This window comes from Nyctibius grandis, chromosome 1 (genome assembly GCF_013368605.1).
Source record: "Nyctibius grandis isolate bNycGra1 chromosome 1, bNycGra1.pri, whole genome shotgun sequence".
Classification (NCBI taxonomy): domain Eukaryota; kingdom Metazoa; phylum Chordata; class Aves; order Nyctibiiformes; family Nyctibiidae; genus Nyctibius; species Nyctibius grandis.
This window is the reverse complement of record NC_090658.1, coordinates 99,787,236-99,931,414: the sequence shown is the minus strand read 5'-3', so window position 1 is coordinate 99,931,414 and position 144,179 is coordinate 99,787,236. Positions and strand designations below refer to the sequence as shown.

Here is a 144,179-nt window from a genome sequence, read left to right as displayed (position 1 = left end):
ACTCTGACTGACTAAATTTTTAAGCACTGGAGTCTACCACTGCAACTATAACCAAGTAGCATTTTTAATACCCTCTAGCAAATCAGTGTGATGGGAGGTTACCTGAAAGCAGAAACGGCAATTGGCAAGTCAGAAGTGGCAACAATTTCCATATTTCTAGAAGTAAACACCGAGAATAATTACAAACATGTTTTTACATTCTGACTGTGTCAATGTTCACTCTTTTTACTGTTACACATTTGCTAATGGGTGAAATGAGATAATCACAGAATCACAGAATCAACTAGGTTGGAAGAGACCTCTGGGATCATCGAGTCCAACCTTTGACCTAAAACACCACTGTGTCAACTAGACCACGGCAATAAGTGCCACATCCAGTCTTCTCTTAAACACCTCCAGGGATGGTGATTCCACCACCTCCCTGGGTAGCTCATTCCAATGCCTAATAACCCTTTCTGTAAAGAAATTTTTCCTAATGTCTAACCTGAACCTTCCCTGGCGCAGCTTGAAGCTATGTCCTCTAGTCCTGTTGCTAGTTGCCTGTGAGAAGAGGCCGACCCCCACCCCACTACAACCTACTTTCAGGTAGTTGTAGAGAGTGATAAGGTCTCCTCTCAACCTCCTTTTCTCCAGGCTAAACAATCCCAGTTCCCCCAGCCACTCCTCATAGGACATACATACCCTCTAGACCCTTCACCAACTTTGTTGCCCTCCTCTGGACTCGCTCCAGCACCTCAATGTCTTTCTTGAAGTGAGGGACCCAGAACTGGACACAGTACTTGAGGTGTGGCCTCACCAGTGCCGAATACAGGGGGCAATTACTTCCCTAGTCCTGCTGGCCACACTTGTATTCCTGATACATGCCAGGATGCTGTTGGCTGCCTTCTTACCTTATTGAGAATGCATTTTTCATGGATAGAAGGAGGAGTTCTTTTATGAATTACTTTGTATAAAATCCTATTTCTTGATGAATAATTTTACCAACTTGTATTAGTTGATCTTTGTTTCATTTTCTTTTAATGTAGACCTCAACAATGTACAACCTAATTTGTATTTCATCATATATAATTAATGTTTCAAAACTGTGAAGTACATTGACTTGTAATAGTATGTTACTTATTAAGAGACATTTTGTGAATATTCTTAGCACAACTACGATCAGGAAAATATACTTTACAATGTCATTATGTCCAATAGAAACCCATGAAATAGTCCAATGGAAGCCAGTATTACTACTCTCCTTTGCTCATCCTCTTTGTCCCTTAATAATGCAGAAGCTTCCTGATTCTTTTAACAACTTAACATGCCAGCTGTGTTACCTTATGTAAATATAGCAGAAAAAAGAAGAAAAATAGTTAACGTGTATGAATGCGTAGGAGGAGGGAATGATAATACCAAAACTATGTGAATTGAAATTGGCTGCATATGTATATCAAGTGACATGGAGAAAAGGCCAGAAACCCCAACCTCTTAACCTCTGGTGCTTGGAGATTAATGTGAAACAAGTGCTATATCTCTGTAGATCTCTGGACATCTGCTCTCTGCATACCCTATTTATGTCCCTTTCTCTCTGAAAGGACAACTGGCTCTGTGGTTACAGTGCTGTGGTTTCCAGTCCATACGAAATTCAGCAGCAGGCAAGAATTCAAAATCACCTCATTTGACTCTGGTGTTCTGACTGTATTGCATTGCCATGTCACAGGAACCACAAGCACAACAGAAATGTTTGAAATCCTTAATACATGCAATGGGACAGAGTCCAGAGTGTCATGTCAACTGAGAGATTCCTGAGAAGAAAGAAAAAAAAGGATCAAGTTTACCTTGTTAAAATCATCAATAAAAAGTGAATGCTGCAAGAAGAGAAAAATAAAACTGAAAAATGAGATTGGTTGATGTGTCTGGCAAAAATAACTAAAATGTGGAACTATTCTTGAAGAAATAGCTATATATTGCATTTTAATATTCAGGAAAAAAGTCATTATATGTAGCACTGAGACCAAACTTTGAATCAGTTCGTCAGTATTATCCAATGTGTACAAGTTAGACAATTCCCTGAAATTATTTTTGCCTTTGGTTGATTCAAAGTCCTGTCCTGACATTTCAAGAATTTAATGTGTTCTGGATTTTAAGCACAAATAGTACCACAGATATTAACATGTCAGTTAGACACGTGTTTAGGTGTTTTACTGGATCAAAACCTCATGTTCCGTGGCTCGGTCAAGAAATTTACCTAGTTTCCTTTGAAGCACGTTCAACATCATTGTTATTCAGTGACACTTTTTGCTGTAAGGCCTATCAAAACAAACCTTTCTTTTCTAATTGCCATGAAGATAAGTTATTTTCTGTTTAAGTGTTTAGTTGCGCCCTGCACAGTTATGCTTCCCAGGCAGAGCAAATGGGGTATATTTAACATCCTGACCTTTTCATAAGTATCCCTTTAAGAATACAAAGTTTTAAATTGATGGTAGTTTTGTTCATACAGGGTCTTTGCTGCAAGTGCTGGTTTTGTGTACTGGAATCCTCCAGACCCTCTTCTCTGAGGAGTATTCACAGAAACAAATGCTGGCCTCTTAAGGATTGTTTCCCTGGGTTTCTTCTTTAAGAAATAGAAAAAGATACATTTTCCAGAGGATAATTCACAGTGGTTGATTTAGACACCACCTCTGAATCACTCTTCCAAGGACTTATCTTTGTCCATGGATTACTGTGGAAGCCAAGGGAGATTAGCCTCATGAGGCCAGTTAGCCTTTATGATTACTACCTGTAGCCTTATATTTTATCTATATATCATGAATCACAGGTGAGCCAGTGTTGCCAGGTGATGAGACTTGGACCATTAGTTCAGAAGACACTAAAATACTTCTACTTTAAATCACTTTCGTTGTACCATTTTATGAATGACAGAAGACACTAAAATACTTCTACTTTAAATCACTTTCGTTGTACCATTTTATGAATGACACGTAAATAAACAAATACACATTTTCTTTATTAAAATAAATATATATTGTGTTACAGTTTACTCAGAAATTATAGTAATATAGATTCTATGTCATATATTTGCAGTCCTACATACAGATGCAAAGTATGCTAATAATGTATATCTACCGAAAACATAAAATTTTGTATTAAAGCCACAAGCGTGAAGGCAGTAGTCTTTGTTATTATTTAAAAGGCATGAAGATTTGGAGCAGAGACAAAAGCTCCAAGTGGCTTATCATCTTCAGAATGCGAGAAGAAAAAGTTTGTAATAATGACAAGTAAAATTGTGAGTCTGGAGTAAGCAGTACTATAATAGGACCATATCAGTTATTCTGTTATTATAAACCTAGACAGTTTGTCAAAATTATACATATATTATAAATGTAGTATTTTCCTTAAGCTTCATTCTTAAACAAGGGTGGAAAAAATAACCCATTTCAAATGGGCAATTCATAGTTGTTAAGCCAAACACCTTTTCTGAAACACTCTTCCCCAAAAATCTGATTATGGAAGAACCCCATAGGTGGTAATTACACATTACATATACAGCATTTTCTGTTTTCAGGTAGGTGTTTCATATCGATCCAATGAAAAAGACCTACACGCACATACTTTTGAATGTAATTAGTTAGACCACATCTTCCAAAACAAAGTCAGTAACACATATACAAAGTATAATTTATATACAGAATAATCTACCTTCCAGCAGTTAGAAAAATTGACAATGGAAAGTTACCTTCTCATGTGCGTAAGAGCCTGATTCAACAATACGTTTCTAATGCCAAGGTGCAGAGCAACCATGAGAATTTTTAATAACTTTTTTGTCTTACCCTATAATGACAGCTCTTCATTTCAAAAGAAAACAAATTAGAACAAAACAAACACAGCACACACTTCCTCAGTCTGTGTACATCTGCATTACAGTTAGCAGTGTGGATTCATTGCCCAAAGACATATATAAAGCTTTATCTACTACTTTATCCAGTTTAAGCATCATTATTAGCTTCATCATGGGATCTTGCATTCCAAAATGGGCCAGAGAAGTGACTAGTAATCTTTGGCCCTACACTTGCATTAAACTTTATATTACCATGGCTATATTATGGGTTTCCAAACAAGGTAATTTTACATGAAACTAAAACCTCAGAGCCATTGGTGAATATAAGAAATCTACATTCAACTAGAATATCTATTTTTCATAGCATTTCTTTAATCAAAGTATATAAACATTCCCCAAAAAATTGTTCCTTTACTATTTATCACTAGCCCTATGAAAATAAACTAAGACCCTACTAGAATCCTGCCGATCTACAGAACTAATAGAAAGAAAACCAAAAAAAACAAAACCAACCAACCAACCAAACCCCACTTTGGTTCCTACAAACTCTTGGGAAATATAATTTTTTGTGCTATAACACTGAAAGAATATCTTTATTTTTAGATGTTGTGTTGCAGCAACAAGCCACAAATGTGAAAAATATTTCTCCTGTTTGCATACCTACAGGTTGATTCAGTTAACTACTGACACATGTCAGTCAATCTTGTCAACCAGGGTCATGCTGCCCGGTCAGCAGATCTCTTTCTTACCCTTGTAAACTCAAGAAATAAGAACCAGTACAGACCATACTGTATGGTGATGAAATAATTTCCAATGGATAGTAGTTACAAGATATTGGAGAAATGTGTACATCATTCACAACTAGAAATACATCTTTTTTTTTTCCATAGAGCAAACAGTGCCCTTTAATGAGAATGGCCACATTCACATTGATCTCCCTGCACTCCATACACCGCACTGCTGCAGTATTAATTTGATATCAGAAAGTATCAACACATTGAAAAAAAAGTGTCTGAAAATAACAAAAAAAATTGTATTCTTACCTGCAGGAAATATCAAATGTCATATCTCATCCTTCACTTATGAGATGTTTATGAAAAGGAAGACTCGTTTCTTATTTTTATGCAAAGCAAGCACAAAAAAACAAATCACGTTCTGTACCAATTGAACTAATATGAGCAAACTGGCTAGAATTACATTTGCAAAGCATCCAGTTAAAGTGTTTGCATTATCACATTGATTAATGTCCAACATCTGTGCCAAGCAGGCTGTAAAACGGTCTTTTGTTCAAGTCCAGTTGATATGTTGATGTTCAGGATGAGAAAATAGGTGCCATCTTATTCCCTGAAGAATAGATTCATCCTTGATCACTTGAATTGGAGTTTATTTCCCGACAAACTCTAGAAGTTGATTATAATGTTCCGTATTACAATTCCACATGGAACTTTACAAGTGAGAGTAGTAAAAACATTTTTTCTTCAACATGATCCAATAGCTTGACCTTTATTTAAGATGAAATTTACATGAATGACCTTAGTATTTTGGGATTTCACTTTATCCCCACAGCTTCTGTGCATATTTAAAAATCTAACTAATTCATTCTCTGTTTCAAGTTATTTTGTTATAGCTTGAAACCCTATAGGAAAATTGGTTTATTTAAACATAAGCAAAAGGTAAACAAATTAGTTGAATGAATTACAATGAGAAGAATTTTAAATCACAAGTTATAGACATTGTGATTAAACTTAATAGTCAGCTCTACAGGATGTAATTCAGTAAGTTACACAACTGTGTTCTAAGTTTCAGAAATTTGTAAATGATTTAAAACTAAATGAAATGGAATTAATAATTGCCACTAGAATTGACATTTCCTTCTAAACACTAATATCCTTTGCAATTAATGTAACTGTAATATTAGTCTAGCTTTTCAATTATCAGATGTACTATTTGGTAAGTGATTAATCGTTTCATATTAAATTACTGGTACTTCAGAAATACAGAAATTCCACCTGTGCATGCAAAGAAAAGGTTTGACTTTAAGAGAAAATTTAATTAAAAATAAGTGAATGGTTTTGCTTTTAAGTCCTCTTTTGCAAATTAAGACTAAATTTTCCTAGAATCTGTCAAGTACTTGTAGATCTAGTTTATCTGCATTTGAATCTTTGTTAATACCAATGAGAGAAACCTGCTGAGCTATCTCCTCTTCTGTTTGCATTTGGATTTCTGCAGAACTGAATCCTGACCCTGCAGACTTTAACAAAAGTGGTCACACTGATGCCAGCAGAACCATTCATTCAGAAAGCCACACGTGCATAAACATCTGTAGATTCAAGGCTGTAAAAGGTCAAAATCAATCCCTCTCTAATTTGCCAGCATTTTGCCAAGCAGATTATCAAACACCCAGACAAAAAAAACATACAAAGTGTGATTCTGAAAAAAAAAGAGAGGTGATCGCAGAATGTTTTAAAGCCCTGTACTAAAATAAATGTATATTCAGAGCAACAGAAAATTGAGAACACAAAATCTATGCAGTAATATGTTTGAAGAGTCAAAAAGTAACGCTTTATTTAGACATCATAATGAATTTCACAGGAGTGTTGAAGTTGTTTTTCTTGATCATATGAAGCTCTTCCATGCTGGATGGTACGAATTCAACTGTTAGATGCTAAAAACTGCATCAAAAAAATACCTCTGAAGAGCACACTTTTTTTTTTCTCCTTTGTGCTAGATTGTACAGGAGTGAGACATTCCTAAAAACATTATGCGCTCGGAGTTACGCAGCATCAGTGTCATGATATATTTATTACCAGTCTGTATGGAATAGCTCTGAGTAAGAACATATAGAAATTATCTGCAAATGGTCTTCATAGCACTTTATTTAGCAGTGATTCCACTTCTTATCACAAAAAAAGAGAAAACAAACTTGTAATTTTACTTGTAAAAGGACAACATTCAGTTTAGCCCTATAACCCTTTTTTGCCTAAATTTGCATCAGTAATATACAAAAACATTACCAAATATTTTATTTTATTTATTTGTGATTTTTATGAGACCCCATGTTGCATTTAAAATGCAGTCAAACCTCAAAGGTGGAATGTTAAACCAAACACAACCATTAAAGATATTTCCCTTTAATTATAATTAAATATCTAATATTGCAGGATGTCGAAGTCATTAATTTCACATAACCAGTTCTGGAGTGGTTACACCTGTACAGTCAATCGTTGTTGTTGTCATCTTAAATATTTCCAACTATGCTATCAGCTATGGGCAGCTTCATTAGGTTGTTACACTGTCTGTATCAATAACTGACCACTTGTATGTATAGTCCTGAGATGTCTGGCACCATCCCGTGCCTGTGCACTTGCAATGCCTTTGCTTTTACATGCTGGCTCCTCCACTACGGTCTTGAGAAGGTTAACTTTCACATACATTCTTATTCTGGAGTCTTTGGCTGCAGTTTCATTCTACACACTAGGAGTTTCTGAACTTATTTGTATGTATATCTGTAGCCCTTTCTCAACTACTTATTATTGATATCTAATTATAGGAATATTAATGGTAATCATCAAAGTTGTTCACTTAAATTCACTTGATTCTCTTCAAGGTACAACACCCTTTATTAAAACATTAGATTCACAGTAACAATGAAAGAAATTATAATAATCCTATAGGAGTCAGCGTTAAACAATGAGTACTGAAGCAGTTGACAACTGTAATGTTATACAACTAATGTCCAAAAGCTGCTGCTTCTCCATTCTCAAATGATTACACTTACGCTCATTTCAAGCTGATGAAACAAGGATTACATGACAAGCTAATGACACTTAAAAATTCGTCTTTTAAAATTATAAAAAGGAGAAGTACCTCTGGAAAAAAAAAAAAGAAAACAAACATTAGGTAGATTTTATTTCACTTTTGCTACAGGACTACACCAAAGCATCCAGGATAGGCATTTGTGCTACCTGACCAGCCTAAGACATATTCTAATAAATACATGCAATATAATCACCCGACTAAATCCACAGTTTTTGTTTCTTTTATTCATGTCTACGTCACTTGTTTTGTGAAAAAAGTGCCATAAAGTGCATGAGCTGTTGAATCTGCTTAAAAATGTGATCCAATCCCTCCAAGGTTAGCGAAACCTATAGGTATTTGCTACATAATTCTTGCTTTCTACAAGATGAAGTAACCTGAAGGTCAATTAATTTCTGAATCTCATTTTATAGGACCACTATATACTGTATATTAGAAAATATAACCTGCTTATCATAGGTCTAGTATTACTCCCTCTGAAAGAGCTAGGCATTTACCCATCAACTCCAGTGGGAGTTCAATGAGACTCTTAAAATAATTTCTATTCGATTCTCTTAATTTCTCTGTCCTTCTCTTAGGTCAGATCATCCTCCCTGCATAATGAGAAACTGAAATACTTACAAAAGTGTAGGAGAGACACTATTGATATCGCATAATTTCAATACCATGGTCCTCTAATCTTACATTAAAACTTAAGACAATGTCAAGTACTTCTTGAAAAGAAGTAATTTTAACTTGTTTATTTGCAGACATTGACTAAGGAAAGATTTTATAATTTTTTGCTGCTTTTCTGTTTTGTAAACATTCATTCCTTTTTAATGAGTTTCAAATGAGTTTAAAATTAGGGTACTTGCAATGTTTTCTGTTCGTATGAATCATTGTTAATTACAATACTGACGTAGAGAACAGACTGGTTATCATTATCCTTAGTTCATTTACATTGATTCTAATCTCAGGGACAGCACGGAAAGAAGTAGCTTTTCCATCTTTCCTGTCTACCAAAGTTTTTATATGGCACATCCCATTCTTGTTCTAGTTCTGCAGAAGCAGGCAGTACAATTTTCTTCTGTTTGCACAATTACATAAAAACAGTCTTTTACATTTTCTTCCAGTTATAAACCAGATAGGAGTCTGGCAAATGGCCTGAGACCAACTACTATTCCTACAGGCTGACCTAGACATGGAGCAGTGGTTAGTACAGGCCCAAGTGGCAAGTTGGATGCAGCTGCTCTGTTTAGGAGTACTAGAGTTTGACTTTTGAGCTGCAAGTAGTGTTGTGCCACTTTGTCTCACCATCAGTAAGCAGTACCCTACCTATTTTATGTAATAATTCAAATGTATCCTTTTGTACACCCTTTAAACAGGAGACAAGAAATAACCCAGAGAGGGAACAAACTCCCAAAAGATTTCCTAAAAAATACTTAGGACTTTTAAACATACAAAAGTGTCTTCATGACCAAAACCCAGTTCACTAAGTTTTCTGACAGTAGCTCCAAGTAAGGTATAATGCTCACTTAAGACATCATATATCAGACACATCATCTTCAGAGTAGTTTTTTTTAGCTGATTTAAGAATTGCAGGAATAAAGAAGTTGATTGTTTGGACAAGATTCCAGAAATTCTTGGCAGATTCTATGCAAAATTCTGCATCTTTGGTAGAATTCATTGTACTTCAGATCTGCAGTGTAGTTATCTCATTTGAGTGTTGATTCTGTGCTCCATTTATAGTAAGAAAAAGAGGGAGACTTTATGGCATGAGCAAGCTAATGTCTAGATTTGAATGTGTTGAATTGTACCATAGAAATTCAGCTTTTGCTTCATTGGTTATAAACGGAACTTATCGGCTTAGGTATCAGTATCTACATCAATTGTAATTTAAGCTTTTGAAACTAAGAACCTACATTCTAAATTTTACATGCCTTTTGTCACTTGTTGACTTTGTTCCCTGAAGGTGACAAGAATCAACAACAAGGTCATGCACAGACCTTGGCTGTGATCGTGTCCCATGTACGGTGAGCTGTGAAAATACTAATACATTTCTAGAACTTAAGAGTTTGACATTTAAATTGACGTAATGTCCTTCAGAAATGAATTGGAATACTCAAATATTGGAACTTAATTAAAAATAACAATATACAAGTCATATCTTTCATATACTGTCAAACACAGAGCTGCTTCAAAAAAAACATTTTGATGTGTCCTGGTTTGGCCCAAACCAGGCCAATTAGTCTTAGAGAAACCAAGGTCACTGCTAAATTCCTCACTGCTTACAAGTGAAGAGCCAAAGGGGGGGTCGCAGCTGCAGGGGGGAGCAGACAGGGCAGGTGACCCAAGATTGACCAACGAGGTATTCCATCCCACACATGTCATTCTCACTTTCTTATTTATCACTAACCCACTGCCTCCTGGAGGTGGGGCCCAGGAGGGAGGGGCCCTCCTGTCTCCCACTGATTGGTACCAGCTTTGCCAATTTTCCAGTTAAAAGCCTGCAGGTGTGATGGCAGGGAGAGCTATTGCATTTTGCCCTCTGCCCGTGCTGGGGGGAGCTGCTGCATTTTCCCCTCTGCCCGTGCTGGGGGCGCAACTTTGCCTGAGGAGGATTTCCAAGCTCTTGATCTTGGTTTTGTACATATTTGTATATATTTGGTTATTTCTATTATTATTGTTATTATATTCTTTTTTCATTATTATAGTTTATTAAAACTGTTTTAACTTTCCAACCCATAAGTCTCTCTCCCTTTTCCCTTTCCCTTGCGGGGGCGGGGGGGAGAGGGTTAACAGAGAGCATCTGCCACCTGGTTAATAGCCAGCCCAGCTTTAAACCGTGACATGATGAAAGTGTTAAATGACATTAAAATTTTTTACCAAAGGAGGAGGAGGAGAACAGTCTATCTTGGGAATATGAATGTTTTAAATAAACTGTCCTTTTGGAAGTATAATCTGGTTTTGGTCAGAGAAGTAAGATTTAATTTTGATGGTTTTATGACGATTTAATTAAAGCAGTGACAGCAAAATTTACACGCCTGATGCTTGAATTATGGGTACTCTTTCCACTGTATCAATCATACAACTCTGTTGTTTCAATTGTCTGGAGCAGCATTTCAACTTTTCAGAGAATTGTATTTTGCATTGCATAGGTTATTTCATTTTTGAAAGATCTGTTTCTGAGAATTAAAGCTGCTCATAAAGCCAATATCCATAAAGCACTGGTGCCAGTCCTTCCATTATCTTGCAGAAGGTTCTTTACAAAGCATAAGAAAAAGAGGAAACATTCCTTTGCATTACTTTTTTTCTTAGCAATCTGTGGAGCATGCCTCCAGATGAATTAAGTGAACAGGCTCCAGGTAGTTTGTGGAGAGTCCTTGCCTCTTTCCCTTTGTGGCTCAGTTTTTACACATAACACAATTCATTGCTTTGGAGCCTACATTATCACTGTTGTTTCTTTTTAGTTATATTAACGTAAACGGGTTCATGCATGACCTGTCAATCTCCTGTCTCTTGTCCATCATCCAAGTGGAATCTAAACCCTTGCATACATTTTATATTTTAGTTGAAGTGGCAACATTGAGAATTCTGATTTTCACCTTTAATCCTCAGTAAATGACTGGTCTCTTTGGAAGACAAAACAATCTGGTAATCTCCCTACAAAGTCTCATTAGACCACAGTTTCCAGAAGACTGGATATTCACTGTTGCTTTCACTAATGAGCATCTTTGAAGTAGGCAAATGTATGCACCAATGTTCAGTTATGAGGAAAACAATAAAGTAAAAAGAACACTTTTGCTCATTCAAGAGATCCCCAGGCAAGCTGGAGCCATGTTTTAAAAATATGTTGAATGAGCCACAACTGGGAAGGACTAACAGAGCACCACATCTTTGCAGGAAGAATAGAGAAAGGAAGTTTCACAGTAATGTTTTGAATGTGTTTCCAAAATGAAATCACTCAACCTTCTGCAGCTTTCTATCATCCTATGGCATGGCTATAGCCTCAAATAAAGGCAATACCCATTTCACATAATTTTTATTTTCATTGCCCTACCTATGTCTGTTGGGCTGATTAGCAAACAATGAATTTAGTCCTTCACAGTCCCAGATCATGTTTAAATACTGTCTGAATATTTACACCACACTTGAAAATCCAGAGGAAAAAAATGTATTTCCATAAGGAAAATACCAATACAGTAAAACTATAGCAATGCCAATACTGTAAACACTACTAATAATAATAACACATTAAAGTCAGTTGTTACCTTTGCTTATGAATTCTTTCAGTTAACTCACTTTTCATGGGCAATATATTTTGCCAATATCTTATCTAAAAGCTGTTGTCATATTGTGGCCAGGTGTTTAATAGTTCTAACACCATGCTTGTTACATGTTACTTTGATAGCTGACACCATATCATTCAGATAAGTCTAAAAATATCTTTCTCCAAAGCTTAACATCTTTTTGAAGAATATAGCCTCTCCTTGATGCATACATATGTCTCCTAATAGTGTTAAATTGTACAGTGGGGTGAATTCTGTGGTGATGGCTACTTGTTTCTGTTCAGCCCTCACTCAGGGCTAAACAATAACCAGTTGTTCTATCACCCCATCCCCCCTCCCCAACCAAGAAAGGGAATTGGGAAAAGAGGAGAGACTCATGGGCTGAAATTTAAAATAAGAAAACAAATATCAATACCAATACAAAAGACACAAAGCTATACTTAGCCCACAGACTGATAGCCATTCCCTCCATTGAGGGCAAACTTTCAGAAGCAAGAATAGGAGGGCAAAGCAAATAACCCCAGCAATCCCCCACCAAGCTTTCCCATTTATAGTGAACATGACATTAATGCTATAGAATACACATGTGGACCAGCCTGGGTCAGCTGCCCTGGCTTTCACTGCTAATGGCCTTGATCACCATACCATGGCTAGCCACAAACTGAAACAAAATGTAACTGAAAATGGATTCTATAAATTTTATCCCTGCAAAATGAGGGATACTGGTTTGCAAAACTACTGCAAAACAAAACAAAACAAACAAAAAACAACAAACACAGGAACATAGAGATTTTGAGAGGAGAGCATATTCACTCTTCCTTTGAATCACTCTATACTTTTTCTGGGAAAGTAAGAGAAGGGTAAAAAACACATTCTTGAAATCTAATGTATTCAGGTAAAATTTAAAGTGACAATCCATTTGTAATACTACTGCAAGCTTGTTGATATAAAGTGTTTATATAGTTCCAGTAAGGTATTACAGAAAGACTATAGTTGCTTAAAATACGTTTGCCTCCAACACAGTCTTTTTTGCATCTATACTCATGTATGCAAAGCACCAGCTTTTACACCTAGCAGGTAGGCAATTGTGAGAAACCATTTCAACTTCCCTCAATGTTTCAGAAACATGAAAGAAGATAGAGTCCCTTCTCAGCAATAAAGGCATACTAAGCCAGGAGACTGCTCTCAGAAAGCTTAAAGACATAAACGGTTAAATCATGGCCGGCTAGTGTGTGCTGCTAGCAAGAGCAAATAAATAGCTCAAGCTCATACTGCTCAATATTCAGAAGAACAAAAGGAAAATATATTCAGCTTGTTGAGACTTAAGACAGTTCAGGAAAATTCTGATTTCTTCCCAATCCTGGAGAGTATTTGATTAAAAGACTATATAGCTGGACAACTTTGCTTATTGTGAAAACATCTGCCATAGAAAATCAGTTTCCATTGCTTCCTGAAAAATACCAAAGAAGAAGGAAGAGCCATTTAATGTATTCAAAAGTATTAATATAAAAACAGCTACCTCCTCAATTATCTATTTGTTTATTTTTATCATTTTAATCATAGAATCATAGAATGGTTTGGATTGGAAGGGACCTTAAAGATCATCTAGTTCCAAGACCCCTGCTATTGACAGGGACAGCTTCCACTACACCAGGTTGCTCAAAGCCCCATCCAACCTGGCCTTGAACACTGGCAGGGAGGGGGCATCCACCATTTCTCTGGGCAACCTGTTCCAGTGTCTTACCACCCTCACAGTCAAGAATTTCTTCCTAATATCTAGTGTAAATCCACCCTCTTTCAGTTTAAAACCATTACCCCTCATCCTATCCCTACATGCCCTTGTACAAAGTCCCTCTCTTTTAAAAAGCAGATGTTGAAAACTTCTTTATGTTTTGATTCTCAGCTGAAATAAATTTGGCTACAAAACACAAAGCAAATACTCTCTGACTGGGGAGCAAGTATTTTTCCTTGAATACTTATACTAATCAAAGTATTCTTGTTAATGATAAGGAATAGAAGAAAAAGAATCAAACTGATAAAAAATTATCTTTACACAATGGAGGAGAAGTGATGAAAAACATAAATGAAACTTACTGAGATCCAGCTTCTGATTAGCAAAAAGGTATTAGACTGCCAAAAAATGTATATGAAGCCCCAGTATCTTTTGGATAGACTGTGAGAAAGCCTGAATGCTCAGTCCCATACTCCTGGGTACAGGAAATAATGAGAACAGCAAGAACTGCAAATAACATCACCATTACTAATTTAATGATGAGCACCTGGAAGCAGACTTTACCATAAGTAGCCACAACATAAACATTGCTTATATATACCAGTGACTCAGGGAAAGTGCAGCACTTTATTGTAGTGGGATTTCCTGTTGTCTTTGCTGCCCAGCTTATGCCTCCTGTCTTTACTGCTCCAAATAAAAAAAAAATCGGGTTTAACCTTGAAGAATATTGCTATTATCCACATCTCTTTTATGAAAAATTCTTGTAATGAATAAGTCTTCCATGTTGTATCATTCTCTGAGGACCTGACTGACTCAAGCTACAACAAGAAAGACTGTCATCTGAAAGACCGTTAAGAATAGCTCACAAGATCAGTGAGGATGGTACTTCCCTTAGGATGCTGTTTTGCATTTTCCTTTGGTATTCAGAGCTGAGCTTCTTGATTCTTGTTAGTACACTAGGATGGCTGAGGATTGAAGATAGAAGCATATTTTCTATTCTTATTGTATCTGCACTGGGTAGTCTACCACTTTCCCATTTTCCTTTTTATTTATAGTTGATTAACTTGACAGCAATCCCCTGAAAAACTAATATGTCCCATAAGACTGCTCCATGACTCCTACGTGTACCTCGTAACTCTATTCTATATATAAATTTAAAAAGGAATGTTGTGAAAACCTGAAAATGTATTGCATTAAATAGTTGTATCGAGGCCAAGACCTGAAATTTATTAAAAAATACAACCGTTTTCCCAAGATTTTACTTGAGAAGTACCTTGTGTGTCTTTCTTTATCCAAAACACATTATTAGAGAAGTGAGTATTCTTTCATGCTTTGCTAATGAAACAGTGGATAAAGATGTCATCTATCTGGACTTATGTAAAGTCTTTGACACTGTTCCCCACAACATCCTTCTCTCTAAATTGGAGAGAAATGGATTTGATGGATGGACTATTTGGTGGATAAGGAATTGGCTGGATGGTCTCATCCAGAGAGTAGTGGTCAATGGCTCAAAGTCCGGATGGAGATCAGTGACAAGTGGTGACCCTCAGAGGTCTGCGCTGGGATCAGTACTGTTTAATATACTCATGTCCTGGTTTCACAGGGATAAAGATACGGAATCCATTTTCTGTTACATTTTGTTTCAGTTTGTGGCCAGCAATGGTATGGTGATCAAGGCCATTAGCAGTGAAAGCCAGGGCAGCTGACCCAGGCTGGTCCACAGTTGTATTCTGTAACATAGATGTCATGTTTACTGTAAATTGGAAAGCTTGGTGAGGATGGCTGGGGTTCTTGAATGTCTTTCAGCTCTTGCTCTTGCTTAGAGTAAAACATTGGTATAGGGATGGACACAGCACAGCTTCTGTAACCACTGTGACAGGCCCCACAGCAGCCCCAGCCCCTACAACAGGCACCACAGCAGCTCCAGCCCCTATGACGGACACTGCAGCTGCCCGAGGACGCACAACTGACATTGCAGATACTCAGCCCCTGTGGTAGGCATCCCAGCTACCCCAGAGGCTATTCAGATCTCTGCACTGGGCACTGCGATTACCCAACTCCAGGAAGTACTTGCTGTGATTACCCAGACTTTTCCAACAAGGGCTGCAGCTAATCAGCCCCAAGTGATGGGTGATGCAACAGACTTAAGCATTCAAAGAGAGCCAGTATCAGTCACCCCTGTAGAGAAGATGAAATACACAAAAAAAGCAGGTCCTGATGGCCTACCAGGGACATCAAAGAGGGATGAGCCAGAAGTAACCACTCAATCCCTATCCCTGAGTGAGCTGCAAGATATATGTAAAGATTACAGCTGTCATGAAGGCGAGCAACTTGTTACTTGGCTGCTCTGCGGCTGGGATAACGGAGCCGATGGTTTCGAGTTAGATGGTAAAGAAGCCAAGCGGCTGGGACCAATGGCTAGAGAAGTGGGTACTGATAGGGGTCTTGCAGCTGGTGCACAGCACCTCACTCCCTGGCCGTGACTCCTGAGAAGCGTAAGGAGCACGTATCTCTTTAGGGATGATGTCATATACCACCCAGGCAAGTGGACAACCATTGAGAGAGGAGTTAAGAATCTGAGGGAAATAGCTGTGCAGGAGATGATTTTTGAGGACCTGGATGACCCACAGACACCAGTAGATCCATATGCACTCAAAGTTACCAGACCCATGTGGCACAAGTGGGTACTGAGTGTGCCACTGTCGTATGCCAGCATATTAACATTATTTAGCTGGAAAGACGACGAGGCACCAATGGTGGGTGACATAGATAATTGGATGCAGCAATATGCAGACAAACTCTTTTCCTTCCCGTGGGCCAGTGTCTCAGCTGTAGAAAAACTGTCTGACAAATCTGCAGAACTGCTCAGTAAGGTGTTGGAAAAAATGTCCCCGATGAAGGACAGACCCCACTCACTGCCTGTACTGATGAACGTCTTGGCTATGAGGAGACAGCGCTCCCCTGCAAGGCCTGCTCAAGAGGGACAGTACACATCATGAGCCACCCTGTGGTTTTTCCTACGTGACCATGAAGAAGACATGAAAAAATGGGATGGAAAACCTACCTCAGCTTTACAGGCATGTGTATGTGAGTTGTGAGGTAAAACGATTAACAGAGGGGGTTCTTCCAGGAAAACTGTTGCTCCAGTTTCCAATCAGAAGCTCTCCAGACAGCACAGATGGGCTTCAGATCCCTGTTTACAAGACATGAGTAATGGGGATTGACTCCATGTGAGCTGCTCGAACCAAGATGTTGATAACGAACACTATATTCAGAATTAGAGGGGCCCTGCTTCCAGCCAGGTGGCAAAGAGGGATAACCGTGTTTTTTGGACTGTGTGGATTCCATGGCCTGGCACATCAGAATCACAGGAGTATAGGGCTCTATAGTAGACACCAGTGCACAAGGCACCATAATGCTGTCAAACTATAAAAGGATAGAATCCATTTCTATTTCTGGAGTGACAGGGGGCTCCCAAGAGCTGACTGTATTGGAAACTGAAGTGAGTCTGACTGGGACTGAGTGGCAAAAGCATCCTATTGCAACTGGCCCAGATACCCCATGCATTCTTGGTATAGATTACCTGAGAAGAGGGTATTTCAAGGACCCGAGGGGGTACTGGTGGGTGTTTGGTGTAGCAGCTGTGGAGACAGAGGAAATTAAATAGCTGTCTACCCTACCTGGTCTATCAGAGCACCCTTCTATTGTGGGGCTGATGAGGGTCGAGGAGCAAAAGGTGCCCATTGCTATTACAATGGTCCACCGGTGACAATATCGTACTAATAAAGACTCCCTGATCCCCATCCATAAGCTAATCTGTCAACCGGAGAGTCAAGGAGTGATCAGCAAGATGCGCTCACCCTTCAACAGTCACATAGGGCCAGTGTGAAAGTCTAATGGGGAGTGGAGACTAACTATGGACTATCATGGTGTGAAGTCACACCACTGCTGTGTGCTGCTGCACTGGACGTGTTAGAACTCCATTATGATCTGGAGTCAAAGTCAGTGAAGTGGTATGCCATGATTGATATTGCAAATGCATTTTTGTCTATTCCTTTGGCAGCAGAGTGTACACAACGGTTTGCTTTCACCTGGAGGGGCATCCAGTATGCCTGGAATCAACTGCCCCAGGGGTGGAAACATAGCCCCACAATTTGCCATGGACTGATCCAGACCACACTGGAGAAGGCTGGAGCTCTGGAACACCTGCAATACATTGATAGCATCATTGTATGGGGTAATACAGTAGGAGAAGTTTTTGAAAAAGGGGAAAAAGTAATTCAAATCTTCCTAGAAGCTGGTTTTGCCATCAAATGAGGTAAGGTCAAGGGACCTACAAAAGATATCCAGTTTTTAGGAATCAAGTGACAAGATGGCTGTTGTCACATCCCAACGGATGTGATTAACAACAGCCACATCTCTGCCAACTAACAAAAAGGAGATACAAGTTTTCTTGGGTGTAGTAGGTTTCTGGAGGGTTCACGTTCCCCATTACAGTCAGATTGTGAGCCCTCTCTATGAAGTAACTCGAAAGAAGAATGACTTTAAATGGGGTCCTGAGCAGCAACAGGCTTTTGAGTAAATTAAACAAGAGATAGTTCATGCAGTGGCCCTTGGGCCAGTCTGGATGGGACCAGAAGTAAAGAATGTGTTTCACACTGCAGTGGGGGAGAATGGCCTTACCTGGAGTCTCTGGCAAAAAGCACCAGGGGAGACTCAAGGTTGACCCCTTGGGTTTTGGAGCTGGGGATACAGAGGATCAGAGGACCACTATACTCCAACTGAAAAAAAAAGAGATACTGGCAGCCTATGAAGGAGTTTGAGCTGCCTCAGAAGTAATTTGCACTGAGGCACAGCTCCCCCTGATGCCCTGATCGCCAGTGTTGAACTGGATATTTAAAGGGAAGACCCCCCTTCACACATCATGCAACTGATGCTATGTGGAGTGAGTGGGTCATATTGATTACTCAGCGGGCCCAAACAGGGAACCTTAATTGCCCAGGAATTTTGGAAGTAATCATGGACTGGCCAGAAGGCAAAGATTTTGGAATGTTGCCAGAGGAGGAGGTCATGCCCGCTGAAGAGGCCCCACCATATAATAAACTGTCAGACAATGAGAAGCATCATGCCTTGTTCACTGATGGATCTTGTTGTATTGTAGGCAGACAGCAAAGGTAGAAAGCTGCTGTGTGGAGTCCTATGTGATGAGTGGCAGAAGTGGCTGAGGGAGGTGAGTCGAGACAGTTTGCAGAAGTAAAAGCCATCCAGCTGTCTCTAGATATTGCTGACTGAGAAAAATAGCCAGTACTTTACCTGTGCACTGACTCATGGATGGTAGAAAATGCCCTGTGGGGATGGCTGAAGCAATGGAAGAAAAACAACTGGCAGCGCAGAGGCAGACCCATCTGGGCAGCCAAATTGTGGCAGGATATTGCTGCCCCACTAGAGAAGCTGGTTGTGAAGATATGTTGCATAGATGCCCACGTACCCAAGAGTCGAGACACTGAGGAACAGCAAAACAACCAGCAGGAGGATCAAGCTTCTAAGGTTAGTGTCTCAAGTAGACCTGGACTGGCAGCATAAAGGTGAATTATTTTTAGCTCACTGGGCCCATAACATGTCAGGCCATTGAGGCAGAGATGTCACATATAGATGGGCCTGTGACCAAGCGGTGGATCTGACCATGGACACTATTGCACAGGTCATCCATGAATGTAAAACTTGTGCTGCAAATAAACAAGCCAAACAATTAAACCCCCTGTGGTATGGAGGATGATGGCTGAAATATAAGTATGAAGAGGCCTGGCAGATTGATTACATCTTGCTTCCACGAACCTGACAAGGCAAGCGCTATGTGCTTACAATGGTGGAAGCAAGTGCCATCTGGTTGGAAACATATTCTGTGCCTCATGCCACCACCTGTAACACTATTATGGGCCTTGAAAAGTAAATTTTGTGGTGACATGGTACTGTGGAAAGAATCAAGTCAGACAACAGGACTCATTTCCAAAATAGCCTCATAGACACCTGGGCTAAAGAGCATGGTATTGAATGGATATATCACATCCCCTACCATGCACCAGCTGCCGGGAAAGTGGAACAATGCAATAGACTGTTGAAGACAACACTGAAAGTGATGGATGCTGGGACATTAAAAAACTGGGATGAACTAGAAGCCACCTGGTTAGTTAACACCAGACAATCTGTCAATCAGGCTGGCCCTGCTCAATCAGAGCTGTTGTGCACTGTAGAGGGGGATAAAGTCCCTGTGGTTCACGCAAGGAATATGTTGGGGAAAACAGTTTGGTTCACTCCGGCCTCGAGGAAAGGCAAACCTATTTGTGGAATTACTTTTGCTCAAGGACCTCAGTGCACCTGTTGGATGATGCAGGAGGATGGGGAAGTTAAATGTGTACCTCAAAGAGACTTGATTTTGGGTGAGAATAGCCAGTAACTTGAACTATATGACGCTAATTGTTGTATGATACTGTTTGTGATCATTTCCCTAGTTATTTATTACAGTAAGAATCACCACAGACCGTGAACATGGGCTGCACCAGATACACCACCTGTGAGCTCCAGATGCATGACACATCATCTTGCTGTGCCCAGCATCACCCGTCCTTCACACCATATTGAGGCCTGGTCCCGATCTGCATACTGAGTGAATCTCACATCACTTTTTCCTGCCCTGAGAGACTATTATGACAGACTGAACACATGGGTTTGGACTAAATTAATTCAATGAACTTTTTAGAGAGAACACCCATAAACAAAAGGAATGATATCTGGGTGTATATATGTGTGTGTATATATATGTCAAGAGACAGGGAAAATAGTAGTGACTTGGATATGACATAAATTATATAGAATAAGGGGTGGAATCCTGTCCTAGTTTTGTGGGGATAAAATTATAGAATCAACATTCTGTTACATTTTGTTTCAGTTTGTGGCCAGCTGTGGTGTGGCAATCAAGGCCATTAGCAGCGAAAGCCAGGGCAGCTGACCCAGGCTGGCCCACAGGTGTGTTCTATAACATTAATGTAATATTTACTATAAAGTGGAAAGATTGGCGGGGATGGCTGGGGCTCTTTGTTCACCTCTCCATCTTTCTCCTCCATGAATGCTATCCCTCGAGTGATCTGTCACCAATCTATGGGATAAGTATAATTTTGTGTTGATATATGTTTCCTTATTTTATTAAATTTGCCTAAATTTCAACCCATGAGTTTGCCTTGTTTTCCCAATTCCCTTTCTTGGTTGGGGAGAGGGGATGGGGTGATAGAACAGGTGCTTATTGTTTAGTCCTGGGTGCAGGCTAATGGAAGATAATTCATCAATGACATAGACAGTGGGATTGAGTGTACTCTCAGCAAGTTTGCAGATGACACCAAGCTGAGTGGTGTGGTTGACATACCTGAGGAATGGGATGACATCCAGAGGCACCTGGATGAGCTCAAGAAGTGGGCCTGTGTGAACCTCATGAAGTTCAACAAGGCCAAGTGCAAGGTTGTGCACGTGGGTTGGGGCAATCCCCGGTATCAATACAGGCTGGGGGATGAAGGGATTGAGAGCAGCCCTGCCAAGAAGGACTTGGGGGTACTGGTGGATGAAAAGCTGGACATGACCCAGCAACGTGTGCTCGCAGCCCAGAAAGCCAACCATATCCTGGGCTGCATCAAAAGAAGTGTGGCCAGCAGGTCCAGGGAGGTGATTTTCCCCCTCTACCTCACTCTGGTGAGACCCCACCTGCAGTACTGCATCCAGTTCTGGAGTCTTCAGCATAGGAAAGACATGGACCTGTTGGAGTGGGTCCAGAGGAGGGCTACAAAAATGATCAGAGGGATGGAACACCTCTCCTATGAGGAAAGGCTGAGAGCATTGGAGTTGTTTAACCTGGAGAAGAGAAGGCTCTGGGGAGACCTTATTGCAGCCTTTCAGTACTTAAAGGGGGCTTATAAGAAAGATGAGCACAGACTTTTTAGTAGGGTCTGTAGCAATAGGACAAGGGGTAATGATTTTAAACTAAAGGAGGGTAGATTCAGACTAGATATAAGGAAGAAATTTTTTACAGTGAGCATGGTGAAACACTGAAACAGGTTGCCCAGAGAGGTGGTATATGCCCCATCCCTGGAAACATACAAGATCAGGTTGGACAGGGCTCTGAGCAATCTTATCTAGTTGAAGATGTTCCTGCTCATTGTGGGGGGGTTGGACTAGATGACCTTTAACAGTCCCTTCTAACCCAAACTATTCTATGAAATAGCTCAAGAAATTCTCACTTTCCCTCAATGTATTTTTCCTGTTTGCTATATGTTCACTACTCTACTCACCATATTACTGCTGATGTTCATGGGGTCATAATACAGACTGATACGAAAACTAGTTCTTCAAGCTCAAAAGGTATATATCCACCTGTGATTGGAAGGTAGCCTTTGTAGAGTGTGGTTCTGAGCACAAAAAAACAGAGCACACACAGGATCTTGTCAAAAAGCATGCATTTTAAGTTTGCAAAGAAGTAGTGATTCCCATTGTCTCTTTTCTAAGATCCAAGGCAGTAAGTAATGAATGTTAAGGAGATATGAAACATATGCTTAGACCCTGATCCTGCCAACAGTTCTGCATAAACCTAATGCTAAAATTGTGCATACTCCCATGCATTGATGAATACGTTATTTTACAGAACTGAGACCTTAAATTCCATTGCCTACATCATTTGCACACAGTGTTTCCCCTCCAATAATTATTCTATTTTTAAATATTTACCATCTACCATTTCTCTAAATGAAGAATTAGTCTGATTGCATTTTTACATTACATCCGTTTACAGCAATAGACATAGTGCCAGCAGCTAAAGGGATCTTTAAAGATAAGGTTTGTGCAAGAGTAGATCTTTAAGGTTATTTTTTTTTTCTCAGTACAGAAATCAAATTGTCCTCCCACTTACTGTTCTTTTTAATACCCCAATGAGAGAGTTACTATTAATTACAGGATGCAGTGATAGTAACAATGTAAAATGTAAATGTGTAATACAAATCATTATCATCCATAGATCATACTGTTAGTCAGGATTTATGTTAATCAATAAATATGCTTTATATAGTACCTTCCAATGTAAAATTGAGCATATTGCAATACATCACACTCTTTGTTAATTACAGGATTTTAAAGATTTCTTCTGAGGCATTTTTCTCCACAGAACACTATCTTTATCATTTTGGTATCCATTAGTGCTGCCATTTCCCATGTATTATGATGCTGTCGTAAGCCAGCATTCTTCATAGGGCTTATGAGTCAGTGAGACAAATTCAGTTCAAGTTAAAACCTATGACTAGAGTCATTAGCCCATCAGGTTATCTGTTGTCCTTGTTGATTTTTGCACAAATTGGCTGAAATGTAAAATGCAGGAGCCACTTCTTACTGTATTTATCTTATACAATAGACTGTATGTCAGCAGTCCATCTGATTTCAACTTACTTTTTCGTAGAGTCATAGAATTGTTTTGGTGCAAAGGACCTTTGAGATCATCAAATCCAACTGCTAACCTAACGCTGCCAAGTCCACCACTAAACTGTGTCCCTAAGCACCACATCAACACATCTTTTAAATACCTCCAGAAATGGTGACTCAACCACTTCCCTGGGCAGCCTGTTCCAATGCTTGACAACCCTTTTTGTGAAGAAATTTTTCCTAATATCCAATCTAAACCTGCCTTGGCACAACTTGAGGCCATTTCCTCTCGTCCTGTTACTTGTTACTTGGGAGAAGAGACTGACACCCACCTCGCTACAGCCTCCTTTCAGGTAGTTGTAGAGAGCAATAAGGTCTCCCCTGAGCCTGCTTTTCTCCAGACTAATTTTAAAACATTAGAAGTAATTAATTCTGCTTTTTTCTAGCTTTTCTTTTAATGCTTTTCAAATGTGAAAATGAGAGATACTAAATGTGGTATATTCTTGGACATTTTTATAACATCACCGTAAATAGGTTGTTATTTGGACATTTTTCCTTTTCTTCTTCTGTAATAACTGAACTTCGACGGTAAACAGAAGATACCTGTCATTAGGAGTTTGTGAAACAGACTAAACTGGCTGTATAAAGAACTGAAAGGAGACCGTATAGAAGGGATATAATAAAAGTCTACAAATCTGTGAGTGATGTAGTGGGCAAGGAGGAACTATTCAGCTGTTCACTCTCTGTTCCACTGCTCAAGTTGTGATCCTTATTTGAAGCTACTAGAAGCCAGATTCAGAATAATCAAAAGCAGCTGATTCTCCGCATCATAGTAAGCAGATCTGTAGTACTCCTTGCCAAAGAATGCTGCGGATAAAAAAAGTATATGTAAGTTTAAGGGGAGAGTGAACAAGTATTTGAGAAACACTAAGGCAAATTTAGGATGCAAAAGTGTTGGCTGTCCCATTACAGCTGTATCTTTTCCAAATTTATGCAGCAAAAAAAATACAAAGAAAATTGTCTTGGTTTAAGTGTGTTTCAAATGAACTTTATTATATGAGAGATGACTGTTGTCTCACTAGCAATATCTGTTGTTATATAATTTAAACATGGTATTTATTAGTTCTTTTTACTCTGAAATACAGTAAGTAGATACATATTACCTTTAAAAACATTAATACTCTCGGACTGTGACTTTTGGTTTATCTTAAAAAGAATTGTAACTTCCGTATTTATCAGACTGACACTACTACCCTAATTTGCAGTTGTCTGCGTCTTTCCCGTTGAAACCTGCGACTGATTTACAATCTAAAAGTTTTAAAGGGAACTCTATCAAAAGTCAAAAAAGAGTAAACTTTCAAATGTGAAATTTTAGGTTTTTATTTCCAAATGCGAGTCACATGTTTCTGCATCACCATCCTGTGAATCACTTCCAGCTGTTTAACAATTTTCATGTGGTCACCTATATATTAACTGGTTTGGAGGCCAAATTCGCTTTCCATTTCCACCTCCCATTTTTCTGCTATCTGTTAATATTATTAACTGGAAATTTTTTTTTTTCTTCACTGTGTCTTCTGAAATGCATTAATATAATACTCAGGTTTTTTTTTTAATTTGGTAATCTGTACTTATTCTCTGTAAAAATTTTTAAACACATTTCTGTTAATTAATTTTAATTCATTGCTCGTGTTCTTTAAATTGATCATTTCTGGTTGTTTAATTTCCTTTGGTCTCTTCCTTGTCACCAGTTCTGATCCTGCCTTTTTTCATTGTTAATATTCTGTAGAATCGCCAGATAAAGACTTTTCTTACTGTTGAACGAAGACTTCTGTTTACAAAATCTGAGCTTGTTTGACTCAGAATAGGGCTAATCCAGTGTGATCATATACTCAGCACAAAATAAGCAAACTCTACAACCTAGATCCCGATCAGTTTTACTTCCCTCTTTATATACCTGTGACCTGGTTAATACCTTTCCTGTTGCCTCCACTGTAAGATTATTCTTTGGCCCATATCCACATTCATACACTACTGATTTCCTTCTATTTCTTAGTATGTAAAATGGTCGTCTCCTGGGTTTCCTTTTTCCCTGGATTCCATAAACTCTTTGTCTTTGTAAAATTATTAACAAAGTCATGAAAAAAGCAGAGATGGCAAAGGGCATAATAATAATTCTCCTGACACTTTTTATTCATGTTTAGTGAGGGATAATTAACATAGTGTCTTAAAATTATCAAGATAACTATGATCAAAATGATCTGGATGTTTAATACACCGTAAATATAATCATCAGGTACTTGAAATAGCAAGAACTAGGGCTTTTGCTAACCATGCCCATCAGCCAAGGAACAGATTTCCTGCTACTATCTACAAATCTTAGCCTGTGTTAGAATATGAAAGTGGATTAAAGGATTATACGTTTGCTATTTCACTTAAGCATTCTTGATCACAAGCAATTTATACTATAGTGTTCTCCAAAGCATTTTACAAGTGGCACTTGCTGAGCTCAGAGTTGTTATTATTATATTTCATGACCAGATTGTGATTTGTAGAAAAATTTAGCCCATCAAACGATGTCAGATGTGTCAAAATATTGATTTCCTGGAATGTTAGAAAGGTAGAGAGGCCTGCTTGAGTTCTGTTAAATTCTGAGACTTCTGGAAAGGATGAGAAGTATACAAGATATAGCAAGAGCCACTAATTACAGGCAGCAGACATTTTATATGGAGATTATGTAGTAAAGGGGAAAAAGTTGTAGGATATTCAATTATAGAGCTCAGATTAAGGAAAAAATATTGGGAGACACAACTCATAAGGGGAGAATCAATAAAGATGTAGCTGTGAATCCTAGGTTTTAGTGTACTAAAGGAACTGAACCAAAACTAGGAATCATTGAAAAAAATGGTTTCTATACATCCTACAAAATTATATTTGATATTGTGGCAAGAAAGCACTGGGGATGTATTTTGACAGCTAAAGAAAAGAGAGATTGTGTCAGTGTTCATGAGAGGGCACGCAGTAAATGCACACAGACCAATATGGTCGTTAAGCAGATCTCCTTTATTTACGTATCTGAGGGTACATTTATACTATTCTATTGAGGGTACATTCATACTATTCTATTTTTGTACATGCTCTGTGTACGTGTGATTTCTATTATGATTGGTTAGTATGCTTTGTTCACACGCCTCTATATTAGTTCTGATTGGCTTATGCTAAAAAGTTATATCTTGCAGGTGCAGCATTCTTTCTTATTTTTCAACTTCCCCCATATCTTGTTGGTCTCATAGCCAAGGCCCTTGTTCTGTATTATGATTGGCTAGTTCATTACCACCCCATTACCACCCCCTGGCCATGCCTGGACATAGCTCGTTCAGTACTTGACCGTTGTCCCGTGGGAACCCCACAAGATTGCACTTTCTTAGTTCAGGCTAGCCATGGACAGAAAGCCAAACACAAACCCAAAACCAGTACTTATTTAATAAGCAGAAAACTGTTTTCTACCAAAAGGAAAAAAAAATAAAATTCTGTTTTTTTGTTTATTTACTATTTTATTTATTCACTTTCACATTTTTTTCTAACACTGATAAAGAATATCTAGACTCTGTCTTTATTGATAACTTAGGAGTGATCCTAGAAATCACATAGGATTTTGCCCTATGTGAAATACCTCTCTTAATAGTATTTCAGTCTTCTTGCTAATAACCCCCTCTCAAATCCCTAGTAAAATATCAGTCCACAGTCTACATCCAAAGAGATACAGGCACTGTGTCCTTCCCTCAACATAGACACACATTTGTCTTGTGTCAGTCCCTTCTGTCTACTTTGTTCTTTTATTTTAATGTTGAGAATAGGTCATCTACTGGCTGATCCATTCCCTATGAATACTTACATACAGCTTCAAATATCCTCTGAGAATATTTTGCAGCTGCTTTCAACTGCTGTGTTTGTGCTGAGCTGCCAAGCCCTGCTTGCACACATTGACAAAGAGTATCCCTTTTCACTGGCTGCACTTTCTAAGCACAACCATTTGCTTCATAGGTGTCAGGGGTAAATATCAAAAGATTCCAACCAGAAGATTTTTTATACTGTACATCTCTCTATGATACATCATTCTGTCTCTTTCTTTCTTCATGTACTCAGTAGACTGCAAATGATCTGAATTTCTACAGCAACCCTAAGGATTTCCTTTTAATTAACCAGTTTTAAAAAGATGATAAGCAGTTTAGATATCCTGGACATGATTCTGATTTTTTTCCCCCAACAAGACATTCTGGAGTAACATAAGTGAAGCCAGAGAGGAAAATCAATTGAAATAAGAATCAGCACAACTAGCAATATCCTTTTCTCTAAGAGCATGCACACACTCAATGTAACGTAGCTGACAAACAACTATTAGGTTACAGTAGTGCAGGTAGATATCTGAGCTTTAACTGGCAACAGTCAAAAAGGTTTATGTTTAAAATTAAGTCATATTGCTTAGTTTCTAATAAAAGAAACAAATTAGTGAACTGAAACGTTGCTCCAATAAAGTATATGGCTTCAAGTGTACATATATATACACATATAATCACACAAAACATGTGTGTCCAAAAGAGTCAATAATAGATCAACCAGTTCACCTCATTAGCATGAAAAAATCAGCTAGTCTGTACTATTCCTATTTTCCTAAAACAATGCTTGCAGTGATAGAGGTCATATAGCCTCTCTAGCAAACGTATTCTAATGCTTAACTATTCTTACAGTCAAAAAAAAAATTCCTGATATCAATAGTGCTTGATGTAATGCAAGTCTCTTACTTCCTAACCTATCTACAGGCAACATGGAGAAAACAGTTTATTACCTTTCTCTTGGCAGGTATATTCTATATATAAAGGCAGTTATATGATTTCCTTTCTTCCTCCCTTTTGTCTGGAGGAGACAAAACCAATAACTCAATTTCTTCAATAACTTAGCCAATTATTCTCCATCCTCATTTCATGCAGCTGATTATTTCCACCTTGCAAATGTCCTTGTAGAATTGCATCTTTTTTTCTGACCATTTCTCTATTTTTCCAAAATTATTCTGAATTCAACTTCATCATGCTTACAGACTCCAGAAGGTTTATGTCATCTGTAAATTTAATCAGTGTACTTGCCATTCCATCATCCAGGCTGTTAATAAAACTGCTGAACATTACTAGAGCCATCACAGACTCCCTTGGAATTCTGCTCAGTCCATTCTTCAAGTTTCACAGTAAACCTTTAATAACTGTTCTTTTTGTACAGCTTTGCAGTCAGCTTTTTACTCACCTGATAGGAATCCCATGAGAAAAATACTCTCATCAGTATCAAAAGAATTGCATAAATTAAGCTTTATGGCATCTCTTACTTGTCACCTGCAATTCCTACTCCTTCATCTTTTGAAAGAAAATAACCAGAGTGTGAATAGTTCTTGACAAAAGAAAATTAGTAGATGTTCATTCACCTGGTCATCTTTGGAATGATCAAAAGTTTTGATTATTTTGATTTTTTGCAATCATAGGCACAACACAATGAACTAAAACATTCTTATACTAAATATATTCTTGTAACTTAACATTATAACTTATAACATTCTTATAACTAAATATACAGCTTCCAAGTATGTATTTCAATAATATACTTCCAATACGATAACTCTCCCATTCTTTTTTTTTTTAAATTTATTTTCTTTTAATGATGTACATAGACTCATAGAATGGTTTGGGTTGGAAGGGACCTTAAAGATCATCTAGTTCCAACCCCCCCGCCACGGGCAGGGACACTGTCCTGGTTTGGCCTAAACCAGGCCGATTTTCCTTTCAGTGATTTTTACTTTCAGCTAAGTCTCCTTTAAGTAACTGCATTTTCTGAAACTAACTGCATGTTTTTGCAGACAGTGTCTGCTTCCAGGACTGATAACGCTCGAAGTTTGTAGTTATCACTGAGGCACCGGTAGGGATGTTGTGCAGAAAGGCTCTTGCTGTACTTATTCTTGAGAGAAACCAAGGTCACTGCTGAATTCCTCATTGCTTACGAGTGAAGAGCCGAAGGGGGGTCCGCAGCTGCAGTGGGGAGCAGACAGGGCAGGTGACCCAAAATTGACCAACGAGGGTATTCCATCCCATACACGTCATTCTCGGTATAAAGTGGGGGGATCACGAGGGTCTCGCTCTCTTTCTGCTATGGCCGGTGTCCAGGGAGGACTCCGTCTGTTTTCCTGCTGCCCCCGATCCCGATCCGTGCGTTCCTGAATCCAGCTCTCGACCATCGCTAGGCCCAGGCTGGGCCTTCCCGGAGCCTGCCCTGCAGTGCCGGTGGTGACGTGGCTGACTTCAGGGGAGCTCAATCTTGGTTTTGTATATATATTTGTATATATTTGATTATTTTATTATTTTATTATTATACTTTTTTTTTTTTTCATTATTATAGTTTATTAAAACTGTTTTAATTTTCCAACCCAGAAGTCTCTCTCCCTTTTCCCTTTCCCTCTGGGGGGAGGGGGGGGGATAACAGAGGGCATCTGCCGCAGGTTTAATCGCCAGCCCAGCTTTAAACCGTGACAGATTTATTGGCGCCCAACGTGGGGCTCGAGAGAAGCTCCGACAGGTTGCTCTGATAAGTCGAATCCCAGCTCCAGTGGGAGGAGACCCGGAGAGCTCAGCCAAGAGAGTATCAGATTTCTTCCTTTGAGATTTACGAGGGGTTGGAAATTAAAACAGATAGCATAGAACTGGATGGTAGAGAAGCCAGACAGTTGGGATCCCTGTCCAGAGATGGTGGTATTGATAAGATGCTTCCAAGAAGGTCGAACAGTATCAGTCTCTGGAGGCGACTCTTGTCAGCTGTAAAGAGCAGGTATCCCTATAAAGATGATGTTATGAGCCACCTAAGCAAATGGACCACTATAGAAAAAGGTATTAACTACCTTAGAGAACTAGCTGTGCAAGAGATCATTTATAAACACCCTCAGGACATTGTAGATCCTGTAAATCCTGATGAAGTGGAATGCAACCGATCCATGTTCCGGAAGGTTGTGAAGAGTGCTCCACCAACACATGCCCATACATTGTCAATATTAGTCTGGGGAGAAGATGCTATGGCACGACCTAGTGTGGGCGAAATGGCTAACTATATGCGACAGTATGAAGATAGTATTTCTTCCCCACTGCAGGCCCGTGTCTCAGCTGTGGAAAAACTGACTAAGGAAAACAAAGACTCATTGAAACAACTGTCAGACAAACTGTCCAGGATCGAGAATAAACTTGACTCTCTACCTACACAGGCCCGCGTTGCAGCCTTTAGGAGGCAACGCCCTCCTACTGGACCGGCTCAAAGGAAACGGAACACGTCACGAGGTATCCTGTGGTTTACCCTGCGTGATTATGGGGAGGACATGAACAGATGGCATGGACAACCTACCAGTACCCTACAGGCACGAGTACGTGAGTTGCAAGCTAACAGAAATACCAGAGAGAATTTTTCTAGGAGGATGGCTGCTCCAGTTACCAATGAGCAGGACTCCAGTCAGGGTAGATGGGCCTCAAATCCTTTTTTTCCAAGAGTGAATAGAGGAAATGAAGGTCCAATCCCCGTGAGCAGCACGAATCCAATCTTTAATTAGAGGGGCCCTGCCTCTAGCCAGGAGGAGGAGAGGGATAACCGGATTTATTGGACTGTGTGTATTCGATGGCTTGGCACATTAGAACCACAAAAGTATCGAGCCCTGGTAGACACTGGTGCACAGTGCACTCTCATGCCATCGAATCATAAAGGGACAGAATCTGTCAGTATCTCGGGAATAACAGGGGGATCTCAAGAGTTATCTGTATTGGAGGCCGAAGTGAGCCTAACTGAAAATGAATGGAAAAAGCACCCCATTGTGACTGGTCCAGATGCTCCGTGCATCCTTGGCATAGACTACCTTAAGAAAGGGTATTTTAAGGACCCAAAAGGATATAGATGGGCCTTTGGTGTAGCAGCTGTAGAGACAGAGGACATTAAACAGCTGTCTACCTTGCCTGGCCTCTCAGAGGATCCTTCTGTTGTGGGGTTGCTGAAAGTTGAAGAACAACAGGTGCCAATTGCTACTGCCACGGTGCACCGACGACAATATCGCACCAATCGAGACTCCCTGATCCCCATTCATAAACTGATTAGACAATTAGAAAATCAAGGAGTGATTAGCAAGACTCGCTCACCCTTTAATAGTCCTATATGGCCAGTGCAAAAGTCTAATGGAGAATGGAGATTAACTGTGGACTATCGTGGCCTAAATGAAGTTACACCACCTCTGAGTGCTGCTGTGCCAGACATGCTAGAACTTCAATACGAACTGGAGTCAAAGGCAGCCAAGTGGTACGCCACTATAGACATTGCTAATGCATTTTTCTCTATTCCCTTGGCACCAAAGTGGAGGCCACAGTTTGCTTTTACCTGGAGAGGTATCCAGTACACCTGGAATCGACTGCCCCAGGGGTGGAAACACAGTCCTACTATTTGCCACGGACTGATCCAGACTGCACTAGAAGAGGGTGGAGCTCCAGAACATTTGCAATATATTGATGACATCATTGTATGGGGTGATACAGCAGCAGAAGTTTTTGACAAAGGGGAGAAAATAATTCAAATTCTTCTGCAAGCTGGTTTTGCCATAAAAAGAGGCAAGGTCAAGGGGCCTGCCCGGGAGATCCAGTTTTTAGGGATTAAATGGCAAGATGGGCGTCGCCAGATCCCGATAGAGGTGATCAATAAAATAACAGCTATGTCCCCACCAACTAACAAAAAGGAAACACAAGCCTTCTTAGGCGTTGTGGGTTTCTGGAGAATGCATATTCCAGATTACAGCCAGATTGTACGCCCTCTTTATCAGGTGACCAGAAAGAAAAATGATTTTCAGTGGGGCCCTGAACAACAACAGGCTTTTGAACAGATTAAACAAGAAATTGTGCATGCAGTAGCCCTTGGACCAGTCCGTATGGGACAAGATGTTAAAAATGTGCTCTACACCTCAGCTGGGGACAATGGTCCTACCTGGAGCCTCTGGCAGAAAGTGCCAGGGGAGACTCGAGGTCGACCCCTAGGATTTTGGAGTCGAGGATACAAGGGCTCTGAGGCCAATTACAACCCAACTGAAAAAGAGATACTGGCAGCATATGAAGGAGTTAGAGTTGCCTCAGAGGTAATCGGTACTGAAGCACAGCTTCTCCTGGCACCCCGATTACCAGTACTAGGCTGGATGTTCAAGGGTAAGGTTCCTACTACTCATCATGCAACTGATGCTACATGGAGTAAATGGATTGCATTAATTACACAGAGGGCTCGAATAGGAAACCCTAATCGCCCAGGAATCTTAGAAGTGATCATGGACTGGCCAGAAGGCAAAGACTTCGGAATGCCACCAGAAAAGGAGGTGACACGTGCTGAAGAAACCCCACCATATAATGAACTACCAGAGGATGAGAAGCAGTATGCCCTGTTCACCGATGGATCCTGCCGTCTTGTAGGAAAGCATCGGAAGTGGAAAGCTGCTGTATGGAGTCCCATACGACGAGTCACAGAAGCCACAGAAGGACAAGGTGAATCAAGTCAATTTGCAGAGGTAAAAGCCATCCAGCTGGCTTTAGACATTGCTGAACGAGAAAAGTGGCCAAGGCTGTATCTTTATACTGACTCATGGATGGTGGCAAATGCCTTGTGGGGGTGGTTAAAGCAGTGGAAGCGAAGCAACTGGCAGCGTAAAGGTAAACCTATTTGGGCTGTTGAACTGTGGCAAGATATTGCTGCTCGGCTAGAGAAACTAGTTGTGAAGGTACGTCATGTAGATGCTCACGTACCTAAAAGTCGGGCAACTGAGGAACATCGAAACAACCAACAAGCAGATCAGGCTGCTAAAGTGTTCCAAATAGATTTGGACTGGGAACATAAAGGTGAACTATTTTTAGCTCGGTGGGCTCATGACACTTCAGGTCATCAAGGGAGAGATGCAACATACAGATGGGCTCGTGACCGAGGGGTGGACTTAACTATGGACTCTATTGCACAGGTTATCCATGATTGTGAAACATGCGCCGCAATTAAGCAAGCCAAACGGTTAAAACCTTTGTGGTATGGGGGGCGGTGGTTGAAATATAAATATGGGGAGGCCTGGCAAATTGACTATATCACACTCCCTCAAACCCGCCAGGGTAAACGCTATGTACTTACCATGGTGGAGGCGACCACCGGATGGCTGGAAACATACGCTGTGCCCCATGCCACTGCCCGGAACACTATCCTGGGCCTCGAAAAGCAAATCTTGTGGCGACACGGCACACCAGAGAGAATTGAGTCGGATAACGGTACTCATTTCAAAAACAGTCTCATAGATAACTGGGCCAAAGAGCATGGCATCGAATGGGTATATCACATCCCCTATCATGCACCAGCCTCTGGGAAAGTTGAACGGTATAATGGGCTGTTAAAAACTACCCTAAAAGCAATGGGGGGTGGAACCTTTAAAAACTGGGATAAGCATTTGGCACAAGCTACCTGGCTAGTTAACACCAGAGGATCTATCAACCGAGCTGGCCCTGCTCAGTCAGACCTTTTACATACAGTAGAAGGGGATAAAGTCCCTGTGGTGCATGAAAGGAATCTGTTGGGAAAAACTGTCTGGGTTCTTCCTGCTACGGGCAAAGGTAAACCCATTCATGGGATTGCTTTTGCTCAAGGACCTGGATGTACTTGGTGGGTGATGCTGCAGGATGGTGGAGTCCGATGTGTCCCTGAAGGTGATCTGATCTTGGGTGAGAATACTTAATTCTGAACTGCATGATGTTAATTGCTGCATAATACTAACAGTGTTCATAAGTGTCTTTCAGATTGAAGCAGTGGTGATGAGACCGGAGCTAGCTGCAAGTGGCGTCCAGTAACCTCCTCGAGACTGACATCTTTAACCTGCAACCCGTGGGCACGAACTGTGACAAAGCTCATATCATCTCTCCTACCCTGGGAGACTCCTAGCCAGATGGAAACCCACAATCCTGAACTAAATGAACTTGATGAACTTTTTTTTTTTTGTATAGAGATGAATCATAAACTAATGTTATCTGTATATATTTTAAAATGAAAAGTTAGTGGTGATCTGAGTATGACGTGAATGGTATGGAATAAGGGGTGGAATGTCCTGGTTTGGCCTAAACCAGGCCGATTTTCCTTTCAGTGATTTTTACTTTCAGCTAAGTCTCCTTTAAGTAACTGCATTTTCTGAAACTAACTGCATGTTTTTGCAGACAGTGTCTGCTTCCAGGACTGATAACGCTCGAAGTTTGTAGTTATCACTGAGGCACCGGTAGGGATGTTGTGCAGAAAGGCTCTTGCTGTACTTATTCTTGAGAGAAACCAAGGTCACTGCTGAATTCCTCATTGCTTACGAGTGAAGAGCCGAAGGGGGGTCGCAGCTGCAGTGGGGAGCAGACAGGGCAGGTGACCCAAAATTGACCAACGAGGGTATTCCATCCCATACACGTCATTCTCGGTATAAAGTGGGGGGATCACGAGGGTCTCGCTCTCTTTCTGCTATGGCCGGTGTCCAGGGAGGACTCCGTCTGTTTTCCTGCTGCCCCCGATCCCGATCCGTGCGTTCCTGAATCCAGCTCTCGACCATCGCTAGGCCCAGGCTGGGCCTTCCCGGAGCCTGCCCTGCAGTGCCGGTGGTGACGTGGCTGACTTCAGGGGAGCTCAATCTTGGTTTTGTATATATATTTGTATATATTTGATTATTTTTATTATTATTATAATACTTTTTTTTTTTTCATTATTATAGTTTATTAAAACTGTTTTAATTTTCCAACCCAGAAGTCTCTCTCCCTTTTCCCTTTCCCTTTCCCTCTGGGGGGAGGGGGGGGGATAACAGAGGGCATCTGCCGCAGGTTTAATCGCCAGCCCAGCTTTAAACCGTGACAGACACCTTTCCACTAGACCAGGTTGCTCAGAGCCTCATCCAGTCTGGCCTTAAACACTGCCAGGTAGGGGGCATCCACAGCTTCTCTGGGCAACCTGTTCCAGTGTCTCACTACCGTCACAGAATTTCTTCCTAATATCTAATCTAAATCTACCCTCTTTCAGTTTAAAACTGTTCCCCCTCATCCTGTCACTACTTGCCCTTGAAAAAAGCCCCTCTCCTGTTTTCCTGTAGGCCCCCTTCAGGTACTGGAAGGCTGCTAGAAGGTCTCCCTGGAGCCTTCTCTTCTCCAGGCTGAAGAGCCCCAACTCGCTCAGCCTGTCTTAGTAGGAGAGGTGCTCCAGCCCTCTGATCATCTTTGTGGCCCTCCTCTGGACTCGTTCCAACATCTCCATGTCCTTCTTCTGTTGGGGGCTCCAGAACTGGATGCAGTACTGCAGGTGGGATCTCACGAAAGAGGAGTAGAGTAGAGGGGCAGAATAATACATTATAATGAATACACATCAGTAATGCCTTTTCCAGTTTCTGCAACCTTGCTAATCTTCCACATTACCATAGATAACCATTAAGTATCATCTTATAAAGTAGCCTGTTAACACAATATTTCATATTTGACTCTTAATAGCATGTTGTTATAATTCTATAATTAGAATTTATATTGCCAGAATAACAAAAGCAGCAAATTCACTTAGCTTACATATTATGTCATTATATATTATTCAATTGTTCTTTGCAAAATGTACTCTAGCAAAGTTAAAACCTCTTTTGGAAAAGCCAAAGTTTTTTCAAGTGCATGTTGCTACAGACAATGTTAAGGTGGCTTTTAGTCTTTTAAAAACATGTTTATTTTTTTAAACAGATAACTTAATATTTTTTTCTGTATAATTTCTGGATAATCAGTGTAAAAATGACATAGCAATATGCTATAATGTAATTATTAGACAAAAGCATTAGAGCAAAGATAACTGTTGAAAGTTGTTGATGCACTGTTTGCAAGACTAAGAGGTGCTTTTCTTTAGGAATTACTTATGTGACTTAATTGGTTTTCACCTCATTAATGTAGCTCCTGCAGATTGGATTTAACTTGCTAAATCGATTTGATTAAGTCTTTCATTTGGGGTGGAGTGGGGATGGGAAGTGTAAGGCTAATATGGGAGTTCTTTGCATTATGGTTTAATAAGACTATTTTGTGCAATAAGTGACTAAGCAAGCAAACAGTAGATAGTATTTCACATTAATGCAGATTCATTTAATATACTTTACAAGAAAGGAGTTAATTGAAATATTAGCTTCAGATTTATACCAAACAGTCACGCTGCATAAAACAAAAAATCTCAATCTTTGATAAGAAAAATGTCATTCATCAAGTCTGTCAAAAGTTTTCCAATTGTAGGGAGAAAATTTTTGTGGCCAAAGCTCAATTAGGGATCAACCTGGCCAGCACTGTGAAGGACAACACAAAGGGCTTTTTTAAATACGTTAACAACAAAGGGAAGATCAGAGATAACATTGATCCGTTACTTGATAAGGTTGGTTATAATAAAATAAACTAAAATAAAATAAAAAATCATTTTGTGTAATGTATATTCCACAAGTCAGCTTAGTGATAAGGTCCCCAATTTCATTACATGTAGTAGTGCTTGCACTCCAAAAGTCTAACACAAGGAGATGATCTGCTTTTGTGGTGTTCCAGCCCTCAGGAATTTGCTACATTATACTACAGGCTTCAAATTGCCTCTCAGTATTTTCTCTCTTCACCTGAACTATACAATAAAATGAGATCTGTAATTGGGTTTCTGCTGGTGTCTTCCTTTCACAGAATCACAGAATGTTAGGGATTGGAAGGGACCTCGAAAGATCATCTAATCCAATCCCCCTGCCGGAGCAGGATTGCCTAGACCATATCACACAGGAACGTGTCCAGGCGGGTTTTGAATGTCTCCAGAGAAGGACACTCCACAACCTCTCTGGGCAGCCTGTTCCAGTGTTCGGTCACCCTCACCGTAAAGAAGTTTTTCCTCATATTTATGTGGAACCTCCTGTGTTCCAGCTTGCACCCATTGCCCCTTGTCCTGTCAAGGGATGTCACTGAGAAGAGCCTGGCTCCATCCTCATGACACTTGCCCTTTACATATTTATAAACATTAATGAGGTCACCCCTCAGTCTCCTCTTCTCTAAGCTAAAGAGACCCAGCTCCCTCAGCCTCTCCTCATAAGGGAGATGTTCCACTCCCTTAATCATCTTTGTGGCTCTGCGCTGGACTCTCTCTAGCAGTTCCCTGTCCTTCTTGAACTGAGGGGCCCAGAACTGGACACAATATTCCAGATGCGGCCTCACCAGGGCAGAGTAGAGGGGGAGGAGAACCTCTCTCGACCTGCTGACCACACCCCTTCTAATACACCCCAGGATGCCATTGGCCTTCTTGGCCACAAGGGCACACTGCTGGCTCATGATCATCCTGCTGTCCACTAGGACCCCCAGGTCCCTTTCCCCTCCGCTGCTCTCCAACAGCTCTGTCCCCAACTTGTACTGGTACATGGGGTTATTCTTCCCCAGATGCAGGACTCTACACTTGCCCTTGTTATATTTCATTAAGTTTCTCCCTGCCCAACTCTCCAGCCTGTCCAGGTCTCTCTGAACGGCTGCGCAGCCTTCCGGTGTGTCAGCCACTCCTCCCAGTTTTGTGTCACCAGCGAACTTGTTGACAGCGCACTCTAATCCCTCATCCAAGTCATTAATGAATATATTGAATAGTACTGGTCCCAGTACCGACCCTTGAGGGACTCCGCTAGACACAGGCCTCCAACTGGACTCTGTCCCATTGACCACCACTCTCTGGCTTCTTTCCTTCAGCCAGTTCACAATCCACCTCACTATCCGGTCATCCAGACCACACTTTCTCAGTTTAGCTGCGAGGATGCTGTGGGAGACCGTGTCAAACGCCTTACTGAAATCGATATAGACCACATCCACAGCTTTACCATCATCTATCCACCGGGTTACATCCTCATAAAAGGCTATCAAGTTGGTTAAGCATGACTTTCCCTTGGTGAAGCCATGTTGACTACCCCTAATGATCCCCCTATCCTTGATGTGCCTAGAGACAGCATCAAGAACAAGTTGTTCCATCACCTTTCCAGGGATGGAGGTGAGGCTGACCAGTCTATAGTTACCCAGGTCCTCCTTCTTGCCCTCTTTGAAGACTGGAGTGACATTCGCTTTCCTCCAGTCCTCAGGCACCTCTCCCGTTGCCCACGACTTAGCAAAGATGATGGAGAGTGGCCTAGCAATGACTTCCGCCAGCTCCCTCAGCACCCGCGGGTGCATCCCATCAGGGCCCATGGATTTATGGACGTCCAGATTGCTTAATTGGTCCCTGACCCAGCCCTCATCTACCAAGACAGATTCCTCCTCTATCCTGACTTCTTCGGGGGCCTCGGGGGTCCGGGGCTCCTCAGGACAGCCTCTAGCAGTATAGACAGAGGCAAAGAAGGCATTCAGTAACTCCGCCTTCTTTTTATCCTCTGTCTCCAGAGCCCCCACCTCATTCATCAGTGGGCCTACATTGTCTCTAGTGTTGGCTTTACCTGCAATGTATTTGAAGAAGCCCTTTCTGTTGTCCTTGACCTCTCTTGCAAGGTTTAATTCCAAGGAGGCCTTAGCTTTCCTAGTTGCCTCCCTACATCCTCTGACAACAGACTTATATTCCTCCCAAGTGGCCAGCCCCTCCTTCCATGATCTCTACACCCTCTTCTTCCACTTGAGTTTGCCCAGCAGTTCCCTGTTTAACCATGCAGGTCTCCTGCTACCCTTCCTTGACTTCCTACTTGTTGGGATGCTCTTATCTTGAGCTCGGAAGAAGCAGTCCTTGAATGCTAACCAACTATCTTGGGCCCCCTTACCTTCTAGTACCCTGTCCCATGGGATTTCCCCTAGCAATTGCTTGAAAAGGCCAAAGTTGGCCCTCCTGAAGTCCAGGGTTGCGATTCTGCTAGCTATTCTGTTCCTGCCACATGAGATCCTGAACTCTACCATCTCATGGTCGCTACAACCAAGGCTGCCCTCAACCTTCACCTCTTCCACCAGACCCTCCTTGTTAGTGAGGATCAGATCCAGCAGCGCTCCTCTCCTAGTTGGCTCATCCACCATTTGCATCAGAAAGTTATCATCAATGCACTGGAGGAACCTCCTGGACTGAGGATGGCTGGCTGAGTAGGCCTCCCAGCAAATATCAGGGTAGTTGAAATCCACCATGACAACCAGGCCCTGTAATTGCGAGACTGCTCTCAGCTGCCTGTAGAAGGCCTCATCACCCTCCTCATCCTGATCCGGTGGCCTGCAACAGACACCCACAACAGTATCACCCCTGCCAGCCTGCCCCTTATTTCGCACCCACAAACTCTCAGCTCGCTCCTGATCCGCCCCTGGACAGAACTCAATACATTCTAGCTGCTCACTCACATAAAGAGCAACTCCACCACCTCTCCTTAGTGGCCTGTCTTTCCTGAACAGGACATAGCCATCCATGACCACATTCCAGTCATGCGAGGCGTCCCACCAAGTCTCTGTAACTGCCACTAGATCATAGGCCCCCGACCAAACACGGATTTCTAACTCCTCCTGTTTATTCCCCATGCTGCGTGCATTGGTGTACAGGCGTTTCAGGGAGCGAGCTGAGCACACCGATTTCACCCCAGGGGGATGGGAGGCCTCCTGGTCTACCTCAACACTAGAGCATTGCCCCAGTGGTGCAAGCCCAGCTACTACCCCATCCCCCTTCGAATCTAGTTTAAAGCTCTCCGAATGAGCCCTGCTAATTCCTGTCCCAGAACCCTTTTGCCCCTACAACATAAACCTTTCCCATGTATTACAGTCACGCCTGGTGTCTTATAAAACCAGCCATTATCAAAGAACCCAAAGCCCTGCCTGCAGCACCAGTCTCGTAGCCAGGCATTAATAGAGAGAATCCTACTATTCCATCCCACGTCATCACCTGAAAATGGAAGGAGGGAGGAGAAAACAACTTGTGCCCCAGACTCTTTCACCAACCGTCCTAGGGCCTTGTAGTCTTTCTTCATCCCCCTCAGACTACGGGATGCAGCTTCTTCCCCACCTGTCTGGAAGATCAGCAGGGGGTAGTAGTCTGTGGCCTTCACCAGGTTGGGGAGTTGCCTGGTGATATCCCTGATTCGGGCTCCAGGCAGGCTGCAGACCTCCCTGTGATGGGGGTCAGCTCTGCATATTGGGCCCTCAGATCCCTTTAGGAAGGAGTCTCCAACCACTAAAACTCTTCTCTTCTTCCTTGTGGAGGAGGTATCTGTACGCCTGTCAGGTTTTTCTGACTGTGGTGGGACCTCTGATATAGGTTGCCTCTCCACCACATCCCCATTGGACCGGCTGTATTCCACTAGGGTTTCATATCTATTGCTCAGAGGCACCTGTGGAGGCAAGGTAGGCAAGGAGGGCACTCGCCTTTTGCCACGGCCATAGACTTGCCTCCACTCACTCCTCTCCTCTAGGTTATTGTTTTCCACCTGAGAGGGGCAGAGTACAGGGGTCCCTCGATCCTGGGAGCTCTCCGGCAGGTGCTCCCATTTTTGTTGCAGGGAAGGCAGAGCCTGGCTCCACCAGTCTATCTCCATTTCAGCCTCCCGAATGCCTTTCTACTTCAGCTTGAAGCCTTTCAACCTGGCTTTGCAGCTGTGCCGCTCGGCCGAGCAGATCATCTACCTGCTCACAGCGCACACAGCCCCCTGTCACCACAGAGACGCTGTAGCATTCCCTGTAGCCTGCGACCTGCACCATCGCCTCCTTCCGTGGGAGCTCTGTCTGGGTTCCCACATCCATTTTGGTCTTCTTCTGCCGGGTAGATACCATTGTTCTTTCACTGAGCTGGGAAATACCTTTTGGTGACACCCCTGGTTCACAGCTCCTTGGCACCTTCCTCGCCTTGTGCACTGGGAGGGAGTCAGCGCCCTCCCCAACGAGCTGCAAACTGCTGCGGCCTCTCCTGCCCTGGGACACACCCAGTCACAGCTGAGTCTCCCTCTCCCTTCTGGCCAGGGACTAGTCCCTGCCCTCCAGGAGACTTTTTATCACCCGATCACAGTGGGTGGTGCGTTTAAATCGCTTATATCGCCCGCGGTGCCTCCGGCTACGCCCCCTCCTCTCCTGATTCGTTGCCGGGAACCTCCGGGTCCGGGGTGGGGGGGGAAGCAGCTCGGGGCTGATGCTCGCGGGGGGCTCGAGGGGGGCCCAGAGTACGAAAACCGCCCGGTTAAGCCCGATGTCGCCCTCGCCCCTGCACTAACCTCAAGTCACTGCCGCCGCTTTCGCTGCTGCCGCCACTGTCAGCTGTTTGTTCTGGTTTCACCGCGTTTAAATCGACTGCGGTGCCTCCGCGGTGCCTCCGGCTATGCCCCCTCCTCTCCTGATTCATTGCCGGGAACCTCCGGGTCCGGGGTGGGGGGGGAAGCACCTCGGGGCTGATGCTCGCGGGGGGCTTGGGGGGGGCCCAGAGCACGAAAACCGCCCTGTTAAACTCGATGTCGCCCTCGCCCCCGCACTAACCTCAAGTCGCTGCCGCCGCTGTCGCCGCTGTCGCTGCTGCTGCCGCTGTCAGCAGTTTCCTTATTCTAAAATGATTAACCTCAGTCGAGAAACTGTAATAAAAACAAGCTATTAGATAGCCTACTATTTAGTAAAAATTGGATATTTATCTGTTATACCCTTCAGAGAGCCTCACCGTAGATTTGAGAACAGAACCAGCCCTTGAATTAAGGTCATCCAGGCATAAGGCAAAGGATTAATCAAAAAGGTGAAAAACTCTGCACTGGTCTGTGGCAAGTAGCAGAATGTCTGAAAAAATGTAGTGGTCATGCATCCTGCTGGATAGTACTCTTTAAAATTTTCTGCATGAAATCAACTTTACATTATAACCTAAGTAAAGTTACAATAAGAAAGTTGGATTATGGTAAAATATCAGTCACTTCATTGCTCGTTAAGGAAGCAGCTATTCACATTGTCATCCTTGGTAAGGCTTGACTTTCTGAGAATTTTTATGAACCAGGGCTTTGTGATATATTTTTTTTATCGTTCAAGCAGGTTATAAATCCTTTGTGAATGATATGAAAGCTATCTTTTGTTAGACTAACACAGAAACAAATGTTCAGTCTCCCTTTCCCATTTTCTTGAATAATACTAATGCAGTCTTGTTAAACTAAAATCATGTCCATTAACTGATTCTTCAAGATTTTCTTCCTTCTTCGTAACTTTTTTTGTTAGTCCCTTTTAACAATATATTTCTTATAATGCCAACACAAAAACTTACAGAAATAAGTAACTAAAATCAGTGTAACTCGCACACTAAGTGCCTGAAATTTCCAATACATGCTAAACTCTGTACAAACAGCAAATATTAGTAAGAGTGTTAAATCTATTGAACTTCTTCAGGCATGCTGACATGCTCTAAAATTAAAGATATGGAGAAGATAAAGAAAGTCTGAGGACTATAAAGACTGGAATAGACTGTGATGAAAGGCATTTTGCAAATGAGCTGACTCCAGTCAGACAACTCTCATATAGGATTATTCATTATGAGACAAAGCATCATAATGTGTTCAAAAGACAATGCACTGGATTTAAAAAGGAACATTTTAAGCAATTCATATCTAAATAAAGAAAATAGCCTGTTGATACTAAATCATACAGGACTAATTTGGTCATGTCTCACAGGGCATCTGTATGAGGCATTAAATACACTCTTTACATGCTATTCAGAATCTAGTGGAAAAAAATTAAGTCTGGAGTCATAAGAGATCCTATTCACTCCTTTCCCACTGGTCAAAACATGTTCTTGTCTGAGCATCACTTTAATTCCACTATTCCTACGCACTTGACAGAAGAGCTACCCCAAAATTAAAGTGTGCACTGTACTAGCAAGCATCTGTCAAAATAGACTCTCTCAAACAAGAAAGAGACCACAATCTCCCTGAGTTACGTTTTCCTCCTAAGGGGCTCTGGGAGCAACGAAAAATATGGTGATCCTTACATGGAATACATCATAATCTTTCAGTCTGGCTAATGAATCATAGAGGAATAGATCTGGGCACATATTCAATGCTTTCTTCTGTGTGTATTGGCATGCATTTTTAAATGTGTTCACTGCAACTGTTTTCATGCCGCTGCCTGTGGGAACATTTGAAAAATTAGTGAATGTTGAGCAAATATTAATACTATGAGAGAAGCAGAGCAGTGATTTCATAACATTGCCTCGTTGATGGCTCTTCCACTTAAGAAATCAGTCTTATTAAACCTGAAATAAAACATTGCCATGTGACCTAAACTGTTGAATTAATATTAGACAACATAAAACAATGTATGCACTTAATAAATGAAACAGTACTAAAGACATAACAAAATTATCTTACTGTTAAAAAAATAAAGAGGGGAGGGACAAAGAGCAAGAGAGACATGGGCGTCCTGGACATAACAGGATCAAGTCCATCAAAGAGCTATGAAGATGATTAAGGGTCTGGACCACCTTTCATATGAGGAGGGGCTGACTGAGCTGGGACTCTTTAGCCTGGAGAAGAGAATATTTGTGTGTTATAAAGGAAACAGAGACTGATATTATTCAGTAGTGCCTGGTGACAGGACAAGAGACAATAAGCACAAATAGAAATACAGGAAATTCCACTTAAACTTAGGAAAAAATATTTTTATTGTAAGGGTGGTCAAATACTGGAATGAGTTGCTCAGACGGGTTCAAAACCCACCTGGACAATATGCTTTGCAATCTGCTGTAGCTGACCCTGCTTGAGCATGGGAATGGGATGAGAGAATCCCCAGAGGTACCATCCAACTTCAGTGTTTCTGTGAGTACAATTGCATCAGGGCTACCAATTTTCCTGAAACAACAAAGAAATTAGGCCAGGAGTGGAAAACAGTTATATTGTTGAAAATTAGCATCAATGAATATATGTATTAACAGGTGCTTATCTGTAAGGGGAAGCAGTATATAGCCTGCTCTTTTGTGTTGTGCTGAAAACACAGTGACCCAGGTGGGCCACCACACTGTATAAGCCTATTGTATGGTTGAGAATCTCATAAGAGGTGGTGACTAAACATAGATCATCTAGATCTCAGCAATTATCCAGAAGGGTTATTCTATGAAAAATTATGTCACAAGAATTTCTTGGGTTTATTGTAGTTTATTTCAACTGAAACAATACAAGAAGAAGGACCTGTTTTCACAGTTCTCATCTCCAGATCCTCAATAAGTAGTTTCAAAAGAGGTACGCTATTTTGATGTTTTCAAAAATAATATTCCTTTTTCTGTTCAATAGTTCCCAACTTCAAAAAACTAAATAGAAATAAGAAAAATAGTAAAAAAAACAAAAGTATAATTTACCTGTTGTCATTTTTTACAAATAACGAGTATTTTAATGTATATATTTATATTTGTTATTGCCTGCTGCTGCTTAGATTGCAGTTTTGTTATAAATTTATTACATCAAAAATGCTATTGCAGAAAATCTATTTCACAGAATCTCAGAATTTCAGAGGAGAGGTGGAGGATCACATCACTTGACCTGCAGGCAATGCTCACTCTTACGCAGCCCAGGATGCTGTTGACCTTCTTTGCCACGAGGGCGCATTGCTGGCTCATGGTCAGCTGGTTATTTACCTTGACCCCCAAGTCCTTTTCTGTAGACCTGCTTTCCAGCCATTTTCCTTCTTGTCTGTACTAGTGCTTGGGGTTATTCCTCTGCAGGAGAAGAACTTTGTATTTTCCTTTGCTGAATTTTGTGACATTATAGTCAACAGAATTCCCCAGCCTGTCCAGGCAGCAGATCTACCTGGTATATCAATCATACTTTGCAATTTTGTATCCTCTGCAAACTTGCTGAGGGTGCACTTGGTCCCATCATCTAGGTCATTAAGTAAGATGTTAAGCAGTATTTCAGTCAGTATCAGCCCCTGGGGTACACCACTGGTGACTGGCCTCCTGCTGCACTTTGTGCAACTAATCACAACCCTCTGGAGCCAGCTGTTCAGCCAGTTTTCAATCCACTTCACTCTGCACTTATCTAACCCTAAATATCTAATGGGAGACTGTCAAAAGCCTTACTAAAGTCAAAGTGAACAACATGCACTGTTCTCTCCTCATCCAACAAGACAGTCACCAAGGCTCTCAGGTTAGTTAAGCATGATTTCCCTTTTGTAAATCCATTATGACTATACCAAGTCACTTTCTTGTCCTTCATAGGTTTGCAAATTATTTCCAGGATTAGTTGCTCCATCACCTTCACGGGGACTACGGTGAGGCAGACAGATCTGTACTTCTGTAGACCCTCCTTCTTGCTTTTATTTCTTCCAATCTTCAGGAACCTCTTCCAATTATCATGACCTTTCAAAGATAATCAAGTGTGGCCTCACAGTGGCATCAGCCAACTTCCTCAACAGTTGTGGGTGCATCCCATCAGGCCCCGTGGACTTATGTATGTCCAGTTTTTTTAAGTGCTCCCTAACCTGATCCTCTTCTGCCAAACATAAGTCTTCCTACCGAATGTCATCCATGTATAAAAGAAAAAAGTGACCCTCTTCCATAAATAAATTATTTTCTCAAACACAAAAATTAACCAATTAACTCAATTGCTTTAGAAAAAAATGTACATAGTGTTGACAGTCTGAATACAAAAAATATGATAAGATTTACTTTTTGTTAACATTATTTTAATTCTTCAAAATTATGTTTGGAAATTAAAAAAAAAATAGAAGCATAGAGGATTTGGGTTTTTTTCTTCTTTTCTTTGAGATAAACAAAATCAGATTATACTGTAGTTCTTGGATATGTGAAAACCTGTGATTATAAATATAAATGTGCTAGACTATCAGGTCATCTGAAGTAAACCTGAAGAGAAAAAAAACAACAGCAAGATATGCTTAAACCAGCTTTAAATAACTTCTTTGTCAAACTCTTTAAAAGCAATCCTAAAAAAAAAAGATTAGATCAAGATAAATTATGTCTCATTTACATTTTACTATGAATTAGAAGTGACTGATAAGCACTGGTACCTACTAGACAATGATAATCATTAATCTGAGTTTATCTTACAACTAGGAAAGCTAAGGCCTCCTTGAAATTAAACCTTGCAAGAGAGGTCAAGGACAACACAAAGGGCTTCTTCAAATACATTGCAGGTAAAGCCAACACTAGAGGCAATGTAGGCCCACTGATGAATGAGGTGGGGGTCCTGGAGACAGAGGATAAAAAGAAGGCAGAGTTACTGAATGCCTTCTTTGCCTCTGTCTATACTGTTGGAGGCTGTCCTGAGGAGCCCCGGACCCCTGAGGTCCCAGAAGATATCAGGATAGAGGAGGAATCTGTCTTGGTAGATGAGGGCTGGGTCAGGGACCAATTAAGCAACCTGGATGTCCATAAATCCATGGGTCCTGATGGGATGCACCCGCGGGTGCTGAGGGAGCTGGCGGAAGTCATTGCTAGGCCACTCTCCATCATCTTTGCTAAGTCGTGGGCAATGGGAGAGGTGCCTGAGGACTGGAGGAAAGCGAATGTCACTCCAGTCTTCAAAAAGGGCAAGAAGGAGGACCCGGGTAACTATAGACCGGTCAGCCTCACCTCCATCCCCAGAAAGGTGATGGAACAACTTGTTCTTGATGCTGTCTCTAGGCACATCAAGGATAGGGGGATCATTAGGGGCACTCAGCATGGCTTCACCAAGGGAAAGTCATGCTTAACCAACTTGATAGCCTTTTCTGAGGACGTAACCCGGTGGATAGATGATGGTAAAGCTGTGGATGTGGTCTATCTCGATTTCAGTAAAGCGTTTGACACGGTCTCCCACAGCATCCTCGCAGCTAAACTGAGAAAGTGTGGTCTGGATGATCGGGTAGTGAGGTGGATTGTGAAGTGGCTGAAGGAAAGAAGCCAGAGAGTAGTGGTCAGCGGGACAGAGTCCAGCTGGAGGTCTGTGTCTAGCGGAGTTCCGCAAGGGTCGGTTCTGGGACCAGTTCTATTCAATATATTCATTAATGACTTGGATGAGGGAATAGAGTGCATTGTCAGCAAGTTCGCTGATGACACAAAACTGGGAGGAATGGCTGACACACCGGAAGGCTGCGCAGCCATTCAGAGAGACCTGGACAGGCTGGAGAGTTGGGCGGGGAGAAATTTAATGAAATATAACAAGGGCAAGTGTAGAGTCCTGCATCTGGGCAAGAACAACCCCATGTACCAGTACAAGTTGGGGACAGAGCTGTTGGAGAGCAGCGGAGGGGAAAGGGACCTGGGGGTCCTAGTGGACAGCAGGATGACCATGAGCCAGCAGTGTGCCCTTGTGGCCAAGAAGGCCAATGGCATCGTGGGGTGTATTAGAAGGGGTGTGGTTAGCAGGTCGAGAGAGGTTCTCCTCCCCCTCTACTCTGCCCTGGTGAGGCCGCATCTGGAATATTGTGTCCAGTTCTGGGCCCCTCAGTTCAAGAAGGACAGGGAACTGCTAGAGAGAGTCCAGCGCAGAGCCACAAAGATGATTAAGGGAGTGGAACATCTCCCTTATGAGGAGAGGCTGAGGGAGCTGGGTCTCTTTAGCTTGGAGAAGAGGAGACTGAGGGGTGACCTCATTAATGTTTATAAATATGTAAAGGGCAAGTGTCATGAGGATGGAGCCAGGCTCTTCTCAGTGACATCCCTTGACAGGACAAGGGGCAATGGGTGCAAGCTGGAACACAGGAGGTTCCACATAAATATGAGGAAAAACTTCTTTACGGTGAGGGTGACCGAACACTGGAACAGGCTGCCCAGAGAGGTTGTGGAGTGTCCTTCTCTGGAGACATTCAAAACCCGCCTGGACGCATTCCTGTGTGATATGGTCTAGGCAATCCTGCTCCGGCAGGGGGATTGGACTAGATGATCTTTCGAGGTCCCTTCCAATCCCTAACATTCTGTGATTCTGTGATTCTGTATGATAAAGTCTTCTAATATCTCAGCCAAAATAAAAATATTCTATGACATGTTCCTTTTAAAAATCAAAAAGTTTGATTTAGAGCATTTATAATGTACATATCTGGGGAAGCATTTGCACCTGATATTTTATATTATAACAAATAAGATTTTGTTATAGATCTTGTTTAAATTCTGAAAAGGTATACTCTCATTGCAGTGTCCAGAAGTCTAAAAAATGCATTGAAATGAATCTTTGGGACATGTTCTTTTCTCAGACACCAACTGCCAGTGAAGCTATTGGTTCAATATGAAAGTTTCTTCAGATTTATGTTACTTAAGTTACAGCAAATTTCAAGTGTACATATTTAAGGATAATAATTCAATTCTAAATTACCCTAATTACTGAACTACTTTTATATAATTATACTAATATTTATATTTCTTCCTATGTTTTCATTTGCCGTTTAGAGTTCCATAACACATTGTGGGTGTATTTGTTTTGAGTTTTTTGTTAGGAGGGTGTTTTGGGTTTTTTTTGGGGGGTGGGTTTTTTTGTTTTGTTTTGTGATTGTTGCTGTTCGAGTATCCCTTGAATTCAATTGTTCCTTTTAAAATAAAAGTTCAGGCTCACCTGAGTATTTTACACGCTATGTTTCTAGTTTGAATATCCAGATTTTTTAATTCAACATTACTTCTCTTTTAGCAATCTTTCTTTGCATGGGATTATAATTTCAACAGTCTTCATACAATTACTTCCAAAGTTTTTGAGCAGGGATGCATTGAAACTGATGATATCTTGCTAAATAATAAAGTTTTGGTTAAAAGTTAATATGGAAAGTTAAGTGGAAAACAAACATTAGGCAAAAAGAACTTCAGACACAATCTACTTAAGTTAATTACTTAAATAGTTAATCTTATACAACGGTCATTAGAAATAGGCAGTTTTTTACATATATATACATATTTTAATAGGCTGTGTGTGTTTTCATTGGGTTTGGTATCTGTTGTGGGATAGCCCCAGCAGGCAGCTAAGCACTACACAGCCACTCACTCGCTTCTGCCTTGTGAGATGGGAGAAAGAATCAGAAGGGTAAAAGTGAGAAAATTCATGAGTTGAGATAAAGACAGTTTAATAGGGAAAGCAAAAGCTGTACACTCAAGCAAAGCAAAATAAGGAATTCATTCACTATTTCCCATCAGCAGGCAGGTGTTCAGCCATTTGTAGGAAAGCAGTGGTTCATCATGCATTTTCTTGTTCAAGGCCAGGTTGGATGGGGCTTTGAGCAACCTGGTCTAGTGGAAGGTGTCCCTGCCCGTGGCAGGGGGGTTGGAACTAGATGATCTTTAAGGTCCCTTCCAACCCAAACCATTCTATGATTCTATGAACATCCCTACTTCCTCCTTTTTTTCCCCAGCTTTTATGGCAGAGCATGACTTTATATGGCATGGGATATCATTTTAGTCAGTTCAGGTCACCTGTCCCAGTCATGTTGCCTTCCAGCTTCTTGTGCAGTCCCAACCTGGTTGCTTGTGGGTTCAGAAAAGGCCTTGATGCTGTTCAATCACTGTTCAGCAACAGCTAAAACATCCCTGTGTTTTCAACACTGTTTTAGTCACAAATCCAAAACATAGCATCATAAAACTACTATGAAGAAAATTAACTCTGTTCCAGTCAAAACCAGTACAGTACTCTAATTACTGTAGTAATAGTGGCATGGAAGCAGACACTATCTAAACTCTCCTGTTTCTAAAAGCAGAAATGCTTCCTGTCACTCTACATGCAGCATTAATCTGGTAATTCTAATCCTAAATAATAATTGCAAGGCAATCTGCTGGAATAAATATTACTGAGACAAAAATCTTCTCCTTCAAGTAGAAGAATTAAAACACACTCAAAAACATCAACACAGCTCTTCAAAGACAGTTTACTGAAAACATTATTTCTCTCTCTGCAGCCTATGCAAAGGAGCCCATGCAGGAGAAAATTTTCTGGCAGGAACTGTGTCTGATGGGAGACACATGCTGGAGCAGTTCTTGAAGAACTGCAGCCCATGGGAAGGACCCACATTGGAGCAGTTCATGAAGGATGATATCCTGTGGAAGGGACCCCATGCTGAAGCAGGGGAAGAGTGTGAGGAGGAAGGAGTGGAAGAGATGAAGCATTATGAACTGACTGCAACCTCATTTTCCATCCTCCTGGGCTGCTTGGAGTGAGGCAGCAGGAGGTAGAAGAGTCAGGAGTGAAGCTGAACCTGAGGAGAAGTGCAGTGGGGGAAAGGGGAAAGTGTTTTTAGTTTTGTTTTTATTTCTCACTATCCTACTCTGTTACAAATAATTATCAATAAATTAAACTAATTTCCCTAAGTCAAGTCTGTTTTGCCTGTGACGGTAACTGACAAATGATCTCCCTGTCCTTATCTCAACCCATGAGCTTTTCCATGGTATTATCTCCCCATGTCCTGTTGAGGGGGGGTAGGAGTGAGAAAGCAGCTTGGTGGGCACCTGGCAGAAGCCAAGGACAACCCAGCACACCAACACTGAGAATCTATCCAGCTCTTATTTTTGATGAGCAACATAGGAATTTCCTGATTACAGACACAGAGGTAAAACCACAAGAATGTTGTTAATCTGGGTTAAAGAAAAGGCCTTTACAAGTACAACCAGCAGGATGAGCAGCAAAGATGCCTGTAGATGAGTCTGTCATAAGTCACATAATTTATACAGCTGTTCTGACTTTTAATAGCTGGTTGTGAGTGTATAATCTTTCCCAAAAAAGACAGATTTCAGACTGCTCTTGACTTCATCCTTCCTTTTCCCTACATATTTCCTCCTCTCCCCTAAAAATCTCTTTCCCCAGTAGTGTCATATTTGCAGAGCTGGATATTAGATGGCCCCAGTTGTTCCACCAGATTTCATGCAACTCTACCAGGAACTTCTGTTGAAGGCATCCCAAGCTGTCTTTTCATTCCCATCTGGTGATAAATAGGAATCTTGCCATCAACGGGGATCCCAATTAGAGTCATGTAGGTGGTGTTGGAGTTTCTGAGCTTCCAAGGAAGACAATCAACGAAGTATGAATAGAATATAATGCTCACTAAGCAATATTAAAGGTTTTCTTAAACATCACATACAGAAACTCTGACACATATCAGTAAGATGAAACTTTTTTCCATGTCTGTGTTTGCTGCCTCCTAGATATACATGTAGCAGTGTTAAAATACACAATCTTCTGTTAAAAGAGATGATGTCTCCACTAATGATAAACACAATACTATATTTATGTCAGACACCCTATTAAATCTAATTTAGCTTAATTCAGTACTGCCTTCTAACCGCTCACTCTGAACATATGATGTGGCTTTCTTTTGTTTATTTTTCTTCTAAAATTTATCTCATGTTTTCCTCAAGATCTACCAGGACGAGTACTTCATGAACAAACTCCAGAGAAATTGATTGAAGGATTTGATTTTTGTAGTTAAACAAAAAGGTCCTTCCTTTTTGCCACCTTTGATTGTGATCAGATGTTCATAAAGATTTTCTCCTCAGTTATGTGTAACTGTTTTGTTCATGCTCCAAGAATTATGCAAAGCACATTTTATAATTGGATAAAAGTGATATTTTTAATGTTGTACTTAAGCAGAAAATACTGAATCCAGCCAATTTTACCTCCTTGGCTCTCAGGAATCTCAATAATACCTTAAATCATAAGGAAAAATAAGCAAAAAAATATTTGCTTTTAATATGTGTTATTAACCAGGCTGACAAAAAACTTAAAAAAAAAGATAATGCAAGAAAAAAAAAACACACAAACAAAAAAACTTGGAATAAGTCAGAAAGTGAAGGCAAAATCTTTTAAATTCATGCAACAGTAGGCATAACACAAAAAAATCAAGATGGAAAAGACCTACCACATTTATCTTAGATATTAATTGCACAGGGAAGAACACGCATTTTCTCATAGGACTAAAGTCAGGTAGTGATTTTTTCTAGATTTTTCCTCTAAGTATACGTTATTATTTTTAATGCAGAAGACAATCAATGCCTACTTTTGTCTTTGAAGAGAGGTCCCCTGTCTTCATCTCTGATAATTTATTGTTGACCTATAGATAATGACGTATCATTCTGAAAAATGTGATTAATAGCAGGAATGTAATTTCTTTTTATTTTGGCTCATTTGAAAACTAAATCAGCCCACAGAGCACCACAACTGAGCAAAAGCAGAGACATGCAAGAAGTCAGCTGATGAACATGAGTAATAAAACCTGTAATAAAACAAAAGCAAAATGTATACTGGCTGCAGGACTCAACAAATTGTCAGCCTCTGCTGAATTTTTATTTTTACTTGAGGAATTAGGACATATTGGACAAATGTCTGCCATTATTGGTTTTTTTCAGCATCTCATCTGGTACCTCATTCTGGTGTTGAAGCTCTGTTCTTGTCTCTGCTCTACTGAATATCCAGTATAGCATAGTGGAGTCACTTTCTACAGCTAGCAGATAGGCACGTAGCCATCAGATGCTCTCTGTGCTCAAGTGGCCATCTGGCTTCTCTGTTTCCAGACTCTGGAAAACACTTAACCTTTATTTTCCTGCAGGAAACAGAAACAGTGGGATTAGGAAGCCATGGGAGCTATATTTCTCAGGAAGATGGCATGGAGAAAACATAAAGACAGAAAGAAATATACAAGACAAGAGGGGGAAATATATGAAGGACAGAATGACTATCCAAATAGGAATGGGGCCCAAGATCTCATGGGAACAGCAACATAATATTTCTTTACGTATTGATTTCTTCTCTGTTACAGAATAGTTATAACACAGATATCAGTCAAGATTTCAGACATAAAAGTCCTTGAAGTTTTTGATATAATACATGTAAAACATTTGAAAGGTAACAATGCCCACGGGCAGAGCAGGCAACAGAAAGGATGAAGATTAAAAAAAAAAAACAAACCACAAACATTTTTGCTGTCCAATACTGGGCTCTTTGTTTCTGTATGAACTACATTGATTCACTGTTATCTCTGCCCAATTTCATGGTTCATTGTCCTTGCTAAAAGAAGACTGGTTCCAACTTCGTTGTCCTATACAAAAGAACAGTCCGTCTTTCCAAAGATAACAAATGGCCATCAGTCCTTAATCTGAGTACAAACACTGAAGACACTGGCAGGTGCACTGTTGTGGAGCAATTCAAATCTGTTCAGTCGTCCTCTAACAGGGTAGTCAGTAGTTGCTAAATGTGTATTTACTATCACTGTCAATACTAGCTTTCTTAAGCAGATGATAAGCGAGCCTAGCCTAAAAGCAAGCTAACATTATTTTATGGTTTCTCCTCTCTCTGTTTCTATTCTACTATTACGTCTTCTGCTACACTACGTATTTTGGGATAGAGATAATGGTTGGTGCAGGAATAGTGTAACATTTGCTTGTCTGAGATGGGGTCACCAAGGCGTGACAATTATCATCGTAGAACAAAACAGTGTCAGGCACAGTGTGACTGAAAGAGGTTCAGATACACCAGGAAGAACTAAGGATCTTGGACCATTTTAAGAAACACGAGAAAATGGAGAGGCTACTGTTGCCTGGGAAATATTTTTTCCTTTCTCATTCTTAAAAGAAACAGACAGAGTTACAGAATTGAAGCAAGGTTGTGAAGAAGAAATGAGAGTAGTAACACCACAGTGTGGACATAAGAGGTACAGGAACCTTTCTCCACATACATGTGTTCTTTCAATCTTACATCTGCTCCTTGCTGTGCAATTTGCACAGGAATTCCCAGCATGACCTTTTGGAAAATATTCTGGTAGCTTCCTGTATCCTAGAACAATTCTCAGGCAGCAGAGGATAGTATCATGCCTCCCACCCTCTCATCTGTCATCTGATATAATTAACTAACTTCTTGTGTGAGGGAAAAATAAGTAACATATTACTACGAAGAAGAAAGCAGAAGAGTACTGTCAGAGTTGCTGTGGAGAGAGTAAAAAATTTCTTATTGGTAAAAATGGAAAACTGTTTAAATAATATCAGATTCTTACACTGAGGTATCATTTTTTGTCATTGTACTCTATATATTGCCTTCAAATCTTGTGTGCTAAGATTCCCCAAAGTTACTCCATCCAAAAAAAATATATAGAAAATATAGAATAATAAGGAGACTGCTGCTTCTTGCTTTCTAAGAAAACCAAAGTAACAATGTTTTTAAACTCAGTGATGCTAGACATTGTCACTTGGCACCAATCTCTACACATAAAATGCATTGGGTTTGGTAGAATCTTAATTAAAAAAGGCTCCTGATCCTTGGGTCTGGATAGGTTTTTTTCTGAAAAAGAAAGAGGATCCAGTCTATGGTGTATGAAAACTGAATCTTTGGTTTCAAGAAAGAAAATAATTTGTTGGGTAAACGAGGAGAAGAAAGGGAATGACTATACAGCACATTTAAAAAATATCAGTCTCAAAGGAGATATTCTGCATTTCAGTACTTGGTCCACTGAATACTTGATAATAACGGTAAAACCAGAAGACATTCATTCTTCTTCTGGGGAGAGCTAATAACCAACTAGTGGGAATTGGGGTGGAACTCTTTGGACATATGAATTTGTCTGCTTAGGAAATTGAATGATTTTATATGTGAGTTCCACACCTCAGGCTAATGTTCTTATGATAGTTAAGTTAGTGAAAGCACTTGACTTGGGATAGAGAAAGAATCGCATGTACCTCTGTATTATATGTCATTAGGCAGGTTGTGATGAGGCTTCAGAGGTAAAATAAGAGAAGTGTACATACCTTTGAGAGAAACTTAGGTGTCCACGGAATAATAGGGGCAACTTTTTTAGGAAGCAACTTTGAGATGTATGCTGTAGTTTGCGGGGGGAGGAGCAGGATAAATCTACATTCATAAATAGTGCCAGGGCTATATTCTGACCCACAAGCCTAGAAACAATATACAGCCATACTGTTAAACTTCTTTGCTCTCCAGATCAAGATAGAAACTACTTTTTGGGAATGATCCATGGACCCATCTAACTTCCAAACCATGCTCGGATTTCTTTGGAAGAGTGGAAGCCAGCCTAGGCTGAAACTGCATAAGGAACCAGCCTAAAAACTGATCAATTAGATGATTAAGATGTAGCCCTGTCCCAAATCCTCACACTGCTTAGCTAACTGATAAAGATGAAGACTAAGTACCTACTTTCCCTTCATCAATATAACACTGCTTTTTTTAAATATGTACATGTAACACCAGCAACAAATGAGTTGAATCAGAAATAACAATGCAATACCGAGATTGTTTTTTACAATTTTATTTTAAGCAAGGGAAAGAGTGTAAACAGGAAGATATGAATAAGAAAGAAGATAAGAGAAAAGATGGATGAACCACAGCACAGATTAAAAGTTTCAGACTTAGTGTTTCCATTAACCTAAAATACTCCAACCCAGTAGTTCAGAAAATCAAATATTTTATATTTTTTCTCATCTGTAAGGATGTCTCAGAGAAATTATCCTAAACAGTGAAGTGTATAATGTATTAGCTCCCTACAGCACAGTACTACAGCCTAATGCATTCCCTCTAAAAGCAAGATATGTGCCTAAACCAATGAAACAGAGTAGAAACTAATCTAGCCCACGTGGGTGAGGTAGTTTCAGGTCCCCGAACAGATTCAGGTCTTATCTAACACAAGAAATGAAGACTGCATAAGGAATTCTGGAAAGACAATCTGATTCTGTAAGGCGTATACAGTATGATGAAAAGGAGCAGGTGACATAGCAGTTGGCACAGTACTGAAAAAATCTGGAAAAATGCTGCAACATGATAATCACTTTGAATTTGTAATTGAATTACTTATTCTGACTTTGTACTCTTCCATGTTAATTCTTTTGCAAATCCTTAAAGAAAACATAATTTTCCTGTGTGCTTAGATAAACAGTCCTCTAATATTAAACTTACACTACTATTTACTAGAGTGGACCGATTGCTTACTTAGAATCATAAATATATTATTATTCCATCAATAAAATAACATTTAAAACTTCAACTGTTTTCAGCTTTAGTTTCCATTTTGCAGTCTTAAAAAACAAAGAAGCATTCCAACCCATAAGCTGGAGTGGTCAAACATGAAAGTATAAGAATAAAGCTTTCCTGTTGTTGTTATTTTCATAATGAAATGTACACAACCATACTGAAAATTTGCATCATTAAAAGAGGTGAGCTGCAGGTCTGTCTTCAATCTATTTGGCTTGATTTATCAAGTAAAGGGACCATTGTTCAAAGATAGGATCAATTAATAAAGAAATAAAAATTTCTCTAGGTTTAAAGTTTCTATATTAGTAGGTTAGTAGTGCATGTTAACTGCCGAACTGCCTAGGTAGTGAGACAAGCTTGCAAGCAGGTATAAATGGGTGAGGAATCACTAGGACGGGATGCTTTTCAAGAACAGATTAGACAAATATCAGGCAGAAATTTATAGCCAATGCTTTTGAAAAAAAAAGACAAAGAACTATTAAAAACACTCTAAGATCAAATGACCAATCAGCCCTCACCCGAAATATTTTGCACAAGCTTGATAGTCTAGGTTTATGGAACATGCTTGAAGAAGATCTACTTGGAAAACATAATGAATAGACTATTTTTTTTAAGAAGAAACATTAATATATCTTTGCTTGTTTAGCACAACAAACAAATGATGAGATGGGACAAATCATCTCTACAAGAAACGGCCAGGTATATATTTTTCTTACTAGAGAAGAGAAGGCTCAGGGGGAATATTATCAATGCATATAAATACTAAAGGGAGGGAGTAAAAAGATAGAGCCAGGCTCTTTTCAGTGATGTCCAGTGACAGGACAAAAGGCAATGGGCATAAACTGAAACACAGGAGGTGCCATCTGAACATAAGCAAACACTTTTTTACTGTGAGGGTGACTGAGAACTGGAACAGGTTGCCCAGAGAGATTGAGAAGTCTCCGTCCTTGGAGATATTCAAAAGCCATCTGGAGATTGTTTTGAGTAACCTGCTCTTGGTGGCTGTGCTTGAGCAAAGCACTTGGACGAGATAACCTCCAGAGGTCCCTTCCAGCTTCAACCATTCTGTGATTCTGTGATATATATCTAGGATGAAAAGGAACGATTTAAATTTAAGAAATAAATATTAATACTATTATAAGATCAAGCAGATGACTATAAGAAAATGCAGACTGAAAAGAGTTGTCTAACAAAAAAGAAGATTAAATTCTGGAATGATCTTCCAGATTGAGCAGTACAAGCAAAAATTCTACGTGAATTTAAAGTAGAGTTTAACAAGCTTAGGAAATAAACTATATTAAGAAAAGGGTATTCTTTGGATTAGAAATTAAGATATCCAATATATCATTATCATCAAAGGAAGCTATTGATTTTAGCCATACTTATACTGCGTTAAGCCATGATTTGGGATTTATATTAATCGTGTATATAGGTCAGTAAAGACTTTATTTCCCCTCCATAGTTTTTCCTATATCTTTCACTTTTCTCTGATATCTTCACAGATATGTTCATAGCTAAAGAAAGAATGTATGTACAGGTGTATGAGTATTTGCAATAGCATTTACATTTCTGAAGCTTTTCATTTCTCTCCCACCAATATACTTGGGTTAAAATGCATCATTCATCTGGGGTAAATTTTCACCTCCCAGATAAGACTGACAGGGTGCAATGGATTGTTTTGATCTATTGTGTATTGCTGGACACTGTTTGCTTTAGGACCAAGACTGCTCAGGATTCTTTCACATCTTTCTGGCATTGTTTGGTCTTGTACTATAGTTCTTAGTGTTGCTAAAGGATCACAGGCAGCATTTTATGGTCTGTAATATATCAAGCAGCTATAAACATCTTCATAAAGATCATCTATTTTGTGTTGTATCCAATGGTAAAATCCACTGACAATCCTGTTGTTCCCTCCCAGTCTTATGTTCCAAGGTATAGTTGCCACTTCTCTGAATTATAAGGACTGGAGTAGATGGCCTCTGTTAGTCATCTCCAGCTTCAGTGTCTATGACTTCCAAGGACATAAATAAATTTCAACAAAACCAAATTTTGGTCCTCATTCTACAGAGTGCTGCTTTTTGCTGTTACATTTCCTTGACCATTGAAGACCCAGGACAATCCTTCATTATTTCTGAATAATATATGGGATACTGAGGCTTACACTAAATTAGATGTGTTCATTAAAAAAAGAAGTATCTGTGTCCTGTCTGGAAATTCATATACAAGGTTTTGTTGTACCAAACCTTACTGACATTACACCACCCACACATATTTTTTACTTCTTCCTGATCAAGATTACACGGCCACTGTATCCATATGTTGCACAAAAAAAAAAAAAAAAAAAAAGAGGCACAAAATACAGTTATGTCTGGATAAGGGAAATATTGAGCAATCAACATTAAAATGGTGAAATATAGTCTTTCCACTCAACTATATTATACAGAATACTTCTGATGCATCCACAAATATTATCCAGCCAACTAGGAGAGAACCTTTGCTGGATCTTATCCTCACTAACAAGGAGGGTCTGGTGGAAGAGGTGAAGGTTGAGGGCAGCCTTGGTTGTAGTGACCATGAGATGGTGGAGTTCAGGATCTCATGTGGCAGGAACAGAATAGCTAGCAGAATTGCAACCCTGGACTTCAGGAGGGCCAACTTTGGCCTTTTCAGGCAATTGCTAGGGGAAATCCCATGGGACAGGGTACTAGAAGGTAAGGAGGCCCAAGATAGTTGGTTAGCATTCAAGGACTGCTTCTTCTGAGCTCAAGATCAGAGCATCCCAGCAGGTAGGAAGTCAAGGAAGGGTAGCAGGAGACCTGCATGGTTAAACAGGGAACTGCTGGGCAAACTCAAGTGGAAGAAGAGAGTGTAGACACCATGGAAGGAGGGGCTGGCCACTTGGGAGGAATATAAGTCTGTTGTCAGAGGATGTAGGGAGGCAACTAGGAAAGCTAAGGCCTCCTTGGAATTAAACCTTGCAAGAGAGGTCAAGGGCAACAGAAAGGGCTTCTTCAAGTATATTGCAGGTAAAGCCAACACTAGAGGCAATGAAGGCCCACTGATGAATGAGGTGGGGGCCCTGGAGACAGAGGATAAAAAGAAGGCAGAGTTACTGAATGCCTTCTTTGCCTCTGTCTATACTGTTGGAGGCTGTCCTGAGGAGCCCCGGACCTCTGAGGTCCCAGAAGAAGTTAGGATAGAGGAGGAGTCTGTCTGGTTGATGAGGGCTGGGTCAGGGACCAATTAAGCAATCTGGACATCCTGATAGGATGCACCCGTGGGTGCTGAGGGAGCTGGCGGAAGTCATTGCTAGGCCACTCTCCATCATCTTTGCTAAGTCATGGGGAAGGGGAGAAGTGCCTGAGGACTGGAGGAAAGCGAATGTCACTCCAGTCTTCAAAAAGGGCAAGAAGGAGGACCCGGGTAACTATAGACCGGTCAGCCTCACCTCCATCCCCAGAAAGGTGATGGAACAACTTGTCCTTGGTGCTGTCTCTAGGCACATCAAGGGTAAGAGGATCATTAGGGGCAGTCAACATGGCTACACCAAGGGAAAGTCATGCTTAACCAACTTGATAGCCTTTTATGAGGACATAACTCAGTGGATAGATGATGGTAAAGCTGTGGATGTGGTCTATCTCGATTTCAGTAAAGCGTTTGACACAGTCTCCCACAGCATCCTCGCAGCTAAACTGAGGAAGTGTGGTCTGGATGATCGGGTAGTGAGGTGGATTGTGAAGTGGCTGAAGGAAAGAAGCCAGAGAGTGGAGGCCAATGGGACAGAGTCCAGTTGGAGGCCTGTGTCTAGTGGGGTCCCTCAAGGGTCGGTACTGGGACCAGTTCTATTCAATATATTCATTAATGACTTGGATGAGGGAATAGAGTGCACTGTCAGCAAGTTCGCTGATGACACAAAACTGGGAGGAGTGGCTGACACACCAGAAGGCTGTGCTGCCATTCAGAGAGACCTGGACAGGCTGGAGAGTTGGGTGGGGAGAAACTTAATGAAATACAACAAGGGCAAGTGTAGAGTCCTGCATCTGGGCAAGAACAACCCCATGTACCAGTATATGTTGGCGGCAGACCTGTTGGAGAGCAACGTAGGGGAAAGGGACCTGGGGGTCCTAGTGGACAGCAGGATGACCATGAGCCAGCAATGTGCCCTTGTGGCCAAGAAGGCCAATGGCATCCTGGGGTGTATTAGAAGGGGTGTGGTTAGTAGGTCAAGAGAGGTTCTCCTCCCCCTCTACTCTGCCCTGGTGAGGCCGCATCTGGAATATTGTGTCCAGTTCTGGGCCCCTCAGTTCAAGAAGGACAAGAAACTGCTAGAGAGAGTCCAGCGCAGAGCCACAAAGATGATTAAGGGAGTGGAACATCTCCCTTATGAGGAGAGGCTGAGGGAGCTGGGTCTCTTTAGCTTAGAGAAGAGGAGACTGAGGGTTGACCTCATTAATGTTTTTAAATATGTAAAGGGCAAGTGTCATGAGGATGGAGCCAGGCTCTTCTCAGTGACATCCCTTGACAGGACAAGGGGCAATGGGTGCAAGCTGGAACACAGGAGGTTCCACATAAATATGAGGAAAAACTTCTTTACGGTGAGGGTAACTGAACACTGGAACAGGCTGCCCAGAGAGGTTGTGGAGTGTCCTTCTCTGGAGACATTCAAAACCCGCCTGGACACATTCCTGTGTGATATGGTCTAGGCAATCCTGCTCCGGCAGGGGGATTGGACTAGATGATCTTTCGAGGTCCCTTCCAATCCCTAACATTCTGTGATTCTGTGATTCTGTAATTCTTCAATTAATTTCAAATTAATGATTATTAACTGCCAGATTTAGTTGCATTTGCCAGCAGATTATTTGATAATGAGATTACAGACACCATACTGACTCATATCTGTACAAATTTTACTGTTTTTCTGTAACACAAAACTTATTTTGTGTCTATGATATATCAAAGTACAACTAGGCTCATTTTTATATGGGAGCTATGTCATGTGATCTTTAAGTCTAAGCCATTAGTGTTATTCAAGAAGTATCACAGTTTAGTGCTCAACACAATGTCTGTAAAATGCTGTTATCTAATGAATATAAAGCCAATATTGACTTACAGCTCATTGAGCTCATTGGTATTTGTCTATGGGTCATTTACGGTAAAACAATTTACAACTACCATGATTGTGTTTTGATACATATTTATATCCAACAGTTTATTGTTACAATTATGTAGAAGATTTAAAATTATACTGACTTTGAAACAGCCTGTGTTAAGGAAATTCAGTTTAACGGTAAAGCGATATCCTCATCAGAATCTTACAGAAAGAATCTGTTGTTATCCAATACTGCATTTCTCCACAAAAAAAAAAAAAAAAGAAAGTCATCTTTTAATCAATACTTTGTTTATTGAATAAACAAAGCTTTAAACTGAATGGACTGCTGTTGAAAACCCTGGATGATGTAACATATTTTATGGGACCGGCCTCTCACATATATTAAAGCAACCCCATAGAAGCCTAAATTCTGCTGTTTTTCATTGATTTCTAAAAGCCCTTTTATAAGCCAAATTAATGCAGTAGAATAGTAGGATTTGTATTTGCATCAGTGCTGTATTTCCAGTTGCAAAAGACATCTGTGTAAGGAGAACTTTAAATATTCATTTATTTATTTGTTAGGATTTTATATCACTACATAGTGTAAACCTATTATTTACCATACAGTTACACACAAAACTTACACCAAATTTCAGTGAGGTACGGAAACAGACAAAGACTGTCTTCAAAGACTAATCCAGAGAAAGTGTGATTGCCTTAGGAGATGAAAATCACTTAGATATGTAGAAAGAAATTATAAGGTTACCTCAATTGTGAATTTCTTTTTTCGGTTTCATCATCCATTTCATGAATTAATAATGTTCTGCTTTACTGATAGAGATAAATCTAGTCTATCAACTGACAAATCACAGCATGAAAAATACTTTAATCTCAAAAGCTGTGTTTTCAAACTTTGGAGCAGTAACAAAAGGTAAAGCTCTAGCAGTGAGAAGCCTCACTTTGTTACAATGAAGTGACTCAGTACAAACGGACTGACTCATATGACTGACTCAGTACAAGTGGAATTGGAAGGACTAACTTGGCCATCCTATTCATCTCCACAAAAATGACTGTTATCTACAGAACTACCTCACAATTCTTACCATAGAATTAATACAGAAGATTTTGTTGTTTTAAATAAAGACAAAATTACTTGTCTTTTCTCTAGCTGAATAATATTCTTGGGAAAGTTATATATCCTCATAATTAACAAATGTGGGACCTGAATTCAACTCTCCTAAATTTAGTTGCTCCACTTAGACATTTAAGTGAAATCCCTAACTTTACCTGGGATGAATCTAGGTTTGGTACACATCCTTAGGTATGTCTGGAAATCGAATGCAGATGAGTTTTACTTTCTTCTCTCTGTACTTGACCAATTTTTATGTGTAAACTTACATAACTCACATAACACTTAAATATAGATTGAATGTATATGTGCTACTATGCCTTTTTTCCCCTCCTTTTCTTGAGCAAGATGATTAAGAACAGTTGTCTTGCCAACTCTATGAAAAACTGTACAAGCTGAAACTACAAATGTGTATTCTAAACAAAAGAAGTATTTTGACATTTTTGGAATTTGTGGGTCCTCAAAATTCAGTGGAAGTGACTCAAAATTCACAGATTCACTTGTGGAATTTGCCCTGGAAAAGGGCCATGGAAAATGGCCATGGCTCTCTATCCCTGCACTCATCTTCTACTGGGGAATAAAAGTGACAATATAATTTGTCAAAATTTCAATGATGTCTTAAGTTTTCTCCCTCACTTGAATTTCCTTGTATGTGTCTCCATTCCAGTTTAAAGGCATAGTCCCATTTCCAAAATTACAGCTTTTTATCGGTCTATACGTCCTAGATTGTTCCAGAAAACTAATGCTCTGACTGAATCCTGAGCCATCTTTTCTTCAGTTCATCATTTATTTTCAGTCCCACAGCTGGTTGTTTACAAGCAGGTATCTGAGGGACAAAGCTGTATCATCTTTATTACATCTCCCAGTAGGAGGTTTAAGCACCTCATCATAGCTATCTCCTCACTGTCTGTGTAGCAGTCCAAAAAAAAAGATTTTTACCAACCTCTAACTTTTTTTTTTAAAAAAAAAGCCTGGCAGAAAATAAAAATCTCAATTTCTTGTTCCTTCTCCTGAGCTTTATAGATAAAAGTAATATCAACATTCTTCACTGAAGCCCTCTTTTCAAAGGATTATTCTTATAGAGAAAATTCCCCTCTAAGCTAAAACTTGTCTCACAGTTTTCCAGTCCAGTTAGGAAATTATTCTTTAAAATCTAAACTATCACTACTTAGTGAGTCTATTGGGGTTTTTTACTGCTCAAAATCCACATAACAGGAAGAAATAGTTATTTCAATAAACTCCATACATGCAAGACCTCATTCTACGCTTTTGCATTTTCAGTGTAATAAAATCAATTCTAACAATAATAAACTATTATTATTTTTTTATTATTATTTTTTTATTATTATATTGGACAGCGGGGGCAGCAGCGACAGCGGCGGCAGTGACTTGAGGTTAGTGCAGGGGCGAGGGCGACATCGGGCTTAACCGGGCAGTTTTCGTACTCTGGGCCCCCCTCGAGCCCCCCGCGAGCATCAGCCCCGAGCTGCTTCCCCCCCCACCCCGGACCCGGAGGTTCCCGGCAACGAATCAGGAGAGGAGGGGGCGTAGCCGGAGGCACCGCGGGCGATATAAGCGATTTAAACGCACCACCCACTGTGATCAGGTGATAAAAAGTCTCCTGGAGGGCAGGGACTAGTCCCTGGCCAGAAGGGAGAGGGAGACTCAGCTGTGACTGGGTGTGTCCCAGGGCAGGAGAGGCCGCAGCAGTTTGCAGCTCGTTGGGGAGGGCGCTGACTCCCTCCCAGTGCACAAGGCGAGGAAGGTGCCAAGGAGCTGTGAACCAGGGGTGTCACCAAAAGGTATTTCCCAGCTCAGTGAAAGAACAATGGTATCTACCCGGCAGAAGAAGACCAAAATGGATGTGGGAACCCAGACAGAGCTCCCACGGAAGGAGGCGATGGTGCAGGTCGCAGGCTGCAGGGAATGCTACAGCGCCTCTGTGGTGACAGGGGGCTGTGTGCGCTGTGAGCAGGTAGATGATCTGCTTGGCCGAGCGGCACAGCTGCAAAGCCAGGTTGAAAGGCTTCAAGCTGAAGTAGAAAGGCATTCGGGAGGCTGAAATGGAGATAGACTGGTGGAGCCAGGCTCTGCCTTCCCTGCAACAAAAATGGGAGCACCTGCCGGAGAGCTCCCAGGATCGAGGGACCCCTGTACTCTGCCCCTCTCAGGTGGAAAACAATAACCTAGAGGAGAGGAGTGAGTGGAGGCAAGTCTATGGCCGTGGCAAAAGGCGAGTGCCCTCCTTGCCTACCTTGCCTCCACAGGTGCCTCTGAGCAATAGATATGAAGCCCTAGTGGAATACAGCCGGTCTAATGGGGATGTGGTGGAGAGGCAACCTATATCAGAGGTCCCACCACAGTCAGAAAAACCTGACAGGCGTATAGCTACCTCCTCCACAAGGAAGAAGAGAAGAGTTTTAGTGGTTGGAGACTCCTTCCTAAAGGGATCTGAGGGCCCAATATGCAGAGCTGACCCCCATCACAGGGAGGTCTGCAGCCTGCCTGGAGCCCGAATCAGGGATATCACCAGGCAACTCCCCAACCTGGTGAAGGCCACAGACTACTACCCCCTGCTGATCTTCCAGACAGGTGGGGAAGAAGCTGCATCCCGTAGTCTGAGGGGGATGAAGAAAGACTACAAGGCCCTAGGACGGTTGGTGAAAGAGTCTGGGGCACAAGTTGTTTTCTCCTCCCTCCTTCCATTTTCAGGTGATGACGTGGGATGGAATAGTAGGATTCTCTCTATTAATGCCTGGCTACGAGACTGGTGCTGCAGGCAGGGCTTTGGGTTCTTTGATAATGGCTGGTTTTATAAGACACCAGGCGTGACGGTAATACATGGGAAAGGTTTATGTTGTAGGGGCAAAAGGGTTCTGGGACAGGAATTAGCAGGGCTCATTCGGAGAGCTTTAAACTAGATTCGAAGGGGGATGGGGTAGTAGCTGGGCTTGCACCACTGGGGCAATGCTCTAGTGTTGAGGTAGACCAGGAGGCCTCCCATCCCCCTGGGGTGAAATCGGTGTGCTCAGCTCGCTCCCTGAAATGCCTGTACACCAATGCACGCAGCATGGGGAATAAACAGGAGGAGTTGGAAATCCGTGTTCGGTCGGGGGGCTATGATTTAGTGGCAATTACAGAGACTTGGTGGGACGCCTCGCATGACTGGATTGTGGTCATGGATGGCTATTTCCTATTCAGGAAAGACAGGCCACTAAGGAGAGGTGGTGGAGTTGCTCTTTATGTGAGAGAGCAGCTAGAATGTATTGAGTTCTGTCCAGGGGCGGATCAGGAGCGAGCTGAGAGTTTGTGGGTGCGAATTAAGGGGCAGGCTGGCAGGGGTGATACTGTTGTGGGTGTCTGTTGCAGGCCACCGGATCAGGATGAGGAGGGTGATGAGGCCTTCTACAGGCAGCTGAGAGCAGTCTCGCAATTACAGGGCCTGGTTGTCATGGTGGATTTCAACTACCCTGATATTTGCTGGGAGGCCTACTCAGCCAGCCATCCTCAGTCCAGGAGGTTCCTCCAGTGCATTGATGATAACTTTCTGATGCAAATGGTGGATGAGCCAACTAGGAGAGGAGCGCTGCTGGATCTTATCCTCACTAACAAGGAGGGTCTGGTTGAAGAGGTGAAGGTTGAGGGCAGCCTTGGTTGTAGTGACCATGAGATGGTAGAGTTCAGGATCTCATGTGGCAGGAACAGAATAGCTAGCAGAATCGCAACCCTGGACTTCAGGAGGGCCAACTTTGGCCTTTTCAAGCAATTGCTAGGGGAAATCCCATGGGACAGGGTACTAGAAGGTAAGGAGGCCCAAGATAGTTGGTTAGCATTCAAGGACTGCTTCTTCTGAGCTCAAGATCAGAGCATCCCAGCAGGTAGGAAGTCAAAGAAGTGTACCAGGAGACCTGCATGGTTAAACAGGGAACTGATGGGCAAACTCAAGTGGAAGAAGAGAGTGTAGAGATCATGGAAGGAGGGGCTGGCCACTTGGGAGGAATATAAGTCTGTTGTCAGAGGATGTAGGGAGGCAACCAGGAAAGCTAAGGCCTCCTTGGAATTAAACCTTGTAAGAGAGGTCAAGGACAACAGAAAGGGCTTCTTCAAGTATATTGCAGGTAAAGCCAACACTAGAGGCAATGTAGGCCCACTGATGAATGAGGTGGGGGCCCTGGAGACAGAGGATAAAAAGAAGGCGGAGTTACTGAATGCCTTCTTTGCCTCTGTCTATACTGTTGGAGGCTGTCCTGAGGAGCCCCGGACTCCTGAGGCCCCCGAAGAAGTCAGGATAGAGGAGGAATCTGTCTTGGTTGATGAGGGCTGGGTCAGGGACCAATTAAGCAATCTGGACATCCATAAATCCATGGGCCCTGATGGGATGCACCCGCGGGTGCTGAGGGAGCTGGCGGAAGTCATTGCTAGGCCACTCTCCATCATCTTTACTAAGTCGTGGGCAACGGGAGAGGTGCCTGAGGACTGGAGGAAAGCGAATGTCACTCCAGTCTTCAAAAAGGGCAAGAAGGAGGACCCGGGTAACTATAGACCGGTCAGCCTCACCTCCATCCCCAGAAAGGTGATGGAACAACTTGTTCTTGATGCTGTCTCTAGGCACATCAAGGATAGGGGGATCATTAGGGGCACTCAGCATGGCTTCACCAACGGGAAGTCATGCTTAACCAACTTGATAGCCTTTTATGAGGATGTAACCCGGTGGATAGATGATGGTAAAGCTGTGGATGTGGTCTATCTCGATTTCAGTAAAGCGTTTGACACGGTCTCCCACAGCATCCTCGCAGCTATAAACTGAGGAAGTGGTGGTCTGGATGATCGGGTAGTGAGGTGGATTGTGAACTGGCTGAAGGAAAGAAGCCAGAGAGTGGTGGTCAATGGGACAGAGTCCAGTTGGAGGTCTGTGTCTAGCGGAGTCCCTTAAGGGTCGGTACTGGGACCAGTACTATTCAATATATTCATTAATGACTTGGATGAGGGAATAGAGTGCACTGTCAGCAAGTTCGCTGATGACACAAAACTGGGAGGAATGGCTGACACACCGGAAGGCTGCGCAGCCATTCAGAGAGACCTGGACAGGCTGGAGAGTTGGGCGGGGAGAAACTTAATGAAATATAACAAGGGCAAGTGTAGAGTCCTCCACCTGGGCAAGAACAACCCCATGTACCAGTACAAGTTGGGGACAGACCTGTTGGAGAGCAGCAGAGGGGAAAGGGACCTGGGGGTCCTAGTGGACAGCAGGATGATCATGAGCCAGCAATGTGCCCTTGTGGCCAAGAAGGCCAATGGCATCCTGGGGTGTATTAGAAGGGGTGTGGTTAGCAGGTCGAGAGAGGTTCTCCTCCCCCTCTACTCTGCCCTGGTGAGGCCGCATCTGGAATATTGTGTCCAGTTCTGGGCCCCTCAGTTCAAGAAGGACAGGGAACTGCTAGAGAGAGTCCAGCGCAGAGCCACAAAGATGATTAAGGGAGTGGAACATCTCCCTTATGAGGAGAGGCTGAGGGAGCTGGGTCTCTTTAGCTTGGAGAAGAGGAGACTGAGGGGTGACCTCATTAATGTTTTTAAATATGTAAAGGGCAAGTGTCATGAGGATGGAGCCAGGCTCTTCTCAGTGACATCCCTTGACAGGACAAGGGGCAGTGGGTTGCAAGCTGGAACACAGGAGGTTCCACATAAATATGAGGAAAAACTTCTTTACGGTGAGGGTGACCGAACACTGGAACAGGCTGCCCAGAGAGGTTGTGGAGTCTCCTTCTCTGGAGACATTCAAAACCCGCCTGGACGCATTCCTGTGTGATATGGTCTAGGCAATCCTGCTCCGGCAGGGGGATTGGACTAGATGATCTTTCGAGGTCCCTTCCAATCCCTAACATTCTGTGATTCAGTGATTCTGTGAAACTAAAGGTGGCATGGTGGCCAGTAAGTATACATCACTGGTCATCAGTTAAGAATTCTGTCTCTCTTGTCCTCCTCTCTTGTACTGTTTGTGCTGATTTTAAGAAATACTCTTTTGATCACAGTACAGATCATTCATGAGACCAAAACACAATTCCTGCTACTAACAGAATGCCTTTCTTTTATGATTGAACATATTGCCTTTCTTCAAGCAAACACTTACCTGCCTTCTCATACAATTCTTTTCATTCACGTTATTTACTTCAGGGATTGAAGCGTAGCATTTACACTTCACGTTGCACCAGTCAAATGTTCCTGGACTAGACTGTAAGACCCTTGCACGGGTAAGTATTTTCTCTTGACTTTATTCATACTACCTTAATCTTTTACAACTCACCAAGGTAATGAAAGTTTTCACAGGCTAACATTATTGGATGATTTTAAAGTTTGTGCATTCTCGTGGTTCCAGGAACCATGTCATTCTACTTGATTCAGTCTATTCCTTAATAAAAGGGAAAAAAAAGTTCATTCAAACTCCATCACAAAAAACTACTTAAGTGAAATTATTGCAGAACCAACTCTACTAATCACACAAGTATCAAATAAAAACATAAGCATATTGATAAACCATATTCATACTTATATTTTATTTCACAGTGAAAAATTTGGCAACTCATTGCTGTTAATAATATTTGCATATTTAAATGCATGAACGTATTATGAATTGTACTTTTCTCAAGCACAGTGGCGTTCCCTCAAATAAAAAATCTATCGTATTCTTTTTGTTTTGTATTTTTTCTTTATTAACGTTAAGGTCTTAAACTTCAGATTATAGACAACAATTTGCAGAATCAGTACCTTATTTAATATAAACCTTCTTAGTTTTCTCAGTTTAAAATACACTTATATTTTCTTCGAAAGTGTCCTGGTCTGGCCCAAACCAGGCCAATTAGTCTTAAAGAAACCAAGGTCACTGCTAAATTCCTCACTGCTTACAAGTGAACAGCCAAAGGGGGGTTGCACCTGCAGGGAGGAGCAGACAGAGCAGGTGACCCAAGATTGACCAACAAGGTATTCCATCCCATACATGTCATTCTCACTTTCCTATTTATCACTAACCCACTGCCTCCTGGAGGTGGGGCCCAGGAGGGAGGGGCCCTCCTGTCTTCCACTGATTGGTACCAGCTTTGCCAATTCTCCAGTTAAAAGCCTGCAGGTGTGATGGCAGGGGGAGCTACTGCATTTTCCCCTCTGCCTGTGCTGGGGGAGCAACTCTGATTGAGGAGGATTTCCAAGCTCTTGATCTTGGTTTTGTATATATTTGTATATATTTGATTATTTCTATAATTATTATACTTTTTTTTCATTATTATAGTTTATTAAAACTGTTTTAACTTTCCAACCCATAAGTCTCTCTTCCTTTTCCCTTTGGGTGGGGGGGGAGAGGGTTAACAGAGAGCGTCTGCCACCAGGTTAATAGCCAGCCCAGCTTTAAACCCTGACAGATTTATTGACACCCAAGGTGGGGCTCGAGAGAAGCTCCAACAGGTTGTTCTGATAAGTTGAATCCTGGCTCTGGTGGGAGGAGACCTGGAGAGCTCAGCTGAGAGAGTATCAGATTTTTTCCTTTGAGATTTAGGAGGGGTTGGAAATTAAAACAGATAGTGAAGATGGTGATGTCATTTTTGAATGCTGTGTTATCTCGTCTTTTTATAGAGTTTCTTTCACAACTGAGTATTGCAATGATGCCTTACCTGCCGTGGGCACTGTGTTATTGCTTGCTTCTTATGAAAGTCTACATGCAGTTTAGCAGTGGGCGCTGGTCAAAATGTATTGTTTTGGTATGGGGTTTGATACTGATTTATGCTGTGATAAACTGGGCAGTTAATATTCCGATCTCTTATCTCTATGACACAATGATGGGCAGCTTTAATCGCGAATCAGTAGCAGCGACTTCATCTGCACGCTCCAGGCGTCCTTTAGCTGATTCTGTTAATGATTACACTTCCAGTTTTACTTCGGGAAATAGTACCTTCTCCTTTTCTGCCAAGCTGATTCCACTAGATTTTGCGAAATTAGGATGGTGCTGTCTAGGTGGCATGTTTTTATTTTCGGTTGTCCTGAATGTGTTTCTGATGTGGGATAAAATTAAATATCGGTGCAGGGACAGTTGTAGGTGTTATGCAGCCACCTCAGATCCTACAGTGTGTACTGCTGCTACAGCCACAAAATCCACTGAAACCTCGGCAGCCTGTACCACAGCTGCTACACCCCCCAAGATGGCCACTGCAGCTACTCAGACTCTAACAAGTCTCAGCACTCCCACAACAGCCACTGCATCAACTCAGACCCCAGCATCTATTGAATCTGTACCAATTGCTCCTGTAACCAGGAAGAAATACCAAAAGAAATCAGCTCGTGAAGTGAAGGATGATGACTCAGAGCCTTCTAAGGCAGAGCCATCATATGACCCAGGTGAGGGCCCTTCTCAGGCAGAGTTAGGGCCTGACACAGATGGGGGTTTCCTCAATCGTCCTTTTAAAGCAGACCCATCACAGAAGAAAGGTCCTTCTAAAGCAGAACTATCACAAGAGGAGGACTCGGACGTAGAGATAACCTACCACTCCTTATCCCTGAAGGACCTGAGAAATATAAGGAAAGACTTCAGCCGTTATGACGGTGAACCTATTATTACCTGGCTGCTCCGATGCTGGGATAATGGGGCAGATAGCATGCAATTAGATGGCAGAGAAGCCAGACAGTTGGGATCCCTGTCCAGAGATGGTGGTATTGATAAGGCGCTCGCAAGAAAGTCAAACACTATCAGTCTCTGGAGGCGACTCTTGTCAGCTGTAAAGAGCAGGTATCCCTATAAAGATGATGTTATGAGCCACCTAAGCAAATGGATCACTATAGAAAAAGGTATTAACTACCTTAGAGAACTAGCTGTGCAAGAGATCATTTATAGACACCCATGGGAAATTGTAGATCATGTAGATCCTGATGAAGTGGAATGCAACCGATCCATGTTCCGGAAGGTCGTAAAGAATGCTCCACCGACATATACCCATACATTGTCAATATTAGTATGGGGAGAAGATGATATGGCACGTTCTACTGTGGGCGAAATAGCTAACTGTATGCGACAGTATGAAGATAGTATTTCTTCCCCACTGCAGGCACGCATCTCGGCTGTGGAAAAACTGACTAAGGAAAACAAGGAGTCATTTAAACAACTGTCAGACACACTGTCCAGGATCGAGAATAAACTTGACTCTCTACCTACGCAGGCGTGCGTTGCAGCCGTTAGGAGAAAACGCTCTCCTACAGGACCAGCTCAAAGGAAAGAGAACACATCACGAGGTATCCTGTGGTTTGCCCTGCGTGGTTATGGGGAGGACATGAGCAGATGGCATGGACAACCTACCAGTACCCTACAGGCACGAGTATGTGAGTTGCAAGCTAAAAGAAATACCAGAGAGAATTTTTCTAGAAGGATGGCTGCTCCAGTTACCAGTGAGCAGGACCCCAGTCAGGGTAGATGGGCCTCAAATTCCTTTTTCCCACGTGTGAAAAAGAGAAATGAAGGTCCAGTCTCTGTGAGCAGCACGAATCCATTTCTTAATTAGGGGGGCCCTGCCTCCAGCCAGGTGGAGGAGAGGGACAACCGAGTTTATTGGACTGTGTGGATTCGATGGCCTGGTACATCAAAACCACAAAGGTATCGAGCCTTGGTAGACACTGGTGCACAGTGCACCCTAATCGCCCAGGAATCTTAGAAGTCATCATGGACTGGCCAGAAGGCAAAGACTTCGGAATGCCACCAGAAAAGGAGGTGACACGTGCTGAAGAAGCCCCACCATATAATGAACTACCAGAGGATGAGAAGCAGTATGCCCTGTTCACCAATGGATCCTGCCGTCTTGGAGGAAAGCATCGGAAGTGGAAAGCTGCTGTATGGAGTCCCATACGACGAGTCACAGAAGCCACAGAAGGACAAGGTGAACCAAGTCAATTTGCAGAGGTGAAAGCCATCCAGCTGGCTTTAGACATTGCTAAACGAGAAAAGTGGCCAAGGCTGTATCTTTATACTGACTCATGAATGGTAGCAAATGCCTTGTGGGGGTGGTTAAAGCAGTGGAAGCGAAGCAACTGGCAGCGCAAAGGTAAACCTATTTGGGCTGCTGAATTGTGGCAAGATATTGTTGCTCGGCTAGAGAAACTAGTCGTGAAGGTACGTCATGTAGATGCTCACGTACCTAAAAGTCGGGCAACTGAGGAACATCGAAACAACCAACAAGCGGATCAAGCTGCTAAAGTGTTCCAAATAGATTTGGACTGGGAACATAAAGGTGAACTATTTTTAGCTCGGTGGGCTCATGACACTTCAGGTCATCAAGGGAGAGATGCAACATACAGATGGGCTCGTGACCGAGGCGTGGACTTAACCATGGACTCTATTGCACAGGTTATCCATGATTGTGAAAAGTGCGCTGCAATTAAGCAAGCCAAACGGTTAAAACCTTTGTGGTATGGGGGGAGGTGGTTGAAATATAAATATGGGGAGGCCTGGCAAATTGACTACATCACACTCCCTCAAACCCGCCAGGGTAAACACTATGTGCTTACCATGGTGGAGGCGACCACCGGATGGTTGGAAACATACGCTGTGCCCCATGCCACTGCCTGGAACACCATTCTGGGCCTTGAAAAGCAAATCTTGTGGCGACACGGCATGCCAGAGAGAATTGAGTCGGACAATGGGACTCATTTCAAAAACAGTCTCGTAGACAACTGGGCCAAAGAGCATGGCATCGAATGGGTATATCACATCCCCTATCATGCACCAGCATCTGGGGAAATTGAACGGTATAATGGGCTGTTAAAAACTACCCTGAAAGCAATGGTGGGGGGTGGAACCTTTAAAAACTGGGATAAACATCTGGCACAAGCTACCTGGTTAGTTAACACCAGGGGATCTATCAATCGAGCTGGCCCTGCTCAGTCAGACCTTCTACATACAGTAGAGGGAGATAAAGTCCCTGTGGTGCATGAAAGGAATCTATTGGGAAAAACTGTCTGGGTTCTTCCTGCAACGGGCAAAGGTAAACCCATTCGTGGGATTGCTTTTGCTCAGGGATCTGGATGTACTTGGTGGGTGATGTTGCAAGATGGTGAAGTCCGATGTGTCCCTGAAGGTGATCTGATTCTGGGTGAGACTACTTAAGTCTGAACTGTATGTTGTTGCTGCATAAGTGTCTTTCAGGTTAAGACAGTGGTGATGAGACCGGAACTAGCTTCATCAAGTGGCGTCCAGTAACCTCCTCGAGTCTGACATCTTTAACCTGCAACCCGTGGGCACGAACCATGACAAAAGAGAGACTGCTAGCCAGAGAGACTGCTGAGAGACTGCTAGCCAGATGGAAACCCACAATCCTGAACCAAATGAACTTAATGAACTTTTTGTATAGAGATGAATCATAAACTAGTGATATGTGTATATATATTTGAAAATGAAAAGGTAGTGGTGATCTGAGTATGACGTGAATGGTATGGAATAAGGGGTGGAATGTCCTGGTCTGGCCCAAACCAGGCCAATTAGTCTTAAAGAAACCAAGGTCACTGCTAAATTCCTCACTGCTTATGAGTGAACAGCCAAAGGGGGGTCGCACCTGCAGGGAGGAGCAGACAGGGCAGGTGACCCAAGATTGACCAACGAGGTATTCCATCCCATACATGTCATTCTCACTTTTCCTATTTATCACTACCCACTGCCTCCTGGAGGTGGGGCCCAGGAGGGAGGGGCCCCTCCTGTCTTCCACTGATTGGTACCAGCTTTGCCAATTCTCCAGTTAAAAGCCTGCAGGTGTGATGGCAGGGGGAGCTACTGCATTTTCCCCTCTGCCTGTGCTGGGGGAGCAACTCTGCCTGAGGAGGATTTCCAAGCTCTTGATCTTGGTTTTGTATATATTTGTATATATTTGATTATTTCTATAATTATTATACTTTTTTTTCATTATTATAGTTTATTAAAACTGTTTTAACTTTCCAACCCATAAGTCTCTCTCCCTTTTCCCTTTTCCCTTTCCCTTTGGGTGGGGGGGGGGGGAGGGTTAACAGAGAGCGTCTGCCACCAGGTTAATAGCCGGCCCAGCTTTAAGCCGTGACAGAAAGTAGATTAAACATTTCAATGAAAGTTGAAACTGCATAAAACAGTCTTTAGATTTTTATCAAATTTGTAGCATTTGCTCCTATAAAAGTATAAAACATTAATAGGTCATATATATTTACATGTATTTCTATTTGTAATATATATGGTCCTATACTGACCTATATATTTCTATTCTAGAAGTTTTTTAATTCAGTCATTTAAATATCTTTCATATTGATCTTCTTTAAGATCTATATAACTAGAAAATTAATATTCTTACTTCCCTATTGTAAATCAGATGATACACACAAAGAAAATTGAGATTGGTTTGTACATATTTTAAGATATAAATTGGGTGATATTATCCTGTTTGTGGTCAGATTTCAAAATCCAGCACTGGTTTACACAATCCTAGCTAACAAAAGACTGAGTTAAGCAAGGAACATTTTGTGCCTAATAAGTAAGTAATATGAAACACAAGTTCTGGCTGTTCTCCGAATTATCCCCATATTCACCATTTCCTCTATGTGAAATAACTGACAGTCTCATTTCTAAATTGTCCAATGCTACAATTTGCCTATTACTTCTCATTTGGACTTAGATCTGGTTTGTAACAGGCAGAACTAGCCCAATTCAATTTTTAATGATTAAAATAGTCTAAAGATTTGGTTGAGTTTTTCTTTTTTCTTTTATTCGGGTGAAAGAAAATAAGAATTTTGTCATATTATCTATAAAATCTAATACATTTTAAGTAACTTATGGTGGGTAATGTGGAATTCTTATCTTTTGACCTCCTCAAAAGTAGGTAAAATTCATTAATGTTATTTTATACATACAGCGATTGTGACACAAACTGAAACGACTCATACAGAAAATGCACTCTAAAAATAGAAAAAAAGAGTCACCAACAACCAATGTTCCTTTATCTTTTCAAAACCAGGCTCTGTCAGAACACTTATGGACCCTTCCAAAAAAATGTGAGATTTCTAAAATAGAGCATGTGGAGAGGGTTGGTTTGTTTGTTTGTTTTCCTTTTTTTTGTTCTTATATATTCTCATTGCATTATGGAAAGTATAGCAAATGTAATTGAAATCATCTTTGGTTAGTCTGAAATATCTTATGAACTGACTCAAAGCAATTAAAGAGATTAGCTAACATGCTTAGAGCTGCATAATCTGTTTATTTGCTTTGATTATATTTTTGATCAAGGTTTTGAGGACAAGCACTCCTCCCTTGAAGAACAATCAGGTAGCTAGCTGTGGCAATTCAATGTAGACTAAAATTATGCATATAAAAAATGTCAGGAGAGAGCATTAAATTCAAGAATCTCCAGATTACTCCTTTCAAATCAGAACGGAATTATTATTTTTCTTCAAACTAAGGAGTTCCTGTACAATACTATGGCACCATAGCCCTTCATAAAACTATTTCGTAGTTCCTAAAAACAAAAGTTTATGTGCAGAGAAATATTGAGGTAAAGAAAGAGAGGAGGAAAGGAAATAAACATGATCTTAAAAAATTACTAGTATTTTTATTTGCATTAGTCTTGCTACAGTTAGTACAGGAGTGCCTGCAAATCCTAACAAATTGTGCTGCATTAATGTGACACACTTGTAAAGTATGAGACCAAAATATGTAGAGCATTGGTATGTTTTATGTCTGGATTGAAACCATCTATCTGGAAATAAAAGAAAAACAAAGAAAAATACTAATAATGACACGTCAAATCCAGCAGTCCTTATCTTGATAAAATAGAAGTGACTCTCATAAAAAAATCAAAATTGTAATCACAGAATCAACCAGGTTGGAAGAGACCTCAGGGATCATCGAGTCCAACCGCTGCCCTGACACCACCCTGTCAACTAGACCATGGCACTAAGTGCCATGTCCAGGCTTTTCTTAAACACATTCAGAGATGGTGACTCCACCACCTCCCTGGGCAGCCCATTCCAATGTCTAACAACCCTTTCTGTAAAGAAATTCTTCCTGATGTCCAACCTGAACCTCCCCTGGTGAAGCTTGAGGCTGTGCCCTCTTGCCCTATCGCTAGTTGCCCAGGAGAAGAGGCCAACTCCCACTTCACTACAACCTCCCTTCAGGTAGTTGTAGACTGCAATAAGGTCACCTCAGAGCCTCCTCTTCTCCAGGCTAAACAACCCCAGCTCCCTCAGCCATTCCTCATAGGTCAGACCCTCCAGACCCTTCACCAGCTTGGTCACCCTCCTCTGGACTCGCTCCAACACCTCAACATCTTTCTTGAAGTGCGGGGCCCAGAACTGGACACAGTACTCAAGGTGTGGCCTCACCAGTGCCGAGTACAGAGGGACAATCACTTCCCTAGACCGGCTGGCTACACTATTTCTAATAGAGGCCAGGATGTCATTGGCATCAAATCTATAAGCATCACAGTGGACACAATTACTTTGTGATTTCATGAGTATGACTGATAACTATTGAAGTCTGTATTGGTGACATAACTATTGAACCATTGAACGATCTCCTCTGAATTAGGACTCATACAGGTACATGTTGAAAATTCTGTGCCAGTCTAAACTAGAAGAAAGACCTTGACAATAACACCAATTACTTTTATGAGCATTTTTATCCAGACAGAAGCAAGTATTCCTCCAAAGAAATTAAAAGTCTCTCAATTATATAATTTCCTGCCACCTATGAGTCTGTTGCACCAACAAAGATAATACGAGTGGAATTTTTTCCACTTAAGTATATATTTTCTTTTACAATCTTTTGTAATATAAAAGAAATATTATGAAAGACAAGGACTGTTGTCAGAAAACACATAAATTCAAGATGAACTCATCTGTGATGACTTGGCAGCCCACACACAGTTGTCTAATGCAGTTTGAGATGCTTAAGGTACAATGCCTTGCCTTCACGTTCTGCTTCACAAGTGAACAGTTCTTCCATCAGTTCCAAGTCATGTTTGTCAGCCTTCCTGATATCTCTAATATCCTATAACATCTCAAATGCCAATTAACACCGACATTTGGGTAAATGAATCAAGCTTGTTCGGTAGCCTGTACAAAAATTCCTGGCCAGAGTGCTAAGTGAATATTTGACTTCCCGTTAGCACTGGTGTGATAATCATGCATCAGTATCATAAGTTACACTGCTGTGGCAGGCTGTTCCCTCATCTACAGAACTGTCCTAAACCAGCTGTCATTCGTATTTTTTTTCTAACTCTCTGTGGCCTCAGTGGCCAGCATGTCAAAGGAGGTGATCCTTCACCTCTGTTCAGCACTGGTGACACACATCGGGAGTACTCAGTCCAGGTTTGGACTTCCCAGTATGAAAGAGATGTGGACATACTGGAGCTGGCCCGGCAAAGGACCACAGAGATGATGAAGGGACTGGAGCATCTGTAATAAGGGAATAGACCTTTAGGATCACCAAGTCCAACTGTTAACCTAACACTGCCAAGTCCACCACTACACCATGTCCCTAAATGCCACATCTACACATCTTTTAAATACCTCCAGGGATGGTGAATCAACCACTTCCCTGGGCAGCCTGTTCCAGTGCTTGACAACCCTTTCGGTGAAGAAATTTTTCCTAATATCCAATCTAAACCTCCCCTGTCAAAACTTGAAGCCATTTCCTCTCATCCTATCACTTGTTACTTGGGAGAAGAGACTGACACCCACCTAGCTACAACCTCCTTTCAGGTAGTTGTAGAGAGCAATAAGGTCTCCCCTGAACATCCTTTTCTCCAAACTGAACAACTTCAGTTCCCTCATAAGCCTTACTCTCTAGACCGTTCACCAGCTTCATTGCTCTTCTTTGGACACACTTAAGCACCTCAATGTCTTGCTTGTAGCGAGGGGCCCAAAACTGAACACAGTACTCAAGGTGAGTCCCCACCAGTGCTAAGGACAGGGGGTCAATCACCTCCCTAGTCCTGCTGGCCACACTATTTCTGATTCAAGCCGGGATACTGTTGGCGTTCTTGGCCACCTGGGCACGTTGACGACTTGTATTCAGCTGACTGCCGACCAACACCCTCAGCTCCTTTTGCGCCAGGCAACTTTCCAGCCACTCTTCCCCAAGCCTGTAGCATTGCATGGGGTTGTTGTGACCCAAGTGCAGGACCAGAACTTAGCCTTGTTGAACCTCATATAATTGGCCTTGGCCCATTGCTCCAGCCTGTCCAGATCCATCTGCAGAGCCTTCCTACCCTCAAGCAAATCAACACTCCTGAGCAACTAGGTATCGTCTGCGAATTTACTGAGGGTGCACTTGATCCCATCATCCAGATCACTGATGAGAATATTTGTGTGAGCTGACACTGGCAGGATGCAGGAACAACTGCAAAACCATGTATGAAATGCAAGGAGGAAATTTATTTTCATTACCTCGCAAACGGAGGGGTCTCTGAAGTAGCACTTGGGCAGAAGTACACAAGTGGGAATGCAAGCACCATGGAGCTGGGTCCTTCCTAGAGAGAGTTTTTGAACCTTTTGCTTTCACCTGTATATCAGGGATTTTTTGCAGGTGTAGTTTTCCACTGCACTTTGATCTTTCTTACGTCAGGACAGGAATCTCAAGCATGTTTGATAAGGTGCCTCTGACTCTTACAGGCCTATGTTATCTAAACACATATGTTCTACTTGTCAAGTACACAGACTAAAATTAGTATGATATATATGTTTTTCGACATTCCAGCTGCAGGTCACTTGAGCATGTTTATAATCCTCCTCACCAATCTTCCGTTATATTCCCACAGTATTAAAGAGAACTGTTCTCCATACTGAGCCCTCGGGAATACCACTTGTGACTGGCCGCCAACTGGATTTAACTCCATTCACCACAACTCTTTGGGCCCGGCCATCCAGCTAGTTTTTACCCAGCAAAGATTACACCCATCCAAGCCATGAGCAGACAGTTTCTGCAGGAGAATGCTGTGGGAAATGGTGTCAAAGGCTTTACTAAAGTCCAGGTAAAAAACAGGCACAGCCTTTCCCTCATGCATTAAGTGGGTCAGGAGGAGAAGAGAAGAGAAGAGAAGAGAAGAGAAGAGAAGAGAAGAGAAGAGAAGAGAAGAGAAGAGAAGAGAAGAGAAGAGAAGAGAAGAGAAGAGAAGAAGGCAAGGCTTGAAGGGATTCTTATCAGTGTATGTAAATACATGATGGGAGGAGGTAAAAAAGATGGATCCAGACTCTCCCCAGTGGTGTCCAGCATCAGGACAAGACTCAATGAACACATATTGAAATACAGGTAATTCCATTTAAGCATAAGAAAAAGAAAACACTGTGAGGGTGATCAAACACTGAAACAGATTGCCCCAACAGGTTGCGGAGACTTCATCTGTGGAGACATGTTCCAGAGCAACCTGCAGTAGCTGACCCTGCTTGAGCAAGGGTGTTCAACTAGACAATATCCAGGGACCCCTTCAATCCTCAGAGGTTCTGTGATTCTTCTTCCATTAATTGTCAGTCTCCAACAAACTTGTTAAATTTTTAACAAGCACAGATTCCCAGGAAGAAGACAGCTTGACAACCCATTGCTTGAAGAATCACCTCCTCCTGTTTTGAACCTGTCTCCTCCTGGATTCATATGTCTCTTAATTTTGTGTTGGAAAAAGAAATGGAAAATCAATCCCTATCCTGCTTGCCCCCTTGCCCATATTTTCCATGCCCCTCTTGATCATACAAACCTCTGTCAAGTCCTCCTTCATATTTTGCTCATAATTAAGAGTCCAAGTTTATTTAGTTGTGGCTCAGTCATTCCTCACACGGAAGTAATTTCATACATTTCCCTATTTCCCTTTTCTGAAGCTTTCCATTCTAACATATCTTTTTTTTGATGTTTAGAAATCCAGCATGTACATTCATATAGTGACCTAATTCTTTATACTATGGTATAATAGTTCCTTATTCTTTTCAAATAATTTTCAACCTACAATTGTTTGCTTGTTTTCTACTGCTACTAAATACTGAACAAACATTCACATGGGTCAATTTATCTTAACCCTTAGATCTCAGAGTGAGTCACAGTGGTCAGCTCAGAACACATCAATTTGTATTCAAAGCAATATGTTTATTTATGTATGTTGTTCTATATTTGTTTAGGTTGTTTCACTTATTAATGAATTTATTGCCCATCAGTATTGTTAAGAACTTTTCATGTTTCTTCACAGACAGCCCTTGTACTTATTATCACGAATAAAATAGTATCATCAGAAAATTTGTCATTTCACTTTTGTGAAATGTTGCATCAGCATATCTTGCACAGATTGTTGTGGACCTCCCCTGTAAGTTCTCTCCACTATGAAAATTGATCATTTATCTGTACTTCTATTTTCTACCTTGTAACCAAGCAAGGACCTTCACTGTTATCTTAGGCTTGCTAAAGTTTTTCTAAGATTCTTTCCTTGTCAAAAGCCTTTTGGTATTCTTTCCTTGTCAAAAGCCTTTTGGTAATGTAACAATACATTTCAATGGAATTGACTCTATTCTCAAGCTTGTTGACTACTGGACAAGGTAAGTGAGGCAAGACTTCATTTTCCAAAAGCCATGCTGATTTCTTCCAGTATTACATATTTATGCACATAACAACTACTTCTGTTCTTCGTCTACCAAATTACCTAGTACACATTAGTTTTACAGACCTGTAGGTCATTTCATGTCTCATCAAACCTTTTCTCAGAGGAGCTGCATTTGTGTTTGTATAGTAAATTTCCTACATATAAAGAAAGAAATATTCTTAACTCTATAACTGGAGCAAACAAGCTGCAAAAGAGCTACAACTGAAATCTAATACATAACATGAGATTATTAGGTGAAGTTGAACCTTAATGGAGCCTTCAGGAGCCTCAATATAGAAACATTATTTGAACCTCTGACTAGACAGAATCAAAGTTACATTTAAGATTTTACTGCACTTTCTAATTGAGAATTGTTTCACAAATATTTTATCTGTTTCAGATTTCTGATAGCTTGCAATATGCAAGATATTAATGCAAAGGTAAATGAATCATCACTAGTGGTTTTGCAAATACACATTTTCCTCTCTGATGTCAAACATCATCACTCTGGATCAATTTTGCTCTAGTCTTGTAAAAAGCAAAGCCAAGTTAATCTGTACTCTACAAGGAAGAAGGAGAAGGACAAAAAAGAGACCAGGCTTGACACACAGGGTCGCATATGCTGAATGTCCTCTGATTCATTAGAAAGAGACGCAGTGTCTCCAGGAGGTGTCAACCTATACATGTAATTAAATCTTGGCAGGTTCAATTTTTTTACAAAATGACAGAACAAGAATTCATCTGTCTGGTGTGTTGTAGAATTTCTTGTTAATTCAAGCTTGCATTTTGAACATGGTGGGCTATTTGGTAATTCAAAGGCTAACCTCTGTTAACATTCAAGTTTACATTTGGTTAATCACTATTACTACCATTGTGCACCAAGGTCCTTATCAAGATTGAGACCTGATTCTTCCATGTACTGTGTTTATATACAATAAGATGCACTTTGTCTCAAAGAGATGGTAGTATAAAGAAGAAGGACGGTATAAAGACAAATAGATGTGGTGCTTAGGGATATTGTTTAGTGGTGGACTTCGTAGTGTTAGGTTAATGGTTGGACTCCATGATCTTAAAGGTCCTTTCCAACCAAAACGATTCTATGATTCTAAAGACGGGATAGGAAATTGAAGCTTAAATTAATGAAGAGGGGAATTAACTTCCTGTGTCTTGAGCTAGCTACAAACTGAACATCTACATATGATTCATCCCACTTAGTTTTAGTCCCCCTGAAGTCATCTAACTTGAAGTAGTTGTCTAGAATCCATGTACTGCCAGTAAAGAAAGATCAAAGTTATTATAGATGCCTACTTATCCCATCTTCCTAAGGCTATGTTCAGTTGGAGCAATTGTGTGTGTGCTACTGTGCCTCCGGGTACTACTTGCCTGGTCATTTAGTTTGGGGGATAAGCAGGATGTATCAGAAATGCCTTTCTGTCAGATTTTTCCTTTCATAGGAACCTAGTTTTTCCCATAAAGAAGAAGAAGATGAAATGAAGTTTATGCATGTCCAAACCCATTCCAAATGTAGGATCAGGATACGGTCACAATACACTCTTAGATCTAGCTTGATAATATTTCATATTTCAACAGTTTAGATGCAACCACTGCAAATTTCAGCTTTAAACTCCTGTACTTCAGTGATTTATCTTAAAAAATCAGTCTTGCCTGTCCATAGCTTCTAAAAGTTACCATTTTGCAACCAGGAAAATTCTTAACAGAAATTGTCTGATTGTCTGTTATATGCTCATTTGTTTTTTTGGTTTTTTTAATCTTCCCAACAGCTTAAGGGAAAGGTAAATTTCCTGTTAGTTTGCTCGTTAGCTGTTGAAGTACCAGGTGACCACTGGAAAAGGGTGCGATAATAGACATTTTCAGTTTGATAGTCAAACTGAAATAAGTACACCAAGGTACCTACTTCTGGAAAGCAAAAATATGAAAATATTATTTCATTCAATGTAAACTTTGTTAATCATCAGGAAAAATCTCATTTAATTTGGGAAGTATTTAAAATATATCTCTTTTGTAAGTTAGTCCATTTTAAAAAGGAAAAAAAATTAATGAAAATGTAAAATTTATTTAAAGCTGTCTAAATGTTTAGGTACTTCTTGAATGAAACACTATTTTGACTTGGAAAAAACAGATAAGTATTCATTAAGTAAGCCTATCCTTACAAATAATGTTTTGAACATCACAATAGAGCTATTGTCTAGAATGATTGCATGTGAAGAAAGCAAAATACATTTCTATATGTCTAAGGAAAAATTCATATTTCAGCTCACTATGAAGCCAGAGCAACTCAAATGACAGTAGTTCAGAATTTGGCACTTAGTTTGGGCTTTTTCAGCCCCCAATGGCATTTTTTATTTTTATTTTTAATTACAATTCTGATGAAAAATTTAATTCAGGGAAAGTAATTATTTTGCTTGTTCCCTTGCCATCTGAATCTGTCATCTGACAATGGCTTAGCATATTCATCACAAGGGGTCAAGCATGGGTAATGAAGCAGTTACGAGCTTGCTGGCAACCACTGTGCCAGCATCGTTACTGAAATGTAGTCCAATCCTCTGATTACGGTTGTCTATATTAGGGCATTGAATTTGTTCAGACCCTCTGTCTTAGCTGCATCATCATCATTCTCAATACTAGTACAAATGCTTTTCCTCAAATCAAAGAATGAAGCCTTGCTTTGTTTACATGTCAAGAGAAAGTCTTTGCCTCAAAGAGCAAGAAATAAAGAGAAGGGCCACAAAGAAAAATGGTTGATCTACTCATGGGATACTGAGGCATATTCAGCTTCACCGTTTTGTCATTTCAGAATCAGTCAATCTTTTAATAATCAAAATTGTTTGCAGATCATTTAAACTTATCTTCCTGAGTAATTTAATTAGAAGGAACTTTCATTCTGCAGAAATATTAAACAGGAAAATATTAAGGCGGGAGATATTTTTCTTGTAATTCGAGTTGTAGTTTGAGATGGTCTGTGTAAGATACCTATTCAGCAATGATCTCCTCTGAGCTGAGGACAGTACATAAAGGTAACCTTTTTATTCCCTAATCACACTACTCTTCTGAATGTTTTTGTTGAAACAGTTTTGAGGGACATGTTACTTTTACAGAGACCTTGTAGTTTAATGCTTATGAATCCTATATACATAGCTGTGTAACAGTATTTACTAAGATTCAAATTTTCTTTTGAACTTCTAACTTCCAAAAATTAGGGAATTTTAAAATTAAGTTCTTACATCCTCCTGCATTATTAACTGTATTCCTTGAGAGGAAAAGACCATTTGAAAGACAGAGATCGTCTTTAGTGCCTCATCTGAGATGGCATCTGAGTTACAAGTTTTACTTAATCTTTTGTGAATAATGAAATATTCATTGTGTAAGTACTACTACAATGTGACGATTCTACATTAATGCTAATTCTAATAATAATGGGGTTTTTTTTAATCATTTCTTTATCAGGGTCTCAATGTATTTTATTTCATACTATGTATACGGTAACATGTCTTACTTTGTTTACAACTAGTATTCCATGTAGATGATCAAGATGCTTAGGGTATAAAATATGCTCTTTTAGTGGTTTCAGTATCTCTTCATCTCTGCATAATATAAGCAAAATATCCCTCACAGGAAATGAAAACTTATCTAATATACTTCCTCTTTGAGTTCAGGGCCAAACTCTCATTTATTTCAATGAAGGCAAAAAATGTATAAAAAAATTTGTCTTTTGTTAAAAGTTTATACATCTCCTGCTTCAGAATCTTATGTGTTATAGTCTACTACCCCTCAAGAAAGCAGTGTTAGGAGTTATGGTTATCAGTCATGACAGTGTGGTATTTCCCTCTTCTTGATGAATACGAGCCATTATTCTTTATTTTTCATCATGCTTCAACTACACCATTACCTTCCTCAGAGTACTGAAATAACTAGTGTCCTTCAATGAAGGATTCCTAAAGGAGACAGAATGTGAGTTTTCTTCTGGGAAACTGATTATATAATGGTGAAGATGTCAGACATAATTAAGATGAATGATTGTGTACCCAACTAAATGAATTTTATCTTTGTAAATTTGACATTTTTCCTATACTGTTCACGAGTCTAATAGGAACAAATCAAATGCACATCTTCTTAGCAGGAATCAGAGACAGGATAAAGTACACAACATTGTTAAATAACTGCTAAAATAGCAGAAGTCTGCAGACCTCCTTCAGACATAATCCATTCCTTCCAGTCTTTTCAACATAAATTTTGAAAGAACAAATTTTATGTTTTATGACTTAAATGTGATTTATATGAGAAATTTTGTCAGATTTCCTCATTCAACAAAGATAGTAAAAAAGTACATAGGCTCTCAGTCACACTAACGACTCATTGAAAAGTCCAACAAATCTTATATTTGGTACATTTTAAACATAAGTGAATAAGACAAAAAAAAATGCCCACTGCTATTCCTTATTTTCTCTTTTTCCCACTTTGTCCCAGCAACTTTCAAAGTCCTTTTGTGGCTTTTTTTAAGAACTAGTAGCTAATCCAGCCCATTACAACAGTTTTATCAGTAAGTTAGTTTCCAAATGGGTTTCAGATTCCAATGAAGGTGATCACATGCTTATTCTTTCAGGAAAAAAAAATCTAGTTTACCATGTGCTATCAACTAGCTTGCTATCAGTTATTTACAACCGCAACATAATCTAAAAAATATGTCTAAGTGTATAGTAACCAGGGAAGATCTCCAGCTACTATTAACCACTATAAAATTTACTGGAGAAATGTTGATTTCACAGAATCACAGAATCACAGAATCACAGAATCACAGAATCACAGAATCACAGAATCACAGAATCACAGAATCACAGAATCACAGAATGTTAGGGATTGGAAGGGACCTCGAAAGATCATCTAGTCCAATCCCCCTGCCGGGGCAGGATTGCCTAGACCATATCACACAGGAACGCGTCCAGGCGGGTTTTGAATGTCTCCAGAGAAGGAGACTCCACAACCTCTCTGGGCAGCCTGTTCCAGTGTTCAGTCACCCTTACAGTAAAGAAGTTTTTCCTCAAATTTAAGTGGAACCTCCTGTGCTCCAGCTTGCACCCATTGCCCCTTGTCCTGTCAAGGGATGTCACTGAGAAGAGCCTGGCTCCATCCTCACAACACTTGCCCTTTACATATTTATAAACATTAATGAGGTCACCCCTCAGTCTCCTCTTCTCTAAGCTAAAGAGACCCAGCTCCCTCAGCCTCTCCTCATAAGGGAGATGTTCCACCCCCTTAATCATCTTTGTGGCTCTGTGCTGGACTCTCTCTAGCAGTTCCCTGTCCTTCTTGAACTGAGGGGCCCAGAACTGGACACAATACTCCAGATGCGGCCTCACCAGGGCAGAGTAGAGGGGGAGGAGAACCTCTCTCGACCTGCTGACCACACCCCTTCTAATACAGCCCAGGATGCCATTGGCCTTCTTGGCCACAAGGGCACACTGCTGGCTCATGGTCATCCTGCTGTCCACTAGGACCCCCAGGTCCCTTTCCCCTACGCTGCTCTCCAACAGGTCTGTCCCCAACTTGTACTGGTACATGGGGTTGTTCTTGCCCAGGTGGAGGACTCTACACTTGCCCTTGTTATATTTCATTAAGTTTCTCCCCGCCCAACTCTCCAGCCTGTCCAGGTCTCTCTGAATGGCTGCGCAGCCTTCCGGTGTGTCAGCCATTCCTCCCAGTTTTGTGTCATCAGCGAACTTGCTGACAGTGCACTCTATTCCCTCATCCAAGTCATTAATGAATATATTGAATAGAACTGGTCCCAGAACCGACCCTTGCGGAACTCCGCTAGACACAGGCCTCCAACTGGACTCTGTCCCGCTGACCACTACTCTCTGGCTTCTTTCCTTCAGCCACTTCACAATCCACCTCACTACCCGATCATCCAGACCACACTTCCTCAGTTTAGCTGCGAGGATGCTGTGGGAGACCGTGGTCAAACGCTTTATTGAAATCGAGATAGACCACATCCACAGCTTTACCATCATCTATCCACCGGGTAACATCCTCATAAAAGGCTATCAAGTTGGTTAAGCAAGACTTCCCGTTGGTGAAGCCATGCTGAGTGCCCCTAATGATCCCCCTATCCTTGATGTGCCTAGAGACAGCACCAAGAACAAGTTGCTCCATCACCTTTCCGGGGATGGAGGTGAGGCTGACCGGTCTATAGTTACCCGGGTCCTCCTTCTTGCCCTTTTTGAAGACTGGAGTGACATTCGCTTTCCTCCAGTCCTCAGGCACCTCTCCTGTTGCCCATGACTTAGCAAAGATGATGGAGAGTGGCCTAGCAATGACTTCCGCCAGCTCCCTCAGCACCCGCGGGTGCATCCCATCAGGGCCCATGGATTTATGGACATCCAGGTTGCTTAATTGGTCCCTGACCCAGCCCTCATCAACCAAGACAGATTCCTCCTCTATCCTGACTTCTTCTGAGGCCGCAGGGGTCCAGGGCTCCTCAGGACAGCCTCCAACAGTATAGACAGAGGCAAAGAAGGCATTCAGTAACTCTGCCTTCTTTTTATCCTCTGTCTCCAGGACCCCCACCTCATTCATCAGTGGGCCTACATTGCCTCTAGTGTTGGCTTTACCTGCAATGTATTTGAAGAAGCCCTTTCTGTTGTCCTTGACCTCTCTTGCAAGGTTTAATTCCAAGGAGGCCTTAGCTTTCCTAGTTGCCTCCCTACATCCTCTGACAACAGACTTATATTCCTCCCAAGTGGCCAGCCCCTCCTTCCACGATCTGTACACCTTCTTCTTCCACTTGAGTTTGCCCAGCAGTTCCCTGTTTAACCATGCAGGTCTCCTGCTACCCTTCCTTGACTTCCTACCTGTTGGGATGCTCTGATCTTGAGCTCGGAAGAAGCAGTCCTTGAACGCTAACCAACTATCTTGGGCCCCCTTACCTTCTAGTACCCTGTCCCATGGGATTTCCCCTAGCAATTGCCTGAAAAGGCCAAAGTTGGCCCTCCTGAAGTTCAGGGTTGCGATTCTGCTAGCTATTCTGTTCCTGCCACATGAGATCCTGAACTCTACCATCTCATGGTCGCTACAACCAAGGCTGCCCTCAACCTTCACCTCTTCCACCAGACCCTCCTTGTTAGTGAGGATAAGATCCAGCAGCGCTCCTCTCCTAGTTGGCTCATCCACCATTTGCATCAGAAAGTTATCATCAATGCACTGGAGGAACCTCCTGGACTGAGGATGGCTGGCTGAGTAGGCCTCCCAGCAAATATCAGGGTAGTTGAAATCCCCCACAACCACCAGGCCCTGTAATTGAGAGACTGCTCTCAGCTGCCTGTAGAAGGCCTCATCACCGTCCTCATCCTGATCCGGTGGCCTGTAATAGACACCCACAACAGTATCACCCCTGCCAGCCTGCCCCTTAACTCGCACCCACAAACTCTCAACTCGCTCCTGATCCGCCCCTGGACAGAACTCAATACATTCTAGCTGCTCACTCACATAAAGAGCAACTCCACCACCTCTCCTTAGCGGCCTGTCTTTCCTGAACAGGACATAGCCATCCATGACCACATTCCAGTCATGCGAGGCGTCCCACCAAGTCTCTGTGATTGCCACTAGATCATAGCCCCCCGACCGAACACGGATTTCTAACTCCTCCTGCTTATTCCCCATGCTGCGTGCATTGGTGTACAGGCATTTCAGGGAGCGAGCTGGGCACACCGATTTCATCCCAGATTCACCCCCTGATTTCACCCCAGGGGGATGGGAGGCCTCCTGGTCTACCTCAACACTAGAGCGTTGCCCCAGTGGTGCAAGCCCAGCTACCACCCCATCCCCCTTCGAATCTAGTTTAAAGCTCTCCGAATGAGCCCTGCTAATTCCTGTCCCAGAACCCTTTTGCCCCTACGACATAAACCTTTCCCATGTATCACTGTCACGCCTGTTGTCTTATAAAACCAGCCATTATCAAAGAACCCAAAGCCCTGCCTGTAGCACCAGTCCTCGTAGCCAGGTGTTAATAGAGAGAATCCTACTATTCCATCCCACGTCATCACCTGAAAATGGAAGGAGGGAGGAGAAACAACTTGTGCCCCAGACTCTTTCACCAACCGTCCTAGGGCCTTGTAGTCTTTCTTCATCCCCCTCAGACTACGGGATGCAGCTTCTTCCCCACCTGTCTGGAAGATCAGCAGGGGGTAGTAGTCTGTGGCCTTCACCAGGTTGGGGAGTTGCCTGGTGATATCCCTGATTCGGGCTCCAGGCAGGCTGCAGACCTCCCTGTGATGGGGGTCAGCTCTGCATATTGGGCCCTCAGATCCTTTAGGAAGGAGTCTCCAACCACTAAAACTCTTCTCTTCTTCCTTGTGGAGGAGGTAGCTATACGCCCGTCAGGTTTTTCTGACTGTGGTGGGACCTCTGATATAGGTTGCCTCTCCACCACATCCCCGTTGGACTGGCTGTACTCCACTAGGGCTTCATATCTATTGCTCAGAGGCACCTGTGGAGGCAAGGTAGGCAAGGAGGGCACTCGCCTTTTGCCACGGCCATAGACTTGTCTCCACTCACTCCTCCCCTCTAGGTTACTGTTTTCCACCTGAGAGGGGCAGAGTACAGTGGTCCCTCGATCCCTGGGAGCTCTCCGGCAGGTGCTCCCATTTTTGTTGCAGGGAGGGCAGAGCCTGGCTCCACAGTCTATCTCCATTTCAGCCTCCCGAATGCTCCTAAGCCTTTCTACTTCGGCTTGAAGCCTTTCAACCTGGTTTTTGCAGCTGTGCCGCTCGGCCAAGCAGATCATCTACCTGCTCACAGCGCACACAGCCCCTGACACCACAGAGACGGTGTAGCATTCCCTGCAGCCCGCAACCTGCACCATCGCCCTCCTTCCGTGGGAGCTCTGTCTGGGTTCCCACATCCATTTTGGTCTTCTTCTGCCGGGTAGATACCATTGTTCTTTCACTGAGCTGGGAAATACCTGTTGGTGCCACCCCTGGTTCACAGCTCCTTGGCACCTTCCTCGCCTTGTGCACTGGGAGGGAGTCAGTGCCCTCCCCAACGAGTTGCAAACAACTGCAGCCTCACCTGCCCTGGGACACACCCAGGCACTGCTGAGTCTCCCCCCTCGGGCCAGGGACTAGTCCCTGCCCTCCAGGAGGCTCTTATCAACGGTAACAGGGGGTGGTGCCTCCGACTACGCCCCCAACTCTCCTGATTCGTTGCCGGGAACCTCCGGGTCCGGGGTCAGAGGGAAGCAGCTCGGGGCTGATGCTCGCGGGGATTTTATAATTAAATAAACTAAATAACCTAATTTATATTAGGTATGGCTCTGACTAATTATTTGATTTTAAGAAATGAGCAACAACTACCAGTCCACAACACGAAATGGTCCAAGAAAATATAGCGTTATCTTTTGATAGTCCGATTTTGGGAACCAATAAAACTGTTATGGAGATAAGAAAGAGAACAAAGAAAAAATATCCAACATATTTAAAGCATAACGTACATAGTAAATTCAGATACGATATCGAATTGCAAGCCAATGAAAAAAAGAACAAGTAAGAAGATCGTGCTATTGAAAAAGTATAAAAATGACAACAACATGATCCAAATGAGGAGGAAGAAATCATTAGCATTAGCATCAGACTCCTCCTGGCAAAGAGCTTGGTGTGATAATTTGCTATGATCTACCTCTTGTTCCTGAAGAAAACTGGCTTTGTCAATCCTAGGACCCAAAAAGTATAAGAAGATTGACAATATGTGACCAGTACCCCCTGCTCCCGAGCCCCGGTAATGTGGTTAACTTAACTAATGTTATTTTATTAGGCAAGCAGTCATTCTCTGACACAGTGGGTCATATATTCATTCCCTTTCCTCTCTACTATCAGGACCTGAAGGTCCTGTGAACCAAGAAGACAAATTGAACACATTTTTTCTTCCCCTTCATACCAGCCTCAAGATTCCTGGGTGCCGAGCCAATCACTCCCTTCTTTACCAGCCCTGACGGTCCTAGGCACTCGGCCAACCAGGTGTTGTTGATGACCCCATCACAGAACAGGGAACTGTAACAGCACACAGAACACTGTCTATCAAATCAAGCAGTTACCAGTCCTAAGTGGGGAACATGGATGGCTGAAGGCCATCTTGGGCATAGCGATTATGAAATGATACAGTTTTTGATCCTTGGAGAAGTAAGGAGGGGTTAGCAGAACTGCCACCTTGGACTTCCAGAGGGCAGACTTTGTCCTGTTTAGGAGCCTGGTTGACAGAGTCCCTTGGGAGGGAGTCCTGAAGGGCAAAGGAGTCCAGGAAGGTTGGACACTCTTCAAGAAGGAAATCTTAAAGGCACAGGAGCAGGCCATCTCCATGTGCCGAAAGATGAGCCAGCAGGGAAGACTGGCTTGCCTGAACAGAGAGCTTTGTCTGGAACTCAGGAAAAATAGGAGAGTTTATGACCTTTGGAAGAAGGGGCAGGCAACTCATGAGAACTACAAGGATGTCATGAGGTTATGCAGGGAGAAAATCAGAAGGGTCAAAGCCCAGCTAGAATTTAATCTGGCTACTGCCACAAAAGACAATAAAAAATGTTTCTATAAATACATTAGCAACAATAGAAGGACTAAGGAGAACTTCTACCCTTTATTGGATGTGGGGAGAAACATAGAAACAAAGGATGAGGAAAAGACTGAGGTACTTAGTGTCTTCTTTGTCTCAGTCTTTAATGATAAGATTAATTGTTCTCAGGATACCCAGCCCCCTGAGCTGGAAGACAGGGACAGGGAGCAGAATGAAGCCCCCATAATACAAGGGAAAACGGTTAGCGACCTGCTACATCACCTAGACATACTACACAAGTCTATGGGGTCGGATAGGATCCACCCAAGGGTACTGAGGGACCTGGCGGAAGCGCTCACCACAGAATCACAGAATCAACCAGGTTGGAAGAGACCTCAGGGATCATCGAGTCCAACCGCTGCCCTGACACCACCCTGTCAACTAGACCATGGCACTAAGTGCCATGTCCAGGCTTTTCTTAAACACATTCAGAGATGGTGACTCCACCACCTCCCTGGGCAGCCCATTCCAATGTCTAATAACCCTTTCTGTAAAGAAATTCTTCCTGATGTCCAACCTGAACCTCCCCTGGTGAAGCTTGAGGCTGCGCCCTCTTGTCCTATCGCTAGTTGCCCAGGAGAAGAGGCCAACTCCCACTTCACTACAACCTCCCTTCAGGTAGTTGTAGACTGCAATAAGGTCACCTCAGAGCCTCCTCTTCTCCAGGCTAAACAACCCCAGCTCCCTCAGCCGTTCCTCATAGGTCATACCTTCCAGACCCTTCACCAGCTTGGTCACCCTCCTCTGGACTCGCTCCAGCACCTCAACATCTTTCTTGAAGTGCGGGGCCCAGAACTGAACACAGTACTCAAGATGCGGCCTCACCAGTGCTGAGTAGAGAGGGACGATCACTGCCCTAGACCGGCTGGCTACACTATTCCTAATAGAGGCCAGGATGCCATTGGCCTTCTTGGCCACCTGGGCACACTGCTGCCTCATGTTTAGCCGGCTGTCGATCAGCACCCCCAGGTCTCTTTCCACCAGGCCGCTTTCTAACCACTCTTCCCACAGCCTGTAGCGCTGCATGGGGTTGTTGTGGCCAAAGTGTAAGACCCGGCACTTGTTCTTGTTGAACCTCATGCCGTTGGTCTCGGCCCATCTATCTAGCCTCTCCAAATCCCTCTGTAGGGCCTTCCTACCCTCCAGCAGATCGACACTCCCACCCAGCTTGGTGTCATCTGCAAGTTTACTGAGGGTGCACTCAATCCCTACGTCTAGATCATCTATAAAGATATTGAACAGCACCGGCCCCAGAACTGAGCCCTGGGTAACACCGCTAGTGACCGGCTGCCAGCTGGACTTTGCCCCATTCACCACCACTCTCTGGGCTCGGCCATCCAGCCAGTTTTTAACCCATTTAAGAGTCCACCCATTCACGCCCCGGGCAGACAGTTTGTCTAGGAGGGTGCTGTGGGAGACAGTGTCGAATGCCTTACTGAAGTCTAGATAGACTACATCCACAGCCCTGCCCTCATCTACTAAGCGGGTCACTTTGTCATAGAAGGAGACCAGGTTGGTCGAGCAGGACCTGCCTTTCATGAATCCATGTTGGCTGGCCCCGATGCCCCGATTGTCCTGCATGTGCTGTGTAATGGCACTCAGGATGATCTGTTCCATCACCTTGCCTGGCACCGAGGTCAGGCTGACAGGCCTATAGTTCCCTGGATCGTCCTTCCGACCCTTCTTGTAGATGGGCGTTACATTTGCTAATTTCCAGTCAGCTGGAACTTCTCCAGTTAACCAGGACTACCGGTAGATAATCGAGAGTGGTTTGGCAAGTTCGTTTGCTAGTTCCTTCATTACTCTAGGGTGAATCCCATCCAGGCCCATAGCCTTGTGGGTGTCCAACTGGCACAGCAGGTCACTAACCGTCTCTTCCTGGATTACGGGAGGTTCACAGAGTCCACCGTCCCTAACTTCAGGCTCTGGGGGCCGAGTCTCCTAAGGACAACTGGTCTTGACATTAAAGACCGAGGCAAAGAAGGCATTGAGCACCTCTGCCTTTTCCTCATCCACTGACACTACACTACCCTCCTCATTCAGCAAGTGGTGGAGGCTCTCCTTGACCCTCCTTTTGCTGTTGATGTATTTGTAAAAGCTTTTTTTGTTATCTTTGACTGTAGCAGCCAAATCGAGCTCTAATTGAGCTTTGGCCCTTCTAATCTTCTCCCTACACGACCTGGCCACGTCCCTATAGACCTCCCAAGCTACCCGACCCTTCTTCCAGAGCAAGTAGGTTCTCTTTTTTTCCTTAAGTTCTAGTCTAAGTTCACTGTTTAACCAGGCCGGTCTTTTTCCCCGACGGCTTGCCTTCCTACAGACTGGGACAGCCTGCTCCTGAATATTTAGCAATTCCCTTTTGAAGCATGTCCAGCCTTCCTGGACTCCTTTGCCCTCCAGGACCAACTCCCAAGGGACTCGGTCCACCAGCCTCTTAAACAGGCTAAAGTCAGCCCGCTGGAAATCTAAGGCAGAAGTTCTACACTTGCCCCTCCTTACTTTCCCCACTATCGAAAACTCTAACATTTCGTGCTCGCTACTCCCAAGACGGCCACCGACCCTCACATCTCCCACTAGTCCTTCTCTGTTCACAAACAACAGGTCAAGCAGGGCCCCTCCTCTAGTGGGCTCATTTACCACTTGCATGAAGAAGTTGTCCTCCACACATTCGAGGAACCTCCTAGATTGCTTCCTCTCTGCCATGTTGTATTTCCAACAGACATCCGGCAAGTTGAAGTCGCCCACGAGTACAAGGGCCGGCGACCGGGCGGCTTCTGACAGCCGCTTGTAAAATGCCTCATCCGCCTGCTCATCCTGGTTGGGTGGTCTATAACAGACTCCCACTGTAATGTCCGCCCTGCCAACCTTCCCCCTGATCTTCACCCATAAACATTCAACCTTGTCATCCTCACCATCTTCCTCAATTTCAACACAGTCCAAGCACTCCCTAACATATAGCGCTATCCCACCGTCTCTCCTGCTTCACCTGTCCCTCTTAAAGAGCTTATAGCCATCCATAGTTGCACTCCAGTCATGAGAGTCATCCCATCACGTTTCTGTGATGGCAACCACATCATAACCTTCCCGCTGTACAGTGGCCTCTAGCTCTTCCTGTTTGTTGCCCATACTGCATGCATTGGTGTAAACGCACTTCAGCTGGGCTAGCGGCCTTGCCCCCAATGCAGGCCTGTCACCCCTAGGTTTATTTGTGGCTGCCCTGGTCTTATCCCCCTCCCCCATCGAACCTAGTTTAAAGACCTCTTGATCAGCCCTGCCAGCTTCTGGGCCATTACCCTTTTCCCCTTCTGATTCAGCTGTTCCCCATCCGGCATAAGCAGGCCCGGTGTCATGAAAGCCGCCCCGTGGTCAACAAACCCAAAATCCCACCTCCGGCACCAGTCTCAGCCACATATTAATCTGTTGTACTTTCATAGTCTTTTCCCTATTTTCACCAAATACCAAAGGAATTGAAGAGTGTATCACCTGCGCACCTACCCCCTTTACCAAACGCCCCAGGGCCCTGAAGTCCCTTTTGATTGCCCTGGGACTTCTCTCTTCAATCTCATCCCTAGCCACCTGGAATACTAATAGGGGGTAGTAGTCAGAGGGCCTCACCAGTTGAGAAATCCTCCTGGCAACATCCCTTACCCGTGCCCCTGGGAGGCAGCAGACTTCCCTGTGAGTCGGGTCTGGCCTGCATATGGGGCCCTCCGTTCCCCTTAGCAGGGAGTCGCCTATAACAATTACTTTTCTTTTCTCCTTTTGGAGCTAGGTTGCAACCCTCTTACTTGGTTGCTTCTGTTTACGTAGCCCCCGTAGAGGATCTTTCACCTAGATTTGTATCTTCCTGACACTCAGGAAGACGCTCAGGCTCCAGCGCCTCATACCTATTCTGCAGGGGGACGTGGGGAGGGGAGGAAGGTCGGGAGGGGATTCGCCTGCCACCCCGAGCAGGGACCTGCCTCCATTCCCCCCCCATCCCCTAGGTCTCCTCCTGCTCCTTGTGGAGGAGGAAGAGGATCCTCCACTACCCGAGGAGCATTAGGCCCGTCCGTTTTCCCCAGGACAGGCAGGGAACAGCACTGCCTGCCATCCTCTTCCTGGGATGCTCTTGTACTCCTTAACCTTTCCACCTCCTCCTTGAGCTGGGCCACCAAGGAGATCAGGTCGTCGACCTGTTCGCACCTCACACAGGTGAGGTCTCCATTACCCTCGAGTGCCAGGGCCAGGCTCTGGCACTCCCTGCAGCCTGCCACCTGCACCTCTGCATGCTTCCACAACAGGTCTGTTTGGGTTGCCATGTCTTTTCTGGCACCTGCAAGGGACTTAGGGCCCCGCAGAGTGGAAACCATACCTGCCTGCCCAAGTACCCTGCTCGCCGCCCTGCCTGCGAGAACTGCTGCGCAATCTGCCACGCCCTTGGGGCTGTGCCCTCCTCTGTGCCGGGACACACACAGTCACTGCTGACTCACACAGTCACTGCTGACTCCCTCTCTCCCCTCTGGGCAGGGACTAGTCCCTGTCCTCCCAGAGGCTCTTTATCACCCGATCACAGGGGGTGGTTCTACGCCCCCTCCTCTCCTGATTCGTTGCCGGGAACTTCCGGGTCCAGGCGGGTCTCGGGCTGCTGCTTGGGGGGGCCCGGAGCACGGAAACCATATGGAAACCACCCGCCCGCCATGGCCCGATCTCTCCCCGCACCAACCTCAGCCGCTGCCGCCGCTGCCACTGCCGCTGCTGCCGCCGCTGCCGCTGCTGCTGCCGTTGCCGACTGCACCAAGACCACTTTCCATCATTTATCAGCAGTCTTGGCTAACCGGGGAGGTCACAGTTGACTGGAGATTCATAAATGTGACACCCATCTACAAGAAGGGCTGGAAGGAGGGTCCGTGGAACTACAGGTCTGTCAGTCTAACTTTGGTGCCAAGGAAGATTATGGAGCAGATCATCTTGAGTGCCATTACGTGGCACATACAGGACAAGGTGATCAGGACCAGTCAGCATGGGTTTATGAAAGGCAGATCCTGCTTGACTAACCTCATCTCCTTCTGTGACAAGGTGACCCATTCAGTGGATGAGGGAAAGCCTGTGAATGTTGTGTACCTAGACTTAGTAACGCTTTTGACACTATTTCCCACAGCATTCCTCTGCAGAAACTGCTCATGGCTTGGACAGGAATACTCTTCGCTGAGTAAAAACTGTCTGGATGGCGGGGCCCAAAGAGTTGTGGTGAATGGAGTTAAATCCAGTTGGTGGCCGGTCACAAGTGGTGTTCCCAGGTCTCAGCATTGGGACCAGTTACCTTTAATATCTTTATTAATGATCTGAACAAGGGGATTGAGTGCACCCTCAGTAAGTTTGCAGACGACACCTATTTGCTCAGGAGTGTTGATTTGCTTGAGGGTAGGAAGGCTCTGCAGATGGATCTGGACAGGCTGGAGCAATGGGCCAAGGCCAATTATATGAGGTTCAACAAGGCTAAGTTCTGGTCCTGCACTTGGGTCACAACAACCCCATGCAATGCTACAGGCTTGGGGAAGAGTGGCTGGAAAGTTGCCTGGCGCAAAAGGAGCTGAGGGTGTTGGTCGGCAGTCAGCTGAATACAAGTCGTCAACGTGCCCAGGTGGCCAGAACGCCAACAGTATCCCGGCTTGAATCAGAAATAGTGTGGCCAGCAGGACTAGGGAGGTGATTGACCCCCTGTCCTTAGCACTGGTGGGGACTCACCTTGAGTACTGTGTTCAGTTTTGGGCCCCTCGCTACAAGCAAGACATTGAGGTGCTTAAGTGTGTCCAAAGAAGAGCAATGAAGCTGGTGAACGGTCTAGAGAGTAAGGCTTATGAGGAACTGAAGTTGTTCAGTTTGGAGAAAAGGATGTTCAGGGGAGACCTTATTGCTCTCTACAACTACCTGAAAGGAGGTTGTAGCTAGGTGGGTGTCAGTCTCTTCTCCCAAGTAACAAGTGATAGGATGAGAGGAAATGGCTTCAAGTTTTGACAGGGGAGGTTTAGATTGGATATTAGGAAAAATTTCTTCACCGAAAGGGTTGTCAAGCACTGGAACAGGCTGCCCAGGGAAGTGGTTGATTCACCATCCCTGGAGGTATTTAAAAGATGTGTAGATGTGGCATTTAGGGACATGGTGTAGTGGTGGACTTGGCAGTGTTAGGTTAACAGTTGGACTTGGTGATCCTAAAGATCTATTCCAACCTAAATGGTTCTATGATTCTATGATTCTGTGAACTTGGATCGTAACTGCTGCTGGACAAAGAGACCTGTGACCCCTCAGTGGCCTTGGATGTCTCCACCATCCTCTGCTTTCTCCTAGGACTGAGTGAGTGTCTTGTATCCTTTTATATAATTTTCAAGTCTAGATATGACTGTTATAATGATACCGTAAACCATGTATTGAGATCTGACCCAACCTGCAGAGGGTCCAGGGGATTAGAAGTCTATGTTACATTAAGTAAGGGTCGAGGTCATTAGAATTCATAAGTCAAATTGTATTATAAATTCTATATTACACTACTTATAGATTGTACTACTTGATTCTGCTTCTAGAAATCATGCACCATTCTAATAATAAATTCTGTGCTATAGTAATCATTAAACCCTGTTAAGAAAATAAAGCTTTAACTGTAACTATGATTTAGTGCCGCCATCATTCTGACAGGGACCCCTAAAACAACTTGTCTGTCCTCTCAGTGTCAAGTGACACCATAACAACAGAAAAGGTATAGATATCAGAAAGTTTGTGTGTATAAATTTGAACTGTATCATTATATGGGACGAACTACAAAAATCAGGGAATTTGGACTATAAGTGCTAACATAATTGCAACTGGTCTCATAACTCTGATTGGCCTGATAATACATTAATTAGACTAAAAATAAGTGCTTGGCTTTGTATATGAGTCATGTTTCCTTGGTCTGTGTAAATTTCTTGGTATGTTTGGGCTGATACCCTTACCTTTGAGACCCACCTGTTATAATTTTAACGTAACAAATGATAGAGAATATGGCTAGCCCTCCTGTGAGCTCTGTTAGGGCTTTATTTTCCTAGAAGTGTTTGCTTAAAGTATAACAACTGATTTTCAGCAGTCCAGTATGTTCCAGTATGCTTCATCTATTGGTGAAGCATAAAGATGACCTAGGCTACAATTTGCAGTGCAATCCAAGACAAAGGTCAGTTATAGAGAGCTACGCAATTGAAGTTGCAGTAGGAACAACATACTACAAAGGAGCACGTTGCTGTGGTCCTCTTCTCTGGGACTTAATGTAGGGAAAGACGTGAAAAAATAAAAAATGGGGCAAAGATTTAAAAAAAAACCCCACTTTTATCAGCTGTCATCAGAGAGAAAGGAAAGAGAAGAATTTAGGTCATTGTTTTACTAGGTACAATTCAATGTATCTTCCTCTCTCTACCTTATCAAAGGGACGTCATGGCTTGACTGCTCAATAACAATTACAATCTTTAATGTAAGAGGCAGAGGCAAATTTTTAACTGCCTAGTGTCTTTAGAAAGTGTGGAATTCCAGGACAAATTTTCTGCTCTTAAAAATGGTCTTTAAAATGGTCATAGTATGATTGGCACACTCAACAGGAGATGTGGGTCCCCATAACCAGTATTTGAATTCTACTCCACATTTTTAATGTGAAAATCTTCATTGCACCTAATGAAACACAAGCAGAATTTCTTCAAAAAACAAATACAAAAGTTACAGCAGAGTAATGAGTCAGCATTTTCCAGGGGCCTGTGGTACCTGCACAGGTATTCATCTTCAGCCTGTGATCTCAGGGAAGTAACTGAGATGAACCCTTGCCTCAGTGGAACATTCTGTGACTTTGATGATCCACGATGGATTGTTATTTGATACTGACTATTATATGATACCAACTCATGTGTCTGGACCATAGAGTTTTGTTGGCTTGTTTTCTTAAAGTATCTAGCATTAGGTTCAAGTGGTCATGTCAACATCGTTTTGGGCTTTGTCCAGTGACCAGAAAGAGAAGACATATACAGAGATTTCCTAATTTAATAATGCTTTTAAGTGGATATAGCTAAGAACGTGGCTCAGTAACAGTTTTTTTCAGTCAGATCCAGAGGCTCTAGTTTCACTTCCTGCACATGATCCAGCTAGGATCAATGTTGTATTTGTAAAAGTATCTCAGAATTAACATACTGCTCAATACTGAAAAAATTTACAGCTAAAACCACTGGTAGATGACAATATAAAATATTTATAATCAGCTGTCATCTCGATTTCAGTGGGACAGCTCACATCAAATAGATCTTGAAAGTGTTTAGGGTGAGCCCCAGGCTCTGTCTCTAAACTTTTGTTAGGCGTAATCAGTGTCTCACATGCAGAAACATTAAGAGGTTTTTCAATTGCTGTAATGTGTGAAGTAGCATACATTATTTTTTAATCTTGTTTCTAAGAATTATAGAATAAAATTAAGGCAAGGTTGTAAAGCTGAAATTTAAATAAGCATTGAACAGATTGCTCAAGGAGGTTATAGGATCTCCATGACTGAAGGCTATTAAGAATAGATAACACAAACAAGCTGTGGTATAGCTGATTTACCCTGGCACAAGAGGATGGACTACATAGCTTCTTGAGGTCCTTTCAAGAGCTAATCATTATGATTCTGACATGCCCATGTATAGAAGCAAAGAAATATAAAGCACTGCTAGCTTCCCTGACAGGGCTGCAAACCTGCAGGCTGCAGGGCATTGAGGAGAACAATGTCTCTGGGTCAGCGAGTTGTCATGAAGAAGCAAATAACTATCACAGCTATAATTCAGTTTCAGGCTGCTTCCTCCCTAGAGCAGGAAAGAAACAGAGAATTTATCGTAATTCTGTATCAAAACTAATTGTCTAGCCTAGTCCTGAGCTCTAGACATATCCTCATTGCTGAAAGAAACTTTAATGTTGCAGCTTATCCCCTAGAAACAGTATAAAGGGATTGAGGATACATTAAATAATGACTTAGAAAAGATGAGAGTAGATATTTTACTACATCTGAAATCAGATAAATGGAGATGGATGATTAGGAATTAGAATATATACAGAGTGTGTCAGGTATGGTTATTGTAAGGTGAAATGGCTTTTAAAACTGATAGGGCCACAACCAAACAGTGTATGTCCAAAAGGGTTAAGGAAGTAAGGAGAGAAATTGAAGAAGCTTGGCAGACATTTTTATATATACTTCGGCTCTTCAAAATAGATCAAGTGAAATCTGAGAGGACTGGAGACTAGCCAACATAACGCCATTATTTTAAAATGGCAGAAGGAGAGACAAGGGAGGTAAAGACTCACTGACTCATTGGAATTCTCAGAGGGTATGGCTGTCAACCTAGACAAAGGAGATATGCACATCACATGCACTTTCAGAAAATGTTCAGCAAATTCTGCATTGTAGCTACTGTCTCAGTTGCAAAGTCAAGAAATTAATTAAAAGCAGACATATTAAACTGAATGGAGTAAACCAGCTATAACAAATGCATGCTAAAAATAGAAAATAAATTTAATGAGGATGTTTTTGACCAAGAAGGTTGTTTAAAAAAACGTATAAATGAGAAGTGACACTGCTAGACTGCTAACTGCACTTCTTTCAAAGAGTCTTCCCGAAGGAGGTTATTTGCCTGAGATTGACGTGTTAATGTAGATTCTTTCAAGTTTGACATGTTTGTAACACTATTGTTCTACTTGCTGCTGTTAGAGCTCCCTCCATCATACCACCCTTCTTCACTTTCTTAAAACAGGTGAATTTTCATGCTCATGAAAACATTTTCCTGTCACTCTCAGGAAATAATTACTCTTTGTTTGCACCATGGGGAGCTGCAGCATAGGGTTCCCACACTGTCCTGTGAGACTGGGGGGAAAATAACCAATTCTATATCTATACCCATTCATTCCATGACAACTTTATTGATACTACTAGCAACAGAACAATTTCATAGGTGAGGACTGTGCCATAGGCTGAGATTACAAATAAGCATATTCCATTGAATTGTTGTCTAGAGACAACCTTTGGTAACAAGTCAAGCTAGATTTAGATTAGTAGGAAAAAGAAAAAACTCTGAATCTTATTACTAATTCCCTGAGCCACCCAGTCCTACTATGATTGTTATTTACATTTCTAGACTGCTTTTAAAAATGGAAGAGATGAGTAAAAAACTCCAGAGTGATATATCAAAAGCTTTTATACCTACAGTTGGTATCACCAGCCTTGCTTACCAAATATACTAGCAACAAAGAAAGGAATTTATTACTTACTCAATATCTTCTATAATATTAACAAGAGACTGTATGAAATATTGTTAATCAGATTTGAGATTAACATGGGAATTAGTTGGGGTTATTTTCTGATGTTAGTACAGTCATAAAATACTAAGAAATATTTTTACATAATTTAAAACTTTCCTTTTTTAAGTCTTGTTTTACTCATCTTCAGCAATGTCTTATTTTCCCGCTGATACTTGATATTTTAAAAGTTATTGTAAATAATTTAGCTGGCTTTGTGTTCTGAGATGGTTATCTGTGCTTTATACTGGTAACTTCCTTTTTTGAGGATGAGTGGAAACTGGTCAAAGAATCATGTTTTTATGCAGGTCTTCTTTTAACAAGCAACAGTTTATACCATACCTTTGCATGTTCTAGTCAGTGACTTTGTGAGTTTTAACATTCTGTTTCTATCAGAAACTCTAACAAGATCAAACAACTATATAATATAGGTCAATTCCCATTCCAATGATAATTTATACGTTCTTCTGTTCCATTTGAAGAAACTATATTAGTGGCACCAGCTTCGCTGATCTGCAGAAATGCACAAATTTTTTCTCTTGGCACCCTATACTCCATAGTGTTTTCAGCACAGTAAACCTGTGTGAATACGAAATTCTTTGATTCATTGGATGAACTGAATAAAACCTCGGGAAAATTGTACAGCTGAAATTAAATATTTCAAATATTTTACTGAAATTAACCCGCTAACCACAAAGTCATTTTAGACTTAATAGGATGTCTTCGTTTAGCCTGCACCCAGGCCTAAACAATAACCAGTTGTTCTATCACCCAATGTCCCTCCCCCACTTAGAAAGTGAATTGGGAAAAGGAGGAAGACTCGTAGGTTTAAATTTAAACAGATTTAATGAAATAAGGAAACCAATATCAATGCTAATACACATAGCCACATAGCAGTGGCAAGTCACTCCATGGACAGCAATCACTGAGAGAAGAAGAAGAAGAAGAAAGAGGGAGGGAAGAGAGCAAAAATCCCAACCCATCCCCACCAAGCTTTCTAATTTATAGTGAATGTGACGTTAATGTTATAGAATACAGCTGTGGGCCAGCCTGGGTCAGCTGTCCCGGCTTACTGGTAATGGCCTTGATCACCACACGACAGCTGGCCACGAACTGAAACAAAATGTGACAGAAAAGTGATTCTATAAATTTTATTCCCACAAAACCAGGACACAGGAATATTCAATTTCAACAGAAATGAACATTTTTGACTCCCTTGTCAGTTTGACATACTGTTCCTGTATTTCATATTTTAAAACATTTTGAATTAAATTAGAAACCTTACCTCCAGAAGAATATTGAGAATTCAGTTCACCCAACTTATATGAAGGTGCCTGGAGTAGGAGATTCCCTATATAGATAGCAGAGAGTTCTAAATACTCTGAAGGTCTCTATAAGGAAGTCCCATCCATCTTAGTCACCTCAAAGGAAATACATATTTGGAGGTCTGGGTTTCTCAGTACACTCAATCCAAGGCCTAGAACACACACTACATTGCAGAAGATATGAGTTCAAGTCTTACTTGTTATTGGATCTGTGTGTATATTTTTATTATACTTCCAGAAGATGATAGTATTTGACTATCAGGTATTGTTACCAAGACTGTCTTTCACATTTTATAGCACTGAGCACTAACCATTTAGAAGACTCAGTATCTGTGCTAAGTGATCTTATGGTCAAAGTTTTCCCTGCAGGAACTAATGGTTACTGTCAAATTTTCTTTAATAATTTTGTTATTCATTTGGCATCCAAATAAAAGAAAGTTTCTATTCTAAAATTTGGTCTAAGATATATGTTCTGAACCTTAAAAACTAAGCTCTGAGCTCTCAAAACTGACAGATGAAAAAAAAGAGTAATATTTAAATCAATAAATACAAAAACATTAAGAAAATACAACTCAAAACTGAATATGAACAATCACCTACTTGCAAAATAAACGTATGGCCCAAAACTTTTAATTTGGTTTGCTTCAAACAGTTTCTTGTGGGGCTGTGTACGTGCTATACACATTCGAGTATAGTTCTATGGTCCTAAAAAGTCCTCTCCACAAAAAAAATACCCCATCTCCTACATGTTTAAGGACTCTATCTCAGAAATGTATTCATGTTTCCTGTCTTAAACCATCAATATGTTGTACTGGGTATAGTTGGCAAGGTGTTGGCAGCAGGGGGGCTGCAGGGTGGCCTCTGTGAGGAGGGGCGAGGGCTGCCCTGTGCAGGACACAGCCAGTTCCAGCCGGCTCCAGCCAACCCACCACAGGTCACAGCTGAGCCCAGCAGCCAAGGTGGTGGCACCTCTGGGAACATGTATTTAAGAAAGGAAGAAAATACCACAGAGAGAGGAGGAGGGAACAAAAAGTGTGAGAAACAACCCTGCAGACACCAAGGTCAGAGAAGGAGGAGGGGTAGGAGATGCTCCAGGTGCTGAAGCAGAGATTCTCCTGCAGCCTATGGAGAAGACCATGGTGGAGCAGATATCCATCCACACTGTAGCCCGCAGTGTACTCCACACCAGAGCCAGTCGGTATTTCCTCAAAAACTGCGGTCATTGGAGAGCCCATGCTAGGGCAGGGGAAAGGTGTGAGGAGGAATAAGTGGCAGAGAGGATCTGTTATGGACTGCTTGCTATGTGTCAGTTGGGATGGAGAAGGAAGTAGAGGAGTTGGGAATGAAGGAGTGAAGTTGATCCTGGGAAAAATGGGGGGGGGGGGGGGAAGTGTTATTCTAATTTGCCTTTGCTTCTCACTATCCAAATCTATTTTAACTGACAACAGATTAAATTAATTTTCCCCAATTTGAGACTACTTTGCCCATGACAGTAATTGGTAAGTGATCTCCCTGTCCTTATCTCAAGATTTTTGCATCTTATTTTCTCCCTGGTCCTCTTTGAGAGAATGGCTGGGGTCTGGCAGCCAGCCAAGGTTGACCCACCACATATGTATGTAGCTTAAAGTGAACTTCCTCTACTGACAAGAGAGGAGCAAATCTGACTACATGAACAGGAAAAAGACATGATTCCCTGAAGCATTTCTATCTCTTTTCATTGTCCCTAGAGGGAGCTAAGATTAAACAAGACATTATAAAGTATAAGGTTAGGTGAGATGAATTCTACTGTAGTTGGCACAATGAGGGTTAGAAAGGAAACGGAAATAGAATTAATAAAAATAAAAAGTGCTTCAGATTTACCTGGTCAGATAGGGTGTTATTCTCCTATATCTGACAAATGTCATAAGATTAAATTAAGAAAAGTGTGCCAAGTGTTGCACTGAGAAGTGTTAAAAGAAGTGATAAATAAATCAACAGATAAGAGACCTTCAGCCAGAGAACGTATGCTACATACGAGACAGCAACTGAAAGGTAAAAGACCTCTCGACTCCAAGCTACTGCATTGAACAGTAAAAATAAAAGTAGCTTGTGCTGTTTAAAATTGAGAGATAGCAAACACTGGAGTTAATGTTGCAGTAAAACAAAGGATTCAGCTAAAAATGGAAAATGCAAGCTCACTTCTATTTCATTATCTCCTCTTACTAAGCACAAGTATTTTAGGACTCTCAGACTACCACTCATGTAGTTATTTATGTTTTGACCATCAGTGTTCCAACACCCAAATCTAAAGGAGAAAGATCATAAAGGAAGTTATGGGTTTTTTTTTCTTTTTTTTGTCTTCATTCATTTAAAATAGTTTCTCAAGGGATGATTTTTAATATTTTCTGACCCACAGTTATGATGTCTGCTTGCTTGCTTCCTTCTAATTAACAGAGATAGCCCTGTGTTTTTGTACACAGTTTTCAGTTCTGTCATCCCCTGAAGATCAATTCCCCAGCCATGAACTTTACTAACAGGAAATCCTAATTTAGTAGTGTTTCAATACGAAAATGAATACAATGAAAGAAGTGAAGATGACACTGTAAAGAAAGCCATATTTCCAATAGTGTACTTCATCACTGTTGCCCACAGCTTATAAGGTCTGACTGTTAAAAAAAAATGTTTCTTTTTAAAGGATGTATTTTGAGTATTTACCTGCAAAGACCTAGAATAACAGAAATTTCTTTCTTTTCAGTTTTTCTTCAATGTGCTAATATTTGTTTATAACTCAATCATAAACATGAACTGTGTGTAAACAATACAGAAAAAATTAAAGAAAACCTTCTCTTCAGCCATAAATATATATATCTTGTAAGACATTAATTCCCAAATAGTAGTCTTTCGGTGCTGCATGCTTAAAAATGTGTCTGAACTTCAGACATGCATTCTACAGAATTATAGCCCTTGGGAAAAATATACTCACTTTTCATTTTGATAAGATATTCAATATTATAATTAAAGTAATGACATAATGATATCATCTTTATTGAAATGGAAGCACTGGACTTCAAAAAAGGAATTAGAAGACAGCAATTACCATAGGGATTTATGTCACGTATTCCTTTTGGTTTGTTTTCAGGTGTGAAAGAAAAAATATATAAATACTTGTGTTGCTGAATTGCTTAGGAAGAACCAGTAGAGGGACAGGATATAGTATAAAATGAACATTGCAAATATTTCATAACTTATAAATTACATTGAGAGATATGACAAATAAAAGCACTTTAAAGTATTGCTTTTCAGCACTTCAACATGCTGCAATTTTTTGTTTTGCATTGTGGCAATTTGTAATATGTAGTAATCTCATAATTTGAAGGAAGCAGTAGATACCTAGATGTCAGGTCTGTCTTTTTTTTTTCCCTTACCTAGTTCAAGTAAAATTTGAAAACTGCCCCTCATGGTTATTTCTCCCTTAGATTTTTCATATTCCTAATATGAAAATAAGAAGAATTTTAGAGTTCCCATTCATTTTCTTTGAAGAATATTTATTAATACTAGCACAGAATTGCCAAAAATCTCCAGCCAGAATGATTAGAAAGAATCCTGAATAATGCTAATCTTCTGTCAGTGGCTGTCATCCAGCCCCTTCTCAGTCTTAAAGCACAGACTTCATATACCCTGACTGTGCCCCTGAATGTTTTCAGTTGGAGCTTTGACTTCTGGTTTGTTTGAATGGCAGGTATAAGATTTATTCTCCAGCAAACTAAAAAGTCCATGTAAGCTATGAAGAACTTCTGTATCCTAATAACTCGATGAAGCATTAGAAGACACCAGACAACACCTCATAAGGCAATCAGGGTATCAAGGTGAGTCAGCAGCCAGCTGAGCATTATGTAATTTAATTTTTTTTTCAGCAATGATAGTAAAATAAATTGATCTAGTCCTTGTTTCAGGAAGCAACTAAAGCACTATGGCACTCACATAGAAAACAGAACTCAAGAAAGCCTATAAGTGGTTTGGTTCTTTGTTAGCCACTAAATAATTTTACTAATCATGTCTCCAGTGAAGAAGTGAATCAGTTCCTCCTTTATTTATACATTGAATACTTAAAATTTAGAAAAAAAATGGAAGCTCATAAAGAAAAAAAGACTGCACTAAAGAAATACTGTATGTTAGTTGAAATAACACATAGAAGTGAATTTCTGTAGAATATAGAACCCATTGCTTCATTTGTCCAAAATGTCTAATGAGACTAGAATGTCCCATATTCCTGATATTCTTACAAAATAAGCATTTCTGACATAGCTATATAGTGCAAAAAACAAACAAACAAAAAAGCCCACCAAAAAACCACCAGCCCCCCAAAAACCCAAACAGGCTTAGGTATTTCTAGCCCGTATATAGATAGACTTAATTTTATTCCAGAGCTCACTGAATCTCTAATAGCTGAGTTTTAGACAACTAAAGATGTTCATGCAGTCATTTCACTAAGGTACAATGTTTTCCAAAAGTTATATATTTTTCTTCTTATTGCTCCTATTGCTGTCGTATTTGTCTGTGCTTACCAGAAAGATTTGTAAAAAGTGAGTCATTTACAGTTCATTGTAAATGGCCATGTCAGTATTTCCTGCTATGGCAGGCTGTTCTACAACATCAAGTCACCCTCTCCTATGACCTTTCATAAATCTTATCTCCAGTATACATTAGATGTTTACTTAAGTCATCCTGAACATCAGCACTCATGCACAAGGCCAGCCCATCATCTGATCATGAAGCTGAACATCTCCCACAGAGTCTTACACATGTCAGATGTGAACGACAAAGGAAGCTGGAGATATATCTGTTGTGTGTTTCAAGCTTTTCAACTCTTGCTCTAGAGGTGCAATTCAAAGGTTTAGCTTGTCTTCTGCTAGTCATACTCAGCTCCTCCAAAGTATGTCCACCTCTTCAAAATATTTACACATCTTGACAGAAGATTCATCCTTTACTTAAGCAAACAAAAAATAGAAGTATTGGAATGCAACTAATCAAATGGAAAGACAGAGTTCAGTCACCCATAAGCTTGAATCCAAAGATTAGTAGCAATGGCTTTCTTTATATATAATTAGTCATACATATCCTCTTAGATGAGTTTTCTACTATGAATTTTCATCTTTTTCATCTGTCTTCCAAAATCTTGCTGCAATTTCATATGTGGAAAACTTCTTGACCTCATCATTATTTGTTGCTTTTTAAAACTCCAATTGCAAGCAACTGGCTGGTGAAATGAATGAGGTCTGTAAGTTCATCATATTTGGCATTCATGTCCTCCCAGCACATACACCTCATGTTTCATGGACTGCCACAGGACAGCTTCTAATTTTTTCTTTTTTTAACTTGGACAAAAATTTAAAATAGCCTTGTTGTCTTTCAAGCACAACTGTCTGTAGCACAGGTGTCATATTAATACATCACTTCATAATGCACCTGGCCTACACTAAGAACATTTTACGTAACTACATTAATATGAACATTTTATTCATAGTCTTATGAGTGCTCTTTTCTTTTGTGCACATAGCTGTACAACAACATTCTGTAACCAAATAAGCTTTATCAGGTAAAAACATATATCCTTACTTAATATCAGTAATATACGAGAAGATTGATCTAACTAGTAAAAAAGAAAGGAACTGCACAATAATGTGGTTGCTCTGAAAAGGAGAAACAGCAGACATAAAATACATAATAGTATGGAACAGAGAGAAATCCATCTGGAAAACTCTGGGAAATGCTGGAGAGGTTTCCCAGTTAAGCTTAATAAATTACTTTTAAACTTAAACCTACTTTTAATTAAACTTCAAATTGAGAAATATATTCAGTAATTACCCAGATAGTCACAGAGAACAGAGCCTACACTTTTCTTCAGGAAATAATCACCGAATCTAGAACGACTGTCTTTGTTTTAAGGACAGTACAGAATTGAAGGGTTAATAAGTGAAAATAAACTTGTGTTAAGAACACTGAAATGAATTAAAATGAAATGCCTGTACACCAATGCACGCAGCATGGGGAATAAGCAGGAGGAGTTAGAAATCCGTGTTCGGTCGGGGGGCTATGATCTAGTGGCAATTACAGAGACATGGTGGAACGCCTCGCATGACTGGAATGTGGTCATGGATGGCTATGTCCTGTTCAGGAAAGACAGGCCGCTAAGGAGAGGTGGTGGAGTTGCTCTTTATGTGAGTGAGCAGCTAGAATGTATTGAGTTCTGTCCAGAGGCGGATCAGGAGCGAGTTGAGAGTTTGTGGGTGCGAATTAAGGGGCAGGCTGGCAGGGGTGATACTGTTGTGGGTGTCTATTACAGGCCACCAGATCAGGATGAGGAGGGTGATGAGGCCTTCTACAGGCAGCTGAGAGCAGTCTCGCAATTACAGGGCCTGGTTGTTGTGGGGGATTTCAACTACCCTGATATTTGCTGGGAGGCCTACTCAGCCAGCCATCCTCAGTCCAGGAGGTTCCTCCAGTGCATTGATGATAACTTTCTGATGCAAATGGTGGATGAGCCAACTAGGAGAGGAGCGCTGCTGGATCTTATCCTCACTAACAAGGAGGGTCTGGTTGAAGAGGTGAAGGTTGAGGGCAGCCTTGGTTGTAGCGACCATGAGATGGTAGAGTTCAGGATCTCATGTGGCAGGAACAGAATAGCTAGCAGAATCACAACCCTGAACTTCAGGAGGGCCAACTTTGGCCTTTTCAAGCAATTGCTAGGGGAAATCCCATGGGACAGGATACTAGAAGGTAAGGGGGCCCAAGATAGTTGGTTAGCGTTCAAGGACTGCTTCTTCCGAGCTCAAGATCAGAGCATCCCAGCAGGTAGGAAGTCAAGGAAGGGGACCAAGAGACCTGCATGGTTGAACAGGGAACTGCTGGGCAAACTCAAGTGGAAGAAGAAGGTGTACAGATCGTGGAAGGAGGGGCTGACCACTTGGGAGGAATATAAGTCTGTTGTCAGAGGATGTAGGGAGGCAACTAGGAAAGCTAAGGCCTCCTTGGAATTAAACCTGGCAAGAGAGGTCAAGGACAACAGAAAGGGCTTCTTCAAATACATTGCAGCTAAAACCCACACTAGAGGCAATGTAGGCCCACTGATGAATGAGGTGGGGGTCCTGGAGACAGAGGATAAAAAGAAGGCGGAGTTACTGAATGCCTTCTTTGCCTCTGTCTATACTGTTGGAGGCTGTCCTGAGGAGCCCTGGACCCCTGCGGCCTCAGAAGAAGTCAGGATAGAGGAGGAATCTGTCTTGGTAGATGAGGGCTGGGTCAGGGACCAATTAAGCAACCTGGACATCCATAAATCCATGGGCCCTGATGGGATGCACCCACGAGTGCTGAGGGAGCTGGCGGAAGTCATTGCTAGGCCACTCTCCATCATCTTTGCTAAGTCGTGGGCAACGGGAGAGGTGCCTGAGGACTGGAGGAAAGCGAATGTCACTCCAGTCTTCAAAAAGGGCAGGAAGGAGGACCCGGGTAACTATAGACCGGTCAGCCTCACCTCCATCCCCGGAAAGGTGATGGAGCAACTTGTCCTTGGTGCTGTCTCTAGGCACATCAAGGATAGGGGGATCATTAGGGGCACTCAGCATGGCTTCACCAAGGGGAAGTCTTGCTCAACCAACTTGATAGCCTTTTATGAGGATGTTACCCGGTGGATAGATGATGGTAAAGCTGTGGATGTGGTCTATCTCGATTTCAGTAAAGCGTTTGACACGGTCTCCCACAGCATCCTCGCAGCTAAACTGGGGAAGTGTGGTCTGGATGATCGGGTAGTGAGGTGGATTGTAACTGGCTGAAGGAAAGAAGCCAGAGAGTAGTGGTCAGCGGGACAGAGTCCAGTTGGAGGTCTGTGTCTAGCGGAGTCCCGCAAGGGTCGGTTCTGGGACCAGTTCTATTCAATATATTCATTAATGACTTGGATGAGGGATTAGAGTGCGCTGTCAGCAAGTTCGCTGATGACACAAAACTGGGAGGAGTGGCTGAGATGCCGGAAGGCTGCGCAGCCATTCAGAGAGACCTGGACAGGCTGGAGAGTTGGGCGGGGAGAAATTTAATGAAATATAACAAGGGCAAGTGTAGAGTCCTGCATCTGGGCAAGAACAACCCCATGTACCAGTACAAGTTGGGGACAGAGCTGTTGGAGACCAGCGTAGGAGAAAGGGACCTGGGGGTCCTAGTGGACAACAGGATGACTATGAGCCAGCAGTGTGCCCTTGTGGCCAAGAAGGCCAATGGCATCCTGGGGTGTATTAGAAGGGGTGTGGTCAGCAGATCGAGAGAGGTTCTCCTCCCCCTCTACTCTGCCCTGGTGAGGCCGCATCTGGAGTATTGTGTCCAGTTCTGGGCCCCTCAGTTCAAGAAGGACAGGGAACTGCTAGAGAGAGTCCAGCGCAGAGCCACGAAGATGATTAAGGGAGTGGAACATCTCCCTTATGAGGAGAGGCTGAGGGAGCTGGGTCTCTTTAGCTTAGAGAAGAGGAGACTGAGGGGTGACCTCATTAATGTTTATAAATATGTAAAGGGCAAGTGTCAAGAGGATGGAGCCAGGCTCTTCTCAGTGACATCCCTTGACAGGACAAGGGGCAATGGGTGCAAGCTGGAGCACAGGAGGTTCCACTTAAATTTGAGGAAAAACTTCTTTACTGTAAGGGTGACTGAACACTGGAACAGGCTGCCCAGAGAGGTTGTGGAGTCTCCTTCTCTGGAGACATTCAAAACCCGCCTGGACGCGTTCCTGTGTGATATGGTCTAGGCAATCCTGCCCCGGCAGGGGGATTGGACTAGATGATCTTTCGAGGTCCCTTCCAATCCCTAACATTCTGTGATTCTGTAAAATAAAGCCAAAACCAAGGTGTTCAAACTTAAAAGAGAAAATATTTGATAAGCCAATTAAAATAATTGAGAATGCGGAGTAACAGAATTTGATTTTTAAAGGATGCTTATTGAGTGCACCCTCCGTAAATTCGCGGACGACACTAAGTTGAGTGGGAGATCTGCCTGGTGGGTGTTGGGTGTTGATCTGCCTGAGGGTAGGAAGGCTCTGCAGGGGGATCTGGACAGGTTAGATAGATGGGCTGAGACCAATGATATGAAGTACAGCGGCGGCAGCAGCGAAAAGCGGCGGCAGCAGCGAAAAGCGGCGGCAGCGACTTGAGGTTAGTGCGGGGGCGAGGGCGACATCGGGCTTAACCGGGCGGTTTTTCGTACTCTGGGCCCCCTCTGAGCCCCCCGCGAGCATCAGCCCCGAGCTGCTTCCCTCTGACCCCGGACCCGGACCCGGAGGTTCCCGGCAACGAATCAGGAGAGGAAGGGGCGTAGCCGGAGGCACCACCCCCTGTTACCGTTGATAAAGAGCCTCCTGGAGGGCAGGGACTAGTCCCTGGCCCGAGGGGGGAGACTCAGCAGTGCCTGGGTGTGTCCCAGGGCAGGTGAGGCTGCAGTTGTTTGCAACTCGTTGGGGAGGGCACTGACTCCCTCCCAGTGCACAAGGCGAGGAAGGTGCCAAGGAGCTGTGAACCAGGGGTGCCACCAACAGGTATTTCCCAGCTCAGTGAAAGAACAATGGTATCTACCCGGCAGAAGAAGACCAAAATGGATGTGGGAACCCAGACAGAGCTCCCACGGAAGGAGGCGATGGTGCAGGTTGCGGGCTGCAGGGAATGCTACACCGTCTCTGTGGTGTCAGGGGGCTGTGTGCGCTGTGAGCAGGTAGATGATCTGCTCGGCCGAGCGGCACAGCTGCAAAGCCAGGTTGAAAGGCTTCAAGCCGAAGTAGAAAGGCTTAGGAGCATTCGGGAGGCTGAAATGGAGATAGACTGGTGGAGCCAGGCTCTGCCCTCCCTGCAACAAAAATGGGAGCACCTGCCGGAGAGCTCCCAGGATCGAGGGACCCCTGTACTCTGCCCCTCTCAGGTGGAAAACAATAACCTAGAGGAGAAGAGTGAGTGGAGACAAGTCTATGGCCGTGGCAAAAGGCGAGTGCCCTCCTTGCCTACCTTGCCTCCACCGGTGCCTCTGAGCAATAGATATGAAGCCCTAGTGGAATACAGCCGGTCCAACGGGGATGTGGTGGAGAGGCAACCTATATCAGAGGTCCCACCACAGTCAGAAAAACCTGACAGGCGTATAGCTACCTCCTCCACAAGGAAGAAGAGAAGAGTTTTAGTGGTTGGAGACTCCTTCCTAAAGGGAACTGAGGGCCCAATATGCAGAGCTGACCCCCATCACAGGGAGGTCTGCAGCCTGCCTGGAGCCCGAATCAGGGATATCACCAGGCAACTCCCCAACCTGGTGAAGGCCACAGACTACTACCCCCTGCTGATCTTCCAGACAGGTGGGGAAGAAGCTGCATCCCGTAGTCTGAGGGGGATGAAGAAAGACTACAAGGCCCTAGGACGGTTGGTGAAAGAGTCTGGGGCACAAGTTGTTTTCTCCTCCCTCCTTCCATTTTCAGGTGATGACGTGGGATGGAATAGTAGGATTCTCTCTATTAACACCTGGCTACGAGACTGGTGCTACAGGCAGGGCTTTGGGTTCTTTGATAATGGCTGGTTTTATAAGACAACAGGCGTGACAGTGATACATGGGAAAGGTTTATGTCGTAGGGGCAAAAGGGTTCTGGGACAGGAATTAGCAGGGCTCATTCGGAGAGCTTTAAACTAGATTCGAAGGGGGATGGGGTGGTAGCTGGGCTTGCACCACTGGGGCAACGCTCTAGTGTTGAGGTAGACCAGGAGGCCTCCCATCCCCCTGGGGTGAAATCAGGGGGTGAATCTGGGATGAAATCGGTGTGCCCAGCTTGCTCCCTGAAATGCCTGTACACCAATGCACGCAGCATGGGGAATAAGCAGGAGGAGTTAGAAATCCGTGTTCAGTCGGGGGCCTATGATCTAGTGGCAATCACAGAGACTTGGTGGGACGCCTCGCATGACTGGAATGTGGTCATGGATGGCTATGTCCTGTTCAGGAAAGACAGGCCGCTAAGGAGAGGTGGTGGAGTTGCTCTTTATGTGAGTGAGCAGCTAGAATGTATTGAGTTCTGTCCAGAGGCAGATCAGGAGCGAGTTGAGAGTTTGTGGGTGCGAGTTAAGGGGCAGGCTGGCAGGGGTGATACTGTTGTGGGTGTCTATTACAGGCCACTGGATCAGGATGAGGAGGGTGATGAGGCCTTCTACAGGCAGCTGAGAGCAGTCTCTCAATTACAGGGCCTGGTTGTTGTGGGGGATTTCAACTACCCTGATATTTGCTGGGAGGCCTACTCAGCCAGCCATCCTCAGTCCAGGAGGTTCCTCCAGTGCATTGATGATAACTTTCTGATGCAAATGGTGGATGAGCCAACTAGGAGAGGAGCGCTGCTGGATCTGATCCTCACTAACAAGGAGGGTCTGGTTGAAGAGGTGAAGGTTGAGGGCAGCCTTGGTTGTAGCGACCATGAGATGGTAGAGTTCAGGATCTCATGTGGCAGGAACAGAATAGCTAGCAGAATCACAACCCTGGACTTCAGGAGGGCCAACTTTGGCCTTTTCAAGCAGTTGCTAGGGGAAATCCCATGGGACAGGGTACTAGAAGGTAAGGGGGCCCAAGATAGTTGGTTAGCGTTCAAGGACTGCTTCTTCCGAGCTCAAGATCAGAGCATCCCAACAGGTAGGAAGTCAAGGAAGTGTACCAGGAGACCTGCATGGTTGAACAGGGAACTGCTGGGCAAACTCAAGTGGAAGAAGAAGGTGTACAGATCGTGGAAGGAGGGGCTGACCACTTGGGAGGAATATAAGTCTGTTGTCAGAGGATGTAGGGAGGCAACTAGGAAAGCTAAGGCCTCCTTGGAATTAAACCTTGCAAGAGAGGTCAAGGACAACAGAAAGGGCTTCTTCAAATACATTGCAGGTAAAGCCAACACTAGAGGCAATGTAGGCCCACTGATGAATGAGGTGGGCGCCCTGGAGACAGAGGATAAAAAGAAGGCGGAGTTACTGAATGCCTTCTTTGCCTCTGTCTATACTGTTGGAGGCTGTCCTGAGGAGCCCTGGACCCCTGAGGCCTCCGAAGAAGTCAGGATAGAGGAGGAATCTGTCTTGGTTGATGAGGGCTGGGTCAGGGACCAATTAAGCAACCTGGATGTCCATAAATCCATGGGCCCTGATGGGATGCACCCACGAGTGCTGAGGGAGCTGGCGGAAGTCATTGCTAGGCCACTCTCCATCATCTTTGCTAAGTCGTGGGCAACGGGAGAGGTGCCTGAGGACTGGAGGAAAGCGAATGTCACTCCAGTCTTCAAAAAGGGCAGGAAGGAGGACCCGGGTAACTATAGACCAGTCAGCCTCACCTCCATCCCTGGAAAGGTGATGGAGCAACTTGTCCTTGGTGCTGTCTCTAGGCACATCAAGGATAGGGGGATCATTAGGGGCACTCAGCATGGCTTCACCAACGGGAAGTCTTGCTCAACCAACTTGATAGCCTTTTATGAGGATGTAACCCGGTGGATAGATGATGGTAAAGCTGTGGATGTGGTCTATCTCGATTTCAGTAAAGCGTTTGACACGGTCTCCCACAACATCCTCGCAGCTAAACTGGGGATGTGTGGTCTGGATGATCGGGTAGTGAGGTGGATTGTGAACTGGCTGAAGGAAAGAAGCCAGAGAGTAGTGGTCAGCGGGACAGAGTCCAGCTGGAGGTCTGTGTCTAGCGGAGTTCCGCAAGGGTCGGTTCTGGGACCAGTTCTAGTCAATATATTCATTAATGACTTGGATGAGGGAATAGAGTGCACTGTCAGCAAGTTCGCTGATGACACAAAACTGGGAGGAGTGGCTGACACAACGGAAGGCTGCGCAGCCATTCAGAGAGACCTGGACAGGCTGGAGAGTTGGGCGGGGAGAAATTTAATGAAATATAACAAGGGCAAGTGTAGAGTCCTGCATCTGGGCAAGAACAACCCCATGTACCAGTACAAGTTGGGGACAGACCTGTTGGAGAGCAGCGTAGGGGAAAGGGACCTGGGGGTCCTAGTGGACAGCAGGATGACCATGAGCCAGCAGTGTGCCCTTGTGGCCAAGAAGGCCAATGGCATCCTGGGCTGTATTAGAAGGGGTGTGGTCAGCAGGTCGAGAGAGGTTCTCCTCCCCCTCTACTCTGCCCTGGTGAGGCCGCATCTGGAGTATTGTGTCCAGTTCTGGGCCCCTCAGTTCAAGAAGGACAGGGAACTGCTAGAGAGAGTCCAGCGCAGAGCCACAAAGATGATTAAGGGAGTGGAACATCTCCCTTATGAGGAGAGGCTGAGGGAGCTGGGTCTCTTTAGCTTAGAGAAGAGGAGACTGAGGGGTGACCTCATTAATGTTTATAAATATGTAAAGGGCAAGTGTCAAGAGGATGGAGCCAGGCTCTTCTCAGTGACATCCCTTGACAGGACAAGGGGCAATGGGTGCAAGCTGGAGCACAGGAGGTTCCACATAAATTTGAGGAAAAACTTCTTTACGGTGAGGGTGACCGAACACTGGAACAGGCTGCCCAGAGAGGTTGTGGAGTCTCCTTCTCTGGAGACATTCAAAACCCGTCTGGATGCGTTCCTGTGTGATATGATCTAGGTAATCCTGCTCTGGCAGGGGGATTGGACTAGATGATCTTTCGAGGTCCCTTCCAATCCCTAACATTCTGTGATTCTGTGAAGTACAACAAGGCCAAGTGCCGGGTCCTACACGTTGGCCACAGCAACCCCATACAGCACTACAGGCTGGGGGAAGAGTGGTTGGAAAGAGGCCTGGTGGAAAAGGACCTGGGGGTATTGGTGGACAACTAGCTGAACATGAGCCAGCAATGTGCCCAGGTGGCCAAGAAGGCCAACAGCATCTTGGTGTGTATCAGGAATAGTGTGGCCAACAGGACTAGGGAAGTGATTGTCCCCCTATACTTGGCACTGGTGAGGCCACACCTCAAGTACTGTGTCCAGTTCTGGGTCCCTCACTTCAAGAAAGACATTGAGGTGCTGGAGCGAGTCCAGAGGAGGGCAGCAAAGCTGGTGAAGGGTCTAGAAGGTATGTCCTATGAGGAGCAGCTTGGGGAACTGGGATTGTTTAGCCTGGAGAAAATGAGGCTGAGGGAGACCTTATTGCTCTCTACAACTGCCTGGAAGGAGGTTGTAGTGGGGTGGGGGTCGGCCTCTTCTCACAGGCAACTAGCAACAGGACTAGAGGACATATAGCCTCAAGCTGCACCAGGGGAGGTTCAGGTTGGACATTAGGAAAAATTTCTTTACAGAAAGGGTTATTAGGCATTGGAATGAGCTACCCAGGGAGGTGGTGGAATCACCATCCCTGGAGGTGTTTAAGAAAAGACTGGATGTGGCACTTAGTGCCATGGTCTAATTGATACAGTGGTGTTAGGTCAAAGGTTGGACTCGATGATCCCAGAGGTCTCTTCCAACCTAGCTGATTCTGTGAATTCTGTGAATTCTGAGCTTCCTAAAGATAAATGTCATAATATTATCAAGGATTTGTATTTCAGTGGGATGGATTTGTCTTATTTCTTTCTTATCAGTTTCTATGTTCCATTCTTTTAAAAGTGGGAGTTACTAGATAAAGTGAACTTATCTGGAGGAAGGGGGAGATTTATTCTGCTAGAAAAGGAATATATGTCCTGGGGGAAAAAAAGGACCAGAACTAGTAAGGTGTGGCCAAGTGAAAGGATCTCAACAATAGCAAGAGCAAGTCACTTGCAAAACAGACATAGCTGAGAGGAGCAGAGAAAAGGCGCCTAACTTGTAAAGGTGGTAGAAAACTGGAATTTCAGGCTTGATAGCAGAAGATTTTTGTAATTTCTTGATGCCAGGAAGGTATTATAAGATGGAAGAACTGAAAACTTTTTACCTTCACCTTCAATCAGGAAAATTATTATCCAAGCCATTATACATCTGTAAGTTTGATCTCAGCAAGACTCAAAATCCTGGACTACAGAGAAGACTTTAAAGAAGAAGATAATACATGGAGGAATAAAGAAACTGGGAGAAAGTGCAACAGAAGTTTGGAAAGGTGAATTATGACAGATCGATATCACAACATTCTTCAGTAAAATGATTTTTTCATCGGAAAAAAAAGGAAGGTGATAAACACCACCAACCTGAATTTCAGTAAAATGTTTAATGTGTCACAACATGGGAAAGATTAATTTTATATAGGGAAAAAGGCCCAGAGATTAACAGAGGAATTATAAAGTGAATAAACAGTTTGTAACAGACAGGGTATAAATAGGTAATACTAAAAAAGGAAAAGTATCGTGCTCATTAAAAGTAGATCAAAAATCAGCCCAGGGATCAATCTTATTTAATAATTTCATTAGTGATCTTGACATTAATATTAGAAACATAATAATGAAGTTTGCCAAAGACACTATGTTGGAAACATCATGAAACAGCAGTTAGGAATATTGCAGAAAGAACCTGATGACCTTGAGAATTACAGTAATAGAAATGAAATGAAATGTGTTTTACGAGAGAAGAGAAAAGAAACTTGGCTCATTTAACCTAGTAAAAGAAATCTAAGTGTTGTAGTATGCAACACAGAGGTAAGTTAATCATTTAAGCCAAAGAAAAACAATGCCAAAACCAACAAACAAAAAAAAAACAACCAAAACCCAGCTGCTTTTAACACAGAGATTTCTGTGTATATGGAAAGGATAATAGTTTTTAAAACTAGATCAAGAACCTAGACTCAGTGAATTAAGCCAGCCCTTCCAGGTTTGAATTTCCAAATGGAGAGTCTGTAGAAATTTGAAACTATTCAATAAAATCATGCTGGATATGTGTATTTAACCATAACTGTACAGCAAGAATGATGATCAGTTTTATACACTGAGTGTGTGGAAGTTTTAAGAATATTTTAAGTCATGGCTTAAGCCTTAAGTGACAGTAGTATCCATGCAGAGAACTTAAGCAGGAGATCATAAATGCACAGACTTTTGACAACTCTCTACAATTAATTCCAATCAAACCAGGTGTATTAAATAAGCTTCAATTGAAAGAGCTTTTTTAGAGTGTATTCTGTAAACATCTTCAAATTTTTCACTGAGGAATGCACCTTTTTAAGTCACTTTATTTTGCTTTATATTTACTATGAAAAGAAAGCTAGAGAGGTAAGTCAACAAGATATGTAATGATTTTATGAGCAGAACCATAAAGAAGGTCTGTAGGGGAAACAGACATCTCAAGTAAGTTTATAGTGCTAAAATTATTCCTTTGCTAAAATTATTCAAAGTGCTAGGCAATGCATTACTAACTGTATTCTGCTGGGTGCTACATAAAAGCATTCTTCTAGTAGAAATAATGTTACCCACAACACACTAGTCTATAAATTGCAACCAGATTTGTGAATGGTTTTATGATTTGGGAAACAAGAATCCATGCTGCAGTGAGTTAGTTATTTTTTTCTTTTTATGGGTTTGCTGAAAAATGACTGCATGAAAAATACAGGTGGAAATAAATTAAGTCATGATGGCTTAATCTGATGGGATCATCAAGACACCAAAAAAAAAGCTACGGGAGGAGAAGACAAGGTCAGAACACAGCACTCTGCTAAATCTGCCAAATGTTAAAGAAAGTCAGAGAATCTCAGTGTAGGTTTTATTAGAATACTGAATACATTCAAGTTCTTTGCATGATAGTCTCCTGCTTGAATGTATGGAGCACCTCTAGCTCATTTAGGTGTTGTTTTACCTATCTTGATTCTTAAAGGAAAGGAAAAACTGTTGTGGGAATAAGGTATCCTTAGGGGAACTCTATTTCCTATTTGATTTCATCCTGTCAAAATAGCTTTCCATCAACTTCCAGAATCAGGACCTTTGATCTATTCTTCTGGTCTAAACAGAAGAGATATGTCTAAGAAGCTGGAGTCTAAAAGAGAGCACTGGACAAAGGATTCAATGAAAGCTGAATGTATATTAAAGGAAATAGGCTGGGACTAGAAAAAAAAGAAGGCATGATAGACTTGTCTTACAGACATTCCCAAGTAAATATGCTACCAAGGAGATACTTTAACACATATATTTAAAAAAAAAAAAAAAAAAAGAAAGAGTCAGCAAGAGGAAGAATATGCACAGGATTCTGTTGATTTAACCCTTTGCTTTATGTGTTCTCTATCTTTCGAGTCAAATAATAGACATAGCTTTGTTTTGAAGATACTGATACACATTTTTGAATGTATAATCCTAGCAGGAGGCAAGGACAGTACTTTGTCCAATAAATATCAGCTAGCCTGTGGGGAAGATCACTGCAAGGTAAGATTTGGGACTAGGAATCTCTGGCAGAGATTTCTGAGACTGAGCTTGAGTTGTTGGAGTGGTGGAGAAAAAGAGGAGCTGAAACAAGCTTGCTAGCTTTATTTTTTTTTTAACAGTCAGTCCTACTGTCCAAGATGAAACCACCTCCAGTAGTTATGATTCTGCACCTATATATAATAATATATGTATATTAAACATGTTCGTCTCATCGAATGTACATGGTTCATCTCTGACCTAGTCAGTGTAGCCTCCTTTCTGTATATATATATAGTGATAGTTCTACCTGAAAGCAGCGATCTAAATCATATTAAACACATCTTAAAAGCAGGGTTTTTTTTTTACTTGACTACAAAAATCTCTAGAGAGATGGACTCCAATATAAATATTTATATTTAATTGTATCAGTCTCACTGCTGTGGAATTTTGTGTTCAAACCTTGAAAAGTCCAATATCTTTCTAACACACCTATATTCAATCATATTTCTCAGTTAATACTGTGAAGAGTTATGCTTTTCATTTTAACAGTCCCTACCTCAGCTCTTTATATAAACAGAGTGATTGCCATTTTATGTAGTAATTCCAGTGTGACAATTAAAAAAAAATAAACAGTCATATTTTTAATGTCTGTCAATAATGGGATGGAGTTAACAATGCAGTGGTTATAACCTTGGAATAAGCATATGCATGGTATTCCACTTAGCATATTCATACGAATATAAATAGAAGTAGTAACAAAGGTTACATATTTTTATTATATGTTGATGTTTTATGTATTTAAAACCCTACAGAATCTTCAAAAATGTTTCTACGCATTTTTCCTTTTACAATTCTTTCAGTATGATACACACTGGCTTTTCTTGCAGTAGCACTTGAAACAACTCCTGATACTGTTTTTTGACCTTTTGCTTGTTCACCCGAAACACTGCTGGTGCCACTATTGCTTCAAGCTCTTTAAAAGTAATGGTTAAGGGCCAGAAGAGCAAAGACAAGGACAAAACACCATTGCTTCAGGGCTCTATTCAATTCTCTTTAACCAGGCAGAGCTGCCATTGAAATCAGTGACAGCTTTGCTTGAATAAGAAGGGCTGAATAGGGATTTTAGTACTTCTAGTGTGCAACTTACCAATCTGCCCTACATGGCAGGAAAGGACTACCAAAGGAAGCAGAAACAGTTTGTCTCTGTTAAAAATACTATTTGTATCAATTTTCTCTGGAATTGAAATAAAATTATGTATTTTTTTTTTTTTTGTGAAGCATGTTCTTTTCACTCTTACTCCTTTGTACACATACAAACATCCCATATGGTTCACTATGTATTGTAACTCAGCCAAAATCCCTCATCCCTATCCCCATACATGTCTCACTCAGCGCCATGCCTACTTTTGCACAGGTGAGTTGTCCCATCTAAGGAACAGTCCTATCATGGCCAAAAGGGGAACAAAGAACCACCGCTAATAACATGCCTTAAGTAAGTAACTCTAATGTAACTGAAGTACTCTGATAATATACCCCATAAAATTATGCAGGATACAGTTTTAAAAACTTTCTTCTTAACAGAAAAAAAATAAGTTTTTTCTAAAAAATATTTTGAAGTCTGAGGATATTCCCCAGCAGACTGCTTTGAGAGTTGCTGAGTCATGATATTCAAGTCACTTCTTTAGAACACTCCTAACTAGTACCATGAGAACAAAATGCCAATGATTTATTGTCAGAAAATACAGATAGATGGCAACTTGGTACTCTCCTGGGTTTAATATATACATTTCTGCTATCCTTATGTTTACTCAGGCATATCAGGTTTTGGTGAAAAATACAGTAGCTGTAAAACACTGAAAAAGAGCCTAAAGTGTGAATTTTCATGCTGATAAATATATTGTTCTCATTTACTGACATGAAGAGTCACTTGGCACTCTCTGGTGCAATAGAATTATAGATTATGCAATTCTTAATCAGCTGTGTAATGCACACGCCTTCCTCACCCAATTGTACGAATTCAGTTTAGGTCATTAAAACTGCCACAAAGCAGCTTTCCTCCTCTGGCATTGACTGACTGTCTGGAAAGTCATGATTTTCCAGCAGTACAAGTCAACTGTCACCTGCTGAGAGAGCCGGTGTGACTTCTAAAAGCTAGTTCAGCGCAAGAAGAAAAAGAGAGCTGACACTAAACATAATAGTCAAACTCAAGCACTGTGCTTTTAAACATCTGAGAAAGCCAAACTGGAAAGGAGAAGAGAAAAAAATTCGAAGAATGAAAAAAAAAAAAAAAAAAGATGTCCAAGAAAGACAACAGAAGGAAAAAAGTATTTAAAAAAAAAAGAGAAAAAAGAAAACAAAGAAAAAGAAATCCAAACCTTAAGTCCTTGATAGGAAGGTACTGAAAAATAAAGCAGCAAAAAAAATCTGTTCATATTTTGAAGAGTGTCAAAGCTTAAGAGTAATGGGTAAATACCTCTGAAGTAAAACTGATGTTTTAGACTTCTTAACACTGTATGGAATTGATCTAAGTCAATTGAAATCATATGAATATCTCTGCTGACCTTAGTCTGTGTCAGTTGCAGTCTCCAGCAAGCACAGAATTAGAACAGTATGCCAAAAAAAAAAAAGAAAAAGAAAAAAAGAAAAGTAGACAATTAAATGTAAATATTAATTATTTATATATAATTACATGAGTTTTCTGAGGGTGCTTTTATACCATTTGCTTCTAGTTTCACAAGTAATATGCACTCCTGTTTAACCAGTGTATAGTGGCAACAGTTAATTTAACAGAACACAAAAAGATGAAACTTATTTTATTAAAGAACCTACACACAATATGCTAGCATGGTGCTTGAAAGTACAACTACAGCAACAAAGTACGTGATAACAACCATGAGTACTGGGCGTTAATTTGAGCTAACATTTATTTGCCTAGACAACCTAAAAATATTAGGAAATATGAACTGCTTATTTGGATATGTTGTTGATGGATATGGGAGGAAAAAAAAAGGAAGAACAGGCTACCATGGAGGGTGGCAGGGAGGAAGAGGAAGAAAGATTTAGGTTTGAAAATTCAACGTCTGAAGTTAAAGCAAGAATCCTACATATCAAAGATAGTGGATGAGTTCATAACTGGTCTGGACTTCATTTTTGAATAATTATACCATAATAAGGACTAGAAAAGATATCTTGCAAATCAATCTCCTAAAATTATTTTTTAAAATAGGAGCTATGTCAAATGAATGGTTTGTGGGACATTGGTTTTCAGTGAGCAAGTTGTCCTGCATAGAGGCATCTTAATTGCATCTGTGTACTGTGTTTTTCAAGACGGAAAAAAATTATGAAGCTTTTGAGATCTCCTCTGAAACACAACATCCTAGGATAATGTTAATTACTAAAGGTAAAATGGATCTGAAGAGAGAATGGATTTTTTAATCTGATGCTGAACATTTGTGATAAATAGAAATAGGTAAACATGGAATGAAAGTAGTAAAACTGGAAGCAGCAATCAGCAGCTCTAGTGACAGCTGCTTTAGAGGAAGACTAGAGAAGGTAAAAAAAAATAAAGCTAATTCTCAGTTTCTGGGTCATTCTTGCATCCAGGCTTGAATATTTAAATGAACAGCTTATTCAATATTCTGGCACAAGGGCTTTCGGAAGAAGCATGGTACAGTTAGATAGTAAAATAACTGAATAGAAACCGTTGCATTTACAAGTGGTCTGTGGTAAGCTTACATCTGAAGTTGGAAATACAGGGAAAAGAAGAGTTATTGCTAAAGAAGGCTATTTATCAAAGATAAATTGGTGTTGGTATAATTTCTACAGGCAAAAGAAAGCTGACAATATGAACAATTTTCCAGTCTTCCATACTTCCAAAATGTGCAGAATTCTCAGGATTCTATATGGGTTTCTTTTTCTCCCATTCTAGATAATTTGGAGTTTGGGTGAGAAAAGAAAAGCAGTTCTGAAACCAAGATGCAATTTATTTTTTTCAGACTGTGGAAGTTCCTGCCTCAGTTGACCTATTTTCAAACTTCCTTTCACACTGGGCACACATATAGTTCTAGCAAAGGATTTCAGAGGATGGTGGCTTCTTACAGCAAAATGTTTATGTTCCAGAGTCAGGTTTCATTATCAAAAGGGAGACTGAGTAGAACGGTCATACTGCGCCAGGCCAAAGAACTTTTTTGACCCTGTCTTGTGCACCAGCCAATAGAAATAGTCACACTAGGAATAATCTATTTGGTGCCACACCTTCGTTTTCCTATATTTGCCATTTTCAACAGTGCAACACTCACTCTCTTCCCTTTTTTTGTCAGTTACTGTCCCTTGTGATCATGTGGTTTCCCCCCAAGTCTCTTTTTTTGCTCTTCATTTTGAGACAGAAGACATTGAATATTTTGGTGAGATGATCTGTTGGTGTTGCTGCTTGGCATCAGTAAGAACTCTGGCAATTAGTAGTGGGGACTATCAAGGGTGCTCTGCCTAGTCCCCTACCTGGTACTTTGTTTTTGGGGGCGGGAGGGTTGACCTTCTTTGTCCTCCTGTATAGAATCATAGAATCATAGAATGGTTTGGGTTGGAAGGGACCTTAGAGATCATCTAGTTCCAACCGCCCTGCCACAGGCAGGGACACCTTCCCACTAGACCAGGTTGCTCAAAGCCTCATCCAACCTGGCCTTGAACACTGCCAGGGAGGGGACATCCACAGCTTCTCTGGGCAACCTGTTCCAGTGTCTCACCACCCTCACAGTCAAGATTTTCTTCCTAATATCTAATCTAAATCTACCCTCTTTCAGTTTAAAGCCATTCCCCGTCATCCTGTTACTCTTGCCCTTGTAAAAAGTCCCTCTCCAGCTTTCCTGTAGGCCCCCTTCAGGTACTGGAAGGCTGCTAGAAGGTCTCCCTGGAGCCTTCTCTTCCCCAGGCTGAAGAGCCCCAACTCTCTCAGCCTGTCTTCATAGGAGAGATGCTCCAGCCCTCTGATCATTTTTTGTGGCCCTCCTCTGGACAGTTCCAACAACTCCATGTCCTTCTTATGTTGGGGGCCCCAGAGCTGAACGCAGTACTCCAGGTGGGGTCTCAGGAGAGCGGAGTATTCATTATTTGCTCAGGCCTAAGGGGATAATCAACAGGCACACTGGTAGATGAAGGCATCTATGTAAATAAAACAACACTATAGCAAGGCTAGAGGAATACTACTCTGCATCTGTCCTCCCTCTTTACACAGTCTGTGGCTTATGGTCCTCCACCAATGATATCCACAATTTATGTTTAATAACCTGTATCAGACTTCTCTTCTATCACCTTCCAAAAGTTTTAGATCTGGAGAATGTCTGCATCCAATCTTTATAGGAGAAAGCTTCTCAAAAACTACAGTAGCTTTTTCATCCAAGAATATTGAAGGTCAACATGCAAAGAAGTTACATACGGAAATCATCAAGTAGTAATTGTCAGCTGTTCGTTCATGCTTTATTCAAAGAAAAAAAAAACCTCTGGTGCAACACTGTTCTTTCATAAAGAACGTGTAACAAACAGCTCAAACAACTTCTATGAACAGAATACTGGCAGTGATTCAAAGTTAGCTAATCAGTTCGGCCATGAGGAGCAATTGTTTTGTTTTGTTTTAATACTCTGTGGAAGAAAAATTTCGAACTCAAATTTCCTAACGTTCAAAGCAGGCACACAAATTTATGCATGTAATTTATATCCATAAAACTTGCTGATGGTTGAACGTGCTCATCAAGAATCATAAGTCAGCAGCACTACTTTAAAAACAGAAAGCTGTGTTAATATGCAGACTTCAGCTGAAGTAATAAATCAAACAAATCAAATATATAGCTTGATATATGTAGTCATTTTTCTATCTATGCAATATATTTTCAAATCACAACTTCTTCAGATTTATTAATTATTCTAACATATTCCCCAAATACCTTATGAAATTGTATATTATATGAAATAAAAATAAAGAATCAGAAGCCAGGCACGTCTGGTTCATGGCTACTCTACACATCTGAAATCTTTTGTCAGGAGAGCTGTCCCAACTCACTCATTCGCAAAAAGGTTAAAGGGGCAACCATCATCAACAAGCCAGTGAAATCCCTTTTACACTTTTTCTAGAATGATCAATACCTCTGAACAATGTAATTCATTGTGGACAAAGATTTTCAGCCTGCTGATATCAATATCTAGGCTGGCAGAGGAAAATATCCACAAAACAGCCAGTGGATTAGAAAGTGGTTATATTAATCTCTGGGTGCATACAGATAATTCAGTGAAATAGATTTAATGCTTTATATTTAAATTATCCTACTGAAAATAATATAATTTAAAATAATATTGGGGCATGGCAGCTGGGGAGTTAACAAAGTTAGAAGTCTTATCTGTGTAATTTACTTGGATTTACAAAGCTCTCAGTCTGCACTTTACTTATAATTGGTCACTCGCATTTGCTATCTAGGACACTTTCCCTGTGCTTCCTGTCAAAATATCTACTGATAAGTCAAGCACTCAGAAGCTTAATACTGTAATGGTCAGGCTTTACATAAGGCATTGTACACTCCTGTGTTCAGAGATTTCTTACCTTTGAGGAAACACAAAAACAAAGTGAAGGGAAGCAATTTAAAATTGCGGATAAAAACACGTGAGTAAATTTAACCTTGTGCAGACTACCTGAAATATCGAGCAATAGCGTGTTGTCCCATCATGATACACAGTTTGAAGCAGGATTCTCTGCTAAAGTATTCCATTGGGAAGTTCTGTGAAAAAATAAGCAGTGCAGAACATTTCAAGGTGGTCTCAGCAGGGAAGTTCAAGATTGTTACAACCTAAGTGCATGCAATGCAATTCCATTATTTCCATGTAAAACAACTAAAGATAATGAATGAAGGACTGTGATACAGCCTCCCTTCTCCACCCTGCTCCTCCCCATATAACTACAGTATGCTGAGTGAAACTGCTGTAACAAGACTAGGTTTCATGAGGGATCAAGATCTTTCACAAAAATCAGATGCTTACACTGTAAAGACTCTGTTATTCACTGTGTCCCAATAAAATTATTTCCTGTGTAACAGCCTCTACACAATCTGATGTATTGTGACTGTCTTCTCTTAATAGTAATCTACATTTAAGTATTGTGTTCTCTCAACATCTGGAAAAATGGAAATTACCCTATGAAGAAAGGGGGAACAGAGACTGAAAACATGGTGGATTAGAAACAAAAGACCTTTCCTACTTATATTGCTTTGATAAGTGGTTTGTATTTAAAGCTGTTAGTTTAATCCTTAATAATCTCCTGTTTTCTTCTCCTAAAGAAGTTTAGTTGCCGTGTCCCACCTACTCATCAAATGCAGAGTTACTGTTCTCTAACAGTTAAGAGGACATAAGAGAATGTTGAACAAATACGTGTAACTTTTAGTTTCATAATGCTAATTTCTGTACAAGAACATTATTCTTCCCAGACATTAGAACAAATATAAACCAGCTCTCAGGCTACATTAAAATTTTAAGTGTTTATCTATTTCATTAGTAAGGGAGAAAGCCATTTATGAACAGACTTCATTGCACAAATTAAGGCACTTGTAGATAATAGAGCAAACATTTCCTTTTTGGATAAAAGAAGCCATCCTCACAGAAAGTTGGCTCTACTTACTGGAAAAAATCTCAAAAGATTATTAAAAAGAAATAAAGCCAATACTTCTGTTTACAGATGTTGTGGGGTACTAAGCATAAACTGTAACAAAAGGATATCCAAAACAATTAAAATGAGCTCTAACTAATAATTTCCAAATTGAAACCTATTTTTTGTGTAAAGAAACACAATTAAAATACAGCTTAAACAAAAAAAAATTCAGTTGTGACACTTGCAAAATGTTCCCCAGATGAATGTCCTTCAGGACAAACTCTGTAGCCATCCTGTGTTCTGGGGAAGGCCCTTGATTCAGAGGGAATGACTTTGAAAATGGAGATTGCTGCGGGTGAGACAACATCTAATGATACTGCAAGGTCTACATATTAAATCCCTTTCAAGTTTTATTTCACTGCAACTGTGACAGACTGTCTTGGAGTAAAAAATAGAGGTCTAGAACCAAAGATCCCCTTTCTAGCACTAAGACAAAAATTGAAGAGAAACTACTGATTGCACAGCCACTCTGTGACTTGGGGGCACTCTAAGAACATCCTGTGCCAAGCACCTCTGGAATTACTTCAGTGGGAAACACTAACCACTTCTCTGCACATGGACATGTTTGAGTCACCCTAGTTATATTTTGTGATACATCATGAACTGTTTTTTGTCAGAAGAGCAAATTTGAAAACACCGCTGAAAAAGAGAAACCTCTTTCACAGACCATAGCCACGTGTCTTAACTGCCTTGTTTTTGTTCACTGACTGCGTGACTTTGAACCTGAAACACTTTTATACTCTACAGAAGGTCATCACCAGCAGGGCTGAAAAAGGTAGATCCTTAAGTAGACTTCCATGCTTAAATTAAATATCTGCACATGGTTGCTATGTTGTCACAACTGTTCAATGGGTAAACAAACATACAGAAAAATAATAAATTATACTTGATTATGTAAATAATTGTGCCTGACTCCTACTCTGCTCTTTCATCTAAATTAGGTCCTCCTGGTTTTTGTGATCACTACATTTTCAAACTGAAATGCATATCTGTGTTTAAATAACAATGTTAACATTTAAAGAGGTTTACCAGCATTAAATTACAAATGTGCACAACATTGCAATATAGGAAGTTTGAGCACATACAAAGATAAGAGGATAGTTCTGAATTAAAATATATTTATGTAAGAATTAGAATCTGCAACATCGTTTAAGAAGAAATACTTCTTCACGGTGCCTTATTTTTATGAAAAAATATTTCAAAGGTTTGTTACAGAGTATGTCTCATGTTGCAGACTTTTAAAATAATTTTTCATTTCATCCATTTTTGGATTTTTATAAAATCCACAGAATAGTTATAGTAAGAGAGCCTTGCAAGTGGTTCTTCTTCAGCCCCTATTAAAAATATGTGTGAGATCAGGAACCCTCAGATATTAGCTTTACAGCCTGGAATCTAATGAGTCTCCACTAATCTTTTATGAAGGATCCAATTCCGTGATGCCAAGTCCTTTGTGATTTCAGGAGCTTCTGAAACACATGCTACTAGTCCAAAAGGCACCACAGACACAAAGCTAAAAACAAGGACCTTATGACCCCCCTTGGGAGTCTCAACCTTACTGACTGTATTATATACACTGAGAGGCTTCTCTATAGCATCCATGAATTTCCCTGGTGGTTTTGTGCTGTCTTAAGTCAAAGCCTTTTAACAAAGCTCTTTTCCATCTTACAATTACAAAAATTTGACAACCACAAAAAAAACCACTGTCTTTGGAATGTTAGTGAGAAAACCACAGCATTCTCTTCCACTCCCTGTTTGTTGGACTAGGTGCAAACTAAGTCAAACGGCAGTTAAAAAGCAGAATCAGGTTCTGTTAAAAAGAGGAATCAGATTCTATTAAAAACAGCAACATAACAACTATAAGCATTAAACGTACTCATTAAGTTTTCATTGTATGTAATCCTCAACCTTATTGTCAAGAGTATTAAATGTTTGTTAACCCCAAACATTCGTGTTTAAGAAACAATCCAGGACTATAAGCTTGGAAGCAATGCATAAGTTTATTTATTTATTCTGTTTATTTTGCAGAATATGCTTTTTTCGAGGATTTTATTCTTATAACGATGTTTTCAAGTAAGCTGCCAGCAAGTAACTAGATAGTCAACATGGAGACTCATCATTTGCTTAAATTTAACTAATTGGAATAATGAAGAACCAGTAGTCCAACAATGATTTTATCTCTATGATCCTTTATCTTGTCTATTCTTCCTTTTCATGCCTTTTTATTGTGTATTTGTTTCCTGTTACTTGTGAGAGGTCAAACTGTAATCTTTTCAAGATGCAAACTAATTATTATTGCTGTTGCTACTCTTAAACTTGTATTAAACTTAAACAGCATTATCTTAAACTTGTAGGCCAGATTTAAAGAAGCTATTCATCATTCATCTCTTTTTTCATAAGTGAATACAGTTTTCATTAATACTGGTAAGTATAAATTCTGTCAAACCTTCATGTATATAGACAAAGAGCTGTAGTGAATTTTAAAATTTAAGTTGCATTTTGTTTTGTTTAGCTTTGTCTAAAAAATATTATCTACCTCGCTTGTAGGCATAATGCAGAAATTTCTTACATCACATTGTTTATATAGCTTTATATATGGATCAGACAAAGTAACTACAAAGATCTCTTTCGGTTTTTAAAATCTGCCTCAAGTTATATACTGTATATATATCAGAGATATTGATATATTTTCTTGCAACACTTTATCTTATACTAGAAGACTTAGGATATAGGAACTTGTAATAGTCTTTGGAAGTCATCAGTTTTGGGGCAACCAACAGATAAAGACTGAATCTCGTGTTCTGTCCCTGCATGACAGGTAACTAGAATGACTAATGGGAGACACACTGTTATCATCAGTGATGATAAAACACCAACAAAATAATCAAATTATCTGAATAGCCATTGTTTTTATGTAAGAATTGTACCTTTGCAGAATCCATTATTTATGTATATGTAATATTCCTGAACTTTGGAAAAAAATCATATTAATGTTTGAAGGCAGTCTCACTACTCTGTATGTATTCAGTCAGCATTTCACAGCAACACCATATTCAAAGGCCAAATAATTAATTGCCCTGAATTCTGTAAATCAGGATGAATATAATAATCAGAAGCTTTTTTCCACAAGAACTCTGTTTAAAAAAACCTGTAAGGATGGCAACAGGAGATGTAATACTCTGCATATTCTTGTACTAATTGGGAGGGAAAAAAACTCCAATATGTATTCATGCTTACTAAATGTAAAGGAAAAAAAAAAGTGTGGCTTAACATTTAAAAATGGCAACCCAAAAATGTGCTGTTTTGTTGAATCCTATTTTTAAACTATGGCCTTTTTTTATATACCATATTAATAACTGCTTGCTGTTCACTATAAACATTATTTTCTTCCTTTCTTTTGCATGTCATAACTATCCACTTCATTCTGGTCTTCTATGTAAATAATTCGTAGTTCTTCTTTTAAATTCCAATGTTGCATTTGTAACATTCCAAAAATTTTGTGGTTATTTTTGGAGTTCCCATTTGAGAGGTCACTATTGACTTGCTTTATGCAAGATATTCCAAAAACATGAAAGGACATGTACTGTGACAGATTTCTTTCAAAAAATACAGATACTGAGTAAGAGAATTTGGAAAACAAAGAACTGAAATGAAAATGTGGGCCCAGTTCTTAACTAGTATGGACTGGCAACTTCATTGACTGCTGTCTCTATGTGTCAGAGGTATCAAATACTTCATTAATGTCTTCAGCATGCTGTCTGTTTCTTTATCTGTGAAAGAATTTGGGAATTCATTTTTACTTCCATGGCTAGTTCCCTGGATCATAGCAGTATATTACATACATATTTGCTTTATGTAGCAACAGTTCACACATGTGACTGGATAATGGGCATAAAGGCCTGGGCAGCTGGAAGCTGAATGAAATCTCTGCATAGTAATAGAGTAACAACACTCACAGTGTTGTTGCAAATTGAACAGTCTGCAGAAGTGAGCACCCTGGTTATGAATTCATCAAGCCATTTCTCTTACCATGCCTGACTGTCTCATATTCTTGTCTTCTATGCATTGAAGATGCAATCTCTTCTATTGATAGCACTCAGATATGGAACTTAGTTCTTTGGCATAAGTAATTACTTCTGTAGACTAAAACTGTATGAATTGCACTCTTTTTAAGGGTAAAAACCCCAACCAAAACAAAAAATAAACCTTTGCACACACAGTGCTCCCTAGAGTAATAATTGCAATTACACACGTACATCAAAAGAGCAACAGAACTTTGGGGATAAAGGCTTCCATTTTCCTCTTAATAATTTCTATTTATGTTAATAGACACCTACATAAGGCCTTAAGATGGAAAATGAATTGTACAAAACTGAAAGTATAGTTGTAATAAACTGCAGCATTTAAAAAATACTTGCCACCATGCAATTTTCTTCATTGAACTTGTTCCCCAACACATTCTACAAGCAATAACTGCTTGATTAAAGGAAAAACAAAATTTACAAACAACAAGCCCAAAAGCTCAGATCTCCAAAAAATCTATTTAGGCACTTAATTGTTTGTTTTGACAGGTGTTAAGTGCTTAAACACTTGTGTGGATCCAAGTTTTAATATTTACATAGCACTGACATGTCCGAAAAGTACCTCAGAATTTTTATCTAATTAATCCACAAAACACATGTATAATTCCCACTTGACAGACAGGTAAACCTTAGCACAAAAAACTTACTTGCAACATACACAGGTAGGTAGCAGGTACAGAATTAGGACTCAAGACCTGGTTACACTTCACCAAGCGCATATTGTCCCACTCCACAAAAATTTCTTGTAATTGAAAGATAAACCTATAAACAACATGATGACACCTTCCGTGCTTTGACCAATATCTAAACACAGCAGACTTTCATGTTAATGGATTTCATATTGTGTCTAATGACACATATGAGTTAGAAGACATATGGAGTGTTTCATTCATAACTGGATTTCCTTGGGTTTGTTTTGCTTTGTTTTGTTTTTCTGGCACTCAGCTTTAAAAGTCTCCCTCTGTGTTTTTTTGTGTGTGAATCTAATTACAGCCAGTTTTTGTTATCTGAGACTGTAATGCAGTTCAATTTACAGTTCCTAACAGCAAGGGGTGAGTTTTCTCAGTGACTACGTAAAAAGGCTGATAGGCATGATTACTCCTGAAGGAAAGAGAGAAGTGATTCTGGGAGTGCAGTTCTGTTTGTTTCTAAACAGGGGGACTCATGATCAACAAATCTCATCAAACAAAATATAGTAATGAAGAAAATAGTTTTGATCATGTTTATGAAGAGTTTGCTCTAAAATTTAGAGCACCATCAGAGAGACTCTCATAAAGCAGGAAACCAAGTTAATTGCAGCACAGAAAATAAAAGTCTTCCTTGAACAACAAATGCTAGGACATAAAAGTGGCATTTCCAAACACCAGGAGATTTGCCTACACTGCAGTACAGAGCAAAAACATAGAATCGTAGCATCATAGAATCGTAGAATCGTTTTCATTGGAAAGGACCTTTAAGATCATCAAGTACAACTGTTAACCTAACACCGCCAAGTCCACCACTACACTGTGTCCCTAAGCACTACATCAACACATCTTTTAAATTCCTCCAGGGATGATGACTCCACCACTTGCCTGGGCAGCCTGTTCCAATGTTTGACAACCCTTTTGGGGTAATATACAATCTAAACCTCCCACAGAGCAACTTGAGGCTGTTTCCTCTCATTCTATCACTTCTTACTTTGCAGAACAGACCGATGCCCACCTTGCTACAATCTCCTTTCAGGTACTTGTAGAGAGCAATAAGGTCTCCCCTCAGCCTCCTCTTCTCCAGGCTAAAGAACCCCAGTTCCCTCAGCTGCTTCTCATAAGACTTGTGTTCTAGACCCTTCACCAGCTTCGTTGCTCTTCTTTGGACATGCTCCAGCAACTCAATGTCTTTCTTGTGGTAAGGGGCCCAAAACTGAACACAGTATTCAAGATGCGGCCTCACCAGTGCTGAGTACAGAGAGACAATCACTTCCTTGGTCCTGCTGGCCACACTATTCCTGATACAAGCCAGGATGCTGTTGGCCTTCTTGGCCACCTGGGCACACTGCTGGCTCATATTCAGCCAGCTATCGATAAACACTCTCAGGTCCTTTTGCGCCACGCAGCTTTCCAGCCACTCTTCCCCAAGCCTGTAACGTTGCGTGGGGTTGTTTTGACTCAAGTGCAGGATCCGACACTTGGCCTTGTTGAACATTGTATAATTGGCCTTGGCCCATTGCTCCAGCTTGTCCAGAACCCTCTGCAGAGCCTTCCTACCCTCAAGCAGATCAACACTCCCACCCAACTTGATGTCGTCTGCAAACTTACTGAGGGTGCACTCAACCCCCTCGCCCAGATCTTTGATAAAGATGCTAAAGAGAACAGGCCCCAAGACTGAGCCCTAGAGAGCACCACTTGTGGCCGGCTGCCAACTGGATTTAGTTCCATTTACCACAACTCTTTGGGCTTGGCCATTCAGCCAGTTTTTCACCCAGCAAAGCGTATGCCTGTCCAAGCCATAAGCAGTCAGTTTCTGCAGGAGAATGCTGTGGGAAATGGTGTCAAAGGCTTTACTAAATTCCACGTAGACAACATCCACAGCCTTTCCCTCATCCAGTAAGCAGGTCGTCTTGTCATAGAAGGAGATCAGGTTAGTCAAGCAGGACCTACCTTTCATAAAGCCATGCTGACTGGTCCTGATCACCTCGTTGTCCTGTATGTGCTACGTGATGGCACTCAAGATGATCTGCTCCATAACCTTCCCTGGCACCGATGTCAGACTGACAAGCCTTTAGTTTCCAGCTATTTTCATCCCAGCTACATCTCAGCTAGAAGACTGCCTAGCACAGATATCAGGGTTGTAACTACAACCTCAGCCATGACTACACTGAGGCCAAATTAGGTTGCAAAATCTGATTGAAATGTAATTAAATGAATCCATGCCCAGCCTCCTAATACTGTATTTATATTTTTAGAGGTCACCAAGATATGTGGCTTCAGTTTGGCACTGTTATGTTGGTGTTACACTGATCTTATTACTATGACTGTAGTAAGGGTATGCATGCCCATTTTTGTAATATAAGCATCTTTCTCTTCTGGTAGTTTAATTACTGGGATCAAACCATGCAGTATCCACAGCATCATTAAATGACTGAGCAAAAAACATACTGAGAAAATATCAGCCAAATCATCCATATTTTTTCAGACCCTCATGAATATTGCATGAATTATACTGCAAATTTAGTTTTTCAGTCTTTTGTTTGATTTTTCACAGCCATAACAGCAATGATGATCTAAAGAAGGATAAGGGGTGATCTGTGAGTGACACAGCTAAGCTGGCAGAAACCTTTAGCAAAGGTAAAGTAGTATCACCAAATTGCACTTCACAAAGAGAGCTTGTTTTATTTGAAGTAGTATAATTAATTATCACAGGGCAAAGTGCAGATTTACTGATAGAATTTCATCTATACTAAGAGACGAGTCTCTTAGTATAGATGAAATTCTATACTTGCCTAGTGTAGGGCTGTCCAACGACCACAGAGATTCTGAAGGATTAAGCGGCTTCAAGGGGAAAGTGTATCAGAACAGGGGAAAAACGTGAATGTTTTCAGTTTTGCAGTCCACTATTTCATGGTCCAGACAAATCATGTAATCTTTGAGCAGTAACGATGAGCTTATTCAAAAGGTTGCAAATGTATATATTTTATATTTATAGATTTTTAATGTTGTGTACGTCCCTTATAATACTTTTGTGAGAAAAGATTGTGAGTGTAGAAACAGATTAAAGTCCTGACCCAGAGAGACTTAATATATATCTTAAATGGAACTAATGGTAGTTTAAGTAAAAACACTTCATAAAAGCTTAAGAAGAGTATGTCTAGCCCAAAGTCTTCTCTCTGACAGCGACCAGTAGCAGATGCTTTGGGGAAGAAAAATGATACAGTGCTAAATGTGATTAGTGATTAGTGTAACTAATAAATACATTAGTTTCCCAGAGAGTTACCTCAATTTTTAGCCCTCAGTCTAAACTACAATATGAAAATCACCAAAACCTGTAGTTAGAAATGCCATTAGCTACTTAAATTTTGAACTGCAATGTTCCTTGGGCTCCTAAATTTAGTCTATATATGAAACAACCTTACTTTGGTGGACTGGTCATCTAGTCCTTGCCTAACTTCTGTTATAGTTCAGATATAACATTGAGTAACACACAAAGTGCCCCAATCCCAATGGCAGGCATTTTGATATATACTGTTAGATCATATCAAGCACACTCCAGTAGGACAGAGCACCTCACAGAAGAAAATATCTCTCTGCTTTGCTTTTGAAAGCACATTGCCTCTGATGTCACCGAGACTTTTGGAACATAGGACAAATTTTTGAATATTTATATAGTGTATTTTGAAGTTGTAAGAAATTCAAGAAATGCAGAACAGTACTGTTCTTCCCCACATATAGACATACATACTTTTTTTTTTTACTTTTTTTTTTTTTTTTTAACTTAGCAACTAAGTCAATCAAACAAGTCAAATAGTGTATTTACTGCATGTCAATACCAGGAATGCTTTTTTTCTGTGTTAGTTCTACTTTGTACAAACACTGATGTAAGAACACTGATCTGCATGTGCCTGTGAGTACTTTAAGTTCATCCTTTATGATTTGACCAAATGTGTCAAATGGCACTTTATAATGCACTTTATAGTGCAAGACATTGAGTACCAGTCTAAAGTAATGTGTTTGTCTACCCGTTGTGCAATCCACCCAGGGTACTCCCTCAATGGTCTGCTCAGGAGAAGGGAGAAGGACTTTGTAAGAGTCGTAAAATGCAAACTTAAAGAGAAGCACTTTGAATAAGCGGTACTTGTACTAAACCGGTATAATGTATGCTGTCAAGTGAACAGAAAAGCTTTATCTTATGTCATAAGCTTCTGTAAAATATTTACTAAATTAGGGACCACCTGTCTTTTTGACAATGTTAAAGACTCTGTTTACTTAAAAATTACTCTTTAGTGCTAATTTTTCATATTTTATTCAAAAAATAATGTAAAATACAATGTGTTCAGTACAAGTTACATATTGTATATCAGTATCTATCACATACTTGTACTTGATGAGTAGATCAAAGACGCAAAAATGGTTGGATAAAGTGACTTCTCAGTCATTTGTATTTCATTCCCTCTGCCACAATGAAGAAAAGGGGAAGTCGAGGGCGCGGCTCACGGGTGCTGGGCGACGGTTCCGGAGTAACGACACAATCCCAATATGAGTATGGAAGCTCTCCGTTTAATGATTACACGTACAGGATATATATAGACTGTAAGCAGAGAGCACGCTGATCACGCACCAAAGCCCGCGTTTCCATTGGTAAAGCCTTGCTGTCCATGCGTACTAGTAGCATATATGATTGGTCTATATATTTAGATACACAGAGCAGTGAGCACCCCCTCCCCTTTTCCTGTTTCTTTTATCTGTTTGTTACAGTTGCCAAGTTCTTGTTTTGTTGCATTTTTGCAGTGTTCAAGGAGAGTCCAAGGTGACTCGCTCTGGGCCTAACTCTTGCTTAAAGCCTGGATTGCTCAGACTGCTCATGGCATGAAATCATGCCCCCTCTCACTTAACCAAGCCTCCACAATTCCCCCTTCTTGTTTTTGAGCAAGCCAGGCCTGATTAACAATTTTTGTTACAGATTGCTGCAAGCAGGAAAACAAGCAAGGCACTATTAGCAGAATAACCATGATTATAAGCGCTCCCATAATAAGCATTTTTATCAGGTCCATCAACCACCCTCCAATTCCAAAACTGCCAAGCCAATTATCCAAAAACCCATGACGTTCCTGCAATTTGTTCGTCGAGCTCATCAAGTCTTGAATCTGTCTATGAATGGACTGTGAAGAGTCATTCAAATCCATGCAACACATCCCATCAAAATCCTGACATCCATGTCCATGCATAAGCAAAAGAAAGTCTATGGCAGGTCTATTTTGCAAAGTTGCATGCCTAACACTATCAACATCATTTGCCAAGGCTCCCAAGACCTTGGAGGTTTCATTGACCCTTTTTCCACTCCAACAATTCAGCCTTCTTAGTTGTGCTATCACATGCGCCAAAGCAACCCCCGGTGCAAGGAAAGACGCGAAGATTGCTTCCGTTTTTGACCATAATTCTACTTCCTTCTGACAGTCCTCACGAAAAGAGGACATACTCCGCCTTCGTCTAAGGCGATGTAGTTGAGTATGGTTCAATATCAGTTTCTGGGAGGGCATTAGTAGGCTTAATTTGCCCAACGTGCACGGACCTCCTACCTTTTTGCTAGGTATACCTGGCCAAGCTCTATCTCCACAAATTAGGAATAGGCCTTTTGGTAATTTTCTGGGTAGAATCGGTAATGTTTGAAGTTCAAGTCGGTCAGTTTTCTTACACCAGATTGATTCATTTCTCCATAACTGTTTGATAGGTGTAACATCCACCTTTCCTGTGAGATTGTTCCACTTCGTATGGTTGACGTATTTAAAATATCTACAAGCTTCAGCTCCCACAGTTCCCAATATACCTAATTCTTGGGGCTCTAGCGGATTGATTGGTAAATAATCGTCCCATACATCCCATTCTCTAATACATCTCGTTGCCGCCTTACACTTGGTTTGTAAGGCCTCACTCCGTCCTGACAACACCTCTTTACTCTCTGATCCGTTTAGAGGCATCCCCACTAAACAGGTGTGGAAGGGTTGTTCAGGCTGAGCTAAAGAGGCACAAAATTGTGTTTGATTCAGTGTTCTCATTAGTGTAATCCAGATATTGTTACTGCCTTCCCAAGGTGTTTTAGGATGATACACAGTATCATGTGCCACTAACAGAGGTCACAGGATTAGGAGGGACCAGATCAGTCTGAATTTCTTTTGGCCCATTTTGTCCTTCGCTTTTCACACTCCTTTTTCGTCTTTTCCCACTTCCTTCCTTCAACTTCCCACTCCACTGGTATGCAATTATCGTTACTACATTCAATAGCCACCGATAAAACTATTTCCCCAAAAACACACATATTATTAAACCACCCTGCTTGACAGAATTGATATTCTTCCTCAGTTAACGGTTCTGTACCTGCTTTTAGCACTTCGTTTCCCAACTCCGTCTGTTCCTTTAGACACCTCCTACACCATCGACATGCATATGACGCTCTCTTCCAAAACCTCTCATCACACGTAAAACACCTACGCAAAACCCACGGATGACATTCAAAACCCCAAATATTACTCATACACACTGGACACTTGATTTCCCTCCTGTTTGCAAATAAACTGTAGCTTTTTATCTTTTGGCAGATGTGTTAACAATTGTCCAGTAAAGTCCTATAAGGCCATACACCACTCAAAGTATTGAGCTGCAATAGGAACGGTTAGTGATGCAGGATCTGTGGCCACAAGCTCCCGACATTGCATCCGACCTTTGATGATAATCTGTGCCAATAGCTCTGTAACAAATTTGATCATTCTGAATTCCATTGACTAATTATTGCATACGGAATTTGCCTATCAAACAAAGCGATAAATTGTATTTCCTGATTCAAATCAATACGATGAACAAATTTGGAATGTAGCCTGCTTTCTATTTCTGTAATCAGTTGCTGTACCTCTGCGCTTCACTGCGGTTCGGGCTGCGAGCTGGCTGCTTAGGCCTGGCCTTTCTCCAGTTTCCCTGCACTCTGCAGCTGGTTGTTATCAGCTGACCTTGAGCATTATACTTGGACCTGTACAGTTTCACATGATGCCTCAGCTTCTCACAGCAAAGACACATCCAAACAGAGTTATCTCTCCCACTCAGCTTCGATTTCTTAAGGCAGTTTTCCTTAAAGTGACCTTCTTGCTCGCATGTATAACAACAATGAACTACCTTAACTGCCACCTCAAAAGTTTTTGCTAAATGCTCCATCTGAAATGTGGTGGTTCCTACTTTCCCACAAGCATCCATTAGTTCAGTTAAGGTGGGGCCACGATTCGCCATCCCTGCAATAACTTTCCTGCAGTCCTCATCTGTGTTCTCCCTCGCTAACTGTAGTAACAATGCTTCTTTTACAATTTTCCAATCTAATGGTTGCCAAATATTTCTTCCCTCAGGACCAGCACCCACAATCACCGGATACGCTTGTGGAATTATAACTCCTTCTAATAACGCATCTCGAATGCTCCCTTTCCATTTCACTCCTTCCCCCTCTTCCCCTGTATTCGCGGGCGGACGCTGATCCTCTCCCTCACCTCCCACATTACCAGATGGACGCAGACCTCCCCCCCCGCGCTGATCTAAAGGTGGAGTAAGGAATTGCAAAGGAGGTTGAGGTGGCCCTAGTACTTGTCCTGAACGCAGCGGGGGGGTTGGGGGAGACAGAGTCACGTGTCTCGAGGCGTTGGCTGAACGATGCTGCTGCAATTCTGTCTTTAATTCTTCCAGTCGTCTACCAAGCTCTGTCATGTCAATTTCATGTCCATTTCGTGATGGTAACAGTCCTTTAAGTCCTTGTGACTCTGGTACTGCTGACTCCGTAACTGGAGACTTTAACAGTGGTCGTTTAGTGCCGGAATATAAACTTTGTTCAACAGACTCAGGAAATGGCGAATCTGGTAAAGGTGGATACGAAGCAAGTTTACCCTCCTTCTTGTTCTCCTGCTCAGCCTCATCCGTAGAGAGATCAATGAGAGGAGGAGGGGGTTTCGGAGGGAGTTTCGGCCAAGTCTTCTGTTCAGCGTCTGAATCACTTAGTCCAAAACGAGCTCGTGTTTTAGGGCGCACTACCAGTTCTAATGGATCTGTATATATTTTTCTCGCTCCCCGCTCCTCAGCTTTTTTCGGAGCCGTCCGTACCGATGGCGGTAAAGGAGCTGCCACAGGTACAGCCTCCGGGGCCGTGGGAGGTGTTGGTCCCGCAAACAGTGAGGGGGTAGTAGACGCCTGCGGTTCTAAAGCCATAAAAGCTGTATGTGTGACTTCTCTCTCTGCTTTTATTCCTTTTAAGAGTCTCTATCACATTCTGCCACAATCTGCTCACTTCCTTCACCTCCTTTCCTTCAGGGTCCTTATCAATAGTCTTTTTCCACATCACTTCCCCCATTTCTTTCCATTCCTCCACAGAGAATACAAGCGCCGTGTCCTTAAAACGTCCCCAGCGCTGTCCCAGCTTTATCAATTTAATCAGTTGCTTTATCGTTGTCTCAATCCCTCTCTTAGAGAGGATACTAATGAGCAACGCGGCGGCAGCCTCCGTCTCCATAGATGCCCCCCGTTTCGGTGCTTGTGTGCGCAGCACAGCACCAGCCAGTGTCTGCTCTACCTTTTCTCTCGAGCAGCACCTATCCCTGGGAGTGGAGTGGCCAACTCTTCCAGTGTCTGCTCTGCCTTAGAGACCCAAGCAGCACCCTCCCAGCCATTCTTTCCCAGCACCCTCCAAAAAATTCTGCCTACCGCAGTTACGGAATTGAGGTCGTGGCGAGAAGGATGTCCTTTTGCTCCGTGGTAACCATCCTCTGCTACCAGTTGAAGAAAAGGGGAAGTCGAGGGCGCGGCTCACGGGTGCTGGGCGACGGTTCCGGAGTAACGACACAATCCCAATATGAGTATGGAAGCTCTCCGTTTAATGATTACACGTACAGGATATATATAGACTGTAAGCAGAGAGCACGCTGATCACGCACCAAAGCCCGCGTTTCCATTGGTAAAGCCTTGCTGTCCACGCGTACTAGTAGCATATATGATTGGTCTATATATTTAGATACACAGAGCAGTGAGCACCCCCTCCCCTTTTCCTGTTTCTTTTATCTGTTTTTTACAGTTGCCAAGTTCTTGTTTTGTTGCATTTTTGCAGTGTTCAAGGAGAGTCCAAGGTGACTCGCTCTGGGCCTAACTCTTGCTCAAAGCCTGGATTGCTCAGACTGCTCATGGCATGAAATCATGCCCCCTCTCACTTAACCAAGCCTCCACAATACAAAAGTTAGGATTTCTGGCATTTGAAAAAAATGGGGGAAGCAGATGATCAACCCACTTCTATTCATGTGTACTGCAGTTCAGAAAGAACCCGCTGTTCCCTGAGGCAAATTAATTGTTGTTGGCAATATGTGCTGCTGCTGTTGGTACAAACGGCAAGGTAATGTAGTAATATTTTACTAGTGTAAGATAGTGTTGTGCAGTAAGAGGTTAGGGCAATTTAATGCAATGCCATTTATTTACAATGGAAGCCTGAATCTCCATCCACTGAGCTATAAACCTGCATTTTGCTGGATATAGAGTCTATTTCCCTAGATCACTGAAGCTATTAAGATCTGAAGACTAAGTTATTGATGTGGAAATCTGTTGCTGAGTTCTTTAGATCTACCTAGTTCTCTAGCGCATACATTTTGGAGGTCTTAGATGTTTGTTTCTTTTTTAGGCTTTATGCTATACTTAAGCGTGCCACATAGTCACTGTTTGTCTTATTGATGATGTAATAGAAAATATATCTTTAACAGCCAAATGGGACAGAAGTTCTTAAATGGTATAAACTTATCTTCAAAATCAGCATATTCTCACTGACCCTGCATGTTTTAAGAAAAAGGTCAGATATAATTCTGCAAGACACACTTTCACTGTCAGAGTCATACTTGTTTTCTATAGTGGAAATTGGCATATAATTGTCATTACTGCATTGAAAAGTTTCCTATTAAGTAATATCTAGAAACAATGAAGAAAGACAGTCAAAAAGTGTTCTTTAAGTTTATAATAATTTAAGCTATGCAACACATGTATCTTAATTCTATCTCTCTCTTCAAAACACATCATTACAGAGCATTATTCAATCACCATAGAGGAATGGTGTTGAATTCAGATCTCCATTTTCAATAGGTCTAATGTACTCATGCACACTGGGTAATAAACTGTGGTTACAATAAATCATATCCTGACATGGTTTACTAAAAGAGTTCTGTGTCTCACCAGAACCTTAGAAATACCTACTGCTTTTATATTGCTCTTATAGGTTAATCTTTTTTTTTTACCAAATTTCAAAGAATGGAAGAGGTAACACAGGCATGTATAGTGTGAAAACAAAATAGTCCAAGTGCGTTTCCTAAGGGTAGAATGAAGGTTGTTCCCACAATCCCAGGCATATCACAGACAACAATGCCGTTTTGGATGTTATACTGGTTCTGCTAACAGCTAGATACTATTCATTTCAAATCTGCCCACAATTTTAAATTTTAAAAATCTGGCTCAAATTCCACCCTGGCAAGACCAGAGAATATACTGAAAACGAAGCCAAAACTATAAATTATGACTACCTCCACCTTATGGAGGTGGCAGATAGTCCTCAGATCCTATTAGAGTCTACATTAGTCGTCTGCATGGAGAAAGTGTAGATAAGAAGTGTAAGCAAATACATACAGTGTATATTCATTCTCTTTTTTCTCTAGTTACAAACTTTTTCCTGTTGTTGACACTGAACTTGCTGGATCAAATTATTTTTTGGTCTAGGACCATTAAAATCAATACAACTGAAAAAAATATAATTTAATGAAAGTTTGGAAGCCTAAGGTTGAATCACACTCATTTATTACAAGAGAAAACAGAGCTCCTACACTTATCGTCAGGAGCCCTTGGCTTTCAGCCAACATTAAACAGAACTGCCTGTTTCCCCAAATATTGGTTTAATGGGCTTTTGTTTTCACCAGGACTTTCCACGTTTGTGTATCACGTCGATGGTTACAGCTCAGGCACATTGCCTAGAAGAAGCCAACATATACTGCTGGGTAATACAAACTTATGGAAATTATGGACAAGAGCATTATGAGGGACAAATTGTATCTGTGGAATCACATCTGTTTATATCAGATAAGACCTAGACTACTATGCAATGATATTCCCAAAGGTGATTACCAACTGTGAATTAAGAATGCATATTCTGTTCATGCAGCACTTTGTCCCTGTAAGCAGAATTTGGGGTAACTACCTTTAAATACCTTTTTAATTGTTCATCGCAATTACAGTAATAGTGGAATTGACAAAACAAAATGAAAATGGAAATGTTATTATATTCAAGTGCAAATTTAAAAGGGAAGTAAAAAGGCTAGAGATACCTTTCCTCTGCTCCTAGTTAGTAACAATCAGT

The 144,179-nt window shown here is 41.7% G+C and overlaps 1 pseudogene; it reads right to left on the bottom strand.

Annotated features, from left to right (window-relative positions):
- Positions 1–77,740: 77,740 nt before the first annotated feature.
- Positions 77,741–134,270, bottom strand: LOC137661088 (uncharacterized; annotated as a pseudogene).
- Positions 134,271–144,179: the final 9,909 nt, after the last annotated feature.